General features: G+C 33.3%; 6 protein-coding genes and 2 long non-coding RNA genes across 13 annotated transcripts; 4 read left to right on the top strand and 4 right to left on the bottom strand.

Moving 5' to 3' along the window:
- Positions 1–1,308: 1,308 nt before the first annotated feature.
- LOC105337335 (14-3-3-like protein 2) lies at positions 1,309–6,434 on the bottom strand. 2 transcript variants are annotated; one of them, XM_011442014.4, is made up of 5 exons: positions 6,025–6,434; positions 5,338–5,506; positions 2,725–2,888; positions 1,813–1,908; positions 1,309–1,608 (listed from the first exon to the last, which is right to left on the bottom strand). In XM_011442014.4, exons 1-5 carry the CDS (start codon positions 6,322–6,324, stop codon positions 1,549–1,551), a joined length of 789 nt encoding a protein of 262 aa, XP_011440316.1. In that variant the 5' UTR covers positions 6,325–6,434; the 3' UTR covers positions 1,309–1,548. The 2 variants fall into 2 exon arrangements, with proteins under 2 accessions (XP_011440316.1, XP_011440318.1); XM_011442016.4 differs by lacking the exon at positions 5,338–5,506 and adding an exon at positions 4,945–5,080.
- Positions 6,435–9,190: 2,756 nt separating this feature from the next.
- LOC105337334 (mRNA turnover protein 4 homolog) lies at positions 9,191–18,767 on the top strand. The gene is made up of 8 exons (XM_011442013.4): positions 9,191–9,323; positions 11,697–11,755; positions 12,280–12,383; positions 13,252–13,401; positions 13,763–13,914; positions 14,558–14,634; positions 17,200–17,326; positions 18,628–18,767. The coding sequence occupies exons 1-8, from the start codon at positions 9,296–9,298 to the stop codon at positions 18,705–18,707; spliced, it is 777 nt and encodes a 258-aa protein (XP_011440315.3). The 5' UTR covers positions 9,191–9,295; the 3' UTR covers positions 18,708–18,767.
- A 12,773-nt stretch (positions 18,768–31,540) lies between these two features.
- Positions 31,541–46,305, top strand: LOC136275734 (uncharacterized). Its single transcript, XR_010714236.1, has 3 exons — positions 31,541–31,739; positions 39,726–39,764; positions 46,185–46,305. It is a non-coding gene; the product is annotated as an uncharacterized lncRNA (long non-coding RNA).
- A 17,241-nt stretch (positions 46,306–63,546) lies between these two features.
- On the bottom strand, positions 63,547–82,346 carry LOC105331923 (double-stranded RNA-binding protein Staufen homolog). 2 transcript variants are annotated; one of them, XM_034467233.2, is made up of 16 exons: positions 82,193–82,346; positions 81,811–81,904; positions 79,890–80,072; positions 78,805–78,998; positions 76,894–77,098; positions 76,405–76,573; positions 75,737–75,936; positions 75,456–75,550; positions 74,965–75,183; positions 71,357–71,509; positions 70,907–71,059; positions 69,933–69,981; positions 69,628–69,732; positions 69,222–69,358; positions 68,023–68,171; positions 63,547–64,374 (listed from the first exon to the last, which is right to left on the bottom strand). In XM_034467233.2, exons 1-16 carry the CDS (start codon positions 82,202–82,204, stop codon positions 64,272–64,274), a joined length of 2,220 nt encoding a protein of 739 aa, XP_034323124.2. In that variant the 5' UTR covers positions 82,205–82,346; the 3' UTR covers positions 63,547–64,271. The 2 variants fall into 2 exon arrangements, with proteins under 2 accessions (XP_034323124.2, XP_034323127.2); XM_034467236.2 differs by having other exon boundaries at positions 75,456–75,535.
- A 232-nt stretch (positions 82,347–82,578) lies between these two features.
- LOC105331918 (F-box only protein 16) lies at positions 82,579–87,548 on the top strand. 2 transcript variants are annotated; one of them, XM_066085014.1, is made up of 8 exons: positions 82,579–82,770; positions 82,957–82,992; positions 83,252–83,458; positions 84,162–84,326; positions 84,990–85,171; positions 85,688–85,802; positions 86,713–86,917; positions 87,341–87,548. In XM_066085014.1, the coding sequence occupies exons 1-8, from the start codon at positions 82,699–82,701 to the stop codon at positions 87,406–87,408; spliced, it is 1,050 nt and encodes a 349-aa protein (XP_065941086.1). In that variant the 5' UTR covers positions 82,579–82,698; the 3' UTR covers positions 87,409–87,548. The 2 variants fall into 2 exon arrangements, with proteins under 2 accessions (XP_065941086.1, XP_011432590.2); XM_011434288.4 differs by having other exon boundaries at positions 82,581–82,770; positions 86,710–86,917; positions 87,341–87,545.
- Positions 87,549–89,454: 1,906 nt separating this feature from the next.
- On the bottom strand, positions 89,455–99,467 carry LOC105331896 (uncharacterized). Of its 3 annotated transcripts, none has more exons than XM_066085012.1 (4): positions 99,336–99,467; positions 94,053–94,242; positions 92,376–92,467; positions 89,455–89,976 (listed from the first exon to the last, which is right to left on the bottom strand). In XM_066085012.1, exons 1-4 carry the CDS (start codon positions 99,365–99,367, stop codon positions 89,760–89,762), a joined length of 531 nt encoding a protein of 176 aa, XP_065941084.1. In that variant the 5' UTR covers positions 99,368–99,467; the 3' UTR covers positions 89,455–89,759. The 3 variants fall into 3 exon arrangements, with proteins under 3 accessions (XP_065941084.1, XP_065941085.1, XP_065941083.1); XM_066085013.1 differs by lacking the exon at positions 99,336–99,467 and adding an exon at positions 96,411–96,569; XM_066085011.1 differs by lacking the exon at positions 99,336–99,467 and adding an exon at positions 95,400–95,687.
- Positions 99,468–111,768: 12,301 nt separating this feature from the next.
- On the bottom strand, positions 111,769–113,384 carry LOC105332189 (lectin BRA-3). The gene is made up of 6 exons (XM_011434663.4): positions 113,154–113,384; positions 112,778–112,934; positions 112,577–112,656; positions 112,392–112,476; positions 112,017–112,232; positions 111,769–111,873 (listed from the first exon to the last, which is right to left on the bottom strand). Exons 1-6 carry the CDS (start codon positions 113,298–113,300, stop codon positions 111,869–111,871), a joined length of 690 nt encoding a protein of 229 aa, XP_011432965.3. The 5' UTR covers positions 113,301–113,384; the 3' UTR covers positions 111,769–111,868.
- A 2,550-nt stretch (positions 113,385–115,934) lies between these two features.
- Positions 115,935–117,462, top strand: LOC105331887 (uncharacterized). The gene is made up of 2 exons (XR_900689.4): positions 115,935–116,288; positions 117,097–117,462. It is a non-coding gene; the product is annotated as an uncharacterized lncRNA (long non-coding RNA).
- Positions 117,463–124,751: the final 7,289 nt, after the last annotated feature.

Here is a 124,751-nt window from a genome sequence, read left to right as displayed (position 1 = left end):
CAAACGTGTGTCGGGTGCAGCGGCAGGAATTAGTTGTCGAACTTTGAAGGAAATCCTGCGTTACCCTTCCATGATAGACATAAAACAAATATTTTAAAGGATCCCCCAGGGCTAAATTCGGTAAACACATTAGTGAATAGAAAGGTTTTTAACACTAAATACCAAACTTTCCGAAGTACCCCTTTAAAGCCTATGATTAGCAGTAATAATCCGACTGCAACTGATTTTAGAATTCACCGTTTATTTCATAATTTTAAGTTTGCCATCATGGAAGTTATCAATTTTTCAATGCAACTGATGTTTTTTTTCCCTCCAAAATTTGTTTCATTTGCCACCAACTACAACGCCAACGCCAGTGAATCAGCATCCTCTCCTCTCAATGTCTAAACTAGACCATTCCTAATTAATTATCAGACCATATTGGTTAGATTCTAATAAAGCACTCGTAAAGATTGTAGACAAAACATTTATTTGTTTCATATACCAAGTCTTACTCGTTAGAATACAGTTAGGCTGAAAGAAGATTTTTTGTTTTGTTTTGAAAAAGCAGAAATGATGATATAGTCATTCACAATGAGTCCAATACTGATTAACACCGATTCATCAATGAAATTACAAAAACCAACACTTTCATGAAAACATACATATTGAATTCAGCACTTCTTGTATAACAAAAAAAATTTGGAGAAAAAATGTTGAAATATAAAATATTGCATTAAAATTAGCACATATAAAAATGATGCCAACATATGGACTACACTCTGCACTAAAGAAAAAAAGATATAACACTATACTAACACTACATCCATAGCTTCCTTTGGTAATGAAAACCATTCACATCAAATGGTCTAAAGTTGGCAAGTTAAGTTTTATATGACATCATAAATTATCTTTCTACAGACCTGACATTTTACACGTAGAGAAATTTTGTTGATTGCAGTTGATTTTCATACAATTTTGAACATGGCATTCCAATACAAATCTATGTTATCACAATTCTTGATAGCAATATATTTTCTCTTTAAGACATTATAAATGTATGTCAATGCAGATAAAATTAATTCCTCACTATTATGCTAAATAACAAAAGCTGAATCATTTTTAACTCAATTGAAAAAAAGAAGCCTCAAACTCAAAAAACAGTGAGAGAGAAAAAACCCAAAGAGCAATCACATCTTGACTAAAACACAGACAGGTACTGGAAATATAGAGTACAACAAAGTTATACAATAAATGTCAATATATAGCAGTGTAATGTTCATAGTACTGTCCAATATTTTGACATGCAGTCTAATCCAATCTTTCAACTTTTGACTATGCAAATCAATTTGTCCAAATACAAATGACAGGAGAAGAGGAGAAGAGAGAAGAAGCTAGGATGTACGGAACTACATAGTACAACCTGCGCCATTCGTTTAGACAAATTCATCTGCCAGATCAAACATTTACTATCACGTTCACACACTTGAAGTCCAAACACCCAGTTTGTCCCCAGTGCTGACCACTGTCAAACAATAGTTTAGGCTATGAGTGATGATTTCCAAATGATCAATTGTTCTCTCCTTCTCTGTCATCATCGCCGTCTTGATTGGCGTCAGAGGTCCACAGCTGAAGATAACAAAAAACATACCCCGACAAAATTAGTTATTGCCATACTGTAGTCATAGACTTTTTTCAGGTTCTGAAATCTTCTCTTTTTAAACTTTTAAATCTTCAATTTTGAAAGAATCAAGCATATTCAATTTAGACATTTATAAACAGCAGTAAATAAGGTGTCTGTAAGATAAAAGATTTCAGTTATTAAAAATTTACCGTCAAGTTATCTCGTAATAACTGCATTATCAAGGTACTGTCTTTGTAAGATTCTTCATTGAGTGTATCCAGTTCTGCGATTGCATCGTCAAATGCCTGCACACAAAAAGAGATATTTTAGTTAAGATAATTTGGAGGCGTACATAGACCTCTCATGGCAGGTTTGTTTTTCAAGAATCATGGTCAAAATTGTGGCTCGAAAATTCCCTTAATTCACAGACTAAACATTAAAAATACAACTTTTGAACTTAATCCCTTATTTGAAAATTGTAAATATGAAAAATTGATGATTTAACTTTGATAATTTTTAGACCATGCCCCTTACAAAACTAAACCATAAATGATCTTGTTATGCCCAAGGGGAAGAAATTTTAATAATGATAAAATCTGGATGTTGAATATTGATCAACATATTTGAATGAACTTTCAGCAATGTTCAAAAACTAACCAATCCATAAACACAACCTTGATAATATCATTCAACAAATCTATCTTATTATTGCCCGAAGCTTTTTGAACAACACATGTTCTACTGAATGAATTGTCAATATCTAAGGTGAACAAATACCAAAGCAGGCAGTCATCATTTCACTAACAAACAGAAGCTGGTATAAATTCATGGACAAAACATTTATAAAATTTGCTAATTCATTTAGACTTTTAGAATTGTGATACTTTCTGAAGAGCCCCTTGCCCTTTTGGGTCAGTTAAGTTTCGGCCTATTTATATAAATTTTTATTGGTCCAGTCCAGCTGTGTGAAAGATATTATCTAACCAGCAGAAAATTCTCCTGAGAACTTTGAGACCAGCTAAATGAAAAAAAAAATCTCGCCTGATTTACACGTATTAGTCTCTCAAAGGATACCGGTACAATAAACAGAAAATATCTAATAAAACAAAAAAAAAACTCACCCTTTTAGCCAGTTTACAGGCTTCATCTGGCTTATTCATAATTTCATAATGAAAAACTGAATAATTCAATGCTAATCCTAAGCGAATAGGGTGAGTGGGAGCCATGGAGTCATTGGCATTTTTGTAAGCCTCCTTGTAGGCATCCTCTGACTTCTTAACCACAGCTGTAATGATATAGCATATCAATAGCATTGTGTCTGTTAGGCAACCAAATGAAACATGACTGAGCAACAAAACGTAAACATTTACTTACAATCAGTTAATATATTCTCCATTTCATATAAATTAATAGATTTTTCATATATTGATAAAATGAATGCACATAGTCAATCTCCAACACCAATTAGCAATACATAGAAAATGTTTACTTATCTCTATGTCTAATACACAAAAAACAATTATTTCTGATATAAATTCATCTATCAATGGAAAATATCTTTCTTCAGAAAGACAATATTTATAAAGATAGCACTTGTCTGAGGAGTATATCACTAAAAGATATCTAAATTTTGGAAAGCATCTGATGTCTAAATATAGATGAGAAGTAGCTAGTAAAATTTGGGTTGTCGCATCTTCCCTTAGAAATTCAATTAAGTGCCTTTTTCTGGCGCTCTGGCACCTTATTTAGGTACTGGTGACAGGACATTTTGGAAAATATTGGGATAATACCCTCAATATATTTTTTATTTCTGGCATTGATCCATTTCTTTTCATCTGGGGAAAAGGTATCATTTTGAATTGGAACTCAAGTGAAAAATATAAATTTCAAAACAAATTTCCTGTTGTTTTAAGAGAATCCCCCAAAGATGGCAATTCACTCCATCATCAAAATTTGTGGTCAGTTTAAAATTCCCTATTCAAACTTGCTCACTAATCAAAACAAGGTTTTCTCTTTACTTACATTTTTACATCTTGATTTAGAAAAATGTTACTGTCTGGCAACTTTGGAATGGAAAATCAAACTGCTTAGCTTTTTAAACAGACATTGAGTAAATAATTTTACAGCTGCTATTCTAATATGACTAGCAATACGCTCTTTGATTGCAGTTATTAAAGCGAGAGTAAAGAAATAAGACCTACTACAATGAGATCTAATAAACACTGTCAACTAGAGCAAGCAAGCACCAAGTTGTTTTAACGATATGTCAGTCTAAGATTTCGAGAGATTACACATCACAGAACTGTAAATTATCTTGTTTTCATTGTAAAAGCTACAGTGAACACAACATTTACTATGATTGAAAACTTACAATTTACATTATTTTCAATCAAGGAAACAAATAAATCAATAGCTTCCTGTTCTGATTAAACACTGTGATAGTAAATCAGCAACTCACTCATGCATTTAAACTTCCACTGTCTAATCATGGATATGCTCATCTAAGATTAAACCCCCTTCTTCCTTTTAAATTTGTGTATTAATAGAGATCTAGCCATACATGTTTTATCTTTCATAATCAATCATCATTTTCTGCTAAATCATGATTAAGAGCCCACCCACAAGCCTAGCCCCTTTTTCCTGCTACAAGTACACCTTGCTGCTTTTTCAAAAGATATGAAACGAAATAAAATGTCTACATATAGATCTCTAAATGTATATATACATGTACTACAAAAAAGCAAAAGAAATATAAGTATATAGAGGTTATAATAAAGTGATAGAGTTGTGCAACAGTGCTATTACTAGAGGTGAAACGATTCACAGCAGATTCATTCAATGGGTATTGAAATCCTCTTTCATTTTCATAAAATTTGTAAGTAGCAACAGATACTCTGAAAAGCCAATGTTATACATGTCCAACATAGCATTATTTGGTGAAATTTTGATAATTGTTTCAGTTTACAAATTTCAAGAATATTGTTCTTAAAATTTTGTCTGCCAAGAATTGTTTCACCAACATGTTACTTGAAGAGTAAATTGAGTTAAGGATATTATGATTAAAATTATAAAAAAAAAAAATTAGTTGACCACAAAAAAAATTAACACAAATTTATGTGGAAATGTTTTTTTCATAAGGGCCCAAATTTTCCTTGTTGTGTCCAGCTTTAATTACAACCTAAATTCTAATCAATTTGATCTGACATGTGTCTCTCTCTTCTAACATGGTTTGTAAGACAGTTCTTGTGGTGTATCGTTTCAGCCCTAAGTAATGGTATTAGGGAGTCTCCCCCACAGAAAGAGTTAGTGGTGTCTGATCACACAAGGTGCTCCTCCCTTACCCTGATATTGCTCGCCATCTGACACTTCCGCCAGATAGCGGAAATAGTCGCCCTTCATTTTCAGGTAAAACACCCTACTCTCATTGTCTTTTTCCTTCTCGTTATCATCATTTTTTATAATAGAATCTAACAATTGCTGAAAGAAAACAGAAAAGATTATGAATGGTCTAAATACTACAATTTTTTTTCAGCCACAGATGTACCGATTTGTCTTTTGCTCATCCACAGCTTATCAGCATTCACGAGAGGAACACTGGGAAGCTTTTCCTGGAACATCTGATTCATCAAGGGATGAAAAACTTGGCAGCAAGTGAAGTTTGATGTAAACTTGCCCATTGGATTCATAGCAAAAGACATACCTTGGACATCTGTGAACCATGCCCAATTTCTTACCATTCTTTTCTTCATCAGTGGACACCTCTGCCAAATAGCGATAGTAGTCTCCTTTCATTTTTAAATAGAAAACTAAACTATCTTTCATGTCAGTGTTTTCATTGTTTGCGGCAGCATCTTTATATTTCTTCATTGTTTCCTCATCTATTAAATATTTCTCAAGTAAATCCTGGAAAAATGGTTCAAATGAAGGGTTATTCTTAATTTTATATCTTACATTTTTATTATTGCTTCATATGCTAAATGAAGTGCACATATTTCATCATGAAATACTTGTCTTAGTCATTCATATAACTTTTATGTGACATGGGTTATTGCCCTTGAACATTGATCAAAACATTAAATTTTATATCTTTAATTCATGCCAAAACTCTCTAAACTATAATTTATTACATTTCAAGATACAAAAATAAAACATTAAAGAGCAATTGGTAGGGCAGTGTGATAGAACCACATATTTGGTAGGAGGGTGTGTAACCCCTGTGTACTCATGACTCATCTAGAGCTGCATCTGTCTTGCAGATAAACTGTTACATCAAAAGTGTACAAAGAATTGTTTATCTGTATTTATCCCGTAGGCATGAACAAAAGTTAAGACCAAGATAATCATGCATGAAATTTATGCACTTGGTAGTTGACCTCACTCAATATCTAAAATCAGGGCCATGCTCTCTACATAACACTTACCAGAACGTCATTGCAAATGTTTTTTAGTTCTTCAGTAATTTTAGTTCTGTAAGCGGAGGCTATAACTTGCTTCTTTTCGCTTGAGTCTGTTTTCGATTCTATACTGGATATCACTCTCCAAGATGATCGACGTGCACCTACGACATTCTTGTAGGCAACAGACAGAAGGTTTCGTTCCTCGTTCGTGAGCGGTTTGTAGTTTTCAACCAGCTTTTTCATGGCGTCTGCCATATCATCATACCTTTCAGCTTGTTCGGCCAACTTTGCCTTGTTAGCTAGCTCCTCTCTTGAGAGGCTCATGTTTGTTGTATTGTCGGCGGTAAAAGTAAATTCGAAAGTTGTTCGCTAATGTAGCCTTACTACTACGGACACCAGTATGGCGGAAGACAGGTTAAATTACACCTCATGACGTCATTTATTCATTCGCTAATTAATTTACCCATTGCAACAGTGAGTTTATGAAAAGTTTTGAATTAGAAATTAATGTTTATAGATATGATGGATTTTCAAATTTATATAAACTTAAGAGACTCTTTTATTTTGTAGAAGCTAACAGGATTGCGATGGACTATTTTTTCTCTTGTGAGAGTTATCTTTCCTTGGATTCCGAGCGTCAAGTTTGACCTGTTGGGGATTCTATCGAAATCAAAGGGTAGCCATGACGTATTCGTTTCTATAGTGATGTATATTATTATCGATTTTAGATAGAATTATATAATTTATCTCTTTGCATAAGAAATACGATTGGATCCAATGTGTCGCAACCTAACAATTAGATAAATTACCAATATAAAATTAATTTCGCATAAATATCCGGTTCCGTGCCCATTTAGTCCACCGCATTTTAATACCATCCAAAGTAAAATGCTGTTAAAATGGAATTCAAAAATAATTTGTAAACATTCCAAGGTATGACGTTGTCCAGTCATTAAATCAATCTCGTATGAAAAGGTCGTGTGTAATCTTTGTTTCTTCTTTTTTTATGTATTATAACGTTAGATTTTATTTCGTATTCAGTTATTTTGAATTTTGTATTTTTATTTTGTTAATTTGTTCTTATTTTGATTTTTTTTATATTGAAAATGTTTAAATTAGCATATTTTTTTTTCATATTGTCAAAAGATGAAAATGTGATCATCAGTACAGCTCGCTCTAATGCATTCCACCCTCCTCCTGTTGAAGGGGTGGGAATGAAGGGTGGGCTGTAGGTCAGTCAAGATCTGATTAAGTGTCAGAGTGATGTTTGAAAGGGATAAGATCTGTAACCAAAAACAAAATGAGCAACTTTTCACAGTTTCGGTTAAAAAAAGAAGAGATCGGCTTACTTATACGCTAATATGTTTTCCTTTCTGATTCATCTTCATTAATAGCATGGAAAATTATATATATGTAAATGTTTCTGCAGTAGCCCTACTCCCATCCCACTCACATCGCATCCACCATTCAGCTGTATAAATACATGTACAGATTCATTTCATAAATTAATTTATTTCCAATTTAATTCGAACCTATGTTATACGATATAACAAAACTTGGGACAGTTTACTCTTTATAAACGGTGAAACGGTATATATTTTAAAAACTGTCCAAAGTTATGTTATATTCATATAACATAGGTTGAATACATTCCTTATAAATTAATTTTCTGCAATTACAAATGTAATTCAAACAATTAAAAATTTATTTCAATAGGTACCCAACTAGTTATACTTTATAAAATTGCTTAGGGCATTTTACGCTTAAACTGTTCTAATCCAATTTATATGTATGAGTATAAACTGGGGGGTATCTATTGAATAAGATAGAAAGTATTTATTTAAAGTCGGCTTTTACAAACAATAAATATTTATAGTTCTTAAGAGCTATATTTTCCGACTACATAAATCATAATACCATTACATATATTCAATTTCAATTTCGATATAATAATTTCAATAATTTCAATATAATTACAACATAAAATGTACAATATCAGTATCACAACAGTTTCGATACCGACTACTTTTGTTTAATTTGAATTAATTAAAAGAGGTGATTTTTCTAAATAACTCTGATAGCGAATTCCAGATTTTTGCAGATTCAAATTTAAAAGATTTTAGACCATATATATGTTGTTGATCTTACTTTCGGTAAAACAGCTGTATTTGTATATCTAAAAGAAAATGGCATTTCTTTCATTTGGATAAAATCCTGCAGGTATAATTAATGAATTCTTTATAATTTAATTTTCTGTTTTAATTGTAGAAAAAAACCCGGACATTAGACCTTTAAAATGACATTACATTGTTCAAAATTTAAACGTTACGTCAATATTAAATATTATTTGATAATGTCATTCTTATAGTAACACGTCATTTGATTGGCTAAACATGCTTGACGTTGCATTAAAATTTTGTACAAATTAACGTCATTTCTTTTCAATTATAGGCAATTCTACTTTTAAATTATAAGAAATGAATTTAATTTCTACCTATGTCATATGAGTATAAAGAGTATACTGTCCTAAGTTATATTATATCGTATTCTTAGTAGAAATTAAATTTATTCCTTTAAAAAAACTGACGTTAATTCGTAAAAAAATTAAGTGTAATGTAAACGGGTTAAATTAATACGTTTTGCAGGCGCGTCATATTGTGACGTTGGCAAGATATTTTTTATACGATATAGATGAATTTTTGTAGTCGGTCAAACAGTGCATGACAAGTAGAATTTAATGCTTAATTAAATCAGTGAAATTTATTTTTGTTTTGATCCACGTATCGAACAAAATGTTGACCGAGAAACTTCATCACTTTTCTTTGCATGAATTTTTAACATTGCATTGTGACGTCATATCACCTACCCCCGGCTTTGGCATCTGTACGAAAAACACTCATCCACCCAATATAGTTCTTGTCTTGCAAGTTGCAAGGTTTACTTTATATGAAATTAAGTTTCCTATCAATAAAAGAAAAATAATTAAATAATTTTCCCAGTGATTTTAAAAGTTTACCCTTCGCCTCGGATTCCGCTGATAATTGGTTTCTTGGATATGTGTATCTTTTATTTAATTTGATAACAACAATCTAATTCTAGATGATTCGTTTTATCAAGAATATCGGAAATAATATAATGATATCAGACAGACAAATTATGGTCAAATTAGTATGGCAACTAAACGAGTTGGGACCGTTAATTTGACAACCAGTCAGTCCCACAAAGCATTGAGTTTCCGGTTAAAGAATAACAGAAGCACGTGTGAGGGTACCACGAGTACATTAATTCGTTAAAAATGCCAAAATCAAAAAGAGATAAAAAGGGTATGTGGTCCATGATGTTATAAAAACTATTGAGAGTTTATAATATGAATCAAAATATCTTAAACTGTGTATTTTGATCTGACAACAACGTTGCACGTCTGTATACATGGTTCACCTGATATGTTGATATTTTTTCATATATGGCAAGAAACTGGTACTGTTAAATGTGTTTTAGATGATACCTTTTCACCATATGGTACACCTCCTGTGTCTTCAAATAGATAATAACAAAATTGTGTAGTTCACGATAGGATCAGAGGAATCAATGTAATAATGACTTTTTTAAAAACCCATGGATTGATTGTATACATTCTATTTTTAATAAGTGTGGTTTTTCAAACATTTGGAATGAACAATGTACTGTAAATGTTAATTGGATTGCAAATGCTGTCAAGCAAAGGCTTAAAGACCAGTTTGTGCAGAAATGGTCGGCTGATATTGCAAATTCTTCAAAAGGTCATATATATAGAACTTTCAAATTTATTTTTGGATATGAAAAATATTTGAGTATTCTGCCATCAAAACTTCGAAAAATTCTTGTTAAATTCCGTACGTCGAATCACCGACTTCCTGTAGAAACTGGTAGATGGTTAGGCATTCCTTTTAATGAAAGATGTTGCACATTATGTGATAAAAATCAAATAGCCGATGAAATGCACTTTATCTTAGAATGTAATGCTCTTTCATGTATTAGACAAAAATACTTGGAACCTAGATTTTGTGTAAGACCAAACACTTTTAAATTTTGTGAATTATTGTCTACTTTAAAACTTAAAAAACTCAAAAAACTCTGTTTATTTATAAATGAAATTTTTGAATCAGTTTGTCCTCCTTGAACATTTGTACTTTTTTCTCATATTTTTTTCTCTCTAATTTGTACTGTACATGTACCTCTGACTCTATACATACATTTGTAAATATTTATATATATATGTGTACCTCATGTACCGTCATGTTGACGGTTTGAGTGAAAATAAATTGAATTGAATTGGATATCTGAAATCATCATTCATAGATTGTTCCTCATGCAGTCACAGCATTGCTGCAATTATCGATAATGAGTTATATATGCTCACTTTCATTAACACATGCCTGTGGGTATTTAGCTCACCTTAGCTGAAAGTGCTTTCCTGGTCACATTTTGTTAATTTGTCAGCTGTTGTCAGTAAACTATCAAAATTTTCAAGTTCTTTACCAGAACCACTAGGTCAATTTAAACAAAACTAAAGCACACTATACATGCTATAGCTGCAGGTCTGTAGCTTCCAGTGTGAAAAAAAATCGGATAGACGCCGTATGGGGCCACTGTTCCTTGCATGCTAAAAAGGTGCAGTTTATGGCCACAAAATCTTTAGACTCGTTAATCATATTTTCAAAAACATTTTGAACAAATTTCAATTTCAAAACACTCCATTTGGACATATTACTGTTCAAAAATTGTCATTTTACTTGCATTGGATTTTGTAAAATGAAGAATAGTGATGTTTGTTAACCCTCAAAAATGGCGACACAGTCGACACTCAATCTGCACATGAATTTAACATACTTCATTTTCCAGCGTTGGTTTAAAATCATCAGAAAAAGTTTGAGGCAAGTAAAGCAATGACATCAGTAGTAAATTTTATGAAGAATTTAATGGTACTATTCATTTACAAAGAATTTTTGTGAAAATAAGGTTAATCAGTCCAAAACTGGCATAAATTTTATTGTGCCGTAAATTGCAACTTTTTCACATCTAAGGAATGTTAGACACAATCTTAATCATCTCCTTACAAGCCATTAAAAGTTCACCTGGAATTGCATGTCAACAAATTGGCTTGTTTTGTTTACTTTGATTTGTGTGATTGCCACTCCTATCTGTTCTAATTATGAAATTCAATCTTTTGTCAATATGTACTACTAGTATATGTATCACCATGCCATTTTAACTACCTAAGCCTTAAATTTAATCTGCAAAAGACCAGTGTCTTCAAGAAGGTACAGATATCTGATAAAAATTCCTGGGAAAAACATTAAAATCAAGGATATAAATATTAAATACAGTAAAACACGGTTATAGCGAACACGCTTATAATGAATTGACGCTTACAACGAAGTGATTTTTATTCCCCGAGACTTTATTACATATTGTAAACTTGACGGATATAACGAATTACGCTTATAACGAAGTAAAATTGCCTGTCCCTGGGACTTCGTTATAAGTGTGTTTTACTGTACAAGTAGTTTATGATAAAAGTTGTTGGAGTGATTTTGATAGACACATATGATAAGGGTCAGATTGATGATTTGGATGGAAAAATATGACAGTTGATTGCTCAAGATTGAATTACAAATAAAATGTTTATTTATGAAATTTTTCTAACTATATTTCAGTTTCTTTAACACAAACAAAGAAAAAAGGACTGGAATTTAAACAGAAGATAATCGAAGATGTAAGTATACATATATAATTTCCTGGTATAATATATATTATTACCGGTTCTGGTACGTATACCTGTATGTGCCTACATAAATTGAGTTTTCCTGTTCTGAACCAGTTTTATGCTTGAGTAGTTGGTTTACTTAAAGAAATTGTAAACTTATTTATAATTTTACTGAAGCACCATAAATGTATAAGATACATTCATTTGGTATTATGCAATTATTGCTCAAGTTGCCAATACATGTAGTTACCATAAAGATGTTATAACCAATCAACTTTATTAATCAAATATTCCACTGCATTATAATGATGCATTCCAAGTCTTGAATGATAAACAGTCTGTAATAGACTACATGCTTCTTTCATTTGTATTCTGTCAAGAGTGGGAATATTGAAATTAATATTGCTGCATGCAGTCAATTTTTGAAATGATCAAATTTTCATACCTCAGTCATGTATCTGTTTAATTTTTTAAATGGTTTAAGTATCAAGACAGTTTTGTAAACAAAGCACTACATTTTGACTCGTTTTCAGGTCCAGACATGCTGTGATAAATACAAGCACATATTCCTGTTCTCAGTACACAACATGAGGAACACGCACCTGAAGGAGGTTCGGCAGTCCTGGTCAGGAAGTCGGTGAGACGTCCTTATATTTCACAGTCAGCAATGACCGCAATCGTAGACCCAAAATATAATCAATATTACGGGTACTTGGGGTGGATGAAGGATTTGCAAAAAATGGGGTGGAGGGTAGTCAGCTGAAGTCTTGGACTCCTTGATTCTAGAGATTTTGTAAGGCAAAAATGAATGAAATCTCTTTGATATTAGAGATTATGTTGTGCAATAGTTAATGAAGTCTCCTTGATTCTCGAGATTTTATAGAGCAAAAACGAAGAAAGTCTTTTGTATTAACATTTTGATTATTTTCTAGTTTAATGTGATCAACTTAAAAATTATGAATAGTTTATGGGCTGTATAATAAACGACTTGGCTTAAAGCAACAAGAAGCTTGTGTCTTGCAGAAATAAATGAAACAGCCTTTCATTTGGTACACACCTGTCACAATAACTGAAAACATGTATTTCGTAAAGTTTTGGTTTATAATATAGGGTCATTGGGACTGAAATGGGTAGGTCAGTTAAGAAAAAGTAGACAGTGACTGTGGTTAAGGAACAAAATTTATAACGTTAAATATGCTGATACATGTATTATACTTAAGCATTTGAAATAAGGAATTTGGAATGGGAATGTAAATAACCCCACTTGATTTAATGAGAAAATTTGCATCTTTGAAGACATTCAGTAAAATATGATCAATATTCCATGCATGCAAGTTTGCAATGGTAACATTTGTCCAAAAAGGAAATCTTACAAATTGCAAAATCAGTAGATTTATTAGAACCATTTTCAAACGATAATCAATTATTTGCACTGATTGTTCATCCTACCTAAAGTTTAAGATTGATGCTAGTTTGTTTAAAGCTTTGTTGTTGAATTTGCACAGATTTTACTTTGGGAAGAACAAAGTTATGGCCCTTGCATTAGGAAGGACACAAGAAGATGAATACAAAGATAACTTACATAAGCTCAGCAATCAGCTGAGAGGGCAGTCAGGACTGCTGTTTACCAACAAATCAAAGAAAGAAGTCCTCAGGTAGGTCTCCATGTCTGTCATCAGACATGAATGTTAAAAAGAAATGTATTTCATATATAATTATACATTGCATAGTTTTTTCTATTTATGCATGCTTGTTATGGGAATTGTAATGTATTTAGAAAATTTAATTCAAGTTTTAATATGAAAAGGTCCTTATTCATGTAAATATAGTTAAGCAAGGGTTCTAGAGAATAGCATCATGCAATAATAAATTGTAAGGAGGTATTTATTGATCAAAAGACAGTGTCTACAGAAAACGTAATAAAAATTTCATTTAAACTGAACTTAATATTTTACTTGTATTTGTCACGAAAAACAACTCAATTACACAATTACTGATTTGTAATAAACTTTGCAGTTACTTTGACAATTATCGGGTGGCAGACTTTGCTAGATCTGGAAATGTATGTCAACAGACGGTAATGTTAGACGAGGGACCTATCCCAGAATTCTCTCACTCCATGGAACCACAGCTCCGACAACTGGGTCTCCCAACTTGTCTACAAAAAGGTGAAAATTGTTCATGAACTCATCTTTTCTGTTTCTACTACATGTACTATGAACAGAGAACCATTTTGGATTGCTTCGTTCATAGTGAGAACATAGCCAATCCGGTAAGATTACTCAAAGTTGGAAAAAGTAAAATTCATTGCTGTTTTGTTAATTTATAGTGTTCAAACTTAAAATTTATGAAACAAGTATGATCTCATATCTCATGATCTCATCTCATGAATGGGGTCAAAAGTTAATGAAAAAAAAAACACTGCAAGATTTATCAGATAGGACCAGTGATCAGTTTGCTCAGTCCGAGAATGATTTTCCTTTGGTTCTGATTTAGATATTCATATAATGTGAAAAAAGTGAGATATAGGTTTCATTGGTTCTATACTGTAGAATCATTAGAATTCGTGGTGGCTCAATTTTCGTGGTATTCGTGGGAAACCTTTTCCCATGAATTTACATCCTCCACGAAAACAAGTTTAGAAAGATTTATCTTTGTTCCTGAAACTGAAAACCGACACATCCGCGAAATTACATCCCCATGAATGAGTAAAAAACTTACAATCCACGAAAATTGGCCCCCACAAATTTAAATGATTCCACAGTATTTACAGATAATAATATTAAAAGTTGCATATTTTTTTTGCTACAGGAGTTGTAACACTACTCAAGAACCACACAGTGTGTGAACAAGGCAACATACTAACCCCAGAGCAGGCTAGGATATTGGTAAGTGATTGCATATACAGCCTACTGCGGATATATTGAAATTCAGGGGACCATTCAAATTATTTCAATATATCCGTAATTCAATATAAGAGAAATCGACTGACAGGAAGCCGCCATTTTGTAAAAGTTCAATCCCGATCTTAAATAAAGAACAAACCCGAACAAATTAATTTGATCGTTGTTTGTCTAATGGATACATGTATTAAACATGGAATAATAGTCTTCGAAAGATTAATGGAGAAAGTAATGACAATCTTCAACCTCATTTTAATTCCCTGATCGCATTCTTTTACGAGGGTTGTTCGGAAATTATTGAGACAAAACGGATATTTCCATTTCTAAGTGACGAATTATGGTGAAAATTGGCATGAACATTGAAGAAACCTTAAAAAATAATTAAAGAAAGTAATCTTTAAAAAATATCTAATATTTTGTTTACAACGGTAGATAAACAAATCGGTGGTCGGGGTACCCAGCGCAAGCAAAAACTCGGAGAATAAGAGAACTAATACATCGTCTATCTAAGTGTCCGCAAACTTACAGCTTATACTAAAAGAAATGAGATTATAAATGTTCATGTTGCTATTTATTGTGACTAACTTTTGATCAAGTTTCACTAGTGTTTGAGTTGAAATACGGATATGGTACAGATATATTTACCAAGCAATAGGAATTTGAAAACGACGGCATGTAGAAATTGGACGTCAAGGCGGCGCAGCGAATATACATCAAATTGATGAAATTTTCGGAAAAAGACCTTTTAATGCCAACCAATTGCTTTAACAAAAACTATACGATGGCAAGGGATAAAGAAGTTCAGTTTATCGTCTTTTTTCACTAATTGTTTAGCTAGAATTCAGACAAAATGACTAAATATCAAGTAATTTTTACACACTAACTGATGTCAACAGTTCTAAAATATGTACACAGAATCACTGTAGGAGACATTTCACAGTAATTTTACATTTGGTTAGAAATGACCCGATTTTCCCCACAAAATTCAAGAATGGAGGGAATAAGCGAATGTTGACATCTTGAAATGTAAACAAAAGATGAGAAATGAAGAATTAATTCTAATTTCCCTTTGTTTGATAGGTGTTTAAAACATAGGATCAATAACATGCGTTAAAATGACGTTGCGGTAAGTTTGCGGTTGCGCCAGGTCACTGGGCGATGGCAACTTGGTCTGCTTACCAGGAATGATCTAATCATGCTATGGACAATAAATTTTTTACATTGATACACGCTATCCTGGTGTACATTTTGGTAAAATTTCAAGGGTTTATCTTTTTCCCCAAGGAAATAAGAGTAAATGTCTCAATAATTTCCGAACAACCCTCGTATGTTTTGGGGAATAATCACCGGACTCGAACGCTTCAATCACTGCTGAACACTGCTCGTAAATAATTGTCATTGTACTCGGGTTAATCCCTAAATTCTTAGCTATTTTAAATTTAAGCTTTGTTTCCTTATCAATAACTATAACTAGTTCGTATATATAGTTATAAAATAATTTTTTTCATTTCTGTGGGGTTCCCATTTTACGTCTAGCCTCAATACGTCTGTATGTAGGTGGAAAGAAAAAATTCAACAGGGAATAAAATAATGAATTATATTTTGTAAAGCAGTATCAAAATCACAAGGTGAGAACTTTTGTATATCAAGGGTCAGTCAGGCATAATTACTGTCACCAACCGCCAGGAAGCACTTCAATATAACTGTTATAAAAACAACTCATTATCACCTCATGGGACCGATCAGTGGCTTCAATATAAGCGATATTTCAAAATATCTGATTTCATTATAACCGTTATTTTGATGCAAAGAAAATAAGAGGCTAAAACTGGGGATTTATATTTATTTCAAAATAAGCGTAATTTCAAAATAAGCGACTTCAATATAAGTTGAGTAAGCTGTATGGAGACTGGGATATATAATGAATTATTATACATTGTACCTTTGTGTATTTCTTTATGTAAAACTCAAACACATAAACTTGCTACAGTGTATATTATCAAGACGATGTTTGTCATGAAATAGTTTCGTGTTATTTTCCCGTAGTAAATGGTCATTGAAACTATTCTCTGATAGCATTGCATTTCCATTGCATGTAATTTCAAATTTTTTCTGCATGGTTTTATCTGGATTATTATGTTTAATTCAAAGTACTAGTTTAATAACACCAAACTCCACATCGCTTACAAGTAAATTTTATCTCAAGTGAAATAAAATACATTTCTATTTGTGAAACTTCTATATCCTAGGTTCATGGAAAAACTTAGTGGCAAATAAAAGTTAATCAACAGATTCTTGAGGCCAGTTACGGGGGGGGGGGGGGGGGGGGGGGGGGGGGGGGGGGGGGGGGGGGGGGGGGGGGGGTCATGGACATACATTGAAATGAAACTGATAATTCCTGATTTAAAAGTTTTTTTCACTCATCAGAAATAATAGATTTCTTTCTTTCTATATTTGTTGTGAAACAACAACTGTTACCATTTATGGTTGATCTAAATCTTCTCTTCATTTTGATGTTGAATTCTCATTTTAAAATATTTTCATTCGTAGAAACTCTTTGGATACAAGATGGCCGAATTTTTTGTTACAATTGAAGGCATGTGGTCTTCAAATGGGAAATGGGAGGCAATAGCAGACAGGCCAGAGCCTATTGTACCTCCCAAAGTCACCATTAAAGGTAAGGAAAGATATAAATAATCTGTGAGTACATCTAAGGTTATAGCTATAAATTGAATTACTGACAGATTTGTTTCTTGGTATTAGCCTGTCAGCAGGCATCACTCTGTCAGAAATTTGAAGTAATGTCTAATATTTCTACTGTTGGAAACCAGCCAACATTGCCTAAGGTCAATTTGAGGCAAAAACTATAGACTTGCACACATATTTCTGGCAGGTTTTGATCCATGAATGATGTTGAGTGTTTGTCTGACTTGGAAATTCTTATATAGTGCTCAATTTTAAAATGGTATGAGAAATGATAAAAGTCTTACATTGAAAGCTTTAATGCATAGAGTTGTGTTCCTTGGCTTACTGGTACAGTAGCTACATTTGTTAACAATGTGATTATGTCTGTGGATTGCTTCTTAATTGTAAAACACCTAGGCTTGATATTTGAATAATAACTTGAATATTATTTAAAAACTTTTTAAAAATCTTTAAAATTATGTAGATGCCTGTCTTTGTGCAAATAGTACAAAGGCATCAGGGATTACCAGATTCATGAGAAGATGTTTGAACTGATTTGAATATACATGTATATACTAAAATCTGGTTTCATATTTTTCGTGTTTTTGTCATGACAATTTCTTTCATTTGCCATATGAAATAGCCTGTTAAAGGAATTCTCTTGTACATTTTTTGTTAAAAAGTCCAGATTTGTTGGGAAATTTCATTTTAATTAAAAAGTGACGAAACTTCAGTTTGTAAATATACATAATTTATTAGTGGATTTATTTATCTGTGCCAGCTGGATGGTGTTTATTAGCGAGTGCTAGGGGGGCTTAAAGGTATAAGCATATTGTAAGGCTTGTTCCACTAGAGCTCTCCCGTTCCCTTTACAAACATCTTGGTAAGCTGACAAGTGGCGGCTGAGCAGTTAATTTTTAGGGCCTTTTTGTGATATATGGAATCTTTTTTCTCATCTTCCATGACATACAGATAAATTTTCGGGTTTTTATGCTGACCTATTTAAAGTTTAGGGGGGCATACACTATACCCCAGTCACCAACGTCCAGTTAGTTTTTGGAGCAGACCCTATATCTAAGTTATTACTTGTCCTAGCATGGATAGTGCTTTGGTTATTTTTTAACTTAACAGACTTGAATACTGAATCTAAGCTTAAATCTAAGAAAAATTGAAAATGAAAGTAAAATGATGAAACATAATACCTTTAGAGTATAACAGATCATTACAAACCTTGATAAAACTTGTATTCACCTGAACAATCCAGACATTTCAATAACTGATATCTATTTGTAGCTAAACCTAGAGATGAAGCAGATGAAGATGGGATGGAAGATGATGAGGAAGAGGAAGCAAGCGATGAGGAAGGGACGTGACATCAGTAGACTCAGCGCTGGTCTTTTTGTTAATGTTATTAAAAATATTTTATCTTCATCTTTCCTAGTTTATTTTTCTTTAAAATAAGAAACATTATGAGATAAGATGCATATATGTTCATAAAACTATATTATTTATTATATGACAAGGTGCAGAATTCTCTATCTCATTGAATAAAAAAAGATAGTTTAATGTTGTGTCCACAAGAACACAAAATGATATTTAAAGACAAGGTTTTCATTGTGACAGGGAAACATAAAGTTGTTCATATGGGTTCTTGGAACATATCCCCTGTGTTTTTGACTGTGGAACAATTACTGGCTAGATTTGAAATACACAGCTTATGTAATTTCCATTCATAACTACTACATCTGAGACAAAAAAAAAACTGCTATGTAGTGTGGATGCTCATGCATATGAAAACTAGTTTCTTTAAATGATCTACTCGGACATTTATGCTCCAAATTTTAAATTGTTATTTGTGAGAGCATCTGAAGCAATAACCACAAAAAGAAGAAACAATAGAATTCCACTCAAACAAAAACTGTATGCTGTAAATTAAACATAATTATTAGTACATATGATCACTTCCTATTAATAATAGAAAATTGTCAGCCAACAAGTACAGGAATTACTGAGGACTTTTAGTTTGGAGAAACAAACCAACACATGCCATAAGAAGAATTAAAAATCGCATGCAAATTGCATCTCAATCAGCATCGTTGGAACCCACAGGTTTTCAGTCTGTAAAACTGGTTTCTTTTTCCGATGTTGAGCAAAGTTTTTGTTTATGGTTCAATGATGATAACTTGCTTTCAAAAAGTTAACCATTTATTCATTTACTTTATTTTTAAGCAGAAATATGACCTATTGAAATATTCTTTTTGTGATTATGACCCTAATTTGAGACGATTGCCCTCCTTTAGTATTATTTTTTTTACATTAGATTATTATTTGCTTAACAAAATGTGATGATTGAGTTATATAAAGGAAGAAATGAAAAAAAGAAAATTTTAATTTTAAGTGCGTACAGTTAAACAATAAAATGCTTTCTTAGCGATTCATGCGGTATATGAAGGTGGCGACATTGAAAAAAAACAAAAACAAAAACATAACCCGCTAACTGTAAGTTTTTTCTGCAATTTTCGCTAAATTCATAACCCGCATGGATCATCAAAATAGCATTTTATTGTTTATATTTACATCTTTCTTTTTACAAATAAATAATTTCATGGTAAAAAGTAAGTTAGATTAACTGTTTTTTACTTCAGTATGTAAGCTAAACGAAACAGCCAAATCGTCTCCCATAGGAATTTCGAGTCTAACATCATGATTATTTCGTGCAGTTCATGATTTTCCTAGGTCGCTGTAGGTTTCGACCAATCGATTAACGGGGCGTGTTGATTTCAGTCCTGTCGATTCCTATAGAACTATGAATTAACTATAGTTTCCTTAAGAAATAAAGGGAATCATATTTGTATGTGTAAATACCAATTTCAATACCAGTAGCAACCAAGAAAGGCAGTAAGGACTGGAGTGGATTTTTAAATGAGGAAAAACAAATTGAGCATACATTGATACTATTTGATGTAGATAAGTAACAAGACACAGAAAATTATTGCTTAGATAATCTGTAGCCATGTAACAAAGAATTGAAAGAAAAGGCAAACCTCCGTAACTCTTAAGTACATGTAATTTAGAAAGTTAAAAGTGCAGCATATAGACTATGAAACGTTTTAAAATTTTAAAATTTATTATTAATTGGTAAATTTGAAACTCAAAACATTGGTAGGTCGATCAATAGATCTATTTGAAAATTGTTACAATAGAAACTGCAAGATACTTTGGTGGTTTTTTCTGAAATAATTTTATACCAAAGAGGTTATAAAAGCCCAGCTCTGCGGGTGCCCTATAGTGATCAGTCTATCCGTCCGTCCGTCCGTCCGAGATCTCTGGAGCATATCTTCTCCCCCTAGCCTTGGCCCTATCTGGCTCAAATTTCAACCACAAAGTGCCTTTGGATAAAGGATGTGCAGTGACCTTGAACCATGTTTCTAGGTCTAAGCGTAAGTTCATTGCAGAATTATATGAAAAATCCTTGTCCGGAGCATATCTTCTCTCCCCTAGGTCCGATTTGGTACATTCCCAGGACCCCACACACAGAATGCATATGGTCAAAGGGTGTGCAGTGACCGTGAATAAAGTCTGTAGACCAAGGTCATATCGGATCAGGCAAAAAATCTCTTTTTCAGAGCATATACACTCTCCACTTACCAGCTCTATTTGGCTCGTACTTCACATAAACAGAGCTTTTGATTTAAAAGTATTCATTGACCTTGAACCAAGTTGCAGGAAGTGTGAAGGTCATAGCAGATAATATGAAAAATATTTGTCTGGAGCATATCTTTTCTCTCTCTTGGTCCAATCTAGCACATACTTCACTCACAGAGTGCTTATGGTCAAAGGGTGTGCAGAAACCTAGAATAATGTATATAGTTTATATAAGAGGTTATGAGACTGAATGAAAAGTTTTTTGCTAGCTGGAAAACTTTTTAGTTATAGGTCAAGATCAAAGCTAAATACTCTAAAATGCTTTTCATCCTATTGACCCTTATTTAAGCAGAGCCCTTTGAAGTGGTCGCACTCTCAATGTTGACTAGTAATAGTCTTAAATAGAAGTTATATAATATATCTGTTTTTACAACATGCATTAATATTAGAAAAATGATGTCTGTTGCTATGGTTACATGGTAATAGGTAGGGAAAAAAATTGATTTAAAAAACCATGGTGATCATGGTATGCTGACTTGCTTGTTTTAAACACATTTTAGAACAACTAGTTGTTATTTATGGAAGATGGAGTCATTAGAATAAATGTGTTAAAGTGTTATTGAGCAACATAAAAGAGTCGTTGTCAAGGAAATAACAATGAAAATCATTTATTCCCCAAAACGCCGAATTGTTGAAATCTTCATAGCAATGACCATACATGTATATTGTTCTTTCTAAAAACAGTATCAATTGATATATCGTATGAAAGTTTAGAACACAAATTTTGTTGTTGAAAAATTGTACTGTTGTTTTTAGATAGTAAGGTGACTGTTGTCTGTTGTATACCATTGCTGTTGTTGGCTAGTATGACGACTGCATGATGTCTATGACAAACCAATACTCTTGTCATTGACTAGAATGATGACTGTTATCTATGGTAAACCGTTGTTGACTCTGACGATGACAGTTGTCTATGGCTTACCAATGTTGTTGTTAACTAGTGCAAGGACTGTTGTCTATGGCATACCATTGCTGTTGTTGACTACAACAAGGACTGCTGTCTATGGTATAGCATACCATTGCTGTTGTTGTCTAGTTCAAGGACTGCTGTCAATGGTATACCATTGCTGTTGTTGATTAGTTCAAGGACTGCTGTCTATGGTAAAACATTGCTGTTGTTGACTAGTGCAAGAACTGCTGTCTATGGTATACCATTGTTGTTGTTGACGAGTACAAGGACTGCTGTCTATGCATACCAATGCTGTTGATGACTAATTCAAGGAATGCTGTCTATGGCATGCCATTGCTGTTGTTGACTAGTAAAAGGACTGCTGTCTATGGCATGCAATGTCTATTACAAGGACTGCTGTCTTTGGCATATCATTGCTGTTGTTGACTAGTACAAGGAATGCTGTCTATGGCATACCATAACTGTTGTTGACTAGTTCAAGGACTGCCTTCTATGGCATACTAATGTTGTTGTTGACAAGTACAAGGGCTGCTGTCTATGGCATAACTTTGCTGTTGTTAACTAGTAAAAGGACAGCTGTCTTTGGCAAACCATTGCTGTTGTTGACTAGTACAAGGAATGCTGTCTTTCGCATACCATTGCTGTTGTTGACTAGTTCAAGGACTGCCTTCTATGGCATACTAATGTTGTTGTTGACAAGTACAAGGGCTGCTGTCTATGGCATAACTTTGCTGTTGTTAACTAGTAAAAGGACAGCTGTCTTTGGCATACCATTGCTGTTGTTGACTGGTTCAAGTGATGCCGTCTTTGGCATGCCATTGCTGTTGTTGACTAGTAAAAAGACTGCTTTCTATGGCATACCACTGCTGTTGTTGACTAGTACAAGGACATACCACTGCTGTTGTTGACTTGCACGAGGACAGTTATCTATGGTATACCATTGCTGTTGGTGGCAATGGTTGTTGTCTATGGTAAACATGGTAAACCAATACTGTTGTTAAATAATGACTGTTGTTTATGACACACTATTGTGTTTGATGATATGTGGTAATTTTGTCTATGGCACCCATTGCAGTTGATAACAAGTACAATAACTTGTTCATGACATCAATAACTGTTGTGGGCTAAAATGAGGACAGTTATCTATGGTATACTATTGCTGTTGGTGGCAATAGTTGTTGTGTATGGTAAACATGGTAAACCAATACTGTTGTTAAATAATGACTGTTGTTTATGACACACTATTGTGTTTGATGATATGTGGTAATTTTGTCTATGGCACCAATTGCAGTTGATAACAAGTACAATAACTTGTTCATGACATCAATTACTGTTGTGGGCTAAAATGAGGACGGTTGTCTATGGTATACCATTGCTGTTGTTGACTACAAAGATGACTGTAGTCTATGGTTTACCATGGCTGTTTTTTTACTAATACGATAACTGTTGTCTATAATATACAATTGTTGTTGTTGGCTAGTATAATGGCTGTCTTTGATTAACCATTGCTGTAATTAACTAGAAAAGACAGTTGCCTATGGTACATCATTGCTGTTTTTGACTAGAGCAATGACTGGTATCACCTTTTTTTGTTAACTAGTACCATATCTGCTGTCTATGGTACGCAATTGCTGTTGTTCACTGGAATGATAACTGTTGTCTATAATATGCAATTGCTTCTGTTTGCTGTACAATGACTGTATGGCACACCAATACTATTGTTGACTAGTATGATAGCTGTTGTCTATGTTACACCATTGCTGTTGTTGGTCTGATTGAATGCTGTTGTCTATGACAACTATATTGACTAAAACTATGCCTGTTGTCTATGGTATAATGTTATTGTTGTTGGCAAGTACGATGACAGCTCTATATGGTATTTCTTTACTGATTTTAATAAATACGATGACTGTTGTTTATCATATATCAATGCTGCTGTCTATTACGAGAACTGATGTCTATGGTATACGATTACTGGTTTTTTGTTTTAAGTACAGTGGCTTTTGTTGGTAAAACGATGTACGATGACTGTTGTCTGTAGTATACCAATGGTGTTGTAAACTAGTCCGAGGAATGTTAAAATTGTTTGTAGTACTACTATACCATTACTATTGTTGACTTGTACGATGATTGTAATCAATGGTATATCATTGCTGTTGGTGGCTAATAGGATAACTGTTGTTTATTGTAAACCATATCTGTTGTTTATTAGTACGATTATTGTGTTTATGGTATATCATTGTTCTCGTTTTCTAGAACAAAAACTGTTGTCTATAGTGTAAAATTAGTGTTATTGACTACGACAAAGACTGTTGTCTTTATATAAGCATTCCATTAGTGTTGTTATCAACTAGTACAATGACTGTTGTCCATAGTATACTTTTAATATACTTTTAATATTGTTGACTTGCTGACTGTTGTCCATGGTATACCATTAGTACTGTTCTTAGCTAATACGATAACCGTTGTCTATGATATACCATTACTGTTGTTTACTACGTCAACGACTGTTGTCATTGATATACCATTGCTGTTGTTTACTACGTCAACAACTGTTGTCTTTGATATACCATTGCTGTTGTTGACTAGAATGATGACTGTTGTCAATGATATACAATTATTGTTGATTTAAGAGTATGCATTGACCTTGATTTGGTGTTCAGTGATTGCTGACTATGATATACTACTGCTGTTGTTAACAAGTACAATGACTGCTACTTGTGGTCTATCAATGCTGTTGTTTGCTAGAATGATGACTGTTATATACCATTGCTTTTATTGTCTAGTACGATGAGTATGTTGTTGGCTAGTGCAATGACTGTTGTCTATGGTTTACTATTGTTGTTGTTGACTAGTGCAGTTACTGTTGTTATTGGCATGCCTTTGTTTTTGTTAACATGAACAATGACTATTGTCTATATATCAATACTATTGTTTTCAAGCACAAGGACTTATATCAATGATATACCACGAATATTTTCATTGACGTATACGATAAATGTCTATGAATGAACGATGACTGTTGTCTATGGTATACCATTGCTGTTGTTGGCTAAAACGAGGACTGTATGATGTCTATGGCAAACCAATACTTTTGTCAATGACTAGAATGGGTTTTTTTTAATGAAATTAATTGGATAGTACGATAAGTTTTTTAGCTCACCTGATTGAGTAGTGTTTTTCACTAGTGTAATGACTGTTGATGGCGTGTTTGTTGTGTCCTGTCTCTGAATTAATGATGTTGTAGACTATCATAGTGACGGTTAATGGATAATTCGTTGACATATGTCTCTGGATAAATGATTGTTGTTGACAAGATAATGACTGTTGATGGCTGGTTCATTGAGTTCTGTCTCTGGACTAATGCATTTTGTTGACTAGTATAGTGACTGTTGATAGCTGGTTCGATGACATCCTCTAGATTTATTATTGTTGATGACTAGTATTGTAACTGTTGATGGCTGTTTCAATAACATCCTCTTCATTAATGATTGTTGTTGACTAGTATTGTGACTGTTGATGGCTGATTTGTTGACGTCTGTTTCTGGATAAATGAATTGTTGTTGACTAGCATAGTGACTGTTGATGGCTGGTTCGTTGACATCCTCCATATTTATGATTGATGTGACTAGCATAGAGACTGTGGATAGACATATCGTTGACCTCTCACTCTGGACTAATGAATGTTGTCGACTAGTATAGTGACAGTTGATGGATAATTCGGTGACATCTGTCTCTGGATAAATAATTGTTGTTGACAAGTATTGTAACTGTTGATGACTGGTTTGTTGACTTTTGTTTGTCTTTGGATTAATGAATGTTGTTGATTTATATAGTGACTGTTGATGGATAATTCGGTGAAATTTGTTCTTTAATTAATGATTGTTATTAATTAGTATAGTGCCTTTTGTCTCTAGAGCAATGAATGTTGTTGACTAGTAAAATGACTGTTAGTGTTGGGTTCGTTGACTTCTGTGTCTTGATAAATTATTGTTGTTGATTAGTTAATGGCAGTTGATGGCTGATTCATTGACTTTTGTCTCTTGATAAATGATTGTTGTTTACTAGTATAGTGACTGTTGATGGCTGGTTTTTGGACTTCTGTCTCTGGACTAATGAATGTTGTGGACAAGTATAGTGACTGTTGATGGATAATTCATTGACATCTTTCTCTAGATAAATGACTAGTATTGCAACTATTGATGGCTGGTTTGTTGACTTCTATGTGTCTTAATTAATGATTGTTGTTGATTAGTATTGTAAATCTGTGTCTTTATAATTGATTGTTGTTGACTAGTATAATGGCTGTTATTGGCTGGTTCGTTGTCTTTTGTGTTTGGTTTAATGAATGTTGTTGATTAGTATTGTGACTGTTGATGAATAATTCGGTGACTTTTGTCTCTAGATCAATGATTGTTGTTGACTACTATTTAGACTGTTGACGTCTGGTTCGTTGTCTTCTGTGTCTGGATTAATGAATGTTGTTGATCAGTATTGTGACTGTTGACTTTTGTCTCTATATTGTTGTTGACTAGTATTTAGACTGTTGATGGCTCGGTCGGTGACTTCTGTGTCTTTTTAAATGATTGACCAGTAAAATGGTTGTTTATGGCTGGTTTGTTGACATTTGTCTCTGGATTAGTGAATGTTAAAAATTAATAAAGTGAATGTTGATGGATAAGTCGGTGAAATTTGTCTCTGGATAAATGATTGTTGTTGATTAGTTTAGTGACTTTTGATGGCTGGTTCGTTAACTTCTGTGTCTGGATTAATGAATTGTTGTTGATTAGTACAATGATGGTTGATGGATGGTTCATTGATTTCTGTCTCTAGATCAATGATTGTTGCTGATTGTATTGTGACACTTGATGGACAATTTGGTGATTTTTGTCTCTAGATCAATGATTGTTGTTGACTAGTTTAGTGACTGTTGATGGATGGGTCGTTGACTTCTGTCTCTGGATAAATGATTGTTGTTGACTACCATAATAGCTGGTTGGTTGACATTTGTCTCTGGACTAATGAATGTTGTTGACTCGTATTGTAACTGTTGCTGAATAATCGTTGACATATCTTTCTAGATCAATGATTGTTGTTGACTAGTATAATGACTGTTGATTGCTGGTTCATTGATTTTTGTCTCGTGATAAAAATTGTTTTTGACTAGTATTGTGACTGTCCACTTATGTCTCTAGATCAATGAGTGTTGTTAACTAGTAAAGACACTGTTGATGGACAATTTGACTACCATAATAGCTGGTTGGTTGACATTTGTCTCTCGACTAATGAATGTTGTTGACTAGTATTGTGACTGCTGCTGGCTGATCGTTGACGTCTGTTTCTAGATCAATGATTGTTGTTGACTAGTATAATGGCTGTTGATTGCTGGTTCATTGACTTTTGTCTCTTGATAAATAATTGTTTTTGACTAGTATTGTGACTGTTGATAGATAATTTGTCCACTTATGTCTCTGGATATATGAGTGTTGTTGACTAGTAAAGAAATTGTTGATGGACAATTTGACTACCATAATAGCTGGTTGGTTGACAATTGTCTCTGGACTAATAAATGTTGTTGACTAGCATTGTAACTGTTGCTGGATAGTCGTTGACGTCTGTTTCTAGATCAATGATTGTTGTTGACTAGCATAATGACTGTTGATTGCTGGTTCATTGACTTTTGTCTCTTGATAAATAATTGTTGTTGACTAGTATTGTGACTGTTGCGGGATAATACGTTGACGTCTGTTTCTAGATCAATGATTGTTGTTGACTAGCATAATGACTGTTGATTGCTGGTTCATTGACTTTTGTCTCTTGATAAATAATTGTTTTTGACTAGTATTGTGACTGTTGATAGATAATTTGTCCACTTATGTCTCTAGATCTATGAGTGTTGTTGACTAGTAAAGAAATTGTTGATGGACAATTTGACTACCATAATAGCTGGTTGGTTGACATTTGTCTCTGGACCAATGAATGTTGTTGACTAGTATTGTAACTGTTGCTGGATAATCGTTGACGTCTGTTTCTAGATCAATGATTGTTGTTGACTAGTATAATGACTGTTGATTGCTGGTTCATTGACTTTTGTCTCTTGATAAATAATTGTTTTTGACTAGTATTGTGACTGTTGATAGATAATTTGTTCACTTATGTATTTAGATCAATGAGAGTTGTTGACTAGTAAAGGAACTGTTGATGGACAATTTGTTTACTTCTGTGTCTTGATAAATGATTGTTGTTGTTTAGCATAGTGACTGTTTATGGCGGGTTCGATGATGTCATTTAGATTAATGATTGTTGTTGATTAGTTTAGAGACTGTGGATAGACATTTCGTTGACTTCTGTGTCTGGACTAATGAATTTTGTTGACTAGTATAGAGACTGTTGATGGATATTTCGTAATATGGTTGTTGACTATTTATTTTATTATTGTGACTGTTTATTTCTGGTTTGTAGGCTCTCTATCTCTCTCTCTCTCTCTCTCTCTCTCTCTCCTTCTTCATGTTGAAAAATAGCGGTTTTATAATCTGTGAAAGAACGCAAAATAACTGACAAACGATGGACCACAATAATGACCACCTCCAGTCCCTAATCAAAGGACCTGACAAACCAATAGCTCGTCGCCTAGACCTACAGTTTGCGATAATTAGCATTGACATTCAAGAATAGAGATTGATCATAATGCATTCTTAATTATAATCAGACTCCAAGTAAGGTGCGTTGGTAAAGACAGTCTCGGGTTGTATTTATGTACCTGTATTGGAAATGCGTGGAAAAACATCATGATGGGCACAGATAATAATACTCAATCCATTTCACCATAGTCATTCTGTTCATTAAATCTGGGGTCCATAAAACGATGGATTACTGGTATCCTGCATGCTAAATGTAAAGAGGCCTTGATGTTTGTGTTCACTTTATAAACTATATAACCCCCTCAATTTGAAAGGGAAATTCTCAATTCTAAAATATTTTTCTTTGCTAAAAAATAGTTTATAGTTAGAGTATTTTTTGTAGATCAGATAGGTACATGTATTATGTTTACCCACTAGCCTCCTAAAATGGTCCATCAACTCATAGTAACATTTTTTTTACCTTACTATACACACAGTCAGAATAATAGTACCGACCGGATCTAACCCAACACCAGAGCAGCCCCCGGGTTTACTTTCAGGGTTTACCATCGGGGCGTATTCAGAGGTCGCTTTTGGGGTCTACTTTACGAACTGAAGCGTGAGGCAGACCCGTCTTTTATCTCATCATCTTACCGCCTATAAGTCCCGCCCCTTGTGTATATTCCACATGCAAATGCAGCGTCTGCTTTCAGGGGCAGGGGGTTTACTCTCTGTGTCCTTTGACTCCTTTCTGGGTTTACTCTATGTTTACTTTGGGTTTACTCTAGATAACTTTGGGTCTGTTATAGCAAACCCAGAGTAAACCCCAAGAGCAGACCCCGAATGTAACCCCTAGCCTTGGTTTATTTGGGGTCTATTTTCTGTTAGGTTTGGTCTGATTGTTACGGTACATATTCTCTCTCTCTCTCTCTCTCTCTCTCTCTCTCTCTCTCTCTGAAAAATGAAAGAAATGTACTTGAACTAGATCGACTGAAACGTTTGGGATTTATTGTAAACAGTTCACCAGGATCCTCGATGGCACGCCAGCTGCCACTTGAAGTACTCATACCCCCATCCCCTCACCTTACAGTCCATAGGACACCCTCTCAGTTACCCGGCTAGCTCTTGTGATTGACACCTGGTCAGACACGGTAGGGTTCGCCCGGTTACAGTGACCTGTCCGTTCAATCCGTCAGGCCAACCGTTATGCAACTCTTTTCAAAACAAGCACGTAATAGTTTTTTGTGTTAATTTGCTCTCTGAACTATTGCATTCCGATTTCGTGTTCTTATTGGGGTCAGTCTGACAAAAACTGACCAAGGCACTTAGAGGATCAGCCAGTCGATAATGTAGAAAACTTCAGATACATAATGGGGAAATTATTTACACCGGAAAGGGCCTTCGTGTAAAAGAAAGGAAGTAAAGTTCTAATGGTAGAAGGAGGAAAAGTTGTTCTCGTTCATATATCTAAGGTCAACCGATAAATAAGTTTCCTTTGCTGAGCCCTGCGTGGGTTTAGCCATTTCTTTGTTCACAGTGAAAACGTTAGCAGTCTAGACATGCTATTGTGGTCAGATATTTAAACACGTATTTGACTATCACGGTAACTCTGTCCGCCGACCAAGTAGTGGGGAAAGACGGCGAGGGCCCTCTTATCTGAGCTAGAGGGACGAGCGTAAACCCAAAATGCGGGAAGGGGATGGAGTGTTAGGGGGTGGGGCACAATCGAGGACAAGTTACAGGACTCGGGTGTACTGTTCTGAGGCCTAATCAACCCATTCAGAATAATTTATATGGTTGTAATTTCGTAATAATTTCATATCGTAAAGTGGAACTTTGAAGTAGTTTAATTGGGATTGGTAACATTTGTTTTAACCTTTAAATACGACATACTTTCTTTACTAGATCCATAATATTTTTATCATTCCTAACGGAAAAACAAAACATAACATTAACAGTCAAAACAAAACTTTTTATTTCACTATTAGTTACGAAATAGTAAACTCTTGAAAAAAACCCATATTGAAACGAAATAAAGACTCATTATATGGCTTGTAGTTAAAAAGTCAATTAAATAGAGTATGTGTAATATTTTATTTACAGATTAATATCATAATCATAGTATTTATGAACAATTTGTTCATTGTAACTTTATGTATGATGTGAACGTTCAGGCAGTCGGCTAGAGAGGGGTTAACCATGTGTATAAAAACGCCGACTTGGGTTTGTATTAATAGTTCAGAGATATAAAACAGGGGGTGACTGGCTGCCTGACTTATGTCCTTCGTACATTACTAAAGTTGGCCATCTTTTTCTATTTTTATCTCACCAACGGCCATTTGACACGCAGAATACCTTTCATCTACAATTTGATGAATACCTGTATATTTTGGTCTGTCCTGTTGACCAAGATACGGGGTGTAACGAAGATTCACATTTATTTTTTTAAGGCTTGGAGCATGCGTACATTTGTTAACGTACATACAGGTGTGGCATCTGGAATTAAGCACCTAGTTTAATATACATGTATGATGCTAGTAAACAAAGTACAAAAAAAAAAATCGCTGTCTGGAACTTACAGCATCAAATAAGCAAACGGTTCTTCCATTGTCTCGTATTGTGCCGTGTTGTAATACGTCAGATTAGTGTTATGGTTAGTCTATCATCGGGAAAATTAATAAAGGTTTTGAAAACTACTCGACAAGACTTGATTAGAATTTAATGATGCTTCTAGCACATATTTGTCAAATAAGGATGCTCTGCAGTGTTATCTGATCGATGCGTAATTTATCAACTGAAAGGAGGGGGGGGGGGGGGGCACAATATCGCACGCGCTTCCGAACGCATCATTTAAGGGACATCAAACTTGGAAAATTTGGATCATTTTAGTTCGTTAATTTATGGTAAAATAACAGAAAGGAGGGTCTTCTTTTTTAGTGTAATAGAATATAAGGCTAGTTAACCGTATACTGCTCTAAATCTGGCGAGCTGGCGAGGTCAGCCCGAGGTCGACTTTGCGCTCGCGTACAAAAAAAATCTCTCTTTCTCTCCTGCCTTCTCCACGGACAAAGTGACTGGCGAGTGTGATGGTCGGAGAAATTTACGTGACTTAAATCACAACTAACTTTATCTCAATGCGACGCTATTGCCAATGGAATATTTCTGTAATTGTGAGTATTTTTATTTATTCGTTCGTTTATCAAGAATATGTATACGTTGTATGAAGGTAAACCGGTATGTATGTGGCTGGTCACTACTGAGGCAACACAAGGGGATGTACAAATTTTGACGATGTACTTCGCACGGGAAATGCGAATTATTTACATGTTTTGTATTTGAAGTGAGAAGTTTACAGAAGGATTTGAATTTTATGACAGACTATACTCCTGGCGGTACATTTCGGCTTGAAGTAGGATTAGGTGAATGTGAACTTTTAAATGTAAACTCACGACCGGTTGTAGAACTTAAAAACATAATTAAATTTAGCACGGTTGAACTTTGAATAAGGAAAGTGAACAGATGGTTCGGTAAACGTAGATACATTTTTAGAATGTAAATGCGTTTATATATGTGACGCACAGACATTGTTTGCCGGCCATTAACAAAAGATCGGACAATGAGGATTGATTTTTCTGCTTGGTCCGACAATACACACAAGCCTGCGGGTCAGTCTGCCATTATTTTCGATCTATCAATGATAACAATGCTCATCTACTAACTGGCATCCCCTAAAACGTGGTTTACTTTTCGAGAAACCCCCGTCAGACATTACCGGAAGAGTCAAGGAAATTTCCGCCTAGGGTCTCGTCCAAATCCTGAAAAACGAAATTGTACAATTAGTGAAACTGACCGCTTAACACGAATGGTGAGTCATCAATTTTCTAAATTAATAAATTCACAATTGAACGGATAGGAAATGTTGAGAGAGAGAGAGAGAGAGAGAGAGAGAGAGAGAGAGAGAGAGAGAGAGAGAGAGAGAGAGAGAGAGAGAGGAGAGAGAGAGAGGGCGCAAATAGAAGAGTTTTCACTTTACATTTCTTGATATTCTATTATTTTTAAATGTTAAATTGGAAGCGAAACTTTATGGCATTGAATTAATTTATAACTGTATAATGTAGAAATATTAGAGACTAATATATATATAAGTGAAATGTTAAATCTGATGAAGTAATCTAGTGATATTGTTGCAAAAACTTTTTATTCACTTGCTCTCAAGAGCTTGCTTTAAAATATGGATGGTATATTTATGTACGTGAATTGATTGATGAGTACATAAAAAATGTTTTATTCATTGATGTCAATCATTTGCTCAAATGCAGACTTACAAATCCGATCTCACACTTATGTGAAATCAACATGTATCGATTTTCTCTTAACATATTAAAAAATTTGCAACCGATCATAAATTAAAAAGGTCACCCCCCCCCCCCCCAACACACATACCCATAGCGCCCTTTCGATTTATCGACAAAAAAGAAAGCAAAGAAAAATAATCGTATGTATAGACGTAATTCAAAACCAGGAACTGGCCACACACAGTACTGATTTTTCCATGATGCCTTGCAAACCATCAGCAGCTGTGTGACCCGCCATGTAGATTAACTGGTCATCTCGATCTATATGGGCTGATTAATTATGGAGGAATTATGTGTATCGCTAGCAAGGGCGGTAACTGCTCTCCAGAGAGACGCGGAGCAGCCATAAAACCGCGCCAAATAACGCTGCCGTCTGTATAAATCATGCTAATTTTAAAAGGGGGGAATTAACATTTTAACCTTCCTCTCTCCCCCTCCCCACAAACTATTTTGTGCTTTTTCTGATCAACTGAATTCCACACTCAAGTGATAACCTTGAAAACGCATTTTGGCAGATGTGGCTCGTCTGCGCAATGCGTCGGGGGTACCAAGAGGATATTCCCCGCCACAATCAACGGATAATCCTTGTAGCTAATGACCTATTTCACGTGTCGATCAGTACTTTATACTGGTGATACCTGGCTATTAACATAACTGCCGTAAGAAGATCTTCACCGTTATAAGTAAATCTGAATTGCGCCTCTTCTTATGCATGCTACTTAGTAATGCGTTATTCTGTATTGTATGCTACATTGATTTTATGACGTCGATGTTATTTCGCTTTTAGTGAGCAAGGAGAGAAAAAAAGGTCTATCGAGATCTTTCACCCATCTTGGCCTTGACTCTTCGTCGACCCCGGATTTCAGATAAGAAACGCTACACTTCACACTGCGGGACAGTAGAAGTTTGCACCGTCACATATTGTGCGCCATTCACAATCTGCAATTATAAACTATTACTAGAACCATCCGACCTGTGATTAGTACATCATAGACATTAACCTGTTACCTCTATCATATACCTCTCAATCGCTACTAACATGTAACTCTCTCTCTCTCTCTCTCTCTCTCACACACACACACACACACACACACACACCACACACACACACACACACACACACACACACACACACACACACACACACACACACACACACACACACACACACACACACACACACACACATCAGTTTTCTAGTTCTAAACTTGTGACAAAATCTTAGTTTCTGGTTTTTGAAACTTTGATTAAGTAAAAATAATTAAAATAAAATATTTTGGAGCATAAAAATTAATATCCTTAGTTTATCTTGGACAATATATTTGCATAAAATTTTTAAATAGTAGGATATTTCAAATAATATTACAAAAACATCACAGATAAAATGTCTTACTTTTATTGGGATGATTACATGTACATACTGAACGTGTTAATGATTAATTTAAACACTATCCAATCCGAGTAAATCAGAAAACAGCACCTTTAACGAACTTGTCAGTAAGAGAGAGAGAGAGAGAGAGAGAGAGAGAGAGAGAGAGAGAGAGAGAGAGAGAGAGAGAGAGGGAATTTCTTGTCTTCTTGCATTTGATTTGGATTATTTATTTTTTTTATTAATTATCGTGTGTAATAAAAACCGCGTAATATCATGACCGAACAATAATTTGTCCATCGTCCTTTTGCGGCCACCAATTGAAAAGAATGGGTTTCCCATGATATATTCATTTATATAATTACTGTTATTATTCATTTATTTATTTGTTTATACAACATTTTTATTTTTTTATATGTATGGTTTTAATATTTTTCTTATTTTCTATGGAACGCCCTAACTGCCTTATGTGGATAAAATTCATTTTATGATGATACTTCGTCAGCATTTAATGTTGAAGTATCGTTATATAATGTTAAAGTAATAGTATTTTAAGACAAAGTATCAGCATGAAATGAAGAAGTATCATCATATATAACGAAGATCATCCACATAAGACAGTTGAGGCGTTCGATAATTTTCATTTTTATATATATTTTAGGCATCTTATTAAGCTAGTTAAAGCAATAACATCATATTGATACAGGAATACTTATATTCAAAGTAATAAGAGCAACTGGGGAATTTTTTTTTCTATAAATCAGAACTGTAGCATTAACGACTTCAATTTATTTTTAAAACAACCAAACAAAAAAATTAAACTCAAAGCTAATTCCTATATGTGAAAGTTATGTAAATATCGTTTTGTGATACAATTTAGTCATTTAACGCCACAATATACATGGGGTAGGATCGTCCCGATTTTATGGTACATGTAGTATTTCGTCAATATATGGCGATTGAGATTGAATAATATTAAAGTTATATGCGGATGCTATGATATTGATATGTGCAATTAAAGATGACATTCAAAACAGTTAAATTGTTTCAAAAAATATCTTGAATTATGGAAATTACAATAAATGTTAATCAATCTAAAAGTATCCAACTTTTTGCCCGTTCTGCACTCTCAGGGGAAATTATTTAATTGTAACTTTACAAAGAGCAAACAAGATAAAAATTGGAGGCTTTTTCTCGTCTTTTGTGTAAAATTTAGTCCAATTAGTTAGTAGATGGTTAGTTCAAGGCAAGCTTTAATTGGTTCTAAGTTGAAGATATAACTTAATCAGATTATCAAAATGTTGTCGAAATTGAGAAATATATAAGAGCGCATATAACTGTTAGGTATATTGGGCATACTGATTATCAATGCTTTTTTAGACTGGTTTGTGTGGTTTTTTGTGGCAGCATCTATATCAATATTGTACGAGGGGTATTCAGAGAGTTTTGTTCTTGGTGAAGAAAAAAACCCAAAATGGAATATTTCATTTATTTTATCTCTTCGAAGTTCTATCTTTCATGCTAGATGCATATACACATTGCAAGACGTACAATCCGATTCTTACGTTTTTCTGTGCTCGTCTTTTATGCATACACTATTTATATGGCAATCAATCTACATTTGTAATTCAACTGATGCTTTTGACTTGAAAAATATCGTAAAATTTAGTAGAAACGAAAAAGAGTTAGGCGGAAGGGGGGGGGGGGTGTTGGAGAGTAAGGAGGATAAGAAATATATGACAAAAAGTCCTTCTTAAACGAGGAATTTCAGGAATTTCGGGACTTTCTCGGATTTGGACTTAGCTTGAACATTATAATGCAAAAGGGAAAAGGCTCAAGATCAATACTTGGTTTTTTTTGTTGACGTCTGATTTTGTTATTACTGTTTCAGTTTTTAAATATTTCTGCGTTTGTTTGGTCTTCAGTTAGTACCAAGTATTATAGGCAGTTGGACCCCCCTTTCCACCAAATTAGTGAAAACAGTATATGTAAACAGTATTGATTAATTTTTATATTTCAAAAGCATCTTACATTTATTGGATGATAAAAGCCTATATTTTTTATCATCTTTACTTTATTATGGTGTTGTATGGTCGCCTGAACATTAAGCACGCACTCTTCCCCTGTTACAATATTGTTTACATATATTTACCCAACAAATACCGATAGGAAGGGCTTTTTTCGCACAAGCAAGAAGACTATATTGCATATTGCTGTATCTCATTCAGTCAACAATTAAGGTATTCAACAAGCAGAAATCCCCCTTTATCCAAGGTTTTTGTAAATATTTCATAAACTGTCCCCATTGGTATCTGCTCTGTACGAACTATATGTGTACCTTTCCCTTTTAAATTGTTTAAAACAATTCAATAATTACAGGAAGGTTTCATCTTTATATTTGGTTGCAATGACAAATTGGCCTTTCAGATCGTGCATCAACATTGACACCTTCTCTGCCATCTTTTAATATTTTAACTGCATACAAATTGCTTTGTTTGACAAATGTTGGTCACAATCGAAGTTTTCAAATGATTTGTTTTAATCGAACATGCTCTCGTGTGACACACACCCCGTGATAAAACAGACAATGAATGTTTACGGTACATATACCGTAATTTCAAAAATATTTTAACTTTAGAAGTTTAGCGGGTTTCTCTTTAAGAACGATATGGTATATATAAGAAATCCGAAGCACAAATTCTCTATGTGACAGTGTGCGTTTGAAGTTCGAAGTTATCTGTTAATTTAATTTTCAACGGAGGACGAGGAAAACATTCGTCTTTAATGTATACATGTAGGTTAAAAACCTTGTATAGTTTCAAAGAATAAAAAAAATCATGTCATTTATTTTCATGCAAAATGTTTGCGATAAATATAACAATAACTTTAATTAATTTAGTGAAATGCTTCAATAAACTTTATGTCAGCACACTTTTCAAGTCCTCTCTTCAATTTTCAGTGATCCAAAATACCAGATAGTAGATAATGGATGGGATTCGATGTATACTTCCTTTCTGATAATTAATCCATTATTTTTTCCATGTTTTATTTTTCTTTACCTTCCCCTCTTTTTTATTGCCCAAATAGTGTTTTTTTTTTATTTGTAGCCCATTTCCGTATATAAATGGAATATCCGTTCTATGGATGCAAAATGAAACAAGTTAACGCGCGCAATGATAATAAAAAAATTCGGTTCTGTCGGTGAGGGTTATTGATTCTGCGTGGCACGTTTACCGGGCACTGACTTCATGGCCGGTGATGCTGAGGAGGCAGAATATTCTAAGTGTAGGGAGGGAAACGCATTCCGTATCTTATCCGGTTACGATTCATTTATTAGTAAATCGAAAATGTGCAGGGGATAAATCGCGTAAAAGTATGTTTTTAAAGTAAGTATAGAAATAATTTTTCGATTTTGCATTCTTTTTGAAATAATGTAATATTATATAAATAGTGCCTATTTGGGAGGGTAACAGTTGAAATTGACACCCCTCGAAAACCATTGTCAACCTCCGCTTCGCGTCGGTTGACAATGGTTTTCTCGGGGTGTCAATTTCAACTGTTACCCTCCCAAATAGGCACTATTTATATATTGTTATACTCTCATGTTAAATACTGAAATCTGATTGGTTAAGACGCAGTTCATAATCCTTTCTATTACCCTCAGCGTTAGCAACGCACTTAGCAACGGGTAACATTATATAAATAGTGCCTGTTTGGGAGGGTAACAGTTGAAATTGACACCCCGAGAAAACCATTGTCAACCGACGCGAAGCGGAGGTTGACAATGGTTTTCGAGGGGTGTCAATTTCAACTGTTATCCTCCCAAACAGGCACTATTTATTTTGTTATACTGAATGTCTTTTTTAAAATTTTTAAGAAAATTTTACTGCTTTTATATAGGAATAACGTGAATTCTACAGCGAACCGTACGCGCATAATTTTCGCGCATGTAACATTTTTTAATGTTACCCGTTGCCAAGTGCGTTGCTAACGCTGAGGGTAATAGTAAATATTATTAACTGCGTCTTAACCAATCAGATTTCAGTATTTAACATGAAAGTATAACAATAAAAAATGTTACATGCGCGAAAATTATGCGCGTACGGTTCGCTGTAGAATTCACGTTATTCCTATATAAAAGCAGTAAAATTTTCTTAAAAATTAAGACATTCAGTATAACAAAATAAATAGTGCCTGTTTGGGAGGATAACAGTTGAAATTGACACCCCTCGAAAACCATTGTCAACCTCCGCTTCGCGTCGGTTGACAATGGTTTTCTCGGGGTGTCAATTTCAACTGTTACCCTCCCAAACAGGCACTAAGTATATAATAATACAGTAATTGGGCGTATATTGTACATGAATTTGAAAAGTAGATTAAGGAAAGTATTATGTAAAGTGAAGCAATGAAATGAAATTAATTATAAAGGAAATACATTGGTTTCAATGAAAAGACAATCTAGAAATTAGAAAATGAGCTGACATATTTAAGAGTTATTGTCCCCGAATAAGCTTAAATTCGAAAATCAACTTTTTCTTCCCAAAAGGAAGATATTGTTTTGAGAAAAATATAGTTAATAAAGAATTGAAGGTTAAAATAAGGAACCAACAGGTGGTATGGAGATGTTTTATATATATAGAACAAAACAATTGCTGGAGATTACCTACAGAAGCATTTATCCTCTGAGTGAGGTAACAGCAAAGTTATCAAACACTGGATTGTGTCTGATCGAGCTGTTGAAACTGTTGTCAACGCGTTAGCAGTGTGTAAGAAGATCTAACATTGAGGCTGCTGAGCCGATTGCAACGATTGTTAAACGGATTACTCAAAGGGATGCAAGGGCGGACAGATCTCTTTAGAGTCATCGGCCATTTTAGTCTTATAACAACATACAATATATAATCTTAGCTCTACATTTACCATAATCCCTTGCTGTTTTACTGTAGAGTGAGGACCCGTTGTTAGCACAGGGAGCATTCAAATTTTTATTTAAAAACTGTCCTTGTTATATTTTTTGTTCTGTCGTGAACACGTGAACAAAAAAGTGCTTTGGGGACCTTTCCTGTAATTCTTCACTTTCGGAGGGTGAATTTGGTGTTATATGAATGCCTCAATGCTCAGGTAAAATCATTATATTTCGCGTCCTCTGATACTTCAGGGGGAAGAAACGTTTCAGGATGAAAAGGAAATATTTTTGAAGCTCGTTTGTAAAACTCGTTTGTATGGTTGTGAGGGGGTTTGTAGGGTCATCTGGGGTTTAAATCAACTCGACCGTTTTTATCAGGTCAAAATTTTAAAATGAGTGAGGTTACCGAAGGGGATATTTTCTGCTGACCAACAAAACGAAGAATTATTTCTTTTTTGAATTATATTTGTTTGACTTGCAAGTATACAATTGTCAAGACCTCAACTGTTTTATTTTTTATTTACAGAGATCTGGTGATAGTGTCATCTGCACCATCAACATTTTGGTGAGTTCATCTCGCTTTTTATACATAGTTATATCTGGTATATGGATTATGTCTTGCATGTACAGACCCTTGACAATCTGTAAAAGTACATTGAGGGTTACTAGTAACTGAGTCAGCTTTATTGTTGCAAGGGACAGTTGTAGACAATGTAAAACCCCCATCCTTACAGCTAGTGAAGTTGCCGGTCAATCCCTTGGTTTAGATAAGTACCTACAAAGTTACAAGGAAGATAATAGGAAATCATTAGCCTTGACAGGAAAACGACCTCAACACACTTAATTACAACACGTTGTGAATTCAAATTTTCAAAACTTGATTTAACCCTTATATCAAACATTATTTTTTTAATAATGCAAAGCCAGTCTTTCAGCTGTAATCTTGAGAAATGTTAGTGGTTAGCAATTGTTATGTGTATTCATGTTGTGCTTGAGGTTTCAATACCTCTAAAAATGACAAATACCATGTAGAAAGACATTCCTCTTTACGTTGTTGTTTGGTAATAAGATGGCATACAAGATGACATTGAAGCTTGAGCCAAACCACTGCATTTTGTTTGGCGATATTTCGCGGACGCGCTGGTTTTAATGATTCTCAACTCTCTCTGACCTCCGTCGCCATTGTTTCCCTCTTGTCTGTACCAGATCATTTACCTGAAATGTGTGAACTTAATTTGAATTAGGATTCACCTGTAAAACTACACTTGTACCTTTTCAATGCGCATGTCATCAGCAATCGGTAATTATTGACATCTTTACTTGTCTGTCTGTATGACTAGGATCTCTTAAGTGTTATGAATGCCGTGTGGTATAATTAAGATGATGCTATCATGTTAAAACATCGGACGTTTGGGCCATGGTTCCAAACGACCAGGTGTTGGCAGCAGACAAATTGTTGTGACGCTTACGCTGTTAGCTACGGTAACTGTCGTCTGCCAATTCTGCAGGGTTCTGCATGTGTCCGGTAACCTTTGACTCCTCGCTAACCAAAAAAAAAATCAATAAAATAGTTAAAACATGCAAAACATATCGTGGACTGCTAGTAGTCTGCTGTGTTCTGCTTGTCTATTATATTATTGTCCATCACTAGATACAGATAAGAAAATATACATGTACTGTATATAAAATTCAAAAGATACTTCTATCAGTCAATTCTACAGGGATGTTGCATATATCGGATAACCTTGAACCATCACTAGCTACAAACTATACTGAATTTTATGCATGTATACTGCTGTCACACAATTTTGCAGTGTTCAACGTTATTCTCTTTCGAGAAGTGGACAGGCATAGCCTACATCCACTTCTTAAAAGAGAATAATTATGTTCAACATACGCCCGAGAACTGTCCACGAACTATTGTAATACTTGTATATTAGACTACAAAATATACCATCGTCAGTTAATCTGCAGTTTTTTGTTCCAACAGCCATTGATCCATCACTCACTAAAAACTATACTAAATAGTAAAATATGTATAAAAAAGCGAAGTACACCGTCGCCTGCAAATTCGTCATGGTTCTACAAATGTTTGGTCATCCTTATCTCATCACTAGCTACAATCTACAATAAAATAACTCTAAATTTAAAGCATACTGTTATGTCCGGTAACCTTTCACCCACCACCAGCTAAAAGATACATATAAAATCATAAAAGACAAAACATACTGACGTCAACCAATTCTGCCAAGTTCGACATAAGCATGTCCGGTAACTTTTGAGCAAAACTACAATACTGCCGGCAATAAATTCTGCAAGGTCCTTGCATACCTTATGTCCGGTAACCTTTAACCCACTACTAGCTACAAACTATACTAGAATATTCACAAAAATGCAAATCATGCTGCCATCAGTCAAAATAAGCAGGGCTTTGCAAAGGCCAGTAATTTTGTTTTATCTATCGCTAGCTGTATGTCATCTTCGCTAGCCAAGGGTTTTCGGTCCACTTTGCTCCCCATTATGGGGAGCAAAGTGGACCGAAAACACTTGGCTAGCGAAGATGGCTGTATGTTGGAATATTTATTTAAAACTCCGAAACATGTTTGAGTCGGCGGTTTTTGCAGGGCTTGGCAAATGGTCGGTTCATTTTGACTTACCACTATATTTAGCTACGAAATAATTTGGAACTTTTGTTACTAAGTGCAAAGTTTTCTTTTTTCTTTATAGATTAACAACGATGCTTGATATGTTAGACCTCTTTTCCTTGTTTGATGATATAATATAGTAAAATAACCCTATGATATATTGGTAACAACTGTGTCAAATGATTCGATGTAATTAACAAATATTGTCACCAAAAAAAAAAAAGAATTAACTTGTTTATATTTTTTTAAGGAAATTCAAGAATGGTGGTTTCGTGCAAAATTTTGTTTTAAAAAGTATCAAATGCCATAAAATCATCATCTGCAAACATATCTGAGCTGCTATTTTTAGGTCCCGAAAAGAAAATTCTTTAAAGAATATAAATATCTAAAATAGTGTTGTTTAAACCAATGAAATTGCAAAAATCCTTAATTTTTTATAGTCTAAATAACGATATTTTTCGAAGAAATTTGCTATATTACGGATGTAGAATATCAAGAGCGCTCAAGGATAATATTTGGCAAAGATGAATGTGTTTATGACGAGGAGACTGTCGCAGGGTCACCGTGCTTTGCATCAACGTAACCGTAGGGCTATTTATAGCCCTGTTAAGGTCACAAGATTTGTATGATTTGTGTTATATATATATATAATATATATGCATTCTCTTCGTTGACCAAGTGTATAAATCATCTTAACAGACAGAACAGACAGAGGTCTTTTTTTGTAAGTCCCGACAAGACACGCCTAGTTTTGTTGACCACTAGTCTATACTGAGCAGCTCTGTGCTCGTTCTTTGCCATCATTAATGTCACAAACGTTTTGGCTTTTCAATCCAAAATTTTAAAGAAAACTATTTGTACGAAACTACGGACATCCCTATATCTCAAGATGGCGTCGTTTTAGTTTGGTTAACTAATTCAACCTCGTTTTGCCTTTGATTTCATTTTGATTTTTGGTCAACGGAATAATGAAATGGGATATTAAAAGATAGTGGTAGAATTAATATTATAAAAATAGTGCCTGTTTGAGATGGTAACAGTTGAAATTGACACCCTGAGGAAACCATTGTCGACCGACGCGAAGCGGAGGTTGACAATGGTTTTCGAGAGGTGTCAGTTTCAACTGTTATCCTCTCATACAGGCACTATTTATTTTAGTATACTGAATGTCTTAATTTTTGAAAAATTTTAACTGCTTTTATATAGAAATGATGTGAATTCTACAGCGAACGGTACGCGCATAATTTACGCGCATGTCACAATTCGTTGTGTTACCCGTTGCTAAGTCTGTTGCTAACGCTGAGGGTAATTGAACTAACAAATTTCGTAAATATCAAATCTTTAAAAGTCAGAAAACGAAAAAGCAATACAACTTGCTATGAATGAAATTCAGCCTTTGATTTTTAGGTCCAACTAGTTGAAAGCAATATTCTATAATATCAATTGAAATTATTTGCTTTTCTTTTATTATTTGTTAATCAAATACAAGAATGTAAAAAAAATAATTGGATCGGTATGGCTAATAACGTTAAAGTTCTTTGCACCTTAGATAGGTAAAAACTACATGTAATATTTGTTAAACAAAATGCTGAATGCAGCGGTATAACTTTGATTTTATCACAATAATACGAGTCTACGACCCTTCCTAAGATCTCTTTTACCCTACTATAGTCGATATCAACTTAAAAGCTCAGATACGCATTTCTCAATTTTAGACACGCAGGTAATGACATAAAAATGTTCCACACGCCATGGTATGTGGAGGAATGTGACATTTATATAAAAAAAAAATAAATTGTCTTTGATAACTAATTGCTGTTTAGGGTTCGTTCTTAGACGTTAATCTTTTTTTTAAAAAGCTAAACTTGGTTTGGTTAACTAATTCAACCTCGTTTTGCCTTTGATTTCATTTTGATTTTTTGTCAACTGAAAAATGAAATGGGAAATAAAAAAAAATAGTGGTAGGATTAATATTTTCATAATTGGGTAAATGTTGAGTTAAGTTTACAGAAAAGAAAAATGTTTAAAAAATTGTATATATTGAAATAAAAATGTGTGACGTTAATAAGCCATATATATCAATGATTCAAGGAGGCTGGATTGTCAACAAATTACCATCAGATATAGTTTAAAATTTATGTACGATAGTTTTGGCTATACAATTTTATCCGTAAAAGAAAAATTGGAATATTGTAGATGTAAAACTTAAACATCATTTAGTAACTTTAAACAGAGCTCTCCATTTAGTGGAGATTATTGTAGTCTAAAAATGGCTACCACCATCCAGTCCTCCAATCGCAACTTCTCGGGTTTTTCTTACCCTGTCGGAAAGGCCCGAGAAGTTGCGATTGCCAGCCCTCGTTAGTTTAGCTACAATTTTGTTTTCTCGGTGATGAAATTAGTCTATACAAACAAGTTGTATGTAAAAATAGTGTATGAAAGTCCACGTTGTAGTTGTATGTTTTGATGAATGGTCGTATCTGACGGGTTTTGTATAACATCTAATAAAGTTTTATATATTTTTGCTAATTATTCTTCCTTTTGGGGAGTGCAGGCTAACCCAACGATGTCAGTGTATCTACATGTTGCTGAATAAATCTATCTTTAAAAACATTTCATTTTTAAAAACTAGATAAATAATTAGACAATTTAGGAATGTTTAGATAAAAATAAATGAAAATAAAACAAATTTAAGCATTTTTTAAGGGGGTGTCATCTTCACAATGCATTTCTCAAATTTTCGCATGTCCTCTTATTTGATAATTAAAAGCTGAAATATCTTTAACAATCAAATCAGTAATTATTTATGGAAGTCACGTGTTTTGTCCACGTGCAGCAGACGATACTAGGTCAGGTTGGTCCGTGCTCCCGTTCCGACCGAGACTTTGCCTGGAAGATATTCCCGCGATTTATCAAGAAGCAATCCACTATTGTGTACGATGATTTGCAATTTTATTGTATTTTGAAAGAAAATTGTGTAGCATTTCGTTTTGCAAAGCTAGAAAAAGAAAATTTTCTGTATGACACACTTTTTAATTTTAACATTAAAAATATGCATTATTACCAGATTGCATATTTTTAAAAATAAAATAACCAAAGCAACCGAGAAAAAAACCTTTTGAAATAAATTTCGACTAAACTTTTCCCTACTGGTATTATTTGCAGACTAACACTGTTAATTAAAAAAAAAAATCAGGAAATTGTTCTGTCTGTTTGATATATATATAATCAGTAAACAAAAACGAGAAAGATGGTAAAAGATTTTTTTTAAGATAACAATGTTAAAAGAAAATCACTCTCAAATTAGATCATTTCATGAATTTCTTTAATGAAATTCCAGATAAGATAATATGATTCTATTGCCTGTTGCATTGCGTTGATAATGTTTAACCCTTTTGCTATGGTTATATCATGAGGCTTGTTGTGTTTTCCTTGTGGTTTTTTATCCAGCTTTATGATTTGTGGTCATCACATATAGCGTTAAAATGGAGGAATACCCATATAATGGTCGCTAAGTTCGCAGCTTGTTGTGTTCGTAAATAAAATTGAGTGTCAGCAAAGTTATTGATCTAGCCGCAACAGATATTCATCGGCCGCTGAACCAGTGCTGCAGCCAAAGAAAAACCCAACCCAACAAAGTGGCCGCCATCTTGAATTAGTAAAATGATGGTCTTAAAGCATTGTCAAACCCTGATACATTTTTAAAAACTGTCTTCAATAAGCTCAGGTTGTCGATAAGATTATACCGGGTATTTTAGAGTTAATCATTTTATGGACTTTGTTTGAACACAATAAATCTATCTCTTTCTTAGGAACTTGAATGCAATATGAGCGGGAAAACAGAACTTTGATCTTGAAAATTTGATCGAATGTGTTGTACAAATGTATAAGAACAACTTTTTTCTTTTTTTGTTGATGTTCCCAATTTTTGTTGTTGTTCTGTCCTGATTCAGCGTAATTTTCCCCATTGTCTTTAAGTGATCGTGAGTCATTGTAAGAGACCTCGTAAACGTGGATTGACTCCGTTGTTTTTCAGACTTATACAGTTCACAGCCTTGTTGAGTTATATGAAACAACTCGGACAAATATCAGGGGACAATAACCTCCACACTCAAGCGTCCTTCAGGTCAAAAATACAAAAACTTAAAATATATACAATTTTATTGGATAAAACCCGCCCTCTTCAGCCAAGCGAGACAAGCTTGAGCTACTGAATTCAATTCGTTGCTTTCTCATTTCCCTACCACATGCACTGAATGCCGATTTTCTGCTGTCCGTTTGCTGACGGTGGTATAATAGGAGTAGAGCAGAAGAGGGTTTCTACATCGGAATTCTTTCAGATTATCACCGGCGCGCCAACCAAACAAGTCGGGCTGTAAAGGGTCAGCCAGAGTTCGCCTCCGCGAATGTCAACACATTGTACTGAGGCCCTTTCGTATTGGATCAATGGAATAGTCCTCGCAAAACCAGGCAAGTACAAATTAATTAATCAATTTTTTTTTCATTTCGGTGTTTGAAATCATATTAAAAAAATAAAATAATTAGTTGACACATCTTGGCTAAAAAATGGGTTTCTGTAAAATAGCGGACACGCAATGTCCGTCTTTTAAGCTGTCCTTTTAATTTTCTTAGCTTGTCTATCGAGATATGGCATTGTGTCTGAAAATAGTAAAGCAAACATAGTTTAATATTTAATAAAATTGAAAGTTCACGCCGAGTGGATTTTAACCATGTCTAATGTCTTGTGGAACTGTGGTCTGGTATAATCCAATCTTAGTTTAGAAGCCCGTTATTGAGAGGTCATGATGTTCACTAAATTAAATCTAACGGTCTTCTCTTTTAAATATGTCCACCAATAATTTCTTTGCAATGAATTTCATAGGAGAGAAGGGAAAAGAAATGGGGGGATAGGTTTGTCCAGCACGCCAGGGATTTTTTTGTCACTGGTATTTAAAATTGATACAAATGACTGTTCAATCATTGAATAAACATCTATGAGATATTAGTTGTTCGTTGAAATCGGTAAATTTTACGAATTATATTGCTAAATATGTATAAATTAGTTTTTTTTAAAGCTCTATGAATCTGTCAAGTTTATTAGGTTGATTTTAAAGAATACAGCCTATGTTTGTTAATCTCTTTTACCCTGTGGCGAGTTTACTCTGAATGTTATTTCAAATCATTTTCAATGGAAGAAATATATGTACATGTACACTAGTGTCTGAAGAAGTCGAATAGAGGTCACGTGACAAAATGGTGTCCCAGGTCAAAGCCCTATGATGGCTGCCGTGGAAAGGTCCTGGCCGATTATTGCACGCTGTAATCAGTTTTTGCATGCCAACACTCGTTGGTTTAATGCTAGATCATTTTGTTTTAACTTGGGTCATTGTTGAAATGAAATTCAATAGGTTTTTTTCTCATTATTCTATTAAATCATGTTGTCATGCTTGAAAATATTAAGAAAGTGTCTTATGAATATTAAGTGTTTTCATCAGTGTCCTCCTTTTTGTGCCTACATTGTTTTAACCAATCACATTTCAATTAATAAGTGTACACAAAATATCAAATCTGTGACAATGAAGAAACCTTTTGGTTTATGTTTTACTTAAATGTTGTGCCCTTTACAGATAATTTTCCAACAAAGCAAGGTCGATCAATAAAATTGCTTAAAAGGAAAAGGATTTAGAGCAAACATGGGTAAAGAAAATGGTGGCATTTCCTCAAGGATATATTCAAATGAAAATAAATTGATTTTTAACGGGGGGAAATCAGGGTATTGATATGTTTTAGGTGTTTTGATCTTGGATTGTGCCTGTTCCAATGATAAACAGGTTTACGCAATTTTTGAACTACATCGTATGCTTGGCAATATAAATTGAAACTGTCTTTTAAATTACATATTTCTGTATTAAATACAAAACTTACAAAAGAAGATATAAACAGTTGTTTTTTTAGAATGTTTCGTGATTTTTATAATGAATTTCCTTTGTGATTCAATTAGGAGGCATTAATAAAGATTGTAAGTGGTTAAAATGGAAGATGGTTTACGCATTGAACCATTTTATTTATTACATCAAAGCCCATGACCTTGAAACTTGTTATTTTCGACAAACAATTTTGCGATTTTTTATTTGGACATGCGCAGTAGATTGTGGTGAGAAAACAGCGGTATAAAACGCTGCCATGCTTAAGGCGCTTCACTTGAGAAAGAAATTTTAATGATTGTGTAATTTTTCACTTTGGAAGACCATTATATAAATGGTTTTCTGAGCAATGCAAATTGCAATAATTATCAATGTTTAGAGTAACTACATGTATATATATATTATGCTGCATGTGGTATGAAACTGTTTTTTAATTAAATTTGGATTTATAACATTAGATTTTTCATACTCATGTCACTTTGCATAAAGGTATTTCCATTTGAAAATATTTTTAATTAAAAATTGTTTAATTACAGATATAGTTACAAAATTAAACACTGTCTTATTTCTAATTACTGAGTATCTTAGATTGAGATTTCATATTAAAATTACTTTTACATACTCTTGGTAATAAAAAGTTCGTATGCATTGATAGCAATTTCGCTTTTGCTTGTTACTTGTTCTTGTATTTACACTCTGATATTGAAGTGAATATAGATTATCTTGATAACAGTTTCTTTGATTATTACTTTTACACCAGTATAATAAATATTTTTAGATCTAAGCAATTTTAAATAGCAAGAGTTATTCGCCGTTGGCCGCCATGTTCGAGGTCCACATGCCTAGATTCTTTTATTCAACCAATTTTAACTTGTCATACTGAGAATTATGGTGTAAATAACACTAACTATTCGAACGAACATTTGTTAGAGGCTAATCTAGTTACCACTTCTCCTATTGGTAAGATTTTCCCCGGTATACATCCAATATGGCGCCCAAGGAAAAATAACTCAGATGGAAAAATAACTACAAAATCAATCCATTTTTAACATGTTTGGTTAAAATGGAATTTTTGAACAACAAAAACACTAAATAAAATTATTAGGAATACAAACAATACCTAACTAGTGTCTGCTTTCAAGTGTAACCCCGGTTGGTACCACATGTATATCGTAATGATTATGTAATAGATACATGTATTACATTTGCTATTTTTGTACATGCCTGATGCCTGCACGTGTAATTACATAAAAATTTATTCACTTTATGATTAAAAAATACAGCAATTCTATTGGTTACTAAATACATTAAGATTGGGGTCGGGCTGAGAGCGGATGGAAACTACTCACTGCTATTTCTAAGAATCTAAGAAAGAACGGTAGAGATCTGTACTTTGTGAATAAAGTTGTACGTTGGCTTGCTACATTACATACATTTTAATAAATTATTGTTAGTTTTGCATTTTTAAAGGTATATTTGTAATAAAAAATATATTTTAGTTCAATTCACATAGTTTTATATCTTTAACCTAAAGGAAATAAAACACAACGATGATGTGCCAGACACGATACTTAAATTCAGAAACACCCACATTTCAATCACTGCCATTTTATTATATCTGTTAGAAGTATGCATATAGTTTTTTGAACGAATTGTCTTAGAATGTCTCGGGTTACTTTAAGATGCACCAATTACATGTAACTGCTTTCGTTAATTTATAAAACAAAATGAGTTCAAAAAATTGACTTTGCTTAGAAATTAAGTCGTTATTTTAAAAAGATCATTCTGTATAATGATTATGTCTTCTGAACATCATAGATAAGATATAAAATCGTAATTTTGTCAACGTATAATTTGTTCTTTGCTTTTTTGCAGGTAGATGACTTGTGACGTCATCGGATCCAAGAATTCGAAACTAGTAGCCAGAAAATGGTATTTGAAGATGGCGTAACAGTTAGGCATTGATGGTGAGTCGGAAGGAGACAACCTATTCAGGTAAAATTACCCAACAGATTGATTATAGGTCAATGAGGACACTAATTGAGGTTGAAATTTTTGGCATGGCCAAAAAAAATAAAGTTTCAGATTAAAGATTGCGTTGGTTTTCCAATTGCTCTACTGTCGTCTGACTTTAAAGATGGCTTGATGATTGTTGCCATTTTAAGACAATTTTCTGATCTATAGATCTCTTTTAAAGCTGCTTGGTCCGATTTGCCAAAACATTTTTAAGGTATCCAATCCAGAGAAGGTCCTAATTTTCTTACCTAAAATATATCCATCATGTATTAAATACTCTGATATTAATTGGAGGCATTTTAGAGTAGAAAAGAATTTACCAAGAAAAAGTTTCAAAAATGTTATTACCTAAGCAGTAATTAATTAATGAAGATTGCATTAATGTCTGTGGGGACAAGCAGATTTTTGGAAATGAAAATTTTAAAGTAAATACGAAGAATATCAATATATGCTCCTATGGAAAGATGTATTTAATCATTAGGAATAGAAAAACTATTGAAAACTAATTTTATACCGGAAAGACTTTTTTAGAATTGATTTTTATAGATTAAAAGCATTGGGGGCAGTTTTTCGAGAACAAGAAATTCCGCTCTTACACATGAGAAATATTTCCAAGTACACTGAGTATTAAGCTCATACAACTCTTTATTGCATCCAGATCCATTGAATCTGGAGCTGTGATGGATCGGATACCTTAAAATCTTATTTCCTTTATTTATAGCGAATGTCGAAGTCGTTACACAGTCACACCTGCCACGACGTCGGGGAGGGTGGGGGGGGGGGGCTAATCTAAATATGGTGCGATATCGCGGTACCCTTGTATGTAAAGTTTGTTTTGTAAACAAATTTTGTATATCATTTTCCCATTGAAATATGGCGTATTTGACTGGGGAAAACTACTCAAATGCCTTTTATTATACACGACTAAGGAAAATCACCATTTAAAAACGTACATAAAATCGGAAATAGCGGCTTTAAAAGAAGAGCATAAAACATATATAATTTAAAGGTAAAATATTTGGAATTTTCTTTTATTAAATAATAGTTTATAGCTAAAACAAAATCATATCTAAAATTTAAGGTAGGTGTGATGATCAATTTGTCGACTACCAAGCTCCTTAAAGTTTAATTTTAAATGACATTGTTTTGAAAAATAAAATGGATAGGAGTGTAAAACAAGCACTTTATCATTAGAATGTGATAATCATGATATTTAAGCACGTGTTCACGGTGTGAATTGAATTATATACATGTACGATATATTTACTCGTATATAGTTTTTTTTATGTTAACTAATTAGCTTGCTCCGCAAAGTATTTTTCATGAGCGTCTTACTTTGTTTTTGTCTTAGCAATGTCTGCTACATGTACGATGTAAATAATTAAATTGGACATCACACATAAAACGGCTTAATTAAATTTAATGGATTAATTAAAATATAACGGGTTTTTTCAATGTCTGTATATGTTCAGCCTTGTCAGTATGAACTTATCAAACTAAAGACTAATATCGTTGGATTAAGGTGTTGTCAAACCATTATTCAATCGAAATTAGATTCGACGTGCGCTACATTTTGTATACATGTGTCTTTTTACATGTTTTATACATATCATTACTTCTGCGGCTTTCCGAAAAAGGGTTTCAGTGCGGGAAAAAAACTAATGTAAGTAGATACTTTCACTTGTTGCATTTATATAATATTATTTATAATAATACACAATGAAAAGCGATCAAATCTGAAATTATGTTAAACTCTAATGGGCCACACCAAGAAAGAATGCGACAAAATTTCAAGTAAAATAAAGTTATCTCCCTTAAAGCGTAAAATACCCCTGAAACAGACAAGTATATTTTCACATCTGAATTGAGTTTTGAGAGACTAAAATCCAACTTTTACTAAATGTTCCTTGTTAACCTATATACCATTGTAGATATATATCCATAGATATCTTGAATTGTAGTAAAGAGATCTAAATGATATCTTGTAAAGAGATGATATCGTTTATGAATGAAATATCCGATATCACTTGTTCGATGATATCTCAATGCTATGATATTACGGTAAATGAATGGGTAGCTAAAGCACTATAGTATAGTGAAATCGCTGTATAGCAATAGTAATAGATTGATGTCTAAAAATAAGAACAGGTGTCTATGGTGTTTAAAACATGACTAATGCAATTGATAATTGTTAAAAGAAGAATGAGCAAATATGTGACATCACATGCATCAAATAGCACACATTTATTTTGTTTGGTTGGTATTGTTTCGTAAATACTTCTTTTATCAACAATTGATTTGATCAGACAATACATTAGCAAATTCGAACATGATATCGATATCTCGAGAAGATTAAGCTTGTAAATACGAAAATAAGTCAATGCGGTTCATCTTGAAAAAGAGAAAAAGATAGGGCAAGATGTAACAATGCTATCCACACAAAAAACTGATACTAGTAATACTTTCTTTAAAATATATATTATTTGTGATTCAATATCTTCCCGTAATAAGTAAATGTATGCCAATTCTTATTTAAATAAAATAAAAGTGTTTAATATCTTTTATAGGAAAATTAAGTATAATATGACTTAAATTTTGTATGATAATTGTTACTCTTGAAAGGAATGGTTTTTAGCTTGAACTGGGGTCAATCTTTAGATGAATATGCAGACCGTGTTCGGTTCAGTACACCTTAAACTGGATTCATTAAAATATTAAAAAATCTCTTTATTGTTTGAAAATTAAAAAAATAAAGATTTCCCTTGCTCTTTGAAGGTAGTTTGTCTTTGATATTGGTCTTCATTATGCACATGCACACCAATTTTTGATAGCTGTCGAGAAAAAGGTAGATATTTGGGTGAGGTAATCGCTAATTATTTATTATCACACACGCCAAATGCTACAGCTTTCTTTTGGATGGATCAAGAGAGATAACTCGAAATTTACCGTACACCTAGCACCTCACCTGGACATCGATTGCAAAAAAATCGATATTGTAACCGGTTTTTGTGTGTTGAACGAAGAAGGAATTTCAAAATTAAGGTACACTATGTTGGGGTACCATGGAGGGCAGATAGAACAAAGTGAAAAAGAGGGCGAGAGAGAAAGGAAGAGAAAAAGAATATTGCAAACTTTGCAGGTTGATTTGTTAATCTATTTCATCATTTTGTCAAGTTCATCGCAAGTGCGCAACAAAACGATGTCTTTACAAGAATTTGAACCTGGTTGTATTTTAAATTAACGCTTTCTCTTCTTCAAAATGGAGGCGACATTCCATAATTTTTAAAAAGAACATTTATCCCGAGTTTTAAATATCACGTCTTGAGCAAACACATTGGATCTTTTGTATAAATATGCAGCCTTTTGTTGGCGTTCAGAAACCGTAATAAGAAAGCCAAGCCAAGCGAATCTTTTCTAAACCTGATTTTTAAAAGCAGTCGCCTATTCATTGGGTATTTATAGAAGACTCTTCTTTTGTCATGGGTTCAACCAGTGACCAAGCGCATTCTACCTTACCGTACTCGTCAGAACCCTTCTGCGGAGGAATATCTTTGGAGAAAAAACATTTTGAGCAAAAAAATTCAAAGTCGTCAAACCGTCCTCGGCGTCGAGTAAAAGAATGCGTTTTTGATAATATTTCGAGGGAATGTCAATTGAGGATATAATTTCAACAGTGTATATACCTTTCCGCGCATGCGCCCAGGTGACAATCTAAATCCATTCACCGTACATTGTTCGAATGAATTCAAAAGTTATTATGCCAGTGTTCTGAGCAGAGGAATGCGCGTCCCGAGACAGAACGGTCCACAAAAACCGACTAGTCGTAGGAGTTCCGGCATCTGTAATGGACCTATCGCCATTTCCCCGTTGATATTGTCGCTCCGTAACTTAATTTGAGCACAGGATAGTTTCCTCTGTAGGGTTTTACAGGTAAGGCTCACACCTGGACGATTGGTCGTCCCACCTTAGGCGCGAGCACTGACAGTTAAGTCTGCGTAATGGACGAGAGAAGGGAATTGGAACGTTAGAATTTATAATCGCTTTTTCGTAGTAGCCTCTATTTATAATTTTTCACATTTGAAGATGTTACGACTGTCAAAATATACACAAGTTTTATTTCGTTCACGCTTGGCATAACAAAAGGAATTACCGTCGTTTTCGTCCTGATAATTGGTTAGTGACTTTTTATCTACCGGTGTGCTATGGCGTTCCTTGCAGAAGTTTGCTTCATATAAATATTATCCGGCTTGGATTTAATCGTCAAATCCCTGTGTAAAATTGATATTGTGACCTGTTTAAAACTTCCATGGAGGCCAACGACGGGAGTTTGAAGTGTTTTAAAAAGGCGGGAAACAAAAATTTGTAAGGAAGCACGTGCTACTTAGCGTAACTCGGAACTCTACTGCTACGTTTGGGCTTTCGTCATACGAACACAAACATGAAGGAACATTTGTTTATAAAATTTTATTTCTTATGCCCTTTCCTCGGATGGGTGTGTGTCTATTCCATGTTGAAAATGGCCATGACTAGATCCACACTCATCCAAGAGGAGGGAAATCACTGCAAAGTTTGCAACCAAAAAAAAATGTCAAGAGGCGTGAGAAAGTGTGAGAGTTTGCGCAATTTGTCATACATTGTGTGAATGAAATAAAGTATAGAAACCTTAACAGTAATACAATGCTGGCGTTACAGTAGTTTTTTCTCTATATATACATGTACAATTAATAGAAGTTGTTTGTATTGTCTATAGGACTTATTTACCAGCTGAATGAGTTGACGGGACTTAGGTGTTTGTACTATAACAATGACTTTCACTTGGCAATTTATTTTTAACAATAGGATTTTCCCTGCGGTGGCGGATTGTGTAAGAATTGCGCAACCCCCCTACTGAGCCCCACAATTGTGGAGTAGATAGCCATTGATTTTCTATGTGTAAATACCTTAGATAAATATCTCAATCTAAATACTTTCGCCGTGAAGTAAAGCTCGATGTTTTATGGTCACTGGCTGCATTGTACATGTATTAGGAAGTCCCTTGGTGTTTTACCCAAATTCGCCCTTCCCCATGAATTAAATTTTAGAATTATTTTTAAAAATTATTTGAGTTTCTACTTAAAATTTTAATGTCTCTTTTAGAAGTAAAAAGAAAAAATGCAGGAAGATTGATAGTATAATCATCGCAATTTATGACTTGGTCTCTCGTGAGAAGGTTTGAGTCATCTGAACATGAAACCTACATGATTTTTTGTATGATATTAATTTTTTTTTATGGTCCATAAATTGTACTAAGTGTGCGCAGTGAAAGGCATCAATATACATTAAAATATGTGATCAACGAATCGAGAGAAAAATAATGTAAGTACCTTTTTAACAAGTCAGCAAAATTATATTTGCCAGGGTGTTTTTCCCTTTGCGGGCCCCCTTTAAAACGTAAAAGGAGCTGTTTGATCGCTGTTGACCAAATAAATGCAATTACTTCACGGATGACTGACTCTGAAAGCAATGCAATGAAATTCAATATAAAAACCGAGAGAAAATATATTCCAAACTTTACAGGGAGATTTTTTTTCTTCACCTGAACAAAAGCTTTTAGTGTGCTATACCTCGTCGGAAGCTAAGTTGCATTTGTAAAGAACAAGTGACTCACTATAGATTGTAAAGAAAAATCTTAAATGGGTTATGAATCGGTTATGAAATTTATATTTTGTTAAGGCATTAATATGTATAAACTATTTTTTATGCATCAAAATAAAGCTATATAACTTTTAAAAAAAAACGATCAAAATAAGTTTTCCTCATTACTGACTAATAATAGTTAAACTCTTTATATATAATGACATCAAGTGATCTTATTTCTTCGAATAAATACAGTTGAAGGGGTTTATTTCCCATGTGCTTGGAGTAGCTAAAACTAGTTTTTTGACCGATGTACCGAGATTGCTCTCACGGCCTGTGATCACGAATAATGGCCACCCCAAGACCCCAGCCATACACTGCATGCAACGCTGGTCAGAGGAGAAGCCCTGAAAAGGAAATGGGGTGTTCTATTTCGCAGTCGAACTAAGCCGTTTTTGTCTGGCTGCCTAGAGCCGGGTATAGGGTTTTAGACCAGGCATTGCAAGGAGACGCGCCCTAGATGCGCACTAAACAAGCAAATAGCCGAACTGAGATTAAGAAAAAAAAAAAGAAAGAAGTCGAGTGTTTCAGAGCTGACCTTGAACGGTCATTGGGCCAGTGTATATTGTCCAGTCCAGGTAACCGGCCCACCTTTAATGCTATTAAACACAGACAGATTTTAAGGGGCGAATCGATGGAGAAATTGGAGAGGGTGAAGCGCTTATTTTATTTGCACAAAACTTCGCCTCCCGCAATGTCGGGAAGTTTATTGTTTGCAATGACAGACTTTGAAATTCGTGCTCTTAGAGCTTTTGATTCCTGGAAAAAATTGTTTTAAATTTGTTACATAAAGGTGGAAATGAAAATGCAGGTGCTGTTTTTTTTTCTCTCTACGACAAGTCTCCGCTTTTCCTGCATGGATGCATTTTCTGAATACCCATGGAGAATAAATTTTACGATCCTCGAAGGGTTAAATTATGTTTTACAGCATTAGAATTAGTCAATGGGCGCTTATAAGGGTATAACAAAGTATCACCCTTTTAAGTATTTGGCTAGTATATTTAAAAATACCATTTTCGCGGAAGAATAAAACAATCGTCTTTTTCTAACCAAATGGAAATAATTGTTTCATTTTTTACATATCAAAACCAAACAAATAATATAGCATTATTTAAATTAGTTGTAGCTTTTGTGCAAAATTCGGAATACTTCATTCACTTCAGGGGTATCCCTTCGGCGCCCCACATCGCAGGTACATTCAAAACCAATGGGTTGAAACGAGCTACCGGGTCGGTACCTTTAATAACTCCAATAATACAGCCGCTCTGCTATAAGAAAATACATGAAATTTTTTTCTGCTTGAAGATTGTAAAAAGATAGGCTTTAACTGCGCGTTCTCAAAATATCACGTGAGGTTCAGATTTTAAAAAGAACTGATGGAAATTCTACCTCTTAACGTTTTATGTATTTTTATTTCGAGTAAAACACGAAAATAAGGTGGGAATTTTGGACAAAAGAATACCTGTATGCAACTGATATCAAAACTTGGTTTGTAATAATGCTTTATATGTACATAATTTGTTCAAATATGCACGCGAAACTATTTGCTAAACAAGCGTGTCAATTACCCCGGTATTATTTTTATTTCGATATTATCTCAAAACATTATACCTACATTTATTAATCCCTTAAATTCACCTTTGTTATTCTAAACGCATCTCTTTGAGCAACTTTATTCTTAGATCTACTCAAAAGTTAGGGGAAATGCTAAAAAGCATGAGAATGGAATCGGCTTTACCTATAAGGCTATAAGCATTGAATTTATGCCTGCCTTTAAGTACTAAATGCACAGATAATTACCAAAGAACCCCTAGCTGCATGTAGTAGTTTTCAAGTGTACACAGATTCAGTTTTGGCTGCGTAAAAAAAATCACGGCTGACAAAGATTCAGTTTTGGCCGCGTAAAAAATTCACGGATGAAAACTGCGAAGTAATTGTAGCTCGAATGAGTACAGTGGAAAACCCCGAACTTCTGTATGCAACTAAAACTGTCTCCACGTCACAAAAGATATGCTTCAAACCCAATTGTAAGATGAGTAATTGTATATTGACACAGTAAAATAGCTGGTAATTTTAATTTTACACAACGAACTTTTTTTTTTTTTAAAGTTTCAAATTTCAAACCAGAAAGGGGTGGATTTTTCCCTTTGCAAATCACGCACGTAAGACAAATGAAAGTCCTTTATCGAAAGCCGTGTTATAACATTTTTTCTGCCTGAAAATTGTTATTGTTGAGAGAGAGAGAGAGAGAGAGAGAGAGAGAGAGAGAGAGAGAGAGAGAGAGAGAGAGAGAGAGAGAGAGAGAGAGAGAGAGAGATTTTCATAGATATGACATATCAACCATGCATTGCAAACTCATTGCCATTCAAATTAATAATTGTATCAGTGGAATGGCTTTAATACATCGGTTCTGGATTGCATTTTTTTTTAGTAATTTAAACCTATCGTCTGCCCAACATGACGCCTTGGTAACATGACAGAGCTTATGGCGATCTTTAAGTCGGGTTGTGATCTGTAGCAGTCGACACGGACGCTGGGAAAATTCAATAGTTACACCAAATGTGCTCTACATATTTATAAAACTTTCATTCATTTTTTATCTAAATCCAACATACTTACATTTATATTCATGAGTATAAGGACTGGTATATCTGAATCAGCAGTTGTTGAATTTGTGATTTTTTTCTTTTGTAGATGAAGAAATTTATTGAATATCGAAGGGATCCATGGATGTGTTTTAGAGGAGGAAATCTTTAGGTTTTGTGCGGATGGTGTATACTCGGTTTGATGATGTCATACTCCATCACCGGGTAAACATTCATCCGCATAAAGTCTGAACTTTCAACAAACTGGATGGCGCGTGGAATCTGTGAAGTCACTTTGAAGATGCATGTAAACCGAAGACGTGCGAACAGAAAATAATGGGTTTACTTTAACAGGATTGGTTTTACATTAAAAGACGCTTCCTGTTGGTTTAATCCCAGTTGTAAAGTCTGCAAACGAAATCTTCCCAAAAGTCCTGCACTAAGTGACAACTTTGATTTCATTAAAATCTATAAGCATTGGTTATTATATATCGATGCCCAATCAAGGAGTGTTGCAAGAATACTTGTCTCTATAGTTAAAAATTCCTTCATTTTTTGACACTTTCATCTTTATTCTTATTCCTAAAATTGACATGCTTAAATAATGATAATCATAATATACCTTTTACCATTCTTTAGTGTACATGTAGTTAGATTGCGATTGTTTTGAAATAAAACTTCGTATTAATATCTATACTTATAAATTATGCAAATAAACTACGAAATGCCTGCACCAGAGTAACTGCTCACACCTTTAGTATTTCAACACGTAATATTGAATGACTACGTAAAGATGAATATATTTACTAGGAACTTATTTAGGGTGTACATAGAAGTAAAATGACAAATGTTGAATAAATCAAATGATCCATTTCGTTTCTTGAATGAACGATTTTAGTTTTGATGGACATAACTGAACGCGATTTGACTAATTAACGTCATGGCGGAAAGTGTAACGGGGAAGTTGAATGGGGGGGGGGGGGGGTCTTCTATCTGGTTCTTATTTGGCACAGTGATAAAAGTTCAAGTAAGATTTCACCTAAAGTCTTATAAAGTGTGAAGTTTGCATGATTTGAGATAAAAAAGGTAGGCAATTATCTGATGATATTTCATAATATACACACGTCATATAATACATAACAATTGATATCGTTGATTGCTAGACTAAGTATTCAAAACTAGCAAGACGTCAACGCGTTCTGAGGTTTAAAATTGGAAATAAAACAAGATAATGAAATTAATGTTTTCAATACTAAAATGATGGAACTAGCTTACTTGACTTACTCCACTGGTGAAGAAAGAGGTGGGGGAGGGGGGGGGGGGGGGCAAAGGGCGATCGTAGGATTTCCATCTCCCCCTGTCTTTAGCGATTGCTTTTGCCTCTAGATCTCCTCAGGTTTTGACAACCTTTTTCAAGTCTGATGTTTAAACTCTTCGCAAAGTATATTTTGGCCTTGCACACTGTCCTTGAGAGTCCCATTCTAAGGCTTTCAATGCAGATGATTGAATTTGCCTTGTCCAGTTTTATCTGCGTGTTCTTGTGGTTACTTTCATTGGTTGTTGTTTGGACCAAGGGACCTTCTCCACAAAGCCGCCTTGTTCATGGCATTTGGCCACCTTTAATATCCCATGGATGTTTTTTAGGCATCGTTTACAATGACTTTTACATCTTTGTTAAACGGTTCCCTGAACCGATTGTTTCTCTCCAGGTTTCAGATGTATATTAAATATTCTGAGCTTGGTACTTGTTTCCATTGCCTTGCCCTTCCCCACACTGGACGGTCCTAGCATGGTCAAAGCTTGCTGAGCTTTAGTTAAATTGATATTGCTTAGCCCACATTTCCTCTAATTTTCTTAAATTTTGAAAACATTTTGATTACTTTTTTATGCTTCCAATATCAAAATATTCCTGATTTTTACGTATTATGAAGAATTTATATAAAGATATACATGGACAGAAAAGCTAATATATTGATCATTTAATAAGAGAGAAAAAATAATTTTAGTGATTTTTTCACAACAAATCATTGCATATAATGGGCGCTTTAAAAGGCTTTTAAAAGTGTAATTTGATAGGCAAATCATATCTTAAAAACATATTCTGAAACTCAAGTAACATATCATTAGTTCACAATAGTTAAAAAATCCAACGTTAATGTTGTTTTAAAAATGATAAAACAGACTCATTAATTAATCTACTGCAATTTTGATTTGCGACACATATTCCGCAAAAAATATAATCCCTGTTAGATTGTAAACATTGATTACTTTTTCTATGCCAGGTTGTATGATAGTAAAACAGATAGAAAAATATACTATTTTAATTCCCTTTTATCATGAATCGATTTAATGAACAATTAGTCAAATTTACGTTTGATAAGTCGAAAACCAGACAAGACCCCTTCCTTAATCAAATACATGTATTAGTACCTGAATATACGTGGGTCGTTTAAAAATTGGTAGATAATGACATTTTTCTTTTTAATACCGGTATTTTAAAGATCCAACAAATTTTGATATTTAAAAGTATTACTTTGATCGATATCTTGTTTCATTCCATTCGAAAAAAAAAATAGAATTAATATTTTATGCTACCCGATTTAAAATAAGCATGTTTTGTTACTGAATAACATTGTGACGTAAAAAATATAACATCAAGGTTGCGTATTTCAGTCTCTAAACCTTACACTTTCATGATATAAACCTCTTAGTGCCATGCCAAACTTAGTTTCATAACATTTATTTGAGTATCATTAGTTAGGTCTCTGTTGTATGATTTTTATATTTATATAATAAAAAATGTTTTCACTGCTAGTATCTGGTGCCCCTAACGGCGTCGAGGACGTCATCTTTTTTAATCTTTTTCTCATCCTTTTAAATGATCGAGAATCACCCCGGGGGGCCTGTCGTCTGTCAACAATATTTCTTCAATCAACCAATATATTATCGGTTTAGCGCCATAACTATAGACACAATATTTATCTTAACTTTCAAATAGTGTTTGTCGTGATGACGTCTTTGCAAAGTTCAAATGATTTTAAGATTATCGTTTATATCCATTTCAATTAAAAATGCATTGAAGAATAATAAGGCTATTAATGCGCTTCTGATCTCGCCCCTATGCATCGGATGCCCTAACAGTTCTGTATGTAAAATCGAGATTACTATACAGAGGAAGTATCTAAACAAAAGCTTGGACTTTGGGTTGTTGTGTCAAACAGCAATGTGACGTAAGCCTGTCTATTCTATTGCTGGCCACTCGGCCCTGGCTTTTTGAAATCTCTGCATATTTCACTTGAAGCAGCATCATTTTAAGCTTCAAGGTCTTGACAAAATGGCTCTGTGAACTTCATTGTTCTTAAAGTCGGCATTAGATATAACGGAAGCTTCCTCTCTAAAGAGGTATTCATTAGGTTCTGTAGTGATTGGAGATTATTGATAAACGGTTTCTTTATTAGGTCCTCAGTCAGTTTTTTTTTACTGAAGATCAGAATAAAACTGATGACTACCTACGAAAGTCATCAACAATTTTGTGATATACCGTATAACTGCAGATTCGGCATCTTGCTTGATGGATTTCAGTGTTCCGAGACTTGAAGCAGGCATTGTGGTAAAGAGGAAATCGATTCAACCTGATCCGCAACAGTTAATGCAAAGCTGGTGCCCCGATATTTATTTCATGTGGAGGGTCAAATACTCTCTCCACATTATTAATAGGATTGGGTAAAGACAGTTCTCGTTCAACTAAATGAACTAGTTTTCGACATTAACGGAGGAAATGTTTGATGGGTGAAATTGTGTTAACCATTTTACATACATACATGCACGCTGTAAATCACGCAATAATCCCACGTCAAATATAGTCGTTATAATATTGAACGATATCAAAGTCCACTCTTATAGAGATACAAAATGCAAAATTGAATTCTAAACAAAATCATTTTGAATAAAACTAATTAAGACCAATTGCAAATTGAGTGCATGAATGCAATACTGCACATTACTATTAATGCAAAAGATAGGAGAGGTAACGAATTGTTTTTGTTTTGTAAAGAAAGCAACTTGCAGAAAGTGTCCAAAAATAAAGGAAAGCTTATAACAAGTTCAGCTCCTTTCTCTATCTGAACCATCGACCTTGAATACAATGACATTGAACGATGGGACTAAATTTTTCTCAGAGACCGAGACGCCATGTTTCTCCAATAGAATTACAACTGTGAAATAGTATGCATTTCTCATGGAAACCCATCTTGGTATAAATGCCGTGGATGCTACATGTAAAAAATATTTTTAGTCATCCCTCTACCCATTTTATACGAGAGCTGACATCAAATTCCCTAGTAATGCAATTTCTGAGGAGAGAGAGCCATGGCAACAACTAGGACGACAACCTGCAACTAATCCGGCTGTATTCGGGATCCGGTTTCTGTAATTCTACACGGTCGTCGACCTTGAAGTGAACTCTCCCACCGCTTACGTGACTCTTCAATTAAAATTTCAATTTTTTTTTAAAACTATCTTATATTTTCGACAATAAAAGAAAATACACCAGAGTTTCATTTTTCAAACATTTAATAATGAAATTTAAAAAAAAAATAAAGAAAAGAACAGAATATTTTTTCGTGTGTTTTTACATTGCTGACAATGAATAAAGCAATGGAGACAACGGAAAAACACACCAGCCGCTTTTAAAGGTAAATCAAGTATATAGCAGAATTAGAGTGTGAAAGAATGAAACACTTCCTGGAAAAGCCTGTTGGTTACTTCTCTTTTAGGAAAACGAACCAAATTCTATAAATAGAATCAAATGAATCTAAATTTCGATACAAAGGACAATCTCTAAAATTTCTTATCAATAAGATCTTCTTATACTTGATTTACCTTCTGCAGCACCAAACAGGATTATTAATTGTAGTATACAGGACAGGCCAGGTCAGACAGAACTATCTTGTGTTTGACCTTTACTTGCCCTTGCATACCACATATATGACTATAAATGAAGACAATTGACTTATAATAAACATTCCGGGCAAAATTAAATTGTTTACATATGGCAAACAGCGATAATAATTTGTATGGATAATCAAACCATGTACAGTGGACTGTAGAATATAGAATAACCCTGGATACTTTCAATGATAAACATATTTACAAGTAGTCTGAAGACAATTCAATTAAAAACCTTCATAAAGATTTTTTTGATGTCTACAAGTACAAAAAAATGTGTAAACTCCCATCCTAAATAATCATTTGTATCAGAGTATCCAAACTGTTACATTAACATCATGTATTACCATGACATTCAGTTAAAATGGGGTGAGGGTAAGAACAGTCATTGATTTGCCTACAGTGAGAAATCTTCTCACATTTGATTTGTGCATAGGGGTATAATTCATTTTTTTAAAATACTTATACATAAAGTTTGTCTTCACAAATAATCACATTCTGGATACAACATATTAATTATGATCAATCTCCAAAATAAAAATCTAAGACATACACAAAGATTTCCCTTTTAACATTTACTGGATGGAGCATATCAGATATTGGCTTTTCATTCCAACAGTTTATTTATATTTTGGGACTGAACATAAAATTTATCATTGAATCCAGTTTCAAATAAGCACTAAACTTTGAACTATCAAATTAGAATGAGCAGGTTACATTAGAAAAAACAATAACCAAATCATAATCAAAAATAAAATTAAACAAGAGACTATTACTTGTAATCCATATTGGTTATAAGATAAGCTACTCATTCTGTCAACATTTGAGGGTTTTTAAAAGCAAAACAACAGCAATTAGCTCATTAGAATGAAACAAGCCTAACAACATCAATGAAAAATTCATTATAATAACACAGGAAATTTTCACAGTTCTAATTAATACAGAATAACATATGTACCAAACTGACACAAAAATGCATAAATATGCAATATATGACATGACTTGTTTAAATGTGTCAGTATTAATATAAAAAAGACCAAAAAAATGCAAAAATATCATACTTCTTCTGCAAAGTATTGCTTAGAACATACAAAATTTCCTGATGATTTTTTAAAGATCAAAAGCATGTTAACAGGAAAATGGATAATTTGAAGTGATTTAAACCACTTTTGAGTCAAAAAAAAATCTGAAAAACAACAGCATTCAAAGTATCCACAAACCAGGCTCTTCAAAAACCCTCAACATGGAGAAAAAGTTCAAAGTTTAAATCGGAGTCCTTCTACATGGTGGCTGCCCGTACAGAGTGAGCGCCACCTAGTGAGGGAGTCATGGCCAGATCTCCTTCCATCTTCACTTCCATCTTCACTTGTGGCACTTGCGGACTGAAATCAATGAGAAAAACTTCAAAGCCATGACTAATTAGAAATGATGAGGTTATTTGTAGAGAATGCAGTAAGCAGTAGTCTGTAATTTATTCTTTGGTCAGTTTTGTAATCATTATTTGTGATACATCCAGGATGAATCAGTTTGTCCTACTGCTATTGAAATACTGGTTCACTGATATTGTGATGAAGCTTAAGCTGGCTTTAAAACAGAACTTCTGTTCTTTTGTTAACAGATATGTAAGAGTCTAACGTAATTTTTTAGGACACAAGTTTCCAGTAATTCAGGAGAATTGTGTACCCCACTTAAAGAAAGAAGAGGATGTAAGATAAGGAAAAAAAAATTAAAGATTGACCTTAACCTTTCAAAGTTTAGCATTGAAATATAATTGGTCTTAGGTTTAAAAACAGGATCTATGGTTTCATTGAAAAACTTCCAAATATAAAATAATCATCTGTAATATAGAAATTCCTGATGTTGTTTCACTATATAAGTGGTGATCTAGAGACCTTGGCCTTTGACCTTTTGCAAACCATGAAGTCAATTTCAATAGCCTAAAGAGAATATGTTTTCATTTTGAAACCATTTTTGCGATAACGGTATTCAGACCATAAATTTTCAAAAAATTAATAGGTCTGTTTGGTAAATCATGGGGGATTACAAACTTATGATATAAATTTTCTTTGCAAATAGAAAAGGAAATTTTGAGATAAAGTACTGAAAGGAGTGTTATACACAGACAAAATATTTTTTTTACTTGATGACCTTAACCTCTGACCTTAAAATAGGGTTTTCAAATACCATAGGGGTTTGTGATACATTTCATGGGAAGAAAGCTCAAAGAAAATTAATTATCATCTGGAAAATGTTATATGCACTGTGTGAATTTGAACCCTTGACCTTAAACTTTTGATCTCAAAACAAATAGGGGTTTTTAAAGGCTATAAGCTGCTGTGATCTCAATTAAAATTTCATTGCAAAGGCACAGATGCTTTTATAGATATATCCTTGAATAGAAAGTACAGTTGAACTTTGATATCTTGAACACTAATATCTCGAATACAATGGATATGTCAAAATGATTTGTAAGTCCCAACCACTTATTTTTTAACTATTATACCCTCCAAATCTCAAATACTCGGATATCTTGAAGTTTGTAAACAGTCCCATCTAGTTCGAAATAATAAAGTTGAACTGTATATGTACAGTATTCCCCATGTATTACACTGAGAAAGAATTTAATTATTAAAACTAATTATGAAAGAAATAATGAAATTGACCTTTTAAGCTCAAAATTAAAAGGGGTCTTCTTATAGCCCATTGAAAGTTGCGATCTCAATTTTTTTTGCAAGCTCAATGGCTTTTAAGATATTATCCAGAGAAGAAAGTATTAAACAGAGATGGAGAAACAGAAAAAATGGATAAAATGATGGGGATAAAACATTGACAAATGGACACACTAGCCATCCATTACCATAGTCCATCTGTTTAGCACTCGATGCATTTATAAAATGGCAAAAATGAGTAGTTATTTGGATTTCATTTAACAAGTTTTGATATGACAAACAAATTATAAAAGCTTTTGAGTTATCAGTCAATAACATTTTTTAGCTATGGTTTATTCAATACATTATTTTCTCTCACTTCTTCCAAATATTTTCATATTTACATAGTAACAGACAATCATGTGTATATTTATTCTGATACATTCTCTATTAAAGAGTTATGAAAAAGGGGCTACATTTCTGCACAAATGAAAATACCACGGTTTGTTTGGGCAGTGATGCTGAATATGATGAATATGGTATCCATAGTGTTATTGACAGATATGTGACAAATTACATATACTTTAGGTGTACAGTGGATCTAACATTCACTATCATGTAAACTAATAGTACATGTATCAGTAAATGGAAACCAGAAGGCCACAACCCTACATAGATGCAAACAATTTTCCTCTTCTATTATTTTCATAAACTTGTAAACTAATACATTCACCATGAACTTGAGTGGTGTGTGAATAGAAACCCAGTATATTTCAATATAAATATTTCCTTCTTTGATGATTCATGGCTACACAAATCAACTGTTCTCCATCAAGTAGATGTAAAACAAGGCTCCTACTTATATCCAAATTAAAGCTCATCCTATCCACCTAAAGATCATTCAAAATCAGAAGGGAAAAATTATGAAGGAAATGAGGAAATTAAAAGCGTTATAAATAGTATATTGTAACACATCTAAAGAGTAAAGCATTTACACCTCGCGGTCATAGAGGATGATTTGCATGCCCATGAAAGTTTAATTATTTGCTTTCTTTTCTTAGTGTAAATATTCTCCTTTCTGAACTTTGAACTAAGGCTAACTTAAAGACTGCACATTATTAAAAAGCATTACATTGTATAAGAGGTTATCTTATTGGGTGTAAAAAAAAAAAGATAGTGCACTTAGTATCCTCTGCAGTTTGTCTTAAAACTTTGGTAGAATCTGTATTGTGATGAATCCCTCAATTCATCATATCACTTTACGTAATTAGGGTTGCTTTCAAGATATGTGTGGCTTTTAATCTGCTATGTAGAAAATGGTAACCTAGATTTTAATTGCCAAAGATCATATTCAAGACCTGTACAATTACAACCACTTTACATCAGATATGATATTTTATTTACATTATTTGATGATATCCCTGATCTTTTTTTACTGAATGAATACTAACATGCATTACTCTAGATCTGTTTGAAATTAACAAACAATGTCTTAAGGTGTATATTTACGACTCCAAATCAAAAGTTAAGTAGCCAAACAGGAGCTCCTTTGACAGACCTAGTCCAAATGATGCTAAAATTAAAAGAATTTATTCTTTCATCTGTGTTAATTTAAATGATGTTATTGCATGGAAATTTCAATACTTTATATAAAAGTATCTTTCAAATAACTGTAAAGTATTACTCCATCTTATTGGGTATTTAGTCTAAATTGCTTCAAAACTATTCTCTTAGTGAAGATATAATAAAATATGAAAACTGCAAAAATATGTTTCATGTACAACTTAAGTACCTTCCTTTGGAATGTATTTATAATTACATACTAACTGTATTTCATCTGAAGCATGTTCGATAACTCTTGACAAAACACTTGCTATGTATATGTAAATATAATTTATGTAAATAAAGTGACAGCACCCCCCCCCCCCCCCCCCCCATTTTAAATTTATTAAAGTGTTTCATTTCAGTAGATCATAAATTACTATCACAGTAAATGAAAAATGTTGAATTGAACAAAAACAATCTATTATTTCAAACTAAATGCTATGATTGCCATGTGTAAATCACCTCTTATACCAGTACATGTAATTCTTTGTTGAAGTATTGACTTAAAGGAATTTTAAAACTGTTTGCAAAGTATAAAAGTATAAAGGTGTTAATTCTGTTGTAAGATGGAACATAATCAACACAAAACAACATAGTCCAAATATGGGCTTAATGTCTATAGAAGCAGCACATTCTTTTAAATAAGGAAATCCCCGTCAGATGTGATAAAAGAGGACAGAAGGATGGAAAGAAAGAACAAGTTAGCAGAGCTAAAAACAGAACACAGTTGTAATAAACAGAAAGAAAAATGCCTAACATAATAAAATCCACTCTTACCTGTCTCCTTTGCCCAGTTCCTCCAGGAATTTCATTGCTTCCAGGGCAGCGGAGTCTCTGGCTGATTCCGCCGACATTCCGCTCCCATGGAAAACTCGAGGAGGGTTGGACAAGAGGGTCACTCGACTCAAGTACTCACTGGTAGTGCCCTGAAAATAACACACATAACATACGCTAAAAAAACAAAACTAAGTCAAGTACATGCATCTAATTGATGTGTTCCATAGGGCATACACAAAGTGATTCCTGTTACATTAAAACATAGAAGAAATATTTGCCCTAAAATTCAAAAGTTGTTTAAATCTCATGAAAATACACAAATACCATCTTGAATATGTGTGTATATAAAGTACAAATTTATACACTTTTTTCTTATTTCAAAAAATAATTATGACTTCCAAAACATTTTGGCATATTTCTAAGATTTAGTCAAAAATGATGAAATATGGCACATTTTCTTGTTGTTTTTTGAAGAGGAAAATGTGTCTGCAGCCATTGCCCACAACGAAATTAATATATTTTATGTGATATTACATAATAAATTTTTAATGTGAGATTCATTGTGGGCAACAGCTGTGAACATTTTTTTGTTGAGTTGCAAAGCTATTCAAAAACTTCTGTTATTACATATACCATTCTATTGTTACTAGTAACTTTATATTTCATTATCATACCTCTTTGTTTAATCTTGAAACTCATCAAGTGTAATCTGAGTCCATACTTTCTATTCAAAGTCCAATATAAACTAGAACTTGTTTAACATTAATTAACTCTGCATCTTAGAAAAATAAAGTTTTCTTTGATATAAAATATTACTGTGGAATCATCTAGTTTCGCGGGGGCCAATTTTCATGGATTGTGGGGTTTTTGCTTATTCGTGAGGATGTAATTTTGTGGATAGGTCGCTTTTCAGTTTCAGTAGGAAAACTTGAACTTTCTTAAGTGGTTTTCGTCGAGGATGTAAATTCGTGGGTAAGAGCTACCCACGAATACCATGAAAATTGAGCACCACGAATTCTAATGATTCCACAGTATATTCTAATACGTAGGACAAAAACAAGTTTATTGTCCCCCTCAACAGCAACTATTTTCCTCGGTTTCGCCTCGGAAAATAGTTGTTGTCTTGGGGGACAATAAACTTCTATTGTCCTCATTGAGAGTAAATAGGTGTATAATATCTGACCAATAGCAATAGTTACCTGTCCAGACTGGAACTCGTCAAACTTGATGTCCACATTGTTTCTACTGGTCAGCTCTCGAAGATGAGCCTCGGGCCTTGTGGCTGTGTTACTTATCCCATTGTAACCAATGTGGCCATCCAGTGGCAGTGTCCCACCTATCAAAATCAAAGGAAAAAAATCAATATAACCAGTATATGAATGTTAGGGTTGCTTTCTAAACAGTTATTACACCAGTGACATGAATTGAAATGAATCCCTGCCTTTCAATGCACAATAATTTTTTTTGTTGACATGGGTAAGATGTAAAATGCATGTGCAATAAGGGGATTAGGGGGATAAAAATGCTGAAGATACTAAGATATACCTCCCACTTGATACAATAATCCATTACTTGCCCTGTCCCTTGACTCCCACATTGACTTACCCTGGGGCTGTCTGTAGACTGTCCCATTGTACTTGTTGTCGGGCAGCCTCAGTAGGCCGGGAACCAGCTGTCTTCCTCCACTGCTTTTGCTGTTACTGGAACTCTCTAAAGGAGTATCAAAGACATGTAATGTCAACAACCCAAGACAAAAATGTACATGTACAATTATGTTCCAGAATTTACTAATGTTGATTAATTTGGAGAATATTTATGCAAGATCAGTTGTAATAAAATTAAAAACAAAGATCCAGATTTCCCCATGACAATATTTCATACATCAGTTCCTAATAACTATTCCGTCTTACCACTGTCCTCTGCTGATTCTTGAAAGTGGACTTTCTTCATCCCTGTTTCCTGAAACATGAATGAAATAAATACAATGGCATATACCAGTTCATAAACCTCAGTGATTAACTCAAGTCACACACAAACTTTCTTCCTCAACATAAAACTTTACCCTCAACATCATTGAAATTTTAAAGTTTTTTACCCATCATCAAAATATTACAGAAACCCTGCCCTTCAATTTCACAACAATTATATAAACAATTGCTGTGATCCCAAGCACTGTCACAGAGAGAGAGAGATAGAGAGAGAGAGAGAGAGAGAGAGAGAGAGAGAGAGAGAGAGAGAGAGAGAGAGAGAGAGAGAGAGAGAGAGAGAGAGAGAGAGAGAGAGAGAGAGAGAGAGAGAATATCAGAGAGTACTTATTCCAAAGGACTGTCACACTAAACAGGTACCATTCTAACAACCAATCTGAATAATGACCTTGGATCTGATCAATAACCCCAACTTTACATTTGACTTCAACCATTGAGTTAAAAAGTATAAAATTTCTCTCTTGTACAGTTCAAAAGTTAGGAGGAAGGTGATATTTCTATACAGGAATACAAAATTAAAGACAGATCAAACACAATTTACCCCTAATGGATCCAAATTCAAGAAACAATACAATATAAACTCAGGGAAAAATGATCTCATTTAAATATTTTACTACAATTCTCAACATGTTATAAAGTTTGAATACTGTGGAATTATCAAAATCATGCAGGCAAATTTTCATGGATTATCCATTTATCTCCAGTTCAAGGGGACATAATTTTATTGATCTACTTGATCAAGTTGATTCTGTGTTTCATAATTCAAAGAGGGGGTAAATTAGTGAGTGATGAGGATTGGGAACCATCCGAAAAATCCACAAAAAATGAGCCCTCATAAATTCTAATGATTGTACAGTAATCTCCATTGAGAGAGAGAGTACCACTGAAGTGGTACTGACCTCCTGGTTGCTGGCCGACTTGATGGCAGGTTTGGCAGGCTGGGGAGAGGGTTTGTTGTAGCCAAGCAGGGTCAGCATGGCCTCTGCAGCATGCCGCTTGGCCAGCTTCTTGTTGGGGCCAACACCTGTGCAGGTTTGATCATCAACTTGTACCTATAATAGTGGGTCATTTCAAGATTAAAATAAAAATAATACTGGTACACAATATATGTATGTACATGCTCCTATTGACTTTGAAAGGAAAATATTCCATTCAAAAATAAAAATTAGTTACTGCATATATTATAAGTCAAATAAAATATCTTTGGACAAGCAGAAAAATGCACAGATACACATAAGATGGTCACATTGAATCAAACATGCTATTTGCACCATAAATCTAGTACAGTCACATGTACATGTATACACACGAGTTGTTATTCTTTTTACAGGAGATAAACTTGTTGTTACCTGGATGACAAATTCTCTGCGTCGTGGAAGACCTCTTTCATTCAACAGAGTGTAAACTGGTTCCTTTTTCTGCTGGGCCTGTTGAATCTGGATAAGACGACTGATCGGGTTGATTCCCACCCCATAATTAGGGTCTGCCTTCTGCATTTGTTGCTGAAAGAAGTTTTGAAAAGTATTTCAATACCGGGATCTGTTAATAGAAATAAAAGCCTTTACATGGTTTGTTGCATTAACATAATGTATTGATGTATTAATAGGTGTAAAATCATACATCAGTGCATATACCTGTATTCTTTTGGGAAAAGAAAATATGGCATTAACATTGTCATAACATCAACAGTGAATGTTTCGCAGTTATCTCCTATATACCGTAAGATATAAATTGCCAAAAACATTGAATTTTCACCAACATAGAATACTGTAAACAAACTTTCATTCACAACAACTTTTTATCGAGATTAACATCTAATAAACTGCTTTGAGACAACAATGTTTGCAACCAAGCCTTATCCAGACCCCTGTTATTACTGGTACAAAATGTATAACAATCATATGACAAGAAAAAATTGCGACAATGAGGCTGTCGCTTACCTCGTGAAAATTTCCCACAAGTAAATAAATGTTGCTTAACAGTTAATTGAATAAGAATCATGTATGAGGTGTTGGGAATAAATCTTTCTCCAGGTTAAAACTGTGTGAATTCAATTTGCTTTTATCTATTGATTTTCATCATCTTTACCATTATTATTTTGTAAGTGAAACATACTTTATGATCTTGGATATTCATGGGTTCTGTTTTGACACAATATCGTATATCATCTGTTAAAAAATTGTATGATAATCATATGTTCATTTGTTAATCAATACAATAATATAACATTAAATATTGCATCCTATCATATTTACAACATATATCATATAATACAATAAAATACCATAATAAACAATGATGAGATATGATATTGTAATGTATGATATGACAATTGTATTGTGTTATACGTTATTGTATTTGATCAAATAATACAATATCATTATATATAAAACAATATAGTATTATAATACAATATCATATTACATGATACATCATAACATTGAAACATATGATATTATATTGTATAATATAGTATGATATTGTATGATACTGTATCATTTTTAATACATAATATGATATTGTATCATATGATACAATACAATTTGATACAACATTGTATCATATCCTTATCAAATGATACAATATTATGTGATAAAGTAAAATATTATATAATACAATATTATACTATACATATTGTATCATATGATACAATAATATGTTTTACAATATCATACAATACAATTTCATGTGATGTGATAATATGTCATATTATAAACCAATATAATATTATACAATATCGTATGATACAATATTATATAATATTACAGTATCATATTATACAATTTCATGTGATATAATTCTATATTACAGAAACTAAAAACTACTATCATAGTATACAATAACGTATGATACAATATTAGAGAATATACAATATTGTATCATAGGATACAATATTATATTTTGCAATATCTTATGTAAAAGTATCATGTGATAAAATAATTAATTTATAATACAATATAATATTATACAATATTGTATCATAATACACAATACTATACATAACGATATATAAAAAAAAATTGATACAATATCATATCGTATCATATAACTTTTTATAATATTACATATGATATCATATTGTGTCATATTAAACAATGTTGTTTCAAATTAAACAATACTATATCATAGGATTCATGTTATATCATATATCAACAAACACATCTATCTATCGAGCAGGTTTGAGTGAGGTAGGAGATCTCTTTAGCATCCTTGATAATGGAGACCAGGCTCTGCATCTGAAGCAACCTCTGCGTTTCATTTATTATTATAATATAGTTAAATCAACTATGCAAGCTATCATCTATAAAACATGTGACCTGTTCCAAAAAAACTTAACCTCATCCAGCATCCAAAACCTATGGCTCAGATTCAGCATTCAAGCCTGTCAGGTTCATCAGTATACATAAGACGCATCTCCATGCAAGTTTGGTGAAGTTCAGACCAGTAATAACTAAGATATCATCATCAGAGGGCACTAGCAATTAAAATCTTAACCTGCTCCAGCATCCGCAACCTATGGCTCAGATTCAACATCCATGCCTGTCAGGTGCATCTGTATAATAAGACACACCATCCATTCAAGTTTGGTGAAGTTAGGACCTGTAATAACTAAGATATATTTTTTAGCATCCTTGATAATGGAGATCAAGCTCTGCATCTGAAGCTTCCTCTGTGATTCATTCATACTACAGTTTAATCAACTATGCAAGTTTGAAATAGTACTATTATCTATTAAACATGTGACCTGTTCCAAAAAACTTAACCATATCCAGCATCTGAAACCTATGGCTCAGACTGTGCATTTAAACCTGTCAGGTGCATCAGTATCATAAGACGCACCATCAATGCAAGTTTGGTGAAGTTAGGACAAGTAATAACTAAGATATAATCATCAGAGGGCACCCGTTTCAAAAACTTTAACCAGCTATAAAAACCTTAACCTCCTCCAGCATCCGAATCCTATGGCTCAGATTCAGCATTCAAGCCTGTATGGTGCATCAGTATCATAAGACGCACCATCCATGGAAGTCTGGTGAAGTTAGGACAAGTAGTAACTAAGATATAAACATCAGAGGGCACCTGCAACAAAAACTTTAACCATCTCTAAAACCCTTAACCTCCTTCAGCATCTGAAACCTATAGCTCAGATTCAGCACCCAAACCTGCCTGGTGCATCAGTATCATAAGACACAACATCAATGCAAGTTTGGTGAAGTACAGACCAGCAGTAACTTAGATATTGCTATCAACGGGCACCTGCAACAAAAACTTTAACCTGCTCCAAAAACCTTATCCTCCTCCAGCATCCGAAACCTATAGCTCAAATTCAGCACTCAAGCCTGTCTGGTGCATCAGTATCATAAGACACACCATCCATGCAAGTTTGGTGAAGTACGGACCTGCAGTAACTTAGATATTGCTATCAAAGGGCACCTGCAACAAAAACTTTAACCTGCTCCAAAAACCTTAACCTACTCCAGCATCCGAAACCTATAGCTCAGATTCAGCACTCAAGCCTGTCTGGTGCATCAGTATCATAAGACACACCATCCATGAAAGTTTGGTGAAGTACGGACCTGCAGTAACTTAGATATTGCTATCAAAGGGCACCTGCAACAAAAACTTTAACCTGGTCCAACAACCTTAACCTCCTCCAGCATCTGAAATTTAGAACTCAGATTCAGCATCCAAGTCTTTCAAGTCCATAAGTAGGTCCAGATGCATCATCCATGCAAGTTTGGTGAAGATAGGACAAGTAATAGCTTAGATACAGGACCTGCAACAAAAACTTTAACCAGGTCCGGACGCCGACGTCGACGCCGAGGGTATAGCATAAGCTCCCCCTGACTTCGTCTCAATGAGCTAAAAAGCAATGAAGTTTTTCAAAAATTCACAACATTTCCAATCAGAAATGATTGAGGATCCATAGAAGAGCATTGCAAAACACTGGCCCTACCTTGATGATGTTTTTGTTCTTTTTCTTGCTGATCTTGGTACGGGGGCGGATGACAGAAGGGGGAAGGGCAGGTAACTCCTTCAGCTTCTCAAGCATCAACTCAGCTGCCTTTTTCTTGGACACTTTCTTGCTGTTCCCCTCGGACTCTGTCTCCATGTCTCCGACCTTACACCTCGTCACAAACGTCTTCATGTGAGGGGGACCAGACTCACGAATAACCTAAGCAAGAATAAAATAATCATTTTTGGGTTTTTTCACTTTATTGAAAATAGTTTTTTGCAATGATATCAAAAACAAACCACTTGAAATAAGAAACTGTAGTTTTAAAACCCTTAAGTGATCAAATGTGGCAATTAACACGTCTGTAAAAAAAAGTACCATTAGGTATAACTTCTAACAAATTACACTTGAAATAAAATATTGAAGCATTGCAGTGTAAAAATTTGACTCGTGTCTCATTTTAATGAAAAGCCTGACTATTATTAACTTACATCAAAGGTGACACTCATGTTCCTCTTGAGGGCCACCTCGTGTACCAGACTGATCTCCGACTTGGCCACATCCTTGTCATCTACAGACAGACAACCTAACAACTCACACAGCTGCTAATACAAAACTTAATGATGATCTCAAAATATGCAATCTTATTCATTTTATTTTCTATTAAAGTTCAGTCCTTCAAATGCAAAAATAATAAAGAATAATAAAATCTAGATTTGATTCAATTTATAAATATATTCTCGGTGTCTGACCATCAAACTTGTGCCCTTACTTGATGTTTCCTCTGTTTCTGTCGGACTCTCAATTTTCTTTTCTCCGTCGTTCGGTACAGGAAGTTTGCGAAGGATGTGGAGAGCTTTTTTGGCGGCATCATGTCTGGCATCTTGGCGAGTTGGCCCCTCCCCTATGAATTCCCTCTGACCTACTTTCAGGGACACATAGAAGACTCTCATCATACGTGGGTAGTGATATCTGAAGAAGATAAACAAACCAGTCTATAAATTCAAAATCAATAATCAGATATTGCTTCATCTAATATGTACACAGTATGACAGTTTTACACATTATCTTTACACTATATCACATGTAAACAGTATGAACATTTGAGCATAGGCAGCATCTTTTATCAAGAATTGAATTACAGTACTTCTGACTGAATCATTCCTTTATAGTAAGCATTTAATACAAAAAAGTTGCCATTACAGCTCATTATATGTACATCATTTTGTACTCATCACTTGTACTCATCACCATGTCTAGTTAAATATCAAAATTCAGCAGTAGTATAAACAAACCATGATATGTCAGAACTATTTAATATCTATCAAGTATCAACCCATTTCACAAAATTGTACCAAAAAAACCAAATCAATACACAAAAACAACTAAAAAAGGGGAATTAAAAATATATTTCATACAAAAAAATCTCAGAAAGCATACCTCTGATTATATAAGCCTCTGTAGTTGTAGTTTGGGGGACACTGATAATATGGCAGAGTTCGCTGGGCCTCCATGGGTTTGTAGAGTGTCTGTTCTCCCCGCTTCATGGCGAGGGCGTTCAGTTCCACGGTAGGGGTGATGGGCTGGTCCCTGTAGTCTGTCATCCAGCCTAAAACCACAGCATGAGTCAGTATCATGAGGCTGGTCAGTATAGCAAAAACTCAAACTATTGACAATAATTAAGGACAGAAAATATACTCCTTCCCCTAATGCTCAAGAAACCCGAAAAAAGTACATACCACAGAATTCTTACACATAGTCTTTTTTTTTTTAACACTTTAAAGGCACTCTGAGAAAAATTCTCAATGTAAATTTCAATCTTAACTGTAGGTTTAAAACCTAAAATGAAATATATCCTAATGATGAGCATCTACTACTAAAGAGTTTCCCACATCACTATCAAATAAAACATAACAAAGGAATACTGACTATTCTGGTTGGGTTTGGGGGGTTTAGCTGGAGGGTGGTTAAATGCTGACTTCTCTAGGGCCTCTGCTGCTGCAGCATGCTGGGCCTTCTTTATGCTGGGCCCCGATGCTGCATACTCCTCAGTGTCCCCAAGTTTCAGCTGGACGTAGAAAATCTTCTTGTGGGCAGGACCTTGTTCATCCACCAAAGTGTACTGGTGAGAGATCTACGGAGTACAACAACACAGTGTGGGATCTTAGGGTAAGATAAAGCACAAGTATGATAAAGAAACATACAAGGGCACCACAAAGCAGAGCATCCCCTCACAACATGGTGGGGGGAAATGCATCATGTAATTGAGGATTACAAATAAATATCTTCTTAAAACCACTTAAAATTAACTCGTTCATTCCTATCTCCACACTCTAGGTTGTATAAATTTTGGAAGGTACAATTCTCCTTGACACTCCATAAATTTTAATTTAGTAATTTTATTTTATTAACTTTGTTCAATGAATCAGATATACATTAAGCAATCAGACGATTATTGTATGCAAATATGTTTCATATTAAATGAATAGAAACGTAGATAAATTAAGAACTATAGCTATCTGTAATCTGCTCTCTGGGAAAATTCAAGTAAACATATCGTAATTTCAACCCCAATTTCTTAAAATAGAATAACATAGCTACAGCAATTAACATAAAATAAATTCCCAGTGTATCATGTTGATGTACTTGTCAAAGTTCTTCTAATTCTTAGATCTATTTCACTTTTATTACTTCGAGAAATATAGCCTGGATTAGGCTAAGACAGCTGCTTGTTCCGATAAAACTTGAGTGAACTTAATCTCCTCCCCACTTCAATTTTTCATTTTGAACATCCTTCAAATTCCCCATTTCTAAAAATATATTTGTTTTAATTTTTACAAGGTCCAATTCCAACGAAGTATGAACTTGTGGATTTAAAATGTCTATGGTCAAGTCGTACATGAAATTTCTGTTTATATTCATGTAATTTTAATGATATCTAAATATCTAATAGAATTACTTGAAAATGAATAGGGTTTGTCCTTTAACCATGGTATACAAAGTTCAACAAACATGCATGTAAGGATTTTATTTGAGTCTTGTCCATAATGCTGAAACAGACACACATACACACTGCACGGATGCTATACTGTAAGTCGTTTTAACTCCACGATGTTAAAATTTCACGATTTCTATTAAAGTACCCATCGCGATAGTTTTAATTTCACGCTGCTTAAAAATCAATTGATCAGAATATAAGCATTGACAGGTTTTGAAAATTAATGATAGTATTCACGAAGGGTTTAATTTCATGGGAAAATATTAAATCGCAAACATAGTGAAATTAAAACCATCATGATTATTGGCAATCTACAGTATCCTCTTTGCAACAAGTTGAGTGAGGGGACGATAACATATTTTAAACAAATGAGAGAGATTAAAATAAAAGAATCTTTTTAAAAAGTTAAGTTCATGTACCTTGAATATCAAATATACGAACATTAAAAATTCAAAATAATACTTGGGTTAAATAAACTGATGTTTATTACCCTTCTCTTTTAGTGTTTAAATACATTACTGTATTGGGTGTATACAGGTTTATTTTTGCCTCCGTGTAATTTTCACCATTCTACACTTACAAACATTTTCACTCTGTCTTGAATTTGCCCAGACACAGTTTTTTTTAAAGAGATATAATCTGAGACTTTGGAATTCACTAAGTATTCAATTCGCACTGACAACAAGGGCAAAAGGGGCAAAAATAAAACATGCAGGGGCGGATATTTCCTTGCATACAGTATTTATGTACTGTGAATGATGACATATAATTCTTAACTCAAGATGAAATCTTCCTCAAAGCATATCAAAATCAATATCAAATTATTACATACAACAGATTACCTTATTATATCGGGCCAATTCATTAATAAGACACATTGGGGTTTTCTCTTTTGTGTTTGCCAAGTTGTTTGTAGAGCTTTGTTCATCAGTTGCTGTGTCGGGGCTTGTAGCAGTTGCAGTTGTGCCGGCTGTGTGTTGCTTTGGAGCTGTTGTTGGGTTGTTTATGGGAGCAGCAGTTGTTTGTTGCACCATACCTATTAAACATATCACAAACACAATGTTTTTCTGTACTGGTACCAAATATTAGTCTTTGCCACTACAGGCAGTATCAAATCAAGGTTCGAAGTGGACACCTGTTTTGTAGTAAATAGTATTGTTAACACAATATAAGCTGCAATTTTTTTTTTTCAAAAACTTTCACTATAAAATTACAAACTACATGTACTATTTCAATGACTGAGAGAATGAAAGATTTTACATCATATTTGTGTGGGGAAACTATTAAGAGGCTCTGATTTACAAAAAGGCCAAATTATGTTATATTTTACATAAAGCTGTGAACACCAGAGCCTGAGAGGACAAAATTATTCTTTAGATTAAATTCAACACCTAGTTTGTCTTGTTGAACAAAAAGGTTTGAGTTTTCGGCAATTTACAAAATTACTACAAACGAAGGTTTGAGACAGCAAAATTAAATCTTAATTACGGTAAGTATATATTATTAGATTGCTATTTATCCGCACTGGTGGCGCAAACATATCCTGGTATTAAATGTTTACAGTCTCAGGAATTCCATCAACATCAAATATCTGATGTCATCCCTAATAAATAAACATGATAAATGTCAAAGATTTTAACACCAACATCTTTAAATTGTTTACAAAGGTCACATTTGACGTCACAGTACATTACATAATGCCTTATCTAATTAGCAAGACTTCTTCACTATCAGGGTTTTGGTTTAAATCAATGTTTTGGTTAATTCTTGCCTTTTTACCATGAACAAACTATGGAAAGTAGTCACTACAATATATGCAAATAAAAAGGTGCAAAAGCATATACAATATGTGTGATAAATCCATAAGGGATACATTATCAAGGAAATCTAACTTCCATTAAATGACATCTCAAATACTGGTACAAACCGTTCTGTGGCATTTGTCCCACTGGCAGTCCTATTGATCCATTCTGATTGGCTAATGGGACTGCAGCAGGAGTCACCACAGCTGCATGGTTGGCTGCTGGTATCTGATGCATTGTGGGATAGTTTGTTAACGTTGTTGTTACTGGACTTTTCTGTATAATGCCCACCATAACTCCTTTTGCGCCTGTAAGACAAACATTTTTATTTTGGGTGAAAATTTTCAGATTATAATGAAAAAATATTTACAATGTATATTTTGAAAGAGATTTTCAGGTTTGCTTGATGAAAATGACGACAGAAATCATCTCTATGGAATAAATTTTGTTTTGGATTTGTTTTCACCCTTACAACTGATCATTTCACACGACAAGCTGCTAAGAGACAATTAGATATTGCAAAAAATTAAAACAAACAGGGTGATGTTTGACATTAAAATTTCTGTCGTGTGATTACAAAAACACACCTAGAAATAGAACCTATTATGATAACTTATGCACTATACACACAAGAAGAGTGTAACCTTGAACGATATGCAAAAAATATCCGTTGAGTAAAAAAAAGGATTTCTACAGACTTCTTGATTTAACTAGATGCCATGCTGCAATGTTAAATATGCAGCCATCATAGAATCAGGAAAGATCTTTTTTTTTGGTGATGGGCCAAGACAAAACTCCTTGCTATTCTATTTCTTGATACCTGGATTTATCTATTCTTGACCATCATATATTTTTGTAGATAATATTTTCAATAATGAAATCAATATAAAAAGTTAACAACAAATTGGTGTGTTGTTTTATCACTATATCTATAGCAACCTCAGTCATATCAATACATTGTATATAAAAATTAAAAGCTAATTAATGATAAAAATGATAGCACGTGCAGCTCACTAGCACAAAGCACCGGCTAGCACTGTGAGCTCTAATAACAATACTTGGGCAATGAGAAAATTCACACTGTTGCTCCCTTTGACACATACTGGATTTTCTGTCATCAGAATTGGACCCATAATTCCATTTAAATTCATGTTCTTGCGATTAACAATAAATTGCAAGAACATCATGCATTAGAAAGGTAAATAAACATTCAAATGCTTGCAATTCATTCTTAAAGGTTTTTCTACAAAGGCAGACATCACTATAAACTTAAATTAATAGCATACTCTGACGTCATAATCAGAGAAAAAAAAAATCTGTATTGATGATATATCAGGATTTTCAAAGATGCAACTAATATTATTTTCATTATTATATCAATAAATCATGGTATTGTATAAATTATAACCACAGATTTAAAAGTAATCAATAAAACATTTTTCCAATAGCTGAAGAAAAAGTTACTTTTTTCAATTTTTTTGGCAACATTGTTGCACCTGTTCTTTTTTGTTAATAACAACAGATTTTCCTTCTTTTTTTTTTCAAATGCTACATATGTATACCTGGTTGTATTTAATTTTTAAACTGTGCTCACACAAACAGTCACACGTAAAACATCTTAAGGAACTTTTATCAGGTTGGGACCAATCGCCCAAATAGGAAATAACATAATAATCATTATAATAATATAGTAAAAATTTTTGATATCAATCTGCATTAATGTGTATCAAATGCAACTACTTTTGGTTAAGAAGTTTTTCTACATGTCTATAGTTTGTAAGATTGATCCCCAAGAAGTTTTGGATATACTGAGGGATCAATCTCTGTAACAGTACGGTTCCAGAAAAAGTTGTTTACCAAAGGTTGTTGCATTTCATCTTAGTATTCTAATGCAGATTTATATCAAAAATTTCAAAATCAAAAATTTTTATTTTTTGCACTTAAAATTTACATCCCATTTAGGCTATTATACTCCAAACAGATTATTATATCCCATTTGGGCGATTGGTCCAAACCTGTATGTATATGTATATATGCACACAGTACCTTGATTTTGTGTTTGCGAGTTTGTAGTTTGACTAGAATTGACATGCACACCCATCCCTGCATTTGCTTGAAAAGCGGTAATTCCTCTGGTTTGCTGAAATAAATTGGTTCTTTAGTAATAAAATAAATTTTAAATATATATCTGATGACATAACATAACAAACATTGACTTATATTTAAAAAAGAATCATAATTAAGGTTCATTATCATATATAACGTATCAAATCCTAAACTTTAATCATATTTGATAGTGGATAATGATGAAATTGATATAAAGCATTAATTGATCAAGTTACAATATATGCCATACATTTACAGATGAAGGGATGGAAAAGAGATGAACAATGTTACACATTCAATTTCTCCTCTAACCGTTTATTACCTTCTTCATCATTAATGAAAAGTTTCACAATAAATGTTCCAAAATAAAACTAAAAAGGGCCTAATTGTTGTTTAACATGTATAAGAAGATAAATGTTTGGCAAACAGTAAAGAGAAGTTCAGACCACCATGTTTTGTCTGCACCCAAAGTACCTCTGCACCCAAAGTACTTAATCAAGGTCTTGAAAGCGTTTTATCTACTTTGAGCAAAACTGCTCAGTTTCTAAACATTTGTTGACTCTTCTAATTATCTATATTTTTAAAATTTTCAATATTGAATTTTCTTGATATTTAATCGACACTTATTGTCACAATTTAGTTCATATAGTTCTTTTCAGTCAAAATTACTTGACTGGTTCTTATAAAAGAACTAGTTTAATCTCGGTTTAGCAACGAGAATAGCTTCAAAATGGCGACTGGAGGTGCATAGCGGTTTTCAATGGTTTAATTTTTAGGAATATTATTTCATTTTCTGCATAGTATTTCGAACCAAACTCTTTTTTAGAAATGTCGATGATTGCAAAAAATCGAATAAAAAGTTCATGGACTCCGCTGAGTAACGAGGACACAAATAACAAGGTAAACAGAAATGTGGCAGGTGCCCGATCATGTTTTGTTAGTCTCATGCAAGAATGATTTTTTCACACATGTATCGAGTTAATATTTCCTTGTGCAAATCAATTTACTGAAGCGATGTCGTAACAACTGGGATATTTAATGCAGTTTACACAAGGATTTAGTTTGCATGTTATCTTTATTTTGTAGATTTTTGAAGAGAGATTTTCATTGTTGGGAAAATGGGTATGTGTATTTGTATAAACATTTATGAAGTTGTTGCATTATTTGATATTTCAGTCTCCAATATCATATCTACTTAGATTTTGAGACTTGGTTTGCTTTTCTGAAATTGTTAATTTGTTATATTATTCTAAAAAAAATCATTGTCCAAGAAGGCAATAGCTAACAGATGAACACAATTTGTTTATGACATCTTAATGTTTCTCAATACATAGTGTTTAGCAAAGTTCTATTTATCAAATACATGAATACTTTTTTGCAGTATGACAAATGGACAGATGAACAAAGAAGGAGAGTTTTAGAGGACCTACTAAACAAATCTAAAATAAAACAACTGAAATATGTTCAAGATATCGTAAATGAAAAAGTACCATGTATTCGTGAAGACTTTACCAGAGAACTTCCTAAAATTTTGTCCATTTATATCTTCTCTTTTTTGGATCCAAGAAGTTTAAGTCGTTGTGCAAGGGTAAGCATCAATTTTTAAATAAATGATTAGTAGATTACCAGTTGCAAAGATGAAAATGAGTTTAAATGAAACAATCTTGAGGTCAACAGATTTTCATAACTAACCAAACAAGTTTAAGTGCCATATGGAAAGTAAAAGAAGATCAGAACACAACTGTACAAAATAAATGCAGAACCAGTATTATATAAAAAAGTATCATAAATTACACAAAGTTGACACATACAAATGTAATGATTAAGATTCAGTTCTACTTTGAAACGAGGAAGAGCAAGCAGATAATCATTAGCACATTAGAAGACTAGTTTACTCTAGTAGAACACGATAAATCAAGAAAAAACAAGGTCTCATATGTTGTTGGAGACATACTGCATGTACATGAACCATATGCATAGTTATTTTCTTGAACTAAATCAACAGGAAAAAACAACTTGGTAAACATATCCAATGATGAGAATAAGCTGTAAGTTAATTGTGTCTCAGTGCCCTCTAGCAGTCAGTAGGACAGCGGTCATTTTCACATCAGAGTCTTGAATGATTGATTTGATTATTTCTAATACTGAGCTAAATTTGAACGTCAAACGTTGATGAAGTCATAAACAACATACAGAACTCAAACTCAATTATTATGAATTGATTTTTATGTACCATGATTATAAATATAAATGCATAATATGTTTTTAAATCTATGATTTTTGTTATGTAGGTGAGCTGGTACTGGAAAACTCTTTCTGAAACTGATTCTCTATGGATGCCTAAATGTCTCAGATTTGGCTGGTTTCTGCCATTTACCCCTAGTCCTTATGAAGTTGGTGTTTGGAAGAGAAATTACATTGAAAATATAAAATACATCCATGTGCTAAGACCACGGGTAAGAACATAGCTAAAAATGGCAACTTGTTGATATCCGATATGTATGTATTGTATTAGAGTCAGGACTTTTTCAAACTGGGGCAGGGTCAATTGAACTGTTGAACTGGCAATGTTTAGGCATCAAGTATTCAGAATGGGAAATTTGAAATAACAACTATCTAGTATGGGAATTTGATTTTCTTTTGTATTTGAAGAAAAAATAAACTTTAGAAATGGAAAAATATTTAGAGGAAATTGAGCTGAATGTCTAAAAAGGGCAAGTAAACAAACACTGTTACCTACCGGTACTCTCCATCATCATATATTGCCAATTGTCATTGATGCCTGATAACCATATTTTGATTGAGAAAATCCTTAGACAATTTTTTTGAATGGGAAATTTGAAATAACAACTATCTAGTATGGGAATTTGATTTTCTTTTGTATTTGAAGAAAAAATAAACTTTAGAAATGGGAAAATATTTAGAGGAAATTGAGCTGAATGTCTAAAAAGGGCAAGTAAACAAACACTGTTACCTACCGGTACTCTCCATCATCATATATTGCCAATTGTCATTGATGCCTGATAACCATATTTTGATTGAGAAAATCCTTAGACAATTTTTTTGCTCAGAGAGTGTCTTTGTTTTTATGAAATACAACATCTTGAATTTTATTTTAGGATCCAACACTGATGCTTGAGAATCTGCAGCTGGAGACGAAGAGAAAGCGAGTGAAGTCAGCCAGAGCCAGTAAAGACAAAGACAAAAAGATTCCATGGAGAGGTTCAGACCCTAAACCAAAGGACATGTGGCGTAACAATGTCCTAGATAATGATGATGTTGTGGACAGTGTCAAAAAAAGGTAGGATCATTGTTGCAACTTCCGAGGAAGTAAGAAAATTAAACATGTCTATAGTTCTATAGAATGTTTTATAAATATTTTGAATAATTACATTCCCTATTTGTATTGTGTGAAGTAAGTGAAAAAATTGCTGTTCAACAGACTACTGTAAAAACTAAATTCTTTATATTATGCGAGTACTTAATTCCATGATCCCGCTGTTTTGTATCAAATTGCGAGAATATAAATTTGGTAATGCGGAACTTTTATCCATGTTTCTTACAGTTCCCAACTCTCAGAAAATAATGGGGAGGTTTTAAAATCCTTGGGGCGTGCTTCTCACGAATTTACGTAAAAATATAAATAGATATAAATTTCTGGTTTAATTAAGAATTTACAGTATCTGAATGAAGTATTTCCTTAATAAAAGGAAGTCTTTTTTTAATTGGTTGAAAGTACTGCAAAATAAATCTCAATTTCTCTGTTTATTAAATTTTGATAATTATTCATTTAAAAATCTCTTTCAATGATTTACAGACGAGACAGAGGTTACTATGGTTATGAAGCAGATGAGATTGCAAAGAATGCCAGAAGCAAAATTAAAACAGGAACCAATGTTATGAACCAAACTAGGAAATCCCAGTCATTATCTGTAAGAGCAAGTTAAAGTCATATATAGTGTATATAATACTGTTATACCAATACAGTGTACTGATAATGATTATTCATATTATTTTATTCATTGTAACAATTTTTTCAAAAGCCAGAAAATGAAATGTTAACATTTATTAGCTAGTGGGTTTAAATCTGATAGAAAATTTAGACTATGCTAGAATACCTTAATTAAAAAAATACTGTAGATTTGGAAAATTACACCAGAGACATAAATAACAGAGATTGGCAACTGATCGAAATCTCACTGTCCCTATTTTAAAGTATTCCCAGTTTAAATCAGTATATCTTTCTAATAAACATTTATATTGAAATATAAACAGCTAAAACCTATTACCAAAACATTCAAAATATTATATTTTCATTGGTTTATGTCTTACAAGCAATATTAAAAGAGGAATTTTAGGAGGCATTTGGCTTCCCGTTGTCGGATATTTCGTCAACGTTTTATAGCTGGCCAATATATTTTCTATATATTAATCTTATTTTTTCATATTTTTGTTTAAAAAATGTCTAAAACCCATGCACATTTTTCATAAAAACAATACACTTTGGTTTAAGATCATTATCTCAGTTTACTAATATGTAGTTCTTAAAGTAAGGTTGGTCTTGTAACATTTTTCAACAACAAAACATGCTAATGGGGGAGTTGCCAATCTCTGTTATTTACATGTATGTCTCTGATTACACTATGGATTTAATTTGACCATGTTCAAGAATCACCATATTCCTGCGTAAATACTTTTGTTTCATATTAAATTAGATTTTTTATACATGTAGTTTAGAAGTAAAACCATCTTGATTGATCATTTGTAGCAAATCCGGAAATCTTAGCATCATGGCATTAAAAATACATAATAGAGTACTGGTACTTGTTTTTATTGTAGCAGTTGTATAGCGAGGATTCAACAATTGGACAGCGACCTCAGTGGGCGACCATGACCTCACCCTACGTGTCATTTGAGGCCAAGGTCTTAGACAAGAATAAGCGCAACATAAGTCCAACTCGCAATAACGCAAACTCTACACACACATTCTCACCGATTAAATCTGGGTCAAGGCCTGTCACAGCAAGATCAGAACGAGACCCTCCTAGTAAGTAATTTTTATTTTGTTTATCTTTGAGTTGTAATATGCATTTTCATTTACAAAAGGAATTTACTATTATTACGTAAGATTGACTGTGTCCATAAAACTTGATCAATCTCCTTTGACATTACATTAAAGTATTTGTTAATGTTTCTGTCAACTTCTGTAAACAGTGAAATATTCGCCACCATTTCATTGTAATCTGGCAAATCTAAGACTAGATATATTCCAATTTCTCAATTTAAACACAACTTTGTCTTGGCCAATTCAAGACAGAGCGAGACCGTTTGCAAGTGAAGAAGGGCAAAAATAATCTGTATACAGTATTTTATTTTCATCTTAGAAAATTGTTTTTTGGATGTGTTGCATTAAAACTGATTATTTTTAAATATTTTACCTTTGCTACATATTGATCTTATCACTTTGTAGCTGCCAGATTGTTCCCTGAGAAGCCATGGACGGTTCCAGATGAAATGGACTCCGAAGAGGAAATATAGAATATTCCGGTCTATGTCTTCAGAATTTGGGACATTTCATATATATACATATGTTTTTGTCAAAATCAGTGTCATACATATATGGGCAAGAAGAAAGAATTCGTGTATTGGATTATTTGTGGAAAGAGAACTTAGATAAGATGTATGTGAATTATCAAGGTTAAGTGTAATTTTACAACTTGAGGAAGTGTATAAAATATTATTTTTACGTAGATCTTCCAGGATGTAGATGTCACTGTTACTGCGAGTTAGTAGATTAGTTTAAAGCTGTTTCTGATTTATTAGTCCTTTTATTATGATATTTATTTTTATGTAGTACAAATGTACTTGTATTTATTGTCTGTGTTACAAAAACATTCCATCCACAGCATACCGTCCAATGTAATATGTACACATTGTCCCACACTTAAGTGTAAAGTCAATTTCTTTTAATTTCTTATAATAGTATAACCCTAAAAAAATTTTGGGTCACAATTTATATCAAGGATAGAAAAACACTGCTAATTCCACAGCTCATTTTTTTTTATGGTGAACAAACATATGTTTTATAAATCTATATTTAGTACATGTATGTATATTTACACTGTGCTTCTAGCTCTGGCAAAGAGCTATTCATGTATTACTAATATACTTAGAATATGATGTAGATCGTTGAACTTCAGATATTTGGTATGAATTAATGATATGCTTGTAATGATATACAGATATGATAACATGTATTTAGTCTGCAGGATTTTTTTGCTAATAGTTTTTTAAAGGGTTTTGTTCTTTCTATATGAACTATAAATAAGGTCAAGTTATGGATAGTTTTAGAAATTTTTGTTCTTCTCAAATGAAATTTGATGGAGTTAACCATCTTTTTAAATTACTTTGATAATTTTTTTCTCTCTATTTGATAGACGTTCCCCAATTTTTTTTTCTAAAGATTATTTATTTTGAATTTGTGTGTACTGGTATATGATGTTTGACCTTACAAATGTTTTAAAATTATGGTTTCTGTAAATTTATATGTATGTGTTTGTAAATGTGCCTCTACGATTTTGATATTACATAATTCTACAATGTTTAATACATTTAATGAATGTTGTTGGAATTAAATGCTTTAGTACAGATTCATGCTGTGTTCAGTTGTTGCATTTTGTTGTTGATAAAATCATAGCTTATCGGTAATTCCTTCTCTCTTGCAATCTTTAAAATGCTTTTAACTATTAGTATGTTAAAGTTACTATATTACAGATGTATGTACACAGTAATTACTGTTGACATATATTTGTACGTTTCCTTCTTGTACGGTTGATTTCCGGTAATAGATTGGTTCATCAATTTTCCAGCAGCACTGTACAGACCCGGTGTTGCTGTGAATCTTTGGAGAATCAGAGTAATTTTTCTTATTTATTTTATATAAAAAAATAAGTGTATGATAGTAATACAGTATTTACATTTGCAAATGTATATCCTTTTACGAACAAAATCGTTCATTTTTTATGTGAAATTTTAAACAGGGCGTGTCAATATCTGTCCTGTCATTTTCTTGTCAGTTTCAGTCGCTGTAGATTTCGACCAATCGATAAACGGGCGTGTATATTTCAGCCTGTCTCTATTAACTTTGTGAACGTTTTTTACGGGTGAAGACCTCGCAATGATAAAGACACAGACTTCTTTCTGACTGTTCCATTATTACTAACACAAAAACAGTGTAATAAAACTTAAATGAATAAAAACACAAAGTCAAGGTAAAACATAAGCGCTCTGACTTTGTGTTTATAATCATTTAAGTTTTCTATATTTTGTCCGACCACTAAGACTTTTTTTCTGGATATATATATATATATATATATATATATATATATATATATATATATATATATATATATATATATATATATATATATATGTGTGTGTGTGTGTGTGTGTGTGTGTGTGTGTGTGTGTGTGTGTGTGTGTGTGTGTCAAAAGTTAACAAGGTCATGATTTTAGTAACCATGAGAAACCTTTCTGTCGGAAAACACGAGATAGACATGACATTCCTCGTTGAAAGAAGTGAGATTTTTTGCAAATTGAGGTTTTATTCAATTAAGCCTGCAAACATATATTAAAAACAAAATACTGGATATTAAAAGTAATTCAAAACAAGGCAGAGATAATAAAATATAAAAAAAAATATCATAAAAGACCAAATACTTAAATGGTCCCCTTTTCCACAAGTCTCCATAAGCTCGAGTCCTTGCTCTTTCAATGTAAATATAAACACGTTTGCCCATGACACCGAAAAATATCCTTCATTGCACACATGTAGCCGCACCCGGAGAATAGTCGTTTGTAAGTATAAAATTTCTCCTAACTGTCGTCTGCTACTTGAGGACGCCTTTCGTCAACAGCTGGCTTTTTACAAAGTCCTGATAGGCCACTTTACCATCGTTATTGGTATCCAGTTTGTTGATCTTTTCTCTGATGTCGTCATCAACTTCAATTCCCATGTCCGCAAAGCCTTGCAGAATCTGTTCCTTCGTTGCTCGGCCGTCTTTGTTGTCGTCAAACTTGAAGAACATGTCTCGTAGTCGCGATGTGCTTAATTGATGATAAAATAATGCATTCATTTGCATAGTTCTATTGCTACTATTTTATTAATAACAACAACATTATTATATCAAGAGACCCATGGTCTGCATTGCTTATCTGGGCATCAATGTTTTACATGTGACACAACTTGCCATCTTAAATATGCTATTTTATAGTAATCGCCAAAAATCCTAATCCTGTCTGAATATATCCCTGTTGTGACTCCTTTTTTACACATTTGAGACGGAACATGAGCAAACTATATATTAAGGACTTTTTTTGAAAAGTGGGTCTAATTTGACTGTCAGTCAAACAGTCAAACTTGAATGCACCTTCTACGGGTAATTATTTAGTTTAAATACTTTAAAAGAACATCATGTGAAAAGTTAATACAAGAATGTGCTAAACGATTTTCTTGAAATACTACATGAATTTTTAAATTGGCAGAGAGATTGGTGCTTCATTTTTACAACCTTGCATGGAGGTACTTTTTCTATCGAATGCTATGTGCCAACTGCGTATTATTAACATTGACCAAGTGGATCACTTAGTATAATTATCAAAAATATGCATCCCACCCCACGGCACATACAAGTATCCCTCGGACCCTTCACCTAGAAAAAATTATGGATCTGCACAGGCGGTTAAATTGAAAATAAATTCTCAAAAGTTCGTTTTCTGCCGCAGATGTCATTTTATACAGCTAAAATTATTTTTAAACGATAGACAGCCCCACAAACATAATCTAAGTACTGAAGTACTGAAAGTCGGGCTCTTTTGGTGTGTCTTTACGCATATTGTGTAGTAAAGACTGAAAATCTCTCTCTCTCTCTCTCTCTCTCTCTCATGCTTTTAATGTCGGCAAAGCATCAGAGAGCGACCAAATTTTGTAAGCGGCTATAAACAAAAAATATGTCTGTCTAGTAGAAGTTAAACAGTTTAACAGTTGCTGCCTTGAATTTTGCAACAATCATTATTGCGTGGACCCTGAGGTCCACGCAGAAAATATATAAGCGAGGTTAAACCGGATGCTATGGGGAAAATTCAGCCTGCGCATGAGCTAGCCTGGTTCCTGTGCGTAATGGGTATCTCAGGGAACCAGGCTAACACACGTTTATCTGAATCGGGATCGGGACACATATGCACACATAAGTTCAAAGGCGCTGTAAAGTTGTCGGTAAACAGTACAGAAACAAAGTATTCCTTTTAAAGAAATGATTGGCATGTGATATGAACTATCAGAATTACGAAATAAGCCGAAACTACAACATGCATCAAATAGCATAATTAGCAATGTTTTGTTGTTTTTCCGAATACACAACTTTTATAAAAGGCGAAGCTAGGGTACTTCCCGATTAAATTTTTTTAAGCATTAAAGTATGATTGAATAATTATGTCCCTGTATAAAAGTTAAAATCTCAAGAAAAATGCATCAAAATATGAAATTTTTAATTTACAAAAAGCTGTCTCTGCATAGTTAACAAAGTAGTGCGAATCATAATGTGTGCGCAAATACTAAAATTCACCGAATGCCTGATACTATACATGCAAACTTCATTCATAGATAGATCATAATTATTTTTAGTAGTATGAACACTTTAAATTCTGAGATAAAAAGTCAGGGCTATAAATATATGTATACGTAATACAACGTACAAATTTAGTGATTAAAAGCAGAGGGCTAGAGTCGGTGGAATCTCTGATAGTCTTAAAAGGCTTTCACGTTTTCGTTGGAAACACATGCAAATGGTCCACGTATTGTAGTCCTTTTTTAAAGGACAGCAACTTGTATATTCATTCCCCGTTTCTTCATCGCGCAGCAAAGTAGTTCATGGAAATTCATGCGCATTGTATGTGTCCAAAATGCATAGTAATGTTTTAAAAACACGTTATTAATAAGAAAACTACAAAAGATAGACAATTAATTCGAAATTTAAAAAAAAGTAAAAAAAAATGCCAACACTTTTGACAAAACGTGGCTCTTTGTGTAACTATTTGGTATAGCGGAAGCTTTACCTTGACGCTGTTTGGTTTTTTGTTTATTTGTGCTATTTATAGTAACATTGGCGATTTGCCTGCCTATAGCCAGGACTCTGCTTTCAGCAGAGCCCGGCTAAAAAGTCGAAAGAGAAAGTACGAAGGCGAGAGTGCGAAGTTGCGAAGGCGAAGGCGAAGGAGCGATAGCAGTATCGCTATTTCGCCTGCGCACCCTCGAACTTTTACCTTTGCATTTTCACACTTCGCAGTCGCATCTTCGCACTTTGGTTCCTTCGCTATCTTGCATCTCCGCTTTAAAGGAGAAAGGGCGAAGTGGCCCATCAGAACACCATACTCACCAGCTTTATGCATGGGTGAGCAAAAAACTTTGCATGCAGACATTCGTATGAAGTATAATGTACTAAAACTACCCTTCTGTGACTCCAGGACGTTTCATAGCGGAGTAGAACTCATCAATGGTAATATACCCATCTCCTTCTGGATTAACAGCTTTCAACAGCTCCTGCAAAACGGGAAATACATGCAGTAATGCGATGAAAATTGACATTCAAAATCCTAATTATTAGCTAGTAAAAGGGGCACACTCCCGAATATGTTCAAAATATGCATATACCGGTATATGCGCATTGTACAATGCTAAAACAAGATATAATTTCCGCAATTCAGAAATTGTCGCGAACAATGCTGAAATTGGATACACGCGGAAAAAACCTGATATACGGTATATGCGCAGTGTACAATGCTAAAACAAGATATTTCGAATGGTCAGCTAAAGTTGAGATATACGTGAGATACAGAGTTAATCCTTTGTTATACAATATTTATGTTTATGTTGCGTTTTTGGTTTTTTTACATAAAGGTTGCTGGGCAGAAAAAAGCATGAAAAAGTACATACTTTGGAGTAACAAATAATAGAAAAAGTTTAAATAATTAACTGGAATATTGAACAATATCATTAGTAAAACCTGTTTTACCAGTATGCACAGGCTATGTAACTACCATGGCACGAGTCTTGTATACACAACAAAGAATTGTGGGATCTTTTTCCCAGTTTTAATTTCCATTATTTTTAGCTCAAATTGTGACTTTGGTGGATGAAAACGGACACACTAAAGATTGTCTTCAATTTAATCTGCACTGACACCCCCCCCCCCCACTTAATTAGAAGTAAATATCAGAGTCGATATATATATAACCTACCTGCATACTATTCATATTTTATGTTAACTAAGTTTAATTTGCTTTGAACGTTTTATATTGAAGTAGTTTTTGCAATTGGATTCTGAAAAAGTATTGTTTCGCAGATTGCATTACCGGGTATATGTACAATTTACATTAATTTTGTAGATACATTGAACTTTTCTGTATAACCGACCCCCCCCCCCCCCTCCCCCCAAAAAAAGTATGCGGTAAAATCTTAAAATCCTTTTCCTGACTTCATCATATTATGAGCATGAGGAATATATTTTGTAATGTGCATTGTTAGAACGCACATATATCATATAGGCCTATAAAATCAGTAGAGTTAATTTATTTATGTCAAAGTCTAGTCGGTTGTACTTTTAAAAAACATGAAATAATATAGAGTTATTTCGTAAAGATCGCGACACGTAGATTGGTTGGATTCGTTTAAGGCACATTTGATTGTATCGGTTTGGAAATATTTTGACAAGCAACCCCCCCCCCCCCCCCCCCCCAATATTAAATTCCTAACTGGTGCTAACAGCACCACTGTCTCAAATAGTTTACATGATATTTCATCTACAAGTGAATTCGAGAGAAATGCATATTGCTTAAAAAAAGTTTTTAAACCCCCTTAACAATCCCCATTCACCGAACCTACAATACAAACCAAAAAATTTTTAATATAGATATGATCTTTAAAGTTGGTATTGTGGGTCAGGTGGAGAAGGTTATATAGGGGATTTAAAACATATAAAGCGGTAGGCCTTTTTTAAAAAATTCACATATAGAAAAAAAACCCATCAAGAGTAATTATACTCTATACATGTACATACTAGTACTTGAAAAAAAATCATTAGACCATACGTACGCATGAATGACCATGCCTACTTACATCTACTTACATCTACTTTCCATCGTTCTCCGTACCCCAGGAACATCATGAGTTTGACGAACTCAGAGGTGGTCAGTTTCCCTCGGTTCTCCTTGTCCATCGCCGTAAACTCCGCCTTAAAGTACAACTTCTCGTAGTCGTCAGGGTTAGGTTCCCCTCCCTTCTTTTGGTAAGCTTCATCTTTGTCTGACGTGCATTTACTGTCATTAAAATAATTGAAAAATTTTAATGCCATCCCTGGTATAAAATCTCTTCGGTGAAGGTCTCTATGTATACAATATAGGTAACTGGTTTCACTAATACTTCCGCCGATCAACACAATGCGTAAAAAAATTTATTTCAAGGATACGTATCTCGTGACGAAAAAGAGAGAGAGAGAGAGGTCCCACAAAAAATTATTTCCGCAATATCATGATCTTAGTACCTAGGTGTACTATAAATTCTTATCCCAAAGGTGCTTCTTGACAGGACTCACCCCCTCCCCCACCCCCACCCCAACCCAATTATGTGCAAAAGGAAACGGGTTTTTTTTTTTTTTTAAATTTAATGTAATTTAAACAAAAATAATTTGATATGTTTTTAAATATAATTCTATTAGACAGACCCCAATGGGTCTTCTGTTTTATGAGGTAAAAAGGGGGGGGGGCTTGGGTGTCCTGTTAACAAGCACCAGTGTCCTTCGTATAACCCCCCCCCCCCTTCAAAATCGTTAAAGATATATCATTTATAATGAAAACTATAACTGAAGTAATGGGCCTAATTTTTTAGATGATAATGTTTTTGTTGTATATAAAAATGCAACGCATTTCAATTGTACGACAGGTCTATGGAGATTTCTAATACATGTATAATTAAACATCAAAGCGTCAATTCAATGTTAAACTCAAGACCTGCTTTCCACCTGCAGCTATATGCAATACGTTAAAGTCAACTTATGTCCTGCCCTTGGTAATTAATAATCTGTTAAGCTACTCGATCAAATTGCACCAAAAAGATTGGAACGTGGATTTATTATTCGCGATGCAGACGTAATATTCATCGCAAACATCGATTTCTCCTTTTATGCATGATGCATATGCATAACAAAGCAACATTATTTTACTATTGTCTGCAAAATTTCACGAAATATTTCTGCCTTTTTTGTTATAAGAAAAAGATAAAACCCTTCGTGCAAGCATTAATATTTATGCCATTATACATAACAAGTAGTAGTGTTAACATATTAAACCTTTGTACGGTCTAATAGACAAAACATCTACCGTTATAGGTTTTTAGCAAAAATGATGATATTTTGTAAAAATGCACGCGGGAGGAAAATTGCACGCCCCCTTTCCCCGAACATAGTACGTGTACCTACCCCTCAATATTTTGATACTTAGATTTCTTTCCTCCCATTGGTAACAGTCCCCCTATAGGTTTGACTACAAAGCTCAGCAGATGCTACCTCGGTCTCTCTCCCGTAAGCTCGCTGTATTCGGGCTCTCGCTATGCCTCGCATCACACATCATTTGGTGAAAGGTCTTTGTGCGCTGTGGCTGTATCCGAAAGCCATGCAGCAATTCAGAACTCGTGTATGAATTAATTGTTTCACTCATAAAGTGCTTTCTCCCTAAGAGACACCCTCTCTCATCGGATTACGTTTTAAAATGTATCACATATTAATAAAAAATATTCGTCATGCATGGAGGCTGTTGTATTCAACCAGACATCTTTATCATGCAGACAGTTTGATTCATAAATAATAGATATTAACGATTTTTTTTCTCGCTACATAATACTGAGTAGCAATGTTGAACTGATGAAAAAAGGTATAGTGAGATTAAATCTCACTGTTTAAAGACAACCACCGAATTTCTATAGTAACAGCGTTAAACTTGTCTATTTGTATGTTTAATCAATATCGGTATATAATTTGACGACAGCTTGTGCATTACCAAGTCGGCATATTATTTATAGCTGTATACGACGAGCTGCAAGAATTGAATCCCCCCCCCCCCACACGTTTGACTTACAATTCTTTTTACAATAAGAAATAATTCTTTTTGCTAGGAAAACTGAACTAAAAACCTTATTGTTAAACTTCTGCAGCATTTTTTTTTTCAACGAAATATTTTACATTTTTTGTCTCTGGAATATTAATCACCTATAAATTTATTTTCATTTATATATAAGATATTTCTGCATGTTTTTAAAATGCAAATGCATTCCAATCAAATAACATATTGAGGTAATAAGACAACAACTGTTCATGAAAATATGGGAAATCGTCAAATTAACCTTTTCGAACCTTCTAAAAAATGATAAACATTATCAGGAATGCAACGCATAAAAAAGAAAGAGCAATTAAATTTATGAAACTGCTACGTACGTCAAGGAAGCTTGTTGCCTGCTCGCCATCTTGTACCGAAAGAGAGTAATGAAATGTACTGAATAATAACACTTTTTATATCAATAAGGATAAAAAAATTCTATAGTCCCTTGACTTGGTTCATCGGAAACTCGTGATATATAAAAGCCACACACTAGTTGAGCTCTGCCAATTTTAGACTGCTAGTATTCGCACTGTTCTTCTTTCCACCCGAACCCCAGAAACCGGAACAGATATTAATTCTTGTATAAATAAATATGCACGTGTATACTCTCGAGGATTCAACACTTGCTGAACAAATATTGAACTGTTCCATAATGGAGTATTTTAATCATATTATACACGCACATTGTTTTTATCTATTACTTGTTCTATTTCATCTTGGATTAAATAGTTCTTATCTAATCAAACAGTTAGATGACACCAGCAAATAAAATGATTAATAAATGACCTATAAATATAACAATTTGTTGATATGATTGCACAGATTCACCCCCGGAGTTCATTCTTGCCATTAACCAATATCGTTTGTAGACAACGGTTCTCTTGTACAGGAATATCATTCAGAATGAATTTCAAGCGTACCAAATCAATGATTTTAACTTACGATATACACAAAGTCTGTCCGACTTTTCAAAAATCACTCTGATGATGAAATCATTCAATACGCTTAATCTTAGAAACGCTCGCAAACTCGATCGTTGCAACTCAACCTCGAGACTTTAATTCCCATCAAGCAAATTTGTGTTAGGGGAATCCTCTTCGTTTCTCTTTGTTATTTCCACACATAAAAACTAACAGCAAATCTAATCAGTTTAAAAGGAAACGACACAAAATTCACAAATTAAGACTTTTAGTTTTTTGGGGCACCAATTTAAAGCTTTCGAACTTATTGAACTAGTCTTTTGAAACGTTATTTTGTCACGTGATCACTCCAAGAGCCATTGCACCATGTACATGTATGCGATGTTAAGACATGCAATTTGTGTGTTTTGTTTTGTCAACTTCTTGAAAAATCAAAAATTCTAGATTTCGTTTATTCAGTTTGTATATAAGGAATAAGGAATCATTCTTTGAGTATTATGAGTGATCATTTCAAAGGGCTTTATGATAGATTTGATCACGCCCCGACCGAAATTATCACCTCATAATATTCAAAGAATGATTCCTTATTACTTATATTTATACAATTTAATAAAACCATCGTACGATTGAATATTTAAATATAAATAAGCAAACCCCGCTGGCGCCTCAATTTGGCTTTATGAGCTATATAGTACAAAATCGATATGTAGTGTTATCACAGGCAAAGACACTGGAAAATGTAAATATACTCGTATAGGTACATTTAATATTAAAATGCAAGCATAAAGATTGGCCGATCTCGATGCAATAAACATTAAACTTAATGATAAACGGTTGGTTTCAAATAATAAGGGAGTTTGGTACGGAACAGAATATTTGTTATGCCTTCTTTTCAAAGTAGATCATTTACTTGGCGAGTCTTTCAGACAAGCTGACAGATATTTTACAGCTTCCTGCTTTTTAACATCAAACAATGTAGTTTTGTTTAGCTTGATGGCGTAATTTATTATTCAATGTCTATATATACATGTACACGTATAAGCTGTTTTTGTTATTGTTATCGCCTTAAGTTCACGAAAGTCCTTGTGTTATTTTTGAAAGGATGTATTTCTTTTGATTTTGCTGGTTCAAAATGATTTAAACAACAGGCCTATGTCATTTCGTTTTCTTCAATAAGCTAGAATTAGCCCTTTGAGTATAGATTTGCACTTTTAATCTGTCATTCTGTTAATCACAGTCAGATGCAAACTCAATCGGGGGGGGGGGGGGGTGGTGGTGGCTTAAATTGAAACTCCAGGAAGTCTTAGGGAAGTTTAAAGGTTGAAATAGAAAGTTCCCATTGCACCAACCTTAGATATGACACAACTTGGCGCTAAAGATGACCCAAGCTTAATAAACCAAAATGCTTTATGCTATTTCAAACGCGTTGCACTGTAGAGATTTTGTTTAAAACATATATCAAGTTTGAATTAAAAATTGTTTTGAATTTCATGATAAGACTCAATTCATAAACAATTTTTGTCATGTCAAACATGCATATGAAACATCATAAAATAACTTTAAAAGTCATTGCCTTTTTATCATCTCCATGATGTCCTTTTGTCTTTTAATTATATCTTCAAAAATAAAAACAGGATTTGTGAAGGTTCCATACTCTTTATGATAATGGAAATTACCATTAAATAATTAAGTCGTCATAATAAATATGACGAAATTAACGTGAGAAAAAGAAAACATGAGACCTAACACAGGGTTTTTATATTCTCTTTTGAGAAGTGGTCAGGCATAGCCTTCATCCATAGCCTTCATCCAAGACTACAAAGGCTTTGCTTGTCCAGTTCTCAAAAGAGAATAGTGTTTCCAAAGTTTAAGGAAATGTCCTAAATTGCTTATAGACGATTTACTGCAAAGGAAATTTAAAACTATCGTATTTTGAGGAAAAGGATGTTATAATGACTCAACTACTATATCATAAAGGTCCAGTGCGTTATGATAAAGGGATCAAACAGAATATATCTCTTGCAAAATTCATGCTCACGAGCGCCAACTTATGTGAATAGGCCTAAGTTGTGTTATCATACATTGATATCTACAACAGAATCACACCATATCTAAAACAATCCCAACTCAACTTCCGTAAGTATAATAAACTAACCTAACTGAAACAGGTGGCCTCAATTGATCGTATTCAAATTAATAATTTTATAAAATCAAAGGTAAACCATAGTTTCTCGGCCCTAATTAGTGACTAAACTACCTATTATTGGCAAATACCTATTAACTCCACTTAGAGACGTACGTCTCTATGGCGTACGTACACATAGCTAATGAAACCCTTACCAGCATTTGTTGCCCATCATCAGCTTTGACATAAGGGAATTCCGGAAAATGATAAAGGTGTAAATAAATAAATACAGGATGGCTTAAAAATATCCAACGTCCTCGGAAAATAAAACAACAACGATTACTTACCTGTTACTAGATGACGCTTAATTACACCGATACAGGTGTAACAGCTGGGAAGAAGAAAGTAGTTCACTGCAACAGTAAACGTTGCAGCGAGAAGTAAAAAACAAATGTCAAGATCTCGCCTGTGTATTTTCATTTTACTATACACATACAAGATAAGTTTATCTGATAATTTAGGTCGTGTTCATGACCATACTGCACAGGTATTGTCAACAACATATTTTTGTCACGGTCATGACCAGTTCAATATATTTTTCCTGATGTTCTCATGAAGTTATAAGATCCGCCTCATCCAAAATATCTTATATTAGCAGGACTGCAAAAGTATTGAAAAAGGTTATGTCCGGTCTTTTCTGTCCCTGAATGGACAAGATCAATAATAAAAAAAAGACACATATTACGATAAGTTGTAGAATTTGTTTAATAACAGTTTTAGAATAAATAATGTTCAGTCAATCAAACTATTATAGTAATTAAAACACAAACCTTGGGTTTCTGTGCATTTCATGACTTGTTTGGTGGGGGTTTTTTCAAACAGGTAAATTGGTTGTTCTTTGCAATAAATTATATAAAAACACTAGATTCGGGGAAATGAATAATAATCAATCATGGTCATAATTATGCTACATCAACACGAAATAAATTATTTTGTCTAAGTTTCATATGATAAATGTATCTGTATGAGCCCTAAAGAAAGAGTAACATTTTCTCATGATTTGACGTCTGTTGGGCCCTATAGGATTAATATACATGCTGTAACTGAATCATTGTGTTGTCACAGCTGTTTATTTTGAGTACAAATATTAAATATTGATTAAAAAATTGTTTTTTGAAAGAGAATGTATAAATGAGCAAAACTAGACAGTAAAACTGCTGCTGGGGGGCGAAGGAGGAGAAAAAAATCTTATTTAACTTTGACATTATAATCTGTCAGAATTTAAGAGAGATTTTTAAACTGTATATATAATTACACTTTAACACTATTTTACTATTTTGAACTGACTCTACAGAACCTCCCATTTGAAGGCCATAACATTAAAATGTAAATTAGCATGACAGGTATAAGGATTTCATCCATGAACCTTTTTTTTAATTTTTAGTGTTTAAGTTCGCCTTTACATGTTTATGCCTTGTCATTTTAGGTGTACACCAAGTGTTATGTTCATACTTCTCCATTTTGCGCTGATACATCGTCTTATTAATAATATTAATAATATACATATATATAATGACAACTCATCATCATAAAAATGTCAAAGTAATGTAATATATATTACAGTATGAGCATGAGACCAACTATCAGCATAAACAAAGGAGAACATAATGGAAGGAGGACATCGTATAGTATGAGCAAATATGAATTTGGTCATATTCAAAGCCTAAATTAGTGTTGATGGATTAAGAAGAAAAGAAAAAAAACATACGCAAAAAATATCTCTTCATAACTAGAAACGAGACTGTTTTTACTATTTTGTAACTACAGACCCCCCCCCCCCCAAAAAAAAAAAAAAAGAAAAGAAAAGAAAATCGTAATTACGATATAACATAATTAATAAAAAAGCACGATAAAAAATCTTTATTATGACTATTGTCTCGTAATTAAGGCACAAGTTCTTATCACAGAATCACGACAACATTAAACGTTATCATTTAAATGTTATCATTTAAAAAAAAAATATTCAATTTGGTTTAAACGTTTAGTTTTGAAAACCAAATCAAGCAGTGTGGCAATTTATGAAAGGTTAAAGAACTGCAAATATTCTATGGTACAATTGTTTTAGCTTCTATAATTCGACCATTTTTGAATAAAAAAATCATATCTAGATTTTTAATGTATTTTTACACATACTATCATACGAACTGTGATCAAAGAAAGAGAGATAACTTGCCTTTTGAGAATATCAGATTGTTTTTATAATAATTAGCACTGTCAACCATTCTTATTTATAATTTACGATGAATAATACGAAATAGACTAGGAAAATGATCTATTTAGGTATGCGTTGAAACAATATACTTGTACATAATCTGCAGTTTTGAGTAACTTTAAAAAAAAAAAAGTTGACAATATATATATATATATATATATATATATATATATATATATATATATATATATATATATATATATATATATATATATATATATATATAAGAAGCACTAGCAAACCAACAACACTCGTTATCTAAAGTGTCGGATCAAAAGATACACGGTTATAAGATGAGATATAAAAAAGCACTAAAAATAACCAACGACACGAACAATAAAGTAAAATATTGTCAAATTTTCGGGACAACCCGTCCCTTCTTCAGGACAACACAAAATAAAAACTACATAAGAAAGAAGAAAAACATCTACAAAACTAGCACTAAGCTACAAACTAAATAATATATCAAAACTAGATAATGTATAGACACCGGATCAAAACGTGGCAGCTTCATCTTTGTATTTAAGATTTCGAGCCCGAAAAAGAAAAAGAAAAATCACGTCCGACGCAGCGGACGGTCTGTAAAGAATTGCTGAAAGATAACGCGAACGAATTAACTTGCTAATTGGGGGTTGCTGTTAATTAAGTTGTACTAGTAAGATAATTCGTAGTGAAGTTTGTAGGGAAGATTGGCCCTGTAAAAGGCCACATAAATAATCATGAATGTAAAAACTAATCTATACTTCTATATTAAAATAATAGACTCGAATTTTTGGTCTTTAATACCGATAAATCGGAAGAATACTGTCTTTTGTTTTATATATTTTAAACATCATTGGTACTAGAAGATTACCAATTTGTTTTTATTTTTTCTCAGTTAAGCTTCGCTAATTAATAATCAACGAAAATTCCTCAAAAAATCCCGGAAATCATCAGGATTTTTTGGATTTTACAATTTTGCGCTTGCGCAATTCTTTCACGCTAACAAGATCTTTAGTTTATGTTTCCACAATATCATATTTGCATGAATAAACTCAGAAATGAAAATACAAATACCGTTACGGGTAAATTTTCATGGGAAATTTTCTATTATATTCTGTTCATCTATATTAATGATTTCTTATGAGAGTATAAAAGTATAAAATAACAAAATACTTTTCAACTAAGTACAATTCATATACTTACTTTTGTTATCGTGATGACAAAATATATTTGATTACATGCAAAAAAAATCACATTATATTTCTTAGGAGAGTGAAGATAGAATATGTTTTATCGTAAAATGAATTATGTCCTACAGACCCAGTTTTACGATAGAATGCGTTCCGTGTATTGTCTCTTTAGCAAAGAAAAATACGTGTACGTTGATGAAAAGTTGTTAAATTCTTCCATTATATGGATTAAAATTTTTATATGAAAGGTATTTACAATATCAAAAAGGTTTATTATGATGAATTTGCCTGATTTTTTTTTCAATGCAACTTCATTAATTTTCTCCAAAATCGTTCCTGAGCGATTTTGAAATTTTCTGCTACATTACGGGTATTTGGGAGGCATTCTAACTGTGGTGAGGGCCTTTCCCGAGACACGGTTAGATTATTCAAACTAAGGAAAGTGTAGTGAAATTAATAGCATTATTCTAGGCTTATTTAAACAATAAAATGCTTTCTTTGGTGATTCATTCGGGATATGAAGGTAGCGAAGTTGCAGGAAAAATACATAACCCGCGTTAGCCTGCAATGGTCGCTACCTTCATAACCCGCATGAATCATCAAAGAAAGCATTTTATTGTTTATATTAACATCTTTCTTTACCTATTAATAAGCTGATTATGAAAAGTTAGTAAAATTCACTAAATTACTGTTAATGTACAAAAGTACGTTAGCTAAAAGAAACAGCCAAATCGTCTCCTGTGAGACTTTGAGTCTGGCATCGTCATGATTATTTCATGCAGTCCGGGATTTTACTAAGGTCGCTGTAGGTTCAGACCAATCGATAAACAGGGCGTGTCAATTTCAGTCCTGTCACTTTCAGCCGCTGTAGATAAATAGGGTGTGTAGATTTCAGTCTGGCTGTTTCAATAGAGCTATGAATTAACTATAAGTTTCCGTAAGAAACAGAGGAAATTATGCTTGGTAAATATAGCTTTGTTATGTCAATAAGGAATAAGGAATCATTCTTTGAGTATTATGAGGTGATAATTTCGGTCGGGGCGTGATCAAATCCAATAAAGCCCCGACCGAAATTATCACCACATAATATTCAAAGAATGATTCCTTATTACTTATATTTATATAATTTTAAGCCATCTTACGATTAAATATTTATTTTTTTAAATAAGTAAACCCCGCTGGCGCCTCAATTTGGCGTCATTTGTATTATGGGTTATATAGTACAAAATCGATACGTAGTGTTATCGCAGGCAAAGACACTGGAAAATGTAAATATATGTCAATAATACGGTGTGTCGATGTACCTATTTCGTAAATGTCAGAAATGCAACGTCAACCCGTGCACGGACTGGTCAAAGTCTAGTGGAAGTTAAATAAAGAAAAAGAACAAAACCGATTAAGGAAAAAGCTAATAATTTGAATAATTAACATGATTAATAGTTTTTACATGGACCCAAAAAGATGAAGATGGTGATATTGCTACGAAAACAAATCAGTACTTAGTTGTATTTAAATGAAAGCGTATTATATATATATATATATATATATATATATATATATATATATATATATATATATATATATATATATATATAACCCCTTATATATATATGACACGCTTTCATTTAAATCCAAATATAAACTTTAAAAAAAAAATATAGTACCAGTAGTCTCGCTTACCCCAGACTCTCGCTCTCGAGACTTGCCTCGTGCGAGAGTCTGGTCCGATTCCTATTTAGTCTCGCTTACCCCAGACTCTCAAAAGTTTCTGGTACTATATTTTTAGCTGTGGAAGTGTACTAAATAATATATTAATATGGCTGTTCCATGTATGTTTCATACCCCAGACTGAGAGTTCATAATGGCTTTACAGCGACGATACACATATATTTCATATAAAAAATCTTTTTATTTAAGGAGTAGATATAATTTAATGATTGTTTTTCAAAAGTACATATCAAATTGGTTATGTAAGATTCAAAATTTCATTTAATCTTACAAAAACAAATATACTCAAAACACATGGTGACGTTTATATTTGTGCTTTTGGCGCAGGAATTAGCAAAGTGTTTTCATCTATGCATATAACGCTTATATTTTAGATAATATTTTCATACTGATGTCTACTTGTATAATATATTATGTATCGCCGCTATAAAGCCATTATTTACGCTCTTAGTCAGGGATATGAAACATACATGGAACAGCCATATTAACATGTTTTTAGATAGCTTCTGCGACAAAACATATAGTGCCAAAAACTTTGTGGAGAAAACACTTTTTTATTCAAGAGTAAATATAAATTAATGATTGTTTTTCAAAAGTACACATCAAATTGGTTCTGTAAGATTCAAAGTTTCATTTAATCTTACATAAATAAATATACTCAAAACAAGTGAAGACGTTTATATTTGTGCCCATGGCGCATGCATTGGCAATGTGTATTCATAGAAAATTGAATATCACAGATTTCCAATGCAAACATAATGGGAAATATACATTGAATGTAAAAATAGGTAAATGTTAACTGTCATAATTTATGATTCAGTTCATCTAAATAAAATCACTAAATAGCTCCCCATGCATTTACGATGTACCACTGTAGTAACCCCAAACGACACTGTATCAACTAATATGACATAGTTGCAATAGTGAGAGAATCTTTCCCATCAATGATATTAATTTATCATTAACAAAATTAAGAGCCGTCCATTAACGATACCATTTAAAACATATCACTAATGGTCAAATTTGAAAATTTACTTCCACTAATGGTATAAAAAATAAAAACGCAAAATAAGGATATCGTTGACCCCTGGTGACACATGTATTATTGCATTATTTTGTGGATGGTCTTATACTGCATTATGCTTTGTGATTGGTGGTTCAGTATAGTGGGTTGAGTTTTACCAATAATGAAAAAATTAATCTGCAGGATAATAAAGTATTATAACGACAATGATAAAATGGAAATAATAATTGTAATACATATAGTAAACAGGATGTAAATTAAAACAATTCTAAATTAGTCTGTTGAATGGTAATGTATTATAACGACAATGATAAAATGCATGGGCATAACATATATTATATTTGTTTTAGTAAGCATGATAATGCCAAGGATATTCTCAAAACAAAACAAAAATTATATATTTTTCTATCATAATTTTAAGCACTAGTACAGGTATTTGCCCAAATTGCATAACTTTAATCTTCTGTGTTGACAATAATTAAACAGGTTTAAGGCAGAAGGGTTTCATAATAATATTTGTTGACATAATATCTCTATAAAATGGACAGATTTAAATAAAATAAAAATCATCTTGAATCTGTGATAGTGAACATAATTTACAAAATCTCTTGTTTCATTGAATAAACTTAAAATCTAACGGTGTTACCCAAAGCTTTATTCTTCTTGCATAAATATATTGGTCAACCTCTGTTTCACTTTAAGTACTCGCAAAGTGCATAATAAAATATTGTTTAAATAAGTACTCATAAACACTAATGTTCATTAAATTCTTTACAGTTCCATATGTATCCAAAACCCAAATAATTAATAAATCTTTTATATAAGACAGCCAACAAGTAGAAACTATCTTAGTTTCACATACATTTAACATATCTTGGTAGAAATTGTCTTAGATACAATTCTCAAAACTCTTTATTTCAATAAATATTTCAGCATATTGTATTTTATGTTCAATTGTAATTGTTTACGTCTCAATTCAAAATAAACTATCAAAGATGTTACATTTTCTTAACACCTGATAAAGAAATCTAAATATATACGTTCTAAATCACTTCCTAGGCGTTGTCCTCATAGTTCACACCCAGAACCCAATATACTCTCAATAGATGTATTAAATGATGACAATTTTGTATTTACGTTCGAATGCGATTGCTCCATCATTGTTATGTACATGTATGCGCCTAAATGGGCGACAGAAGGGATAAAAAAAGACATTAGTGCAAATCGAACGACTAATTTTTAAAAACATGCTAAAATACAAAACGGACTTAGTCTAGCTTAAAACAAAAACAGCAGCCTCTTTTGCAAAATCAGCAGACACAAATGCAAAACAAACGATCAGCGATGCAAAACCAACAGTCATACAATGAATTGACGCTAGGTAGGGATAAAAGAGATATCAGCAAAAATCGTATCATGGGCTGTATTCGTTTGGTCGATTGGAGAACTGCAAACGTAATCATAATTTGCCTCTCAATATGGAGATCTCCGGTAGATCCCTTTTCTACTTGCCAAATAGCAAGTAGATGCTGAAGATATCCTGGACCAGTTTTAGTTGTAGCAAACAAATACATCTCTGGATAAAACGTAACCTGTAGAAAACGTACCCTTGATATAGTTTTCAAATTGCATCATTAATGAACAGCTAGGGTAGTTTGATAATGATTTTATCATTAATGGTCAAGATTTTGGCCGCTTGTGCAAATATGTACAATATTATACCGGTTTTCAAACAAAAACTATATTCAAGGTATGCGTTAAGAACAAACACACGTCATGAAAAATTGCGGGCAGTCATGTTTGCTCAAATGCTTTAGACACAGCATAGTTACTTTTAAGAATATCTCTTGGAAACAGTTTTAAAAAATAAAGTTTTAGTTAAAAGTTATAGTATATTGTGAAACCGAGGCCTTTAGGTGTAAGGAATTTTTTTTATCACTGGAACAAACATAAACTACCTTAATATATCGATGATAATGAAATGCTTTATCTAGTAATAAGAATTACTTAACTTAGTATGTCAAAGTATGAAAGACAACAGTAATTAAGCAAAAACAAATTAATCTCTTACGAATCAGAATTGAATGGCATGGCCTAAATATGATCTACTAGTAACTAAAATATTCCCTTACTGAAATCAAAATTAGGTCTATCGTAATAAGGTCAATGTGAAGTGATAACAATCCAATCCCGTATGACCATCCTTATCGTTTACTAGTAGTTCAGATGTAACAGTCGGATAAAAACTTACGAATAAGTAAAACACATTTATACACTCACTGAGGCTCTATACATTTTAAAAAAAAATAATTGTCACATATAGAATTGTCTGAACCATAGAGCCGCCAAAATTATATTAAAAAACAGATAAATAAACTAAAATTATATTGTAGATACATGTATACCATACTGATAAGTGTTTGACACTTGTTATAATAGTATATTTTGCGTGTCCAATTTAAACATTACCAAATGAAAAATATTAAACTTAAAGTTTATGATTCTTATTAGTTGACTATCAAAATCAGAACAGGTTGAGATTTTACAATTATGTTAGAATATACATGTAATTTCTAGATTCATAAACTTTAAAACCAAGGTAGTGACATTGAGCTAGACTTTGTCGATAGTTCAATTAGAAAGAGACATGTGTGCAAAGTAATTTAAAAAGCCCCAGAGTTGTAATAGAATGGTTGGTGGCAAATGGTGAAACTTGTAAACGTAATGGACTATCTAACATTGGTTACCTTCAAAAATTCAATTAGAATACTTTATAATTGATGACTCACAACACGTAAGTGATAGACAGCATTTATCAAGGATGGAAATATATTAGAAGTTGGATATCACGATTTAAATAAAATCTAATAAACCGATGTCTTGTCACGCCAGGATGGCACACGTGCTTTGTTTTGGATTGAAAACGTGACTCGCCCACATAAACAGATAGGGTGTGATATTAATCAAATAAATATAACTTTGTAAAACACCATTATAATGTTTTCAGCAAGTATTTCTAGTGCTCATTTAACCACAATTAATAAACAAGACGCCCATGGGCCACATCGCTCACCTGAACAACAAATTGCATGATTAAATCAGCTTAATGGAGTCATAATAAAAAAATATGTGGACAGTGTGGTACTAGTATATTACATGTAGATCCTGTATAAATTAAAGACTATTCCCCCCTTCCCTCCGGATATTCATGTGTTTATGATCCAGTCCCAGATGATTGTATAGTCATATCACACGTTGAGCATTGCAGATCTCAAAAAGATTTTAAACAATTGTTTATAAACGGGATATAAACCTACATCATATTCTGAACCCCTTGAATCGTCCAGGGACTAATGTCTAATCAATTTTAAAGAATCAGCAATATGTCAAAATGCTCTTGTATATAAGTAAAATCATACATGATAACATTTCAGTTTTAATGAACATTTAAAATGTTTTCCTTTGTACAACTAGATCCCCAATGTAGCCCCACCCTACTACTCAAAATTTTGATTTTAACAAATTTGAATCCACACTATCTGAAGTTGCTTTCACCTAAGTAACAGCTTTTTTAGGCACATGGTTTTTAGAAGATTTTATTTATATATTCCTACGTAAAGATTTCCCCATCCTACCCCCGTGGATCATGATTTGAATAAACTTGAATCTACACAACCTGACGATGCTTCCACACAAGTATAAGCTTTCATAGTTGATTAGTTTCTGAGAAAAAGATTTTTACAGACTGTTCACTATATACTCCTACGTTAAAATTCGACCCCACCCCATCCCCCCCCCCCATTGTGATCCCATCCTACCCCCGGGTGTCATGATTTTCACAAATTTGAATCAACACTACCTGAGGATGCTTCCACATAAGTTTCAGCTTTCCTGGCGAAATAGTTCATGAGGAGAAGATTTTTAAAGATTTACTATATTTATTCCTTTGTAAAATTCGACACCCCCCCCCCCCCCATTGTGGTCCCATCCTAGCCCTGGGAGTCATGATTTTTCACAACTTTGAATCAACAACACCTGAAGATGCTTCCACATAAGTTTCAGCTTTCTTGACTGATTGGTTTCTGAAAAGAAGATTTTAAAGATTTACTCTAATTATTCGTATGTAAAAATTCCAAACACCTCCCCCCGCATTGTGGCCCCACCCTACCCCTTGGGGTCACGATTTTCACAATTTTGAATCTACACTACCTGATGATTCTTCCACACAAGTTTTAAGATTTCCTGGCAAAATGGATCATGAGAAGAAGATTTTTAAAGATTTACTCTATATATTCCTGTGTAAAATTCGATCCTCAATTGTGGCCCCACCCTACCCCTGGGGGTCATACTTTTCACAACTTTGAATCTACACAACCTGAGGATGCTTCCACAAAAGTTTCAGCTTTCCTGGCCAAATGGTTCTTGAGAAGATTTTTAAAGATTTCTCAAAAATTTCAATTATTCCTAATTATCTCTCCTTGTAAAAGGGTGTGGTCCTTCATTTCACAACTTTGAATTCCCTTTGCCTAAGAGTGCATTGTGCCAAGTTTGGTTAAAATTGGTCCAGCGTTTCTGAAGAAGATGTTAAAAATGTGAAAAGTTTACGGGAAGACGTACGGACAGACGGACGACAGACAAAATGTGACAGAATAGCTCACTTAAGCTTTCGGCTCAGGTGAGCTAAAAAACAACAAAAACATAGAAAAAGAGCTCGATAAACATTCTGCAAACGTCAGTTCACAGTTAACGTATATAAAACAAAACTGGTAAAATAAAACTGATGTGCTAATAAACTGAAATCATTCCGACAAATGATATCAACATATCTAAACTTTAACGTACTTACATGTTATATAAAAAAGTAGAATTTATCGTAAAATCTACACACCATTTAGAAAAAAAACCCGATAACATTTATAAAAGTATTTAAATATATTGAAGATACAGTCTTCGAGAATCAAGGCTTGGATGACATATTAAGCTTTATGCTAATACCCTTTTCTTTCTAAAGCAAAGAAGCTTATTAATATAATTATTGCTAAATGTGACAAGATAATTGTGATTATGAATTAGTAACCCCTCCCCCCCCCCCCCCCTTTGATAGATTAAATTTATATAGTTACCAAAATATGCCCGACCCCTTCCCCCAGAAAACGTATATGTATATCCATCGGATCCCCTAGCTATCCCCCCTGGCAAACATGAATATTCCTCGGGGAAAAAAAATTAAAACCGCACTTGTATGTGAACATGTTTACTGCGTCAAACTTGGAAAAGGTTTAAAACCCTCTCATAAAGCGTGTGAAAGTGATAGACAGAAACTAATTTTATTTAACAATTTTAATTATCTCAACCTACTAGGATGAAACTGATAATCATTGGCGAGACAAATGATTATTATCATATTTTGAGGTAACACAATCATACACTCTTCACACATGTGTATCATCCAATACAAAATTCACAGTTTGAAAGATATTAGTACTTGTTTTTAATTAACTAAAAGAGAATTTTGAGTTGAAAGACATAAATATCTTATTTCATCACAGAAGAACGGCAAAAACCTAAACGAAGTGCAGTTTTACTAAGAAAGCTAAAAATTTTCGTACAATTTTGGTTGCAATAAACCTATGTAAAAGAAGAACTATTGAAACCAATCTATACACAAGTTATGACAACGACCAATATGAAATTTCTTCTTTAAACGACAGTTAAAAGTAATTTTCCAAAACTGAAACTAACACGACACAAATGCAAATTTTTTCTTACTAGCCCTTCATAAGGAGGAATCTGGAGTCAACCAACATCTGAGTTTTGAGTTGTCGAGTTTTAAGTGAGATACAAAGCTCAGAATTTTTTGTTATGTAATTAAAGATCAGGTCCTGTTTTGTTTACATCACTAATTCGAATCTCTATAGCGATATATCAGTAACAACATCATCTCATAACTTACATTACAATTACACTAGAAAGCACATTGCCAGTCACATTGGCAAATCATCTTATATCTTGCATATGCTTCTTATGTTCCTTCTTCGGTAAGTCATGGTCTTTATGCACAGATATTGAATTATTTATACAGGTTGATTAAAATACATGGTGTTGAATTCTTAAAGAATGGGCTAACATATTGACCAAACACAGGATTTAGCCATTACAACAACATCTCCAATTACAACTAACTTAAGTCTGTTTCATGAATTCAGTCGAAGTTGATTTGTTTCAATTCTGAATTTGTTATAACAAATTAGTAATCTGTTACAATTAATATTTTTATAACAAGTTGTCAATGTTTTATAACAGATTATTAATTTCTTTTAACAAATTATTTATGTTTTAAGATTTTGTTTCGGTGTATTAATATTGCTTGGAAATTATAGTTTTCTAATCCTATGTGCAGTAGGATTAGAAAACAAGAATGCAAGTAAGAAGCCGTGCATTTTAAGGGACAAACATGTATATTTCATTCTCTTTTTAAAAGGTTAATTACATTAAAAGCATATTCACTCTGTATAATTTTTTACTTAATATACTTCATTTCTCTTCCAGCATTCAGCCTGAAAAAAAGAAAGAAATTAATATCGAAGGTATTCATTGATTGCATTATATCCCTTTTTATTAGCATTATTGAAAAAAATCACGTTAACTACATTAATATTTTCACTTATATCTTACAAATTGTCACTGATATTTCATTTACCTGAAATTTCACAAATTATCCAAAACCTCGCGGAGCAACCACCGTCATCCCACGCTCCCGTGTTCTTGTTGAAGTAAGAATAACCACAGTTTTGTGAACCTCTGTGGTTATCAGGTTGTCCTGGAGACCAGAAAGAAAAGGTTGGGGACTTTCCAGTCGAGAACATTTTCCATCTACCCTCTTTGCCCACATCAGTATGATCGAGCCAGAAACGGACTGTTGTAGTCATTAGATTCTTTCATTAAATGTATTGGGTTTGTAACAGCTTCATACATTTTTTTAAAAAACAAAATGAATATTTTTTTTTGTCATTCGGAAGAAAATACACTGATCGTTCAATATAAAGTAGAAAAATGTATTTTTTTTCTACTGTACCCTTTGGAAAGTTTTTCAAGATCCAGTTATTTTCCTGTGCAGTGTCAATTTGAACTAATGTTGCTCCGTATTCTCTACACTTCATCTAAACAAGAAATTGAAAAAGATATATTGGTTATAAAAAAAAAAAAGAAATAAGAAAATAGTTGTCTTTATGAAAACAATTTATGTAGTACTGCACCAACCTGTCCCTCGAACCAATTCACTGGTATTTTTATTAGCAAGTAGCAGTGACCTTTGAACGATTTCCAGCCTTGTTTGCAACCTAAAGATTGGAGACTCAACAGTTTGTAGGGAAGTAGTCTTTAAAAATATATATTTTTTATAAGTAGAAAACGAAAAGGAAAGGAAACAATTAAAAACTACTGATAATTGGAATTATCAACCTTTAATTGATGTTACGCTGTTTTTCAACGAATCAACACTACTTTGAATCTGGTTTAGTTTTTTGAATACTTCATTTTCACATGTGTTGTTTTCTCGGCCGCCACATCCGTTGAAGGTACAACCATTTACGTTGCACTGGGTTTCAAAAACTGCCATCTGTATAACAGAATCATAGAAGATGAATAAAGTCACGATTCAAATTCTCGTTTTTCACTTTTCGTTGCTCAATCTGAATTAATTAAATTTAAAATGCAAAATTATAGCAGACAACATGCGATGCGGTGCGACACTCTTACAAATATTTTAAAAAAGTGCTCACTTTTTAAAAAGGTATTTGCAATGCAGCATGTTAGATTACTGGTATTAGTATCTTACCTTAATCATATTGGTCTGGTTCTGAAGTGTCTTAAAGAGCTTGTAATGGAGATCAGACAATTCTTTCTTCAAAGTCTTTTCTTCGTTTTGAGCAAAGCTACCATCAAGGACTATGACAGCCATGACAATGAGGATACAGGATGCCATCGTTCATAAATTCTACTTACCATGTACCCTAGTACATCTGTGAATTACACTGTTTTCGAGCGGTTTTTATAGAAATTTGACACGTGGATATGTGTTGACTACAAGCTGGTACCTTAAGCAGGGGCCATAAATCGTCTTTTAATGTTTGAGCTGTACTTGCGGGTTTTTTTTCAATTGGCTTTTATTGTTCCCTGAAAGTTTATATTTCCACCACTGCCATCGAAAATGAACTTTCCTTGTTTAAAAAAAAACATGTCTTGGTATGTAAGCAATACTGGGTATATTTATTTGATTTACGACCCCGGATTTTTTAAACACTTCGTTTTTTCAAGGCTCAATTGAATTGACCACGTTTCTACTTTAGGTTGATAGTGATCCTGAATCAGCTCAGATATTAGCTTATACATTTCATCAATACACAACGTTGCTCACTTGACTCCACTTTGACTAATATTTACCTTTGACTAAAGTTCTTTGCTAATTACAACGTCATGCCTAAATTCAAACCAACATTTACACACAAATTGACTTATCAATGGTTTATTTTCATTATTTGTTCTGATACTTGTTTAAAAAATGCAATTAAATCAAATTTAAATGTATTTTTATATCATGTAAAAAAATATATGGATTCTCTTTGTAGCCCTTTTTTTGGTCCTCGGGAAAATATGCATCCTACCGTAATGATCGTTTCAAGATAAATTGGACATACAAACCCTTTGTTATTTTGCATCTCACAAATTGTAGCCTCCATTTTCTAACATAAGACTACTTTGATATCATTTTCATAGATAAAAGCCGACATTTTCTTTCGAAATATTACTTTCTTTAGCGAGCTGGCCCATCTTTTGTTTTCGTACGAAAGCCTCTTGAGCTCACTTTCGTAGGTAAACAATAAATCTATCGCCAAAAAAGAATTAAACAGTTTGTAGGGAAGTGTTTCTTTAAAAGTATACATTTAAGAAAACGGATATGAAATGGAATCAAACATGGTACTTATGATAATTACAATGACGTCATTCATCGTCATCTATTATTGTATTTGCTCTCTTCTTCAACGAATCATTCCTCGTCTGCTTCTTTTTTAGTTTTCTATTCCTTTGATTTTCACACGTATTGCTTCCTCCGTTGAGAATACATGCAACTATTTGCACTGGGGCTCAAAATCTGCCTATTGTTTAACAGAATCATAGAAAAAGAAAAATGGGGGTAATTATGACAAAAAAAATTAATTTAGTGCACACCCATTTTAAAGGGTTTATTTTAACAATTTAAGAATTTTATAAAATGCCAATAAGTGTTTTGCAGTACCATACTATGTTATCTTTATTGTATTAGATAATCTTCTAATGTTAAAGCTGTACTTACGTTTTGGTTTTATTGCCCCCCCCCCCCCCCCCCTGAAAGTTTATTATTTTCAACTGTTATCGAAATCAAATTGTCTTGTGAAAAAAAAAACATTAACTACTTTACGAGCAATTTTGATTTACGACCCCGGCTATTTAACACAATGCCATTTCAAGACTTGAATTTTGTATTTTAATTGGGAATGTGGTATTTACTCATAATCCCAATAGATAAACAATTATCGCTTACTTGACTTATAATATCTACCTTTGACCCAATTTAACTTCAAAACAGTGTAATGTCTATAAATTCAAATAATTATTTGATGTAAATAATAACGTTATCAGTGCTTTATTTTCATATCTTTTCGAATTCCTGTTGAATTGAGACAAATTTTCAAAAGATTTTTTTGTTGCATATTTAGCCTAATTGTGTCTCTTGCAAATGATTCACTTGAACTTTCATCTATTATTTTTACATATGCAAAATATGTAGATTCACCTTCACTTTACTGGTCCTTGGGAAAATATGCATTCTACATTGTAGATCGTTACGATAAGTTGAACACACAAACACCTTAGGGTTTTTTCATTGCACAAATTATAATCTCCAATTTTTAGGGTATGACCACTTTTATTATTATTTTTATTTTAGAAAGATTATTTTCTTTAAAGGGCTGTTCCTATCTTTGTTTTATTGAACACTTCCTTTACCAAAGCAGCTGGATGTGAATAAATCTTATTTATAATCTGGCTCTTTTTGCGTGAAAGAATCTTTCGCTAGGTTGTATTTTTATAATCTCAAGGCGTGCTGTAAACGTGGAAACACAATTTTCGTACAGGTTTCAATATTCCAAAGTGAAAAATAGTGAACTGACAAATTAAATAGAATTAAAATGCCTGCCTTATTTTAAGTGTGATTTTCACATGAGATTAGTTTATAGCTTAAATATATTTTTATCTTTGTAGGTCGAAAATACAACTCTCTCTCTCTCTCTCTCTCTCTCTCTCTCTCTCTCTCTCTCTCTCTCTCTCTCTCTCTGTTGACATTCTATTGTTGCTTGAGTCGTTATTTTGCATTATTTTGCTGTGTACATGTATATAGTATAACAGTATCATTTGCTTTTGACAAAAGATTTAAGAAAAAGGTCAGGAAGTTGTAAGTGTTTAAATGAAGCGGACGATACTTCTTTTCAAAAATGTGCGTAGATTTTGGGTCAACTTGACACAATCCGGTCGGTCAGTTACCCGATGTTTTAGCCTGTTAAAAAATAAAGGGGAAAAACGACAGTTTATGACCGAGAAGTTAAAGCAATCTCGCGTCAGAGCGCCATGTTAGATACTTTGTCATCACCTCTTGAAGCAGACACTTACGATTTTAATTTCCTTCCAATAACGATAGATTGGCTGTTATGTTGCTATGTGCAAGTCACCTGCCTGTGACAAGACGGTTGGATCTAGAATTATTCCCCGATTCATCAGCAACTCCCCTTTAAGAGGCGCGCACTTAGGAGCTTTCATGCCATCGGTTCTACGTGATGGATAAGCCAATCAGAAGGTCGTTAGCTATATAAGCAGAGAGACCGTAGTGTGTTTCGCGTCCAGATTCCTAGAACAACAATCAAAGAACGTTTGAACGAAAGTAAGTAGTTTTGTTCAGTTTTAAGTCACTCTTACGCTTATGTGGGTTGTTGACTACTTAAGGGGTTTTATTTGTTTTGTAAATCTATTTTTTATTTCATACTTTTAAGGATTTCAGACAGGATATCTATTGAACAGTTTAATTTAAAGAAAGCTCTTTTTCCTTTGACTTTTCGAGAAATTTGGGGGCAAACGTGTTAAATTTTACTTAAACATGCCTGAAGAAATGTAACAGTTTTTAAAACGCAGAAACAAAAGTTAGAATGTCATGCATAAGTATAACACCGTTTCTCATTCTGTGATATGTGCATGTCACATTGTGTATTAAATCGATCGCACAAATTAGGGTTATTGGACTAAAAAATAATCTTCGTATATATCTAGCTTTTCACGCCGACATAACACACGTATGTCGGGTTTTCAGGTGTAATTGTGTTCCATAGCAATGGAAAAAAAAACACGATGCATTATTATTACTTTCTTCACGGTGATATTTATTGCGAAAAAGCGTGCTATGCAGACATGATATTCCATAAATGGTAATCAATTTTATCATAAGTCCATTGAAAGTTATATCTATACAAAAACATAATTAACAAAAGTCGTTTATAAAAATAAAGAAAAATATAAATACATGTACCTGTAATTCGTGCATCGGAAAGGCACATTTTATATATAAGTATACTGTACTTACCTGGAAAAAAATTGACAGAAATCGTACTTGGTAGATCTTTGTTTCAATAGAAGTAATCTATTCCTGGTTTGAATCAATTTTTTAATGAAATATTCTCTTTTTCTCAAACTTGAAGGTCGCTAAGAGCTAGAATGAAGTCTTTGATTGTTCTTGCTGCCTTTACTGTAATCTGCAGTGCCAAATACATAGTTGATGTAAAAGGAAAGCTACCTTGTGAACCTTGCGACCAAGATGAGATTCCGTTGATACAGTTTAAGCTTTTGAATCCAGTGTGTGGACCGTGTGGGGAAATGTATGGACCTTCTTTTGAATATTGCTGCATGTGTGACCGTAAGATCAGACGAGCATGCGCAGATGCCATTCGGAAGTGAAGAATGAAGATACATGTTCATAAAATTGAAAGCGAAGGAATATGTTTTATCGAAAATGTATTTGATCTCATGTTACAGTGGCCAATAAAGTTATTTTTTATTTAATTGGATCAGACTTGGGCTTTTTTCAATCATTACAATTTTGATATCTGGTGTGATCAACTTTGTGTGTACGTGTAATATTTTATATATTTTCTCAAACATTTTATTATCACCATTTAGTCATTGGTCTTCGGATATCGATTTTTTCAAGTTTACGTTGTAAAACTTACGTTAAAAAAAAAATAGAACTAATTCTAAAAGATAATTTTTACTGATATATAATGAATATGAACTCGTTAGTAAGTGATGGAAAGAGTTTTCAACCATTATCTGTTAATCTGAATGACGTATCTAACTACCATTGTTTTGAATTCAAAACTATCGCTCTTAATAGTCAGGATATGAATAACAGCATGTTTTCAGGATATATATGAATAATAGATACACAGCCATTAAACGAGATGTTTTGAGCTAGGTGATAAAAAAACTGTTGTGCCAGAAAATAGACCCAATAATCATTACCAATATGCGAAAGGAACAATGCCATATAAGACTGAATTTAATCAAATGCTCACACCTTTTTAGCTGAAGTTTAAAAGTATTTTGAAACCGGCGTTTTTTTTACTTGTAAAAACAACATTTTTAACGACCCCTTTCCGCAATTTTTTGGGGACAGTCTTTAAAAAAGTATGGGGAAAGCTTATTCGCTATTGTATGTATCCTTTATTGGAACGCAATGCCACCCAAAATGTTTTGTTTAATTTCTTTTTGAAAACTAAAAGGCCAAACGTTACCATTTTTAGTGTAAAGAATCTTAATGGTTAGGGGAATTTATGGCTTTACCACACCTGAGGCCTAATAGGCGAGGCTAAATATGCAAAAAAGGCCAAATTTACTTAATTCCTTTTTTCTACTCACACACATGTGGGTAAACAATTATACGGTTATAGTAGATTATATAGTAAAATGTACTACATCCTCTTCTTTACTCCAGTATACATTTGAGAAAATCAAATGCATGGTCATGATGTCCAAGAAGTTCTCTATCTATATTGTGAAATCCATGACCCCTGGGAGAGGAATTCAGGTCTGGGGTCATGACCATATTTTTTCTCTGCTCAAATAATTATTTGAGGAAAACTAAATGTTTGGTAAGTTTGATGCCCATGAAGCCCTCTACTTCATGGTCCCTGAGACAGGGGGGTTCAGGTCCTAGGATGGGTTCAATATGGCAACATAGTGAAAATGTATTGGTTTGATAATATTTTCTTCTGCACTTTCACAATCGTGAGCGATTAAGTTGTTGGTATGTTCATAATGTCCTAATCTAAATTGTAAAATTCACCACCTTAGCCATGGGGTGAAAGGGTGATAAATATGGCTTTATATTGAACATCAATGTAGACCATCCAATATTCTTTCGACTTTTGACCCCCCCCCCCCCCAACACACACACACACACATGTATGAGTCTCAGATTAGGGTTTAGACTTTAAAAAAAAAGAAGCTTGAAATGCAAACATGAGAATCTCTGACATGGCAATCTAAGGGCTATGGTACTCAGGTAACCGTCAAGGCCTGTGGGCTATGTTTTTGTTTCCTTGCCAAGATATTAGGGTAGATCTTCACCCCTTTCCCCTTTCAACACACACGCACACACATTTGAAAACAATGCTACTCGTCTGGTTTTCAAAGCACGTACTAGCAACTTCATGATGTAATTATAGACGTGTCTTGTTATAATGTAAGCGTCCAAGATGTCTTTTCCACAACATGGTAGAAATACACATTCATATGCCATTATTGGTCTATTTGGAGTCATTCATTGCCTGTTAGTCGAAAATTTTAATATTGGTTAGTATGTATTAACAGAGAAAGGTTGTTGTCCAAACAAAAAAGATATGTCACAAAATGAGTCAATTGTCATTTACAAATATTTAGACTCTTAAAATCAAAATAAGATGGGGGAAAAGATGGTGCAAATGCTTATAATTTGGTTTAGTCGTAAAATACAATTTCAATTTTTTTTTCCCAATTAAATATATTAGTATTTGATAATGTTATAATTCAAGTTTGCAAAAGCACAATTTCCAATTATGTATAGTATTGAATATTTTAGCAAACGATAAGAAAGAAAATTGCCGTACGTTTTGGATATATCGAACCCATAACTTAAAAAGCCTAGTTATTTAAGGTTCCCTAATGCCCGTGCTCTAACCGCTGATCCCTTTCTGTCACAGCAAAATTAGTTGTTTAATGCTCTATCAGACTTTAGCTACGTATTTACGGATAATATTTTTCTAAAATTGTTGGGATACAAATTAAATGATATTTTTAATGTATATTGGGCCATCTCATCACGTTTTTTGTTGATTGAAATTGGTTCTTTTCCCACTATACCTTATTAAGACCATGACAAACATGGAGCACAGATCCAATCTATAAAAGAAAAGGTATTGAAGTTATAAAAAAAGGGATACTATTTGGGGTTTTTTTTTATAAGCATACTCCAATTTATATCAACATATCCTAAATTTGAAGGGTTGCAAATCGATGTTATGTAAAATACACATTGTTTTGAATTAAGAAATGAAGATAATAATTTTTCTATTGATCGACGTATCAAAGAAAAAATTGACCGGAAAACTTCATCAATGCGCGTAGCGCATTGATGAAAAAGTTTTCCGGTCAATTTTTTCTTTGATACGTCGATCAATAGAAAAATTATTATCTTCATTTCTTATCATTTAATAAAACATTTTCAAATAAAAAAATGTGATGTGTCATTGATCAAAAATGTAAATAATGTAAATGAAGCGGCGCGTATGAATACAAAACAACAACAGCAACAATATTCAAAATGGATGCGCCTCAGCTGATGCAGAGCTATTGAGCTGAATTAAAGGATTAAACACAAATAGTGAGTTAAAATCTGAACCGGCTGAATTGAAAACGAAAGGAAAATACATGCGATAGCTTGTGATATTATTCACTGTGCAGAAAAACTCGTAATAAAACTAGTTTTCATTCGAGATCGCTGGAATATGCAACTGGACATAACCATCCAAGGAAAGGCGATCGTGGATGAAAATAGCTGATATGTTGACAGAGAATAGTATGTATAAGCGACTTTTGTAAACGTTGTGGTAACTAGATAGCCAGTGATGTACTAAAATGGTATATCAGCCGCTTGGAATGCGCAGAAGGAGTTGATGCATCACTCATAGCTTTTCTTTACGACGCTTATTCTGATGACCGATCATGTACGTGTGTAAATTTTAAAATTATCTTTACCAAATTTGAACAGCAGTGTTACCGTGAAAGTGTATAGGCCTATATGTTCGTTATAATATTCCTGGAAAAGGAACAGCCAGCCTCGCTGTAAATGTTGATTGATCTCAAGCAGACGAAATCGTGAGAAGACGCTTAATTTTCTATTTCGTGAATCAAATAATGTGTTTTGTTTATTTTTGAAGGTTAAACTTTCAATTTTTTATATTCACAAGGTTGCATTTTGTTTGCTGACAATAAAACAGACACAACTTTACATTTTCTTGACAGTGTTTATCTTGGAAATTCCCGTTCTATAAATAGTGTTAGATCAGAACAGTTGAGAAAAGTAGATCCGGCAAAAATTTTATTGATGCAGGTATCAAAGAAATTTTTCGACCAATCAGAAGCGCCGATATCTCATCAAATGAATAAATATTAAATGATTGATGTTTTAAAAGAATTATAAGATTTGATTCTGTTGTAATTATTTAGTATCTTACCCGTCCTTATATAGGCATTTTACACGCCTTACCCATCCATCTTGCTAAGGCCGAAAGCGACCCGATAGAAATACATGTATTAGGCCTATTATAAACGATTTGCTCCTGTTATACATGTATCCTTATAATCTCAAAGAATAAAACGATAACTAATTTGATCCTTGGTTCTTTTTATATAATATTAAATTCAATACCCCATTTACATCGCCTCTACATGGAGTCTGTCGTCACGATGTGATGCATTGTGCAGGCAAAGGCATTGGTGCCAATAAAATACCAAGTTAGGTAATATGACTGAAATTATAATAAAATTGTACAATGCAAAGCTGTAACCATAAATATTAGCAAAATCATTCCTACGAATCCGAGATACGGCGTTTTGTGTTAGCCAAACAATAGTCGTGCACTTTTATTACGTAATCGTACCACTGTTTTATCTCATATTACAAATATTAAGTACATGTATAAATGCACACTTAAACAAAATATCAGTTTAGCTGCAGGTCGTTTATTTGAACCATGTTCTTGTTATATCATTTATTTAAATAAAAACAACTGAACAAAAAAATTATTTCAACATATTTACGTGAACTGTCCTTATTTAATCGGATTAAAAAGAAATAATCCAAACTATATACGACATATTTTGGTTATAATATCTGTTATTAAAAAAACAAGGCGGCGAAAGCTTATAAAATTTTGAGATATATATACATGTATATATATGCACGCATGCACGGGCAAACGCACACATGCATGCACGTACACACGCACAGTACTGTTTCGATGTTTGTCAGAGCTATACAGATTTGCATTTCACAAGACTGTTGTGAAGTACCGTAATAAAAAGTAAACGGATTGTGGAAGACTGCTAAGGTTTCAAAATGGTTTAAAGTCAAGCTAACGGTATAAAACATTCTGATTATGAAAAACGCTGAATAAGTTTTATTTTAGCTGGCGTGTATTGAGTATTACGTGAAAATACATGTTATAAAGTTAACTTGCAATATCTTCATCAGCTGAATAGGTAATTATATATTCTAGTATCTTGTAATATTTTCTTCTTTGAAACAGCCAAATCAAATATAATTTTAAAAAGAAAATTCAATTATTTGAAACGTAAAAGTTTCATGTACATTGTAACAAAGCCTAAATAAAAACAGAAAAAAAAATATGCGCAATTGTGTTCAAGACTTTTTTAGGCCATATATCATTACTGGTACAATCATAAAGGCCCCACACTCACTGCGTAACAACAAATATTTGTCATTTATTTTTGAGTTTATTTTAATTTGAAAATTCAAATTTTCTAGCAACCAATGTCAGTTTAGACAACTCAAATATAGTCATATAAGGGTATTACAGGAAATAAACAATTTTCCGGCAGCAGTTACATAAAATTTTATTTAGTTTTACTGTCTTTTTTTAAACGACTGAATAAAATGATTAAGATCAATTCCGTGTTAATATCAAAATGCTGTCGCCATGCATAGGTACCAATTAACGTAATAAAAATTTTGTACATAAAAAGATGCGAGACAATGCATTGTGATAGTGGCCGGTTACCATGGTAGCAAAATTTTTTAATGACCATTTTAAGCGATTTTGAACAATTTGTGAGTAATTGCAATAAATTCAGATATTCAAGATAACAAAAAAATCTTATAGAAATATTGTGAAATCTCAAATTACAGAACTATTCTAGTGCAAATTAATGTTATAAAATTTTGCAATGGCAAACAACACTTAAAAAATAATGTACAGTGTATATTTTTTAGTTTTTGTTAAACATATAATTAAATATTTGTACTAGTTATTTCTAATGGAAATTTTGGATTCTTTTTGGTGGCTATGCAATGAGGCATTATTTATCAAAATTCAATACCGTTGCTTTGGGAACGAAAATGAATTAAATTATGAAAATTTCAATATTTTGAGGTAATTTTGAAAATTTTAAAATAATTTTCGTAACACATAAATGAATTGGATGACCAAACATTTCTTCGGCTTACATGCAACGTCAGTCTAAGCTGCATTTTAGCAAACAGAATGACGTTCTCAAAAGGTAAGAATTCCTGAATGAGTTTTTTTTTTTAAACAGAAGTTATATTTCCTTAGCAACGACATTTTTATGCTGCTGAATTACTCTTCAATAAAATTGTTAAAAAAATTAAGCCTGTTTTACACAAACAAAAACAAAGTATGGTAATACGTTTTAAATGAATATTTCTATTTCCAGAATCACTAAGGTTTTTTTTCTTCTTTTTTTTCTCACCTTGTTTGTAACATTGTTACCTAGCAACAAGCGTCAAATTTATAAATTAAAATGTAGGTATGATTTTAAAACTAAATTTTTCATGCGACCGTTGTTCCCTTTGTCGAGATTCAAATGAAAAACAACAAGTTTGTACAAATGTATTAATTAATTTAATCCAACACAACAATATTGCCAAGCGTAAAGAGAGAGAGAGAGAGAGAGAGAGAGAGAGAGAGAGAGAGAGAGAGAGAGAGAGAGAGAGAGAGAGAGAGAGAGGAGTTGCGGTGTTTGATGTGGTATACCGTAGTAATTACATGTCCGCGGTTTGAGAAATGAGAGATGCCTGTGTATGCAATATTCAAATTACGTTTGTATTTCTTCTTTATTGCCACACCTATAGACCTATAGACATTAGTTGGTGATATAGGTTATAAAAAGTTAAGGAGCCTGGGTGGTCAACCAATTACCTATCAGATTTGCCTAAAAAGTCTATATTTTGTTTATTTAAATTATGCATGTAGAGAGTTTTTTTTATCTGAAAGAAATACACTGTAAGTATGATCTAAATTTAACCACGACCATCCAGATCTCCAATGCTTTGAATTTTCAAAATCCCACCTCTAGGTGCATATGTTCTCCCTATCGGAAGGAAATCAATTGATTATGTAACGTTTTTTATAAATAGTTTGCAATTCTCTTTTTTAAGGCTGCGACGATTGTGTGTTCAGTTCACAGGAAATTCAATCTTTCCGAGCGTTGATAAGACTTTGTACCCTGACATTAGCTGCAGGTCTGTAGCTCCCGGTCTGAAAAAATTCGGATGGACGACCTGGGAGCTACAGTGCCTCCCATAGTAAAAAACTGCAATTTACGGCGCACAAAAAATTGCGCTAGTTTTGGACTGATTAACCTTATTTTCACACAAATTCTGTGAAAACAATTAGTACCATTAAATTCTTCAGTCAATTTACTACTGATATTGTTACTTTATTTGCGTCAGACTTTCTTTGAAACATGCTAACCGACCTCGGAAATAAAGTATATTAATTCACGTCGAGATCGAGAGTCGCCATTTTTTACATGTAAACAAACTGCACCACTTCGCTTTACAGGGCTGGTGATCGTGTCTAAAAGAATATCAGGGGCAAGTAAAGTGACGATATCTGTAGTAAATTGTCCGACGAATTTTTTGGAATCAAATATTTGTACAGAATATGTTCGGAAATGATATTAATCAGTCCAAAACTAGCGCAATTTTTTGTGCGCCGTAAATTGCAGTTTTTTACTATGGGAGGCACTGTAGCTCCCAGGTCGTCCATCCGAATTT

This window comes from Magallana gigas, chromosome 5 (genome assembly GCF_963853765.1).
Source record: "Magallana gigas chromosome 5, xbMagGiga1.1, whole genome shotgun sequence".
Lineage (NCBI taxonomy): Eukaryota > Metazoa > Mollusca > Bivalvia > Ostreida > Ostreidae > Magallana > Magallana gigas.
This window is presented reverse-complemented; position numbering and strand designations above follow the sequence as displayed.

What these genes read in the sequence shown, in the direction of transcription:
- LOC105337335 (XM_011442014.4), bottom strand. Translation starts at nt 6,324, where the DNA reads ATGAGCCTCTCAAGAGAGGAGCTAGCTAACAAGGCAAAGTTGGCCGAA. An exon ending in ACATTTGCAATGACGTTCTG is followed by an intron (nt 5,507 to 6,024) that starts GTAAGTGTTATG and finishes CCATTTTTCCAG; the next exon opens with GATTTACTTGAGAAATATTT. An exon ending in TATTACGAGATAACTTGACG is followed by an intron (nt 1,609 to 1,812) that starts GTAAATTTTTAA and finishes TGTTATCTTCAG; the next exon opens with CTGTGGACCTCTGACGCCAA.
- LOC105337334 (XM_011442013.4), top strand. Translation starts at nt 9,296, where the DNA reads ATGCCAAAATCAAAAAGAGATAAAAAGG. An exon ending in ATCAAAAAGAGATAAAAAGG is followed by an intron (nt 9,324 to 11,696) that starts GTATGTGGTCCA and finishes ACTATATTTCAG; the next exon opens with TTTCTTTAACACAAACAAAG. An exon ending in TCCCAAAGTCACCATTAAAG is followed by an intron (nt 17,327 to 18,627) that starts GTAAGGAAAGAT and finishes ATCTATTTGTAG; the next exon opens with CTAAACCTAGAGATGAAGCA.
- LOC105331923 (XM_034467233.2), bottom strand. An exon ending in GCAGAGAATTTGTCATCCAG is followed by an intron (nt 71,060 to 71,356) that starts GTAACAACAAGT and finishes CCACTATTATAG; the next exon opens with GTACAAGTTGATGATCAAAC. An exon ending in AGAATCAGCAGAGGACAGTG is followed by an intron (nt 69,733 to 69,932) that starts GTAAGACGGAAT and finishes ATACTCCTTTAG; the next exon opens with AGAGTTCCAGTAACAGCAAA.
- LOC105331918 (XM_011434288.4), top strand. Translation starts at nt 82,699, where the DNA reads ATGTCGATGATTGCAAAAAATCGAATAAAAAGTTCATGGACTCCGCTG. An exon ending in GTGGACAGTGTCAAAAAAAG is followed by an intron (nt 85,172 to 85,687) that starts GTAGGATCATTG and finishes AATGATTTACAG; the next exon opens with ACGAGACAGAGGTTACTATG. An exon ending in ATCAGAACGAGACCCTCCTA is followed by an intron (nt 86,918 to 87,340) that starts GTAAGTAATTTT and finishes ATCACTTTGTAG; the next exon opens with CTGCCAGATTGTTCCCTGAG.
- LOC105331896 (XM_066085011.1), bottom strand. Translation starts at nt 95,437, where the DNA reads ATGGGAGGAAAGAAATCTAAGTATCAAAATATTGAGGG. An exon ending in AAGTATCAAAATATTGAGGG is followed by an intron (nt 94,243 to 95,399) that starts GTAGGTACACGT and finishes TTTTAATGACAG; the next exon opens with TAAATGCACGTCAGACAAAG. An exon ending in CGTCCTGGAGTCACAGAAGG is followed by an intron (nt 89,977 to 92,375) that starts GTAGTTTTAGTA and finishes TCATCAATTAAG; the next exon opens with CACATCGCGACTACGAGACA.
- LOC105332189 (XM_011434663.4), bottom strand. Translation starts at nt 113,300, where the DNA reads ATGGCATCCTGTATCCTCATTGTCATGGCTGTCATAGTCCTTGATGGT. An exon ending in TGAATTGGTTCGAGGGACAG is followed by an intron (nt 112,477 to 112,576) that starts GTTGGTGCAGTA and finishes TTTCTTGTTTAG; the next exon opens with ATGAAGTGTAGAGAATACGG. An exon ending in CTTGAAAAACTTTCCAAAGG is followed by an intron (nt 112,233 to 112,391) that starts GTACAGTAGAAA and finishes TGACTACAACAG; the next exon opens with TCCGTTTCTGGCTCGATCAT.